Raw genomic sequence first — 144,179 nt, forward strand, 5'->3', positions numbered from 1 at the left:
GATAACAATTTCACTGATCTGCGGAAGTCCTAAACTCGAAACAATGAACCTAGCGTAGACCTACATTACTTCTGAATTATTGAGGCGCGTGGGAGAGCCAGATATGACCAAATTATTCCATGTGGTGATCAGGACAAACGAGACAGGCAAAATATCCTCAGACATCGGAAATAATGCAATAAATGCAATACTAAAGAAAGCAGGTGATGGTGTGAATACTATTGAACCATCAGCGTGGCTGCAAGATATGACATGAATTATCTTCTGAAGAGAAGGCCACCTCGGGAAATATCAGTCTGGAGTCCTGAGAAATGCTGGAAAACATAACTTCAGTAGAGGCAGGGAATCGATTTGAAAGTGCCGGCCGTTTTGTATGCAATGAGCACAAGACGGTAGGTCGATGTCGGGACGTGATAAATTGGCAAAAAGGTCCTATCGTGTTTGTACTTGCCTCTGTCCGTACGTTGTCTGAAGCCGGTTCATTTGTACATAGGTATCAAAGAGGAATGGTACGTTACACGCAGCCACGCATTGCGGTGCAAGGACAGTGATCGTAACAAGATCCTAACTGACAGGGACCCAATAAGAGGGCCACACGTTGTCAATAGCAGTCGATTTCAAAGCCGACAGGAGTTGCTATTGTCAGTTAATACGTACCATTCTTAAAAAGTTTCCCAGAGAACATAGAGAAGCGGACTGCACAGAGGGCACACTTGGAATCTGCCCCTTCACAGTGAAGACGTTTCCCACAGCAGCACTCACGACTGGACTCCTCCTGTGGGCCAGCGACCACAGCGAATGGGCAGCAGCTGCCTGGCGCCGTGCAGTGTGCTCAGGCGTCTCGCCGTTTGGCCTGTTGTCAAACGATGCGTAATGTCCATCCAGTCAACCGACGGCGCAACGTGTGGAGGATGCAGAAGAGAGGGCAACACTGCATTGGAATAAACACTGTGGTTTTTGTTCACATTAAAAAGCATTACTGGGCCCACGATATACACACATAAAAAAAAAATTGTGTCACCTCAGTTCCGAGAGTTCCGCAACGTGTACCGAAAATTGGAATATAGATCAACATACACATCATCTCTGTCCTTTTTATTGCTTGTTAAAACCACATATTGCATGAGACCTTCAGGAGGTGGTGGTCAAGATTGCTGCACACACCAGTACTGCTAATACCCAGTAGCACGTCCTCTTGCGTTTGATGCATGCCTGTACTCGTCTTGGCATACTATCCACAAGATCAAGGCACTGTTGGTCCAGATTGCTTCACTCCTCAACAGAGATTCGGCGTAGATCCCTCAGAGTAGTTAGTAGGTCATGTCGTCTATAAACAGCCCTTTTCAATCCATCCCAGGCATCTTCGATAGGGTTCAGGTCTGGAGAACATGCTGACCACTTCAATCGAGAGAAGTCGTTATCCTGAAGGAAGTCATTCAGAAGATGTGCAGGATGGGTTCGCGAATTTTCATCCATGAAGACGAATGCCTCGCCCGTATGTAGCCGGTATGGTTGTGCTATCGGTCCGAGGATGGCATTCACGTATTGTTCAGCCATTACGGCTCCTTCCATGACCACCAGCGGCGTACGTCAGCCCCACATAATGCCACCCCAAAGCAGTAGTGACCCTCCACCTTGCTGCACTCACTGGACAGCGTATCTACCGCGTTCATTCTGACGGGGTTGCCTCCAAACACGTCTCTTACAGTTGTCTGATTAACGGCATATACGCCACTCATCGGGAAAGAGAACGTGATGCCAGTCCCGAGCGGTCCATTCAGCTACGTGTTGGGCCCACCTAAAACGCGCTGCATGGCGTCGTGGTTACAAAGATGGACCTCGCCAAGGACATCAGGAGTCAAGGCGCCCATCATGCAGCGTAACGCGACGTCCTGTGGCTGCACGAAAAGCATATTCAACATGGTGGCGCCTCTGTCAGGGTACCTCCGAGCCAAATTCCGAAAATAGTGGTAATCCACTGCAGTAGCAGGCCTTCCGCGGCCTGAGTGAGGCATGTCATCGACAGTTCCTATCTCTCTCTGTATCTCCTCCATGTCTGAACAACATCGGTTTGGTTCACTCCAAGATGTATGGACATTTCTCTTGTTGAGAGCCCTTGCTGGTACAAAGTAACAATGCGCACGTGATCGAACCCTGGTATTGACCGTCTAGGCATGGTTTAACTACAGACAAAACTAGCTGTATACCTCCTTCCTGGCGGAATGACTGGAACTGATCGGCTGTCGGACGCCTCCATCTATTAGGCGCTGGTCATTCATGGTTATTTACATCTTTGTGTGGGTTTAGTGACAGCTCTGACCACCCAAAGGGACTGTGTCTGTGATACACTATCCACAGTCAACGTCTGTTTTCAGGAGTTCTGGGAACTGGGCTGATGCAAAATTGTTTTTGATGTGTGGAGTAGGATGTAGAATCCCAAAGCACCACACAACAATCTCTAGCGTGAAATGCATCCTCCACAGATCTAATTGCGCCGTTAGAGCATTCAGCACTAATGGCTGTGATGTTTTGAGTTTATATTTCATACCATTCCTTGATACCATTTCTTCGGGTTATTGGGGGAAACCACATTAAGATGTTGTTTGACAGATTTTTTGGGATTTTGTTTTGGGCGCAAGGAATTAATTACAATTTAATCAAATTTTGACAATTTTCATTCATGTTTCGAATAGTTTCTGTGAATTTTTTGAATGATTTCAGCCAAAAATAACAGAGTTATGCTGTGATGTCCGCTGAAGGTTGTGAGTAGTGAATTGTGTGTAGCATAGCCATTCCAATTTTCATATGAGTTCAAAAAGGTTTTGATTTTACATTAATAACTTATTTTCTAAGAATATGAACCTCAACGCAAGTGAAAATAATGAAAATTAAAATTTCTGCAGGCGTTGGAACAATTTACTTCGATTTTCACTATTTTTTCTCTTATTATGCACAGAAAAATACCCTTAAAATATGATATCATCTCACGAATTGTTTCATATAATTTATGGACTTAGTGTTGACGGCAAGTGCGAGGCGCCTCCTGAGAGGGAACAATTTTCTGTCCGGCTTGCGTATCTCGGAGAAGGAGAGAGAAAGGCAACGGAAATGAACAGCTCCTGCTGGAAAAGTACGTCGCAGTGCGAATGGAGTGGACTGAGCCTCGGAATGAGCAGCACCTGATGTGGCGCACAGGGCTTTTTACTAGTGAGAGGTTCCAGCCACTGTGTTGCGCGATCGCTTATCTCAGTCTCTGCAATTTCAGTGTTTATGCAGTGATTGGAAGGAGCGACCGTATTTCCGGTGAAACATTTTAGAAATACCGAATGCATCACTTTGCATTACAGTGCTAGTGTGGCGACTGGGTGACACGATACGTGACTTGAATTCACTCACTGGGTTTGCGTAAGAGCAAGATTTCTTAGTGCTTCGGCTAAGATCAGATGGCAGAAATACTTGGAATGCCAGACCTATGTAAGAGTTATCGTTGTAGGTACGGAGGGTGGAGGGGGAAGGAGTGGGGCGAGGGCGGGGGTCTCGAGGAAAACTGCGGACAGAGTCGGTGGGAGGCGGCAGCCCAGTCCAGCACAGGAGGCGAGTCTCGGTGCCGACCACCACTGCACTGGCTGCCGCGGCGCCCGACGTGTCTGGTGAGTCTCCACGTACTCCTTCCACAACGTAAAGTATATACTGTGCGTGTAACTTCCCTCAATTTGGCTGTCTCCTGTTCTCAGTGTTGTCCACACTGAAAAGTGCCGGCTATGAAAATGGGGAAAACTAAAGTGAGACCGAGATGTTTGCCTCTTTTCTAAATTACTTTCCGCGATCTGTAGCGCGACAGTTCTTATAAAGAACTCCCGTATTGGCTAACGTTAGCTTTGAAAGTTACTTATTATTGCTTCTTACAGCACAATTTACGTATTGGTGCTACTAGCAGTGGTTCTTGAACGAAAGTTGCTTTTATGTAAACTTGTCGGATCCAAATGACAACTGAAGCAGGCGAGAGTTCCGGTATGAAACTCTCACTCTACAGCGGAGTGTGCGCTGATATGAAACTTCCTGGGAGATCAAAACTGTCTGCTTAACCGAGACTCGAACTCGGGACCTTTGCCTTTCGCGGGCAAGTAGGAAGGTACGAGACGAGGTACTGACGGAAGTGAAGCTGTAAGGAGGGGTCGTGGGTCGTGTTTAGGTAGCTCAGTTGGTAGAGCACTTGAAAGTCAAAGGTCCGAGTTCGAGTCCCGGTCCAGCACACAGTTTTAATCTGCAAGGACGTTCCAGAAATAAACCTATTGCTGCTTTCTTGGGTTTGTTACCACTTGGCATAAGTAACCAGCCTTGCTATGGCAGAGATTGACATGGTAGTACGTCGATCACACATGTTAACCAGGTTTTTGTTTTCTCCACACATTCCCCATCCACAAAATTAGTAGAAATTGGCCCTTAGCTCAGGTACTGGGTACGATCTTGGTAACAGCAGTTATATCTGCATGGTATGCTACTTAGCGACTACGATAGATCGACCATTGTCGGTAGAAGGCAAGGAAGGACTGAAAACTGTACCTCTGAATGTTGATAAACTGAGGTAATATGCCCACATGAGTGTGTTGCACTGTGTCCAGGACATTCCTGATCACCCTGCCATGCATGTGTTGAACACGTATGTAAGAAAACATTTGTGTATTGTTGTTGTAGTAATGACGTTAGTAGTAGTAGTAGTAGTAGTAGTAGTAGTAATAGTAATAGTCTTTAATTAATAGATCACTTTTTACGGGCATACTGGACACGTCTTGATATTACAATTTAGGAACGATAAATTACTGTAAGTCACATAAAGAGACATTTGCAGGCTTATAGGTCTAGAATGGCAAGAGTGCGACAAATAGTTAGCTGTGACCTTATAATAGGAATAAATCTAGTATTTACCGGATATGATTTACTGATACCACGAAAATCTAAATTAGATGAGTAGGTGAATAGTAGAGCATCCACCCTCCCGAATACAAGGCCAGTCTGTTTACGACAGTGCTACCTCATTCGGTTTATCTCTTGCGTACAATACTTCAAGTGGCAGGGAGCTAGGTTGGAGGGGTAAGGTGCTGGTGCCCAAATGAAACAGTCTATTACACAATACGAATTCATCAAACAAACTCGATAACTTGAAAAATTACAGAGGTCCGTGATTAATGAATTTTGCATGTTATATGAGCCACAGCCTATGAAACGTTAACAAAATTTAACTGTATTTTTACTCTAAGGCCGTCTAGCAACACTACTCACACTTCACATATCAACAACAGCGGTTGCTTCGAACGTAACACCGAGTGACGCATTCAGTTAAATTCAAACAGAATGAAATAATAGGTCAAAAAATGAAAGAATCAATAAGTGAAATTAAATGTATATCAGGCTTGTACTCAAATAAATTCTTAGTACACTAACCAATGGCAAAAGGTTTACTAGTTACGTAGACAACAAAACCAAAATATCTTCATGAACAATATGGAGACGCTCTATACAAGCAAAATCTGAGATAAGAGCTGCTTATACTCATTAAGTTTTCCAACACAATTGTTCAAGAAATCTGACATGATTTAAAATTTACAGTCCTCGCTCCGAGAGACAGTTCAAAGTTACAAATCAGTACCGAAAATCATGATAAGCCACTCAGTTCAAACCGACGACCTATTGGCTCAATCTATTATTTAACACATCAAATGGGCACGCTAAAAGGCGCCTAGTCTCTACACTAATTAATCTCGCACCCAGAACACAACGAAACAGTGTGCTAATGTAGAGATTAAGATAGTGGACCAACAATTATACCTGTTGTCACACGCGCCAGCACTGTGTGGAACAAATTTTTACGCTCTCTCTGATTCAGGAACTTAGGTGACCAAACATCCGCCCCAAGGTAATGGTCTACCTTGGTCCTTTTAAAACAACTTCGTCGTAACTGAAACGTCTTGTTGTTGTGGTCATCAGTACAAAGATTGGTCTGTTGCAGCTCTCTGTGCTACTCTATCCCGTGCAAGGTTCTTCATCTCCAAGTATCTACTGCATCTAACATCCTCCGAATCTGCTTAGAGTATTCATCTCTTGGTCTCCATCTAAGATTTTTACCCTCCACGCTGCACTCCAATACTATATTCATGATCCCTTGGCGCCTCTGAAGATTTCTTACCATCGATCCCTTCTGCTAGTCTAGTTATGCCACAAATTCCTCTTCTCCCCAATTGTATTCAGTACTTCCTCATTAGTTACATGATGTACCAATCTAATCTTCAGCATTCTTCTGTAGGACCGCATTTCGAAAGCTTCTATTCTTTGTTTGTGTAAACTATTTAGCGTCCATGTTTCGCTTCCATACATGGCTACACTTCATACAAATACTTTCAGAAAAGTCTTCCTGACCCTTAAATTTATACTTGATGTTAACAGATTTCTCTTCTTCACAAAGGCTTTCCTTGCCATTGCCAGTCTACATTTTATATCCTCTCTACTTCGACCATCATCAGTTATTTTGCTCCCCAAATAGCAAAACTCCTTTACTACTTTAAGTGTCTCATTTCCTACTATAATTCCCTCAGCATCACGTCATTTAATTCAACTACATTCCATTATCCTCGTTTTGCTTTACTTGCTGTTCATCCTATATCATCCTTTGAGGACACTGTCCATTCAGTCCAACTGCTCTTGCAGGTCCTCTGCTGACTCAGACAGAATTACAATGTTATCAGCAAACGTCAAAGTTTTTATTTCTTCTCCATGGTTTTTAATTCCTACTCCAAATTTATCTTTTGTTTTCTTTACTGCTTGCTCAATGGAACATTGGGGATAGGCTACAACCCTGTCACTTCTCTTCCTACCACTCCTTGCCTTCCATGCCCCTCAACTCTTATAACTGCTAACCGGTTTCTGCAAAAATTGTAAATAGCCTTTCGCTCCCAGTATTTGACAACTGCTACCATCAGAATTTGAAAGAGACTTCCAGTCAACATTGTCAAAAGCTTTCTCTAAGTCTACAAATGCTAGGAACGTAGGTTTACCTTTCCCTAGTGTAAGATAAATCGTTGGGTCAGAATTGCCTCACGTGTTCCAACATTTCTACAGAATCCTAACTGATTTTCCCCGAGGTCGGCTTAACCAGTTTTTCCATTCGCCTGTAAAGAGTTCGTGTCAGTATTTTGCAGCCGTGAAATATTAAACTGATAGTTCCGTTATTTTGACACGTGTCAACACCTGCTTTCTTTGGGATTGGAATGGAATTATTACATTCCTTTTGAAGTCTAAGGGTTCTTCACGTGTCTCATACATCTTGCTTACCAGATGGTAGAGTCTTGTCAGGGCTGGCTCACCCAAGGCTGTCAGTAGTTCTAATGGCATGTTGTCTACTCCAGGGGCCATGATTCGACGTAGGTTTTTCAGTGCTCTGTCAAGTTCTTCATGCAGTATCATATCTCTCATTTCATATTCACTTACGTCCTCTTCCATTTCCGTAATAATGCCCTCAAGTACATCGCCCTTGTGGAGACCCTCTGCATAGTCTCGCCACCTCTCGACCTTGCCTTCTTTGCTTAGAATTGATTTCGATTTGAGCTCTTGATATTCATTTAGATTCACCTTTTCTCTAAAGGTCTCTTTAATTTTCCTGTAGGCGGTATCTATCTTGCCCCTAGTAATGTATACCTCTAAATCCTCACATTTGTCCTGTAGCCATCACTGCTTAGCCATTTTTCACTTCCTGTTCTGGCGCTAGTAACTTGCTTATTCTGTATAAGAAATAGTAGTAAATAATAATAGTGATGCTGTCACTGTTAATTGGTAATATTTACTGGCAAAATAAAACCTAACACTAGATTGCGTACTATCCCGTGTGGCCGTTTTTTCAGTACGACTTAAAAGAGAGAAGGATTATTAATTGATCACCGATGCGTCGGTTCTCGATTGTGTTCAGGAGACGTACTGATTGATTACGCCAAGGGGTTTTCTTAATTGACCTTTTGACCTGGATTGCCTTCACGCAATCAGAATCTTCGATGAAAATACCTAAGGGTCCTATGTGAATATAAAAATAGAAATGAAAGCAAAGTAGTCGAATTTCGTAAGAGAAAGATTAACAGATCGGAAGTTGAACACATTAGTGGTCTCCCAAATACAATCGAGACACTGCGATAAAGAGCGAACCTGTACAAAGCAAATATACAATTTGAACATCATTTTTGGTTAGTGAAAAAAAAATAAGAAGAAAATTACTCCATCGTAAAATATTAATATATCTTGAACAAATTGGCTTTAAACTTCTAGACACTGACAAGTACAGAATAAGTACATGGGTTACAGCTGATATTTATTTTGTATATGGCGCAGTCCAACAATTGCTGCTTTGTCAGTCCGTTCCTTCTTCACCCGAGCTACCGAGACGTTTCTCCGTTGTTCCACATAATTTTTACGTAAGATAAAAATACAACTGGTAGCAATGCTATGTAGTACGTCTTAACATGTCAGCGACCAAAAGTAACAGAGTAATGAAGTTTCTAGAATATTTCTTAACAAATGATAGACTGTTCTGTCTTCTGTTTCGCTGCTTCTTGTATCAAGCGCTGCGGCAATAATTTTAAATATCTGCGCCCAGCGGGTCATAGTGTTTGTTTAGAGTATTTAAACGCTGGACACGCGTCTTGGAATAGGCGCACGTTACAAAAATATTTCGTCTCTCTACTCTCGCACTGTGATGCTCAGCATCTTTATGAAAATACATCATTTGCAAAGTATCTGAAATCCATTAATATTACATTGCTTTCCGAGTGAGGAGCGATGACTCCAAAAAAAAAAAAAAAAAAAAAAAGGCTCAACTGGCTCTGAGCACTATCGGACTTAACTTCTGAGGTCACCAGTCCCCTAGAACTTAGAACTACTTAAACCTAACTAACCTAAGGACATCGAACACATCCATGCCCGAGGCAGGATTCGAACCTGTGACCGTAGCGGTCGCGCGGTTCCACACTGTAGCGCCTAGAACCGCTCGGCTACCCCGGGCCGGCGCGATGACCCAGTCAGGATCATCGCGACTCACGCGTAGTTGTAATATTATTGCTTTCATCAATCAAATTAGTATTACTTGCTAGAATTCTTTGCAATAGATTTCATATATGACATTAGGTAAAGTGGTTGACATAAAGAATAACAGGTAAATATATTCGTACGACTGAAAATGATGGTAAATTGTTCTTGGAGTAATTACATGACTATTGAGCCGGACTCGTTCTAATGTATTATACAAGGATAAGAGGTGTTCATTTCTCGGTAAGAGACAATGAAATTAGGCTAAAAGTACACATACATAGATACATTATACATGGCATAATAAATATTAAAAAATAACAAAGAAATAAATAATTTGACTTCGCAGGAAGTCTGGGAGCAGTGTGCACTCTTGGAAAAATATATTACAAAGAACTGACATTCTTGTTATACAGTGACATTTACAGAGCCAGCCGGGGTGGCGGAGCGGTTCTAGGCGCTACAGTCTGGAACCGCGTTACCGCTACAGTCGCAGGTTCGAATCCTGCCTCGGGCATGGATGTGTGTGATGTCTTTAGGTTAGCTAGGTTTAAGTAGTTCTCAGTTCTAGGGGACTGATGACCTCAGAAGTTAAGTCCTGTAGTGCTCAGAGCCATTTGAACCATTTACAGGAATATTTCTGTCGTGGTCTGGACGTAGATTTGTTGCGCTAAACTCTTAGCACTTTACTGATTTATGGCTTTCATGACATGCAAAAAAAAAAAAAAAGTTTTACTGCGCTTTGGGTAGGTATGACTTGCCCTGGGAGTGGTAGAACTTCAGGTATAAATGGCAGCACTACACTTGAGTGAGGGAAATTGATTGCACTTTCATAGTGGAGGAAACGTAGGGCATCAGTTTCACTGTGAAGGTTGAAGTGTTTGTCTGGATATGATGGCGCGTTGGAAATTTGTCGTGGATCAGGAACGGGAAGACTGGTTCTGCAACGTGTTGAGCCGTTTGGTGGCGGTCTCTGTTTCACTTGATGCATGTTCGAGCTTCCAATCATGTTCTTGTACATGAAAAATACAGAGAAAATCTGTATTAGAATGTCCTTATTTACTAATAACTTAGTCTAAAAGAAAAGTGGATTAGGTAAGGATAACAATAATGTTTATGTACATAAGGTCTCATTCTCTTAGGAGTGCTTAGTTATCGTATTTATTTATTTTCTGGTTTTATTTGGGTCGACAAGTTTTAGTCATTACTTGGCCTGGTCTACAGGTCCCGTAGCAATTGTCAAAGTCGAGTTTGAGACATTTCAGATTAGTGTCTTGATGATTTTATAAGGTATATAAGTGCTTAACTCATGGTTTTATCAGATTTTATATTGAAAGTATTTCAAACACATTTGGAGTCCGCGATCGTAGTGCAAAGGAAACTGGATTGTTGAGCGCAGCGTACTCTGTGTTACGTCCGTTTGTCATAGTCACGTGATAGTAACTTGAAGGCTTCACAACGCTAGCAGCAGTGTTCCGAGAGGGGCAGAACGTTTGGTGACTACTAGCCGTGTCGTGAGTTTTTACAGTTTTTCATCGACTCGGAATTACCGAAGTAGTCAGATGCGGCAACTCCCGTAGCTGTGTCGAAGAATGTGTCTATGGAAAGGCGTACAACACCGGTTGCGATAAGTACAACACTTGTTCACTTGCACAGTTCGGTTTTCTAAATAGTGGTTTCGTGGTGCAAGTACTTATAACATTACTTCAACACATGGAATTCCGCACGTGTCCGTGGAGTTATCACCTTTTCAGTTCACACGTTATTATTATTTCGTGTGCACATGTATTTGGTCGTCATGTTAAAATGCACACGCACAAGTTTTATAGGTGTCCGTTTATTACTTGTCTATAGTCGGTTCACACGCAGCAGCATATACGTGTCCATTAATTGATGACTGCATTATTGCTACAAAGTGGAGTTGTTGTTGTTGTGGTCTTCAGTCCTGAGACTGTTTTGATGCAGTTCTCCATGCTACTCTGTCCTGTGCAAGCTTCTTCATCTCCCAGTACCTACGGCAACCTACATCCTTCTCAATCTGCTTGGTGCATTCATCTCTTGATCGCCCTCTACGATTTTTACCCTCCACGCTGCCCTCCAATACTAAATTGGTGATCCCTTGATGCCTCAGAAATGTTCCACCAACCGATCCCTTCTTCTAGTCGAGTTGTGCCACAAACTTCTCTTCTCCCCAATCGTATTCAATACCTCCTCATTAGTTATGTGATCTACCTATCTAATCTTCAGCATTCTTCTGCAGCACCATGTTTCAAAAGCTTCTATTCTCTTCCTGTCCAAAATATTTATCGTCCATGTTTCACTTCCATACATGGCTACACTCCATACAAATACTTTCAGAAACGACTTCCTGAAACTTAAATCTATACTCGGTGTTAGCAAATTTCTCTTCTTCAGAAAGGCTTTCCTTGCCATTGTCAGTCTACGTCTTATATCCTCTCTACTTCGACCATCATCAGTTATTTTGCTCCCGAAATAGCAAAACTCCTTTACTACTTTAAGTGGCTCATTTCCTACTATAATACCCTCAGCATCCCCCGACTTAATTCAACCACATTCCATTATACTCGTTTTGCTTTTGTTGATGTTCATCTTATATCCTAGCTTCAAGACACCATCCATTCCGTTCAACTGCTCTTCCAAGTCCTTTGCTGTCTGTGACAGAATTACAATGTCATCGGCGAACCTCAAAGTTTTTATTTCTTCTCCATGGATTTTAATTCCTACTCCGAATTTTTCTTTTGTTTCCTTCACTGCTTGTTCAATATACAGATTGAATAACATCGGGGAGAGGCTACAGCCCTGTGTCACTCCCTTCCCAACCACTGCCTCCCTTTCATGTCCCTCGACTCTTATAACTGCCATCTGGTTTCTGTACAAATTGTAAATAGCCTTTCGCTCCCCGTATTTTACCCCTGCCACCTTCAGAATTTGAAAGAGAGTATTCCAGTCAACATTGTCAATTGCCTTCTCTAAGTCTACAAATGCTAGAAACGTAGGTTTGCCTTTCCTTAATCTAGCTTATAAGATAAGTCGTAGGGTCAGTATTGCCTCACGTGTTCCAACATTTCTACGGAATCAAAACTGATCTCCCCCAAGGTCGGCTTCTACTAGTTTTTCCATTCGTCTGTAAAGAACTCGCGTTAGTATTTTGCAGCAGTGACTTATTAATCTGATAGTTCGGTAATTTTCACATCTGTCAACACCTGCTTTCTCTGGGATTGGAATTATTATATTCTTCTTGAAGTCTGTGGGTATTTCATCTGTCTCATATATCTTGCTCACCAGATGGTAGAGTTTTGTCAGGACTGGCTCTCCCAAGGCTGTCAGTAGTTCTAAGGGAATGTTGTCTACTCCCGAGGACTGGCAAACTCTTCACGTAGAATCATATCTCCCATTTCATCTTCATCTACATCCTGTTCCATTTCCATAATATTGTCCTCAAGTACATTGCCCTTGTATAGACCGTCAATATACTCCTTCCACCTTTCTGCTTTCCCTTCTAACCTTAGAACTGGGTTTCCACCTGAGCTCTTGATATTCATACAAGTGGTTCTCTTTCCTCCAAACGCCAAAGGTCTCTTTACTTTTCCTGTAGGTAGTATCAATCTTACCCCCCGCCCCCCCAAGAGATCAGCCTCTATATCCCTACACTTGTCCTCTAGCCATGTCTGCTTAGCCATTTTGCACTTCCTGTCAATCTCATTTTTTAGACGTTTGTATTCCTTTTTGGCTGCTTCATTTATTGCATTTTTATATTTTCTCCTTTCATCAATTAAATTCAATATTTCTTCTGTTACCCAAGGATTTTTACTAGCCCTCGTCTTTTTACCTACTTGATCCTCTGCTACCTTCACTACTTGATCCCTCAAAGCTACCCATTCTTCTTCTGTTGTATTTTCTTCCCCCATTCCTGTCAATTGTTCCCTTATGCTCTCCCTGAAACTCTGTACAACCTCTGGTTCTTTCAGTTTATCCAGGTCCCATCTCCTTAAAGTCCCACCTTTTTGCAGTTTCCTCAGTTTTAATCTACAGTTCGTGACTAATAGATTGTGGTCAGAGTCCACATCTGGCCCTGGAAATGTCTTACAATTTGAAACCTTCACAACAAAGGATGGCAGCCAAAAACAGTTGCAGGATAGAATTTTTTTATTAAAATTCTTGACCAAGGTTTCGGTACATATAAATATACCTTCATCAGAAGTACATTTCTAAAATTACATCATGCACTGGAGAATAATGAAACAATTATGCCAAAAGGCGTCGTCAGTAATTAAAATATCATCTCCATTTGTACAACTTGTGTAATGGGTACAGGATCCTTTGTTGTGAAGAATTTTAACAGTTTCTGCTGCAGCCATGTTTAAAATCTTGGAATTTGAAACCTGGTTCCTAAATCTCTGTCTTACCATTATATAATCTATCTGAAACCGATCAGTATCTCCAGGCTTCTTCCATGTATACAACCTTCTTTTATGATTCTTGAACCAAGTGTTAGCTATGATTAAGTTGTGCTCTGTGCAAAATTCTACCAGGCGGCTTCCTCTTTCATTTCTTACCCCCAACCCATAGTCACCTACTACCGAATTAACATTCGGTATACATATTATGTCTAAATAATATTTACAAAAGAAAAATAATCTCTATGACTACAAGGTCTGACGAAAAAAAGTGTCTCTTATTCATAGTTCGTGCTTCCAAAGTACTTTAGGTTTAGGGCATACACCTTGTTCGAAAACTTGTTACTCTTCTCTTTTTACAATAATTACTCTTTTCTCAAGTTCAGCTCTTATTTTTTCTCTGTTAATTACGTCGTTTGTTTGAAGACATAGTCATTATGGCTTCGCTTATGGGATGAACAGCTCATTTTCAAGTTTCCATTAGGGAAATTGGGAAGTTTAGTGTTCTCTGTCGTGCTGTTGCACATAACAAACCTCAATTGAATTCGCGGTTCGCGGAGAATATGCATATTCTGTCAACAACTAAAGTGTCACGACCATCCATACGTACAGTCTGTACGTATCAAGCTTGCTGTCAGTCTGTAAAATTCACTTCACTACTAGATAAGGTAGGAAGATAAGGATACTGATTAGAGGAAAACGCAATAGACTTTTATGGGGTGAAAAGATCTTAAGACAAACTTTTAATGATGTGTGAAATGATGAGCCTAACATAAATTGTGCCTCATCACGCTAGTTTTCCATGACAAGTAGTTAGCGTAATTAAATCGATACAGTAGTCTCAGTATCGTCCGCTCCAGCTCTCCAAGCATTTCTCTATACATATCTAAAATTACTTATACCATGCATTAGCAGTGAACAGTGTCTGTTAGCTATCTTCTGTTCTGGGTATCGTAAAATTGGCTTCCCAAAAAAGAAATTTAAAAAAATATAAAAAATACTTCTGGTACTAAATTATTTTACTTATAATTGATCTTTGTAAGTATTTCAGCTGCACTCTGCCGTAAAATTCCTATGAGCGTTTACGGTTTTCTCGGTACTGTAATAAGAGTAATTGAGTTGCACACTTCTTTCCTGCTACCTGGATCGTTATTGATTTATTTGACACATATATGCTAAGCTGCGGTCTGTATCAACTGCTTTTCACAGGTGGTCTCATAAAAATTGCTATCAAACACTCCTTATACATAACGAAACATTTCCCTCCTAAGAGTAAGCGACCTTAATCAACTTTTATTTACGAGATGTCATTCTGGTCCGAATGATCATTTTAATTTATTTCACTGAAGAGGAGAGAGCTTTGTTATACTTAAAACTAGTGGTATCAGGTGGCACTTAGCACGTCCCTCCTATATTATTTGTTTTTCAGCTCTTTGGCTGTGGCTGCTCATGGCTCAATTAACTTAACACTTACATCTAAGGCAAATCTTGCTCTCCTACAATAAATCTATTTTATTTCAGGCACACACATAAATAACTTCTCTTGTGGAGGCAGGTGGAGAGGGTGTTAGTCCTGTGCAATATTCTTATGTACACTTATATACATAAGTCTGCGTGATGAAACAATCCTTTTATTCATCCAGACACAGGGTCAGCTAATAGATAGCAACCAATGTGCGGCTTTCTTAATATAATAAATGGTCCTTAATACAAGTACTGCCACTTGCAATTCTTATGATAAGTCAAAAATGGTTTGAAGTCGGTCTTTAAAAGCACTCGTTCATTTACATGATACGATAAGACTTTCGTAATGTGTTTCTGATGCGCCTTTTTTCTTAGGTTGGCATGAGTGATTAAAGATATGAGAGCTTGTCTTAACTTGTCGTCTAATGTTACTTCAGGGTGTTGTAATTTTGTTCCGCAGCTTCCCTGTGGAGGCATAAAGAAGCTGCTACTACTTTTCCGACTTAGGTGGAGTTGAAATGTCAGTTAATTTTACATGAGTAGTAGGCTCAAAACTTGCGTTCGTATACCATACGAAATGTGCATCACTTAATAGCGTGTCATTTGACATTGCGTTTGATCCTTGGTTCGCCTGCATGTAAAAAATTGTCGGGTTTCCTCGGCTATTGTGACTGGCGGTGTTAAGAAAAGCATGCGACGGATTGTCCTGATTATTGTTCCTGAACTGTTGGTTGAGTTGGTGAGAAAGTGTCGCATTTTGAGGCTGCAAAGAATTCTTTTGACGTGAGAGAGTGAAGTGACTTGGCTGACAATACTGTTGTGGCCCGATATTATTGTTCCATTTCTTTCCCTTGTGACGCTTTCCATTACATTTCCAGTAGTTCGGATGCTTGTAATTACAGTAGTGATTTATTGGTGAGTTACCGTAATGTCGCTGTGTGTTTTCATAAATCAGGTTGTATCTATTCTGGTTTGGATATTTGCTATGTAGTTTTCCATTGCGGCGGTTGAAATTATAATGACTGCTGTAACGCTGAGCGTTTGCTTGTCCCCTGTTATGCTGGTACGACATTCCGTTGACACAGTTTGCTACGTGCTGTTGCGAAGCGTGTGGTCCATTATTGTAATTATTCCGCGCACTCGCACGCACGTCCTCATAGATCATATCCAAATTGTCAATTTAAATGGAATTTTGCCTCGTCACTAAGCTCTAAGTGTGGAAGAGAACTGTCATCCTCCATCTTTCCGGGAACGAAATTACAGAACTCCATACGTTGTCGTTTGTTACCTTCACGAAAAGCTTGCCGTAGCAGAATTTTGTACGGTTTCGTGTGTAAACGTCTATGCAACAAACGCCAGGACGGACATCGGGGACACGTTGAGCTGTCGTGCTGTGCGGCCAACGGATTGCTGCGGACTCCTTGTGAAACTATGGCGGATGCGCTCGACATCTTCGTCAGACACTCGGCGACGGCCCGGCGATTTGCCTTTACACACACAACGTGTTTCTTGGAATTGTTCATCCTATTGTCTAACGATCTGTGCTGTAGGATGTTCCACACGAAAATCGCGCTGAACGGTTATTACTGACCCGCAGTGCGCAAAACTTTGAACACAAAGCGCTTTCAGATGTCCCGACACCATTTTTACTGGAACTGAAACGGGCGCACACTGCTGCTGACTGGCTGAAATGGTGTAAAACTCGGGCCTGCTCTTTCCACAAGTAAGTTGTTCATACACATATGTCAAATAACATAACAGTCACGATAGTTTGGAAATCTGATGACGCATTTTGATTCACCCTATGTTTCTTGGAGCACAGTTCCCACCAGCACCACACTCGGAAGCACACGCTGGCGTGTCTCTAGCCGCCTGAGGCTCGTCTAGCCGGCTAACGCCACTGCTGTAGGCGAGACGCACTCCCGTCCTTCTCTCCCTCTGCATAACAGATCACCATGTATAGACATATACTATGGTATCATTTGAAAAAGCGAAGTTGATCCCTGTCTCCTGCAATTAATATGAGTATTATAAGGGACTATACGTCGCTCATACAGCAGTTTCTCGCAATTAATCAGGTGCAAACATCATAACGATCCCTTAAATTGTTTCGACAGTATTTGCCTTAAACAGTGCAGCTGATAAGCCAGTATACATGGTGGTGCCTGAACATACTCAAATATTTTAATATGTTATCCTACAAGTAAAACTAAAGAAAGAGTTCATATAAACATCGGTCCGCAAATGTTTAGTTACGAAGTTACGGCTAATAAAGGATTTTGCCTGAAATTTAGCAACTTCACTAATATGAAGCCATCGCAAAACTGTATGAGGTTGAAGTAAAGCATGATTTCCATTTACTTCGTCGTCATTGATATGATGAATCTAATAAAATATTTTCCCAGCACGTCTAACTGACGAGACATACTTACAATTCCTTCAAGAAGAAAACCCCGCTTGCTCGAAGATGTTCCACTTGCTACGCGATTGCAAATGTGTTTTCAACAGGACGGCGCGCCTCCACATTTCGCCAACCCGTCACTACACATTTAAATGAACATTTTCGCCATAAATGGATTGGTCGGGGTGCTACACGTCTGTGGCCACTCAGATCACCCGATTTAACACCAATGCATATTTTTGTATGGAGATGAGTGAAAGACATAGTTTATGAGGACAAAGTCAATACACGTGAGGCATTACTTGCTCGCGTTGTGAATGCAATAGGCAAAATTAAGAACAACTCTGTGAAACTGAAACGAGCAACTTCCTTAACACCGAGCTTTCTTATATCCGCTGTAACATGAATTCACGTGTGATATGGTATTAATAAAAGCAGATTATCTGACAAATTCATACAGTTTCAGTTAAAGTTATTAGCATCATTATTTCAAAATAAAATTCTCTACAACTTCTGCTGAAAACTTTGTGCAGTCGCCTCGAATTTAAAAACCAAATTGGGCCAAGTAATAAATTAAAAATTTTACGAAATTACTTCTTTGATTCACTGGATGTTCTGAAAAACTCCTGCAGATACGCGCCTGGAGCATCTCTTATTAGTTTCACCAGATGAATAACAACAAATTAAATGGAAATCATGCTTTACTGTAACCTCGTACACTTTTGCGATGGCTTCATATTACCGAAGTTGGTAAATTTCAGGCAAAATCTCTCACTAGCCGTAACTCCGTAGATGAACATTTGCGGACCTGTGTTCACACGAACTGTTTTCTTCAGTTTTACTTGTAGAATAACAAATTAAAACATTTGCATACCTTCGTGAATCACCCTGTATATTCGGAACAGCGGAGTGGCATCCATCTTGTGAAATGGTGTAATTCAGATTAATTTACGTTTCTTTATTTACTATACAGATAGCTGCAAATAAAAGTGCGTTTTGTGATTACACTTCTTCGTAACATTTCAGGTTGTTCAGCAGACTGCAAGTCTGGTGAAGTCGTTTTGAGGGAAAAGTTTCTTACTTGGCACGACACCTGCGACCTTCCGTGATGTTCCGCAGAAACGCTTGTTGGTTCATCCGCATTTTTGTGGCGGTGGTCATATGTAGTGGCTACAGTCGCCCAGTTTCCGTTACAGGTAAAAATTATTTTTTTTTCGATTCCTATGAGGCTGGGTATGATAATGGACAGCAATTTTTTGTGAAGTAATGAAGTAAATGTTTAAGTTTTGCACCGGGATTTTTACGAATTTATTTTCCGGAATCGTATACAGAAGTCACCGAACATAGTTTAACAGCCGAAAACTCAGGTAAGTGTTTCATCCGCTACTCATGGTCCAAGTGGTCCTTTTGGTGCTAGTTTGTTTAATCACGGTAGCCTTATTTCTGATTTGAGACGTCCTCGCCGGCGCTGTGGGGAGGCGAGTGTGTGCAAGCTTCCCTCCAGCTGCCTGCGCCACCTGTTCCCTGCTTGTCTTATTCAAACACACTAGACTAGTAGCCTACTTGAATATATCGAGGTTCCATTTTTAGAACAGCGAGAGAAGATATAAAATAAATATAAATCATTTGTTCAGAAATCTCTCTCGTCCAAGGGTCACACAAACTTATATTCAGTGCAGTTCGTTGCTCCTGCAAGATAGGCAATACGTACGTCAGAAGTTATTGCTATGCAAGTAGCATAACTGGCTGGGATGGGCGTGACCCACCCGTGGTACACACAGGCGTGAACTTGTTGGGGTAACTGCTTTGGGTCACAGGGCAGTCATAAGAATACTGCGAGGGAACTGCGCAACATCTTTGGGTATCAGTGTATCATTGCCTTTGGAATTGTAGAAAGCTCCAGTTGGAATACCATTTGGTCATCATGTTGTGTATACAGGGTGTTTTTTACCACCGTGTACAAACTTTAGGGATTGATCGATGACAGCATGCGGAACAAGAAAGGTCTAATGAACTTACGTCCGGAAATGAATGATTTCCACGCTAGAGACCATTTATTCAATCACACACTGTTACGAAGACTGCAGTCTAATAGTCGCTGTACCACGCAGCGACAGTTACAGTATGTACTGAAAATGCTTTCCATGTGCCTCAATCCATGTGTGTATACGCGCCGTAGTGTGCTCTGTCATCCACGCTCACACCAGCCAGGCTGCATACGAACAGCGTCGAAGGCAGGATGAATACGCTGCTCCAGTGTCTCCACATCTGGAATTGGCTACGTGTGCACGATACTTCTAGAGCTCGCCCCATAACCAGAAATCGCAACTGGACCACCTTCTCCAATCCATCAACCAGGGAAGACACCCTTAAGATGCGTCTGGACGTTAACGGCAAAGTGTAGCAGCCACATAACCATCAGAATCATCAATAGCACTTCTTCCAGAAAGACGCCCGCAAGAAGTGCCGATAGTTCAGGCCTATTAGGCGATGTGGAAGGAAGGCTGGTCCCAAAATACGGCCGCCAACTATCCCGGCCCACACATACCGGCTGCACCGATGCTGATGATTCGCTGTCACCATACCATGGGCGTTCTGCATACCATCCCACAGATGCCTGTTACGAGAGTTGAAGATACCACTCCACGTAAAGGTGCCGTCATCGGTGAACAGGATGGATAACACACATCCCGGAATCGTGGTTGCCTGGTGAACAAATCAGTGACAGAACTGTTCCCTATGTGGAAAGTCTGTCGCTAGTACACCCTGCAGACACTGTAAGTGATAACGGTAGTAACAGTCGTCATGGAGAATGTCCCACACGCTCGTCTGGCTTACCCTGTACAGGCCGGTCCACTGCCTGCTACTGAGATGCCGGTCGCCTTCCACACTGCTGATTACATTTTCTTCCAACTCTAATGTCTGATCATTTCGGGTACGTCCTTCACGACTTGCTGCATCCTAGGTCATGATGTGCGATAAACAGTACCACCATCTATGCGGATATCATGCATACTGTAACTGTAGCTGCATGGTATTACACTGCATCTTCTGTAACAAAGTATGATTGTATAAATGGTCTCTGGCATACGGATCATGCGTTTCTGGGCACCATCAGACATTTTATGTTCCTTATCCTCTCATTGATCAATCACTAGAGTTTTTACATGGTTGAAAAAATCATCTTGTATATTCCATAGACCCTTACAGCGATAAAAATAATCTGTCTGTGTAACGTATCGGTAGAATTTTCGCAAAGGTTTACTTACCTGTGTTTTGTTCCACACCGTAACTTTTTTTTTAGAGACATACTGATGTTACAGAGTTCATCTTGGACACGCAAGTTCAAAATGTAACAACCGACTTCCTCTATTTCCTTCGTGTCCAAGTAAAATCAGATATGACAGATAAATTCTCCTCTAAGAGTCACGTCCTAAAACTTCACATCAATTTTAAACATTTTTCGTGTTAACTGTATTTAAATCCTGCTTGAGTTGTAATATATTCCGTTTTCGTGCGCTATGTACCATCAGGTACGTATTTTGCGCTGCAACATCAGCTGCGATCTACATTTATCCTCCATAAAATTTATCGGAGTAGCAGCCTCATTCAAAGAAACATTTATCCAATCTTTAATTGTGTATCAAAGTGAATAGACGTAAATTTTTTAAAATTTTCCTAAGTTACCAGTGCTGTGTAGTACGTGTGTCGCATAAAATCAGTGTTTCTGTAGCGCTTGTTGTAAGTAACATGTATCCCATTGTCTGCATTTACTGTAAACTAACGTCAATTTTCATTTGGTTTTCGACTACAACCTCTAAAAATTTCACGAGATTAGTAGCGTTTATAGAAGATGCTACTGCACTATAAAGGAAACATCGATTTGCGAACGGACTGCTTCAGATCTTAACGGTAACTAGCTGTACTTGGAGCTTAACTGGCCCAGAACATAAGAAAGGATCTGCAGGCTTACTTCAATGATACTTGTTTACTGTTCTGAAAAACATTACACCAGCCACACTGCAGCCCTACTGTGAACACCGTCCTCTAACGTGGGAAGAGTTAGCTGACGTTCATGAGTTAAGATCAGTCGCCTGGAAGCTGCTGTATATGGGTGTTTCTGGAGAGTTACCAGCAGTAATGTATCATATATGCCACAGATACCTGAGTTACTACCATCTCCTGCTGTCGCTTCTACACGGAGAACATGATCTGTCCCCGCTGATCCACTTGGCTGTCATCAGCTTCTACAGGAAGTACATGATGTGTCACTACTCATCCACTTGGCTGTAAGAAGCTTGTACATGAAGTACATGATATATCACCAATCATCCACTTGGCTGTCGGCAGCTTCTACAGGGAATACATGATCCATCAAAACTCACCCACTTGGCTGTAAGAAGCTTGCACAGGAAGTTCATGATCTATCACCGCTCATCCTTCTTGGCTGTCAGCAGCTTCTACAGATAGTACATGATCTGTCACCGCCCATCCACTTGGCTGTGAGTGGTCTGCCATTGGTAGGACTAGGCTGCATGGACAGTGGAGCAGGGACCAGGGAGGACTCAGCACACGCTACCTATCACCCTAACCAACAAATAGGAGGTGCAGACTTCCACTGAAATCGAAACTGAGACAGTGAGACTAACTTCAACTTCCTAACAGTAGGAAGTTCAAATGTACGGCAAGTGAATGTATCTGTTAGGTAAATGCAAGAAACGATGTGAGGGAAGACTAAGTGTACTCACTGTCTATGGCTGGAAGCCTTATTCAGCCTGCTGAAGAGGCCATTCCCTCAATTGCTGAGGGAACGTGGTGCAACCGGCAGCTGACCGCGCTCTTCGGCCACACTTGGATCATTCAACTGTCAGAGCAGGTTTATAGTGGTGGTCTCACTCATCTAACTTCAGTGAGACAATTTGCTGCAGTGCAAAACTGGTCGTGCCCCCCACGTTCTGAATCGAATGTAACTACTGACTCAGAGTTCGAAGGTTCTCTGACAAAGCAGCCTGAAATTTCTTGGACCTGCGTCAAGGGATTGAGTAGACACCGTAAATGGGTCAGGTGTTTGGTACACATCAGAGGCTGCTGCTCAGGTAGCTGTTTGGGTGTGGAGTGGACACAACGGTTTTCAGATTAGACTACTCTTCATCCAGTCCAGATAACGACAGGGACCTGAAAGTGTCAGTAATAGTTCCAAAGAAGAGTCACATACTGGCGAGAGTATTACAGTTCAAGTGATCAACTTCTGAATCACCGATAACGACGTGCCAGGGTTTGAAGCAGGCCCAGTAGAGCTCACATAATACCCGGTACAGAAGGCTGGTGGAAACGCGGAACTGACAACAGTGACATACTGATGAAAATTACAGCGTGTATCGAAAATATACATGGAGATAGTAGGGCATTTGTCCCAGGTCACAAACAAAGTGTACCAACCAAAACAGAAACATAAACTGCGTGTGAGGCTGTCTGGAAAAGACTCAGTATCATTGGTGGGCATTAATTTGGGAACAGGTCACTATGTCAACTTCTAGATCTACTCCAGATGCAACAAAATATTATAGAGAAAATCGAAGCACTGTTACATAAGTTTCCAAGTCACACTCTAATTGTTGAAGTTGATGTTAATTGTGCAACAATCGACTGAGAAAATGACAGTTTAGTAAGAGGTGGGGGTGACAAGACGTCTGGTGAAACACCTCTAAATGAGTTGTCTGAGAATTACCTAAAACAGACTGTTTGGGAGCCCACTAGTGATATTGCAACTGATAGTTTCAAAATGACCATAACTCTCTGAGGAAGCTCACACAGAAACTAGTATCAATGACCATGAAGCAACAATGATTTACAACGTACAAATGGCAACTAAAACATGTAGCAGAATACATATATGTTCAGCAAACCAGATATAGAAGCAGTTGTGACCTATTTCAATACAAAACTCGAAATATTTAGCTCTGGAGAAAAACATGTAGAAGAATTGCGGTTCAGGTTTATAAGAACAGTCAACTGTGCACTTTGTACATATGTAGAGCAGTTCATGATAAGAGGGACACTCCACAGTCTGCAGTCATTTTAAAGAAACATCTAAAGAAAAAGAGACGACTGGTCAATAAATACTAGGCAAAGCGTGGGGCTACATGTAGGAAGATGTAAATGAGATGTATTTGGCTAATGAAAGAGAATTTCGTCTAACCTACTAAGATTACCGAGTCGCAGATAGGCTCAACAAAAGGACTCATAATTAAAGCTTTCGGTCATTAAGGCTGCAGTCAACAATAGACAACAAGCACACACACACACACACACACATGTACTCACGCAAACGAAACTCACACACACGACTGCACTCCCAGGCAATTGAAACCACACTGCGAGCAGCAGCACCACTGCATGATGGGAGTGGCGACAGGGTGGGGGTGAAGAGGAGGTTGGGGTGGGGAGGGGTAGGGGTAGTATGTGTGGGCGGCGGACAGTGAAGTGCTGTCTGTTAGATGGTGGGAATGGGAATGGTGGGGAGGGGGAGGGAAGTAGCAGAAAAGGAGGGAAATAGAAAGACTGTCTTTGGTGGTGGAATGACGGTTATGTTGTGATGGAATGGGAATAGGGTAGGAGCTGTATGGGTGAGGGCAGTGACTGACAAAGGTTCCCACAACCCACCTGGCGTCCTCCTTTGATAGTCACTGCCCTCACGCATCCAGTAAGGTGCCCTGTTCCCATCCCAGCACTACACAGCCGTCATTCCACCACCACCCCCAGTCCTTCTATTTCTCTACGTTTCTGCTACTTCCCCTCCCTCCTCACCTCTCCGCTGCCCTCTGTCTAACCTGTAGCACTTCACTGTCCACCACCCCACCATACCGTCGCTCCCCTCCCTGCCACAGTCTCCTCCTCTCCCCACACCCAGTCGCCACTCCCACCATGCACTCGTACTGCTGCTCACAATGTGGTTTCAGTTGCCTGAGACTTCAGTCATGTGTGTGAGTTGCGTGCGTGTGCGTGTGTGTGTGTGTGTGTGTGTGTGTGCGTGTCTACTGTTGACGAAGGCGTCATTGGCCAAAAGCTTTAACTCTGAGACTTTTTTGTTGTGCCTATCTGCAACTCAGCATTTCGTCTCAGTGGTGAGTTGCAACTTTCCTTTTCGTAATATTGTCACATTCCATCCTGGATTTTTCGTAATTTCACTCCTACTAAGACTACTGTATCAGAATAGGAAGGATCTCTCACAAAACCAAGGAAATGCCAGTATTGTGTAAAGCTGGTACAAAATGTAGTGTTCAGACACTCGCAGATCAGGTAATGACAGCAATTAAGCATAGCAAAGCAAAATCAGAAACTTTGAATTAGTATCCCGAAATGTTTCTTTAGAGGTGGTATTGTGGGGTATTGCTCTAATTTGTGACGATGACAGATATAGATGTACCATTAGTGTCATTAGTGTTGAGAAACAGCTGAGATTTAACAAGGCTCCAAGCCCGATGGAATCTCTGTCAGATCCTACACCGAATTTGCGTCTGATTTAGCCTCTCTCTTAACCAAAATCTATTGTAAATCTCCAGTACAAATAACAGTGCCCCGTAGTTGGAAGAAGTTCGAGGAGACACCCATCTAGTAGAAGAGCAGCAGGAGTCATTCACAAAACTACCGTGCAATATCCTTGCCATCCATTTCTTGTAGGGTTCTTCATCATATTCTCAGCTCAAACGTAATGAGGTTCCTTGAATAGAAGGACCTCATTGCCAATCAGTATGGATTTAGAAAACTGTCACATGCCACATTTCCTTCATGACATCCTTAAAGCTATAATCAAGGCAGTAAGGTAAATGCAGTAATTTCGATTTTCGATAAAATCATTTGACTCACTGCCATAACCACACTTATTACTAAAAGTATGATTATATGGGGTGATGCGAAATTTGTGACTTAACTAAGGATTTATTTGTTAGGGAGGACTCAGCGTGTTGCTTTAATGCAGAGATATTAGTGTGTACAACGTAAGTGTATTGCTACTCGAATTTGATGTAATTCTAAAATTAATAGTCTGTGAAAGAATTGAAACGTTAGAACTTCAGTTGAAACACTGGTTCATGCAAGTGGGAAGTAGGTGTGTAATCGTCTGAAACTTGAAAGAAAGGCTCCTTTGCACGTACAGTAAATTGGTGGCTAGCACACAAAGTGATCACACCTTGTGAACTGAACGACGCAATAAGAGCGGCAAAATTATTTTATGTAGCCTCGGGTGTCGAAAAACGTAGGCTCATTTTTCAAGGTATTTACTGGTTAGCACTGAAATACCGTACCAAGAAGAGAATATACAGCTAGAGCCATGGATATTTTTGGCACATTTTTTGAATAGCCACATGAGATCGACACTGCCACCACCTGCATCCCACAGAATCATTTGAGTACTGACTAATTGCATAGACCACTTATCTGTTCTATTAATGAATAATAAGTTTTTGTACCCTAAACAATGGGTTGGGCACTCCTATTTTATGTGCAATCATTTACTTAAACAAGGTCCTATTCCAAGTGCTGCAATAATCCCAGCATTGAACTGAAAATTAATTACCTCCCATAAAAAAAAAACAAAAAAAAACAGTAATTTGTGTGGAGTAGTTGACACTATAAGTATTCAGTCAGGCCAAGTTTTGACGTACTCCACGTTTTTTTCGTACAAGGATAGTTGGTTTTTTATTAAAGTGTAATTGCCAAGAATTGATTTCAAGTATCGAACTTAAAGATTGTTCGTCTTAAAATCTTAGTACAGTGTAACAGTTATCTGTAAAAACTAAATTCATAACAGTGACTGGTTAGGATTGAAGGGCAAGCTTAATGATGATTGTGCAGGTCTGAAGTTAAAGTGTTTATGATGTCATGTATACATAGTTAATAGTGTATCTCATATCGTGTTATGACTAAAATGTTCAGCCTTCAGCTGAGTCTACTGATGGACTAGTCTCAGAGTCCTCATGCTAACAGCTGAAGCAAATTTAAGTTTCGTATAACAATTACAGCATTAGTGATGTGCGCGTGCTAGTTTTCTAATATTTGTGTGCTATAATAAGCAACTGTATACAACTATTGAAATTATATTACATCCAGGCACCATATATCCCATTTGTGATAAATAGTATAAAGAAGCAAATGCTATTTGAATACTGAAATAATAGTAAGGTTGTTGTTATTATGGTCTTCAGTACAAAGACTGATTTCACGCAGCTCACCACGATACTCTATGCTGTGCGGGCCTCTTCGTCTCCAAGTAACTGCTGCAACCTACATCCCTCTCAACCTGTTTACTGTATTCATTACTTGGTCTCCCTGAATGTCTTTAATCCCCGCCCCCCATCCTCCCCCTCATCGCGCTTCCCTCCAGTACTAAATTCGTGATGTCCTGATGTCTCAGCGTGTGTCCTATCAACTGATCCCTTCTTGTAACTAGGTTGTACCACCAGTTTCTTTTCTCTCCAGTTCTATTCGTACTTCCTCATTGGTTATGTGTTGTGGAACAGTGAGGCTTCGTGCGAGCGATGTTCAGTAGGAGAAGTGAAGTTTGCTAAGAAAGTCCCGGACGTCACTCGCACTGAAAATGTACCTAAGGGCCAGTCTAAAACTGAGTTTGAGGAATATTACAAGGGGGGAATATAAGCAGTATGTTAACGTCGGCCTCGACTGTTCTGTCCGCGCAATGACACGTCGGACACGATTGGCTCTGTAAAAAGAAAACTTGACACATAGAAAGTAAATGATTAAGCAAACACAAATTTAGGGTAATTGACACTATAATTACGAACTTGGACTTAACGTACATATAACATGTTAACAATTACGTCAATAACAATGACAGAACTTGAGTGGTTTGAAAAGTTCACAAATCACGTAGAAATGTCCATTCATTAACCAATCTGCGTTTTTCACACATGCTAGTCCCACATGCAACAAAATGACAGTATTTATCTGTAGGGTTTAACAAATGACAATTCTAATAACGACCCCTATGTAATGGTATTATACAGGATATAAAAAGAGACTGATATCGTTCGGCAGTGGTCGATGGTTTGCGCGCTTGTTTTTTTTACTATTCAACTGTCTTCAGAGTCTGTCTTTAATATCGATGTTTTTACATGCGCGCTGAGTAAGTCTATAGTTTCTTAGGCGCGTCAGTGGTACTGGATTCATTTGTACATTGGTACATAAATGGCTCTTGGCCTCTTTCATTTCTCAGATCAGTGTTTTCTGTGACGAGATGTGGCAGTGTGAAAATACATCACATCGTCTCCCATGTGGAGAATGAGAACTACAGGATTCTCGTGATCCATGCGTAATTCCAGTGATGTAGTTGCACACAGTACATGCATTCATCTAAATTGTCAAAATCGCACTCTCAAATTAATTAACATAACACATATATCATAATATCCACAATATTTATCAAATAAGTGCATAGAAGTGTTTATGCTTTGAACTTAAAGTCCATTGTTTTCGCACTATTATGCTTCAGTTCACTGTGGTCAGTGCCACAGTTATTTGAGTTCCTCTGTCTATGCACAGGCGGTGACCTTCACTCTTGAAAAGTAACTGTACAACACTTTGATCTAGCTTCCATATTAATTAATAAATTCAGTCCTGCTGAAAAGAGAGAGACTTATAACCTAACATTAAAATCAAAGGTGGATTGCTTATACACTAATTATTGTCTGTATATTTGTATGATGTTTTAGTTAGTTCAGGGGTTTTGTCTCTTTTGTAGAGTTTTTTTGTGTGAATTGCGTGGTATTTCCTTATCGCTTATATTTACACTAACAAATTTGCATGTTGCGCACGAATACAAAACACATTGACGTTCAACGCCGTGGGTTGACAATGGTAATTTGTGGTCTGGTCTCACCGCATCTTGACATGGTTATGTAGTGATTAACACAAAAGAAGAAAAAGAAGAGAAGAAAAGAAAGGAAAAGGTTGAAAATCGAAAAATTTTGTGTGCCTTGCGGCAAACGGCTACTACATTTGATTCACCTTTAATGTAAATAATTTCGAAGCTGTATTCTTGGAGTGAAAGGCACCACCGGGTGAGTCGTGAATGAACCAATTTGCATGATAGCAAGAAAGAAAGGGCTTGATGGTCTGTGTATATGCGAGTATGTTTACCCCAAAGAAAGTAGCGAAACTTACGGAATGCCCAAATAATGGCAATAGCCTCCCGCTCCGTCACAGAGTACGACCTCTCGCACACCGTGAGCGTGCGGCTCGCAAAACTTATCAATTTGACGATTGTCTGGCGTTACTAGACAATCTGTCCTGTCACGGTCGCCAGTTGTAGTGGTTAATACAAAAGAAGAAAAAGAAGAGAAGGAAAGAAAAGGTTGAAAATGTGGGAAGAAATGGTGAATAAAAAGAGGGTTCTAAAATCGTAAATGACCGTGAAAAAGGGAAAGAATGAAATGCAAATCGGACTTCGTATTAGAGAAAAAGCTATCGGACTTCGTGATTCGGAAAAGCTATTGTTGGGTGGGTCCCTGTGGCGTTTTTGAGCAAAAGATCAACCAATTTCCACTACAAAAATTATTGCAAAAGAACAGAGAATAACTAAATGTAACTGACAGGAGGAAATGGCATAGATAAGAGTTCATCTTTCACCATGTTAACATGACTTCTTTCGTGCAGCTTCCAGGTCTTCAAAAATCTCCTACTTTATTTCTGCGTGAAAAGTCTGCTCCGAAATCTTGCAATCGTCCAGGAATCACTAATTGATGCCAATTAAAATCATCTTGATACTGAATGCAATTTAATTTACTTTGCTACTTCCATCCTTCGAATTTCATAACTGTCTCAATATGTCTACACATTAAAATCAGATCAAGACTAGCTAATAAGTTTTTTACATCTGCATTAAGCTTCTGCGCTCGAGAGACAATAGACAGATAGAAACCAAAAAAAGAGTTACAATTTTAGTATTTTCTCTGCCGGCGAGCGCTCATACCGCTGCGACGGTATAATTTATATCTGAGGGAACGAGTGTAGCGCAGCGAAATTCAAAGTCCCGCTACAGTTACGTGGGCAAGACAAGGACATTAAGAAGCTGGAGTCTCATTATGTTAAATGTTCATCCATGTGGATAAATGTCCGTGACTTCTGTTCCTTTTGGTGCCTATTTTCTATCATGAAACAATAAAAAAATTGTGGTTTAGGTAATGCTTAACACTACGTTTACACCACTAATACGGCAAGGGATAAGGATGTGAACATCAGATTTACAAACGTAGCGTCAGTACTCGCTCACTACATTTATACATTGTTCAGTAATATCTTATTTCCGCTCCGAAATCACTATACCAGCCGATCGTTGTGGCCGAGCGGTTCTAGGCGCTTCAGAGCGGAGCAGCCCGAATTCTGCCTCCGGCATGGATGAGGTTAGTTAGGTTTAAATGGTTCTAAGTCTAGGGGACTGATGACCTCAGATGTTAAGTCCCATAATACTGAGAGCCATTGTGTTGTTCAAGCAAAACTTCTGTTACATTGCTTGATAAATTGAGCTACTGCTTGGTGTCTTATTTCCAAAACATAATTTCAGTACCAAGTAAAGTCGATCCCAGTAGTTAAATCCCTTTATCAACAATGCTCGCTCTTGATACCACTTTTCCTAATTAGGCTGGCGACCGTTTCCTTGCGTGTTATCGCAATTTACTTTATTATTAATAAAACCGGGATTCTAGGTTCAAATGGTTCAAATGGCTCTGAGCACTATGGGACTTAACAGCTGTGGTCATCAGTCCCCTAGAACTTAGAACTACTTAAACCTAACTAACCTAAGGACATCACACACATCCATGCCCGAGGCAGGATTCGAACCAGCGACCATAGCACGGGATTCTAGTCTCGTTTATTCTGTTATTGCCTCCTTACAATAGGATTGCTTAGAGAAACGAAAATAGTCCCATACCTTGACCATTAGACACAGTCACGGTCAAATTAAAATCCTTTGTCAGGACGAACATTAGGGTATATTACTAATTGAGAAAGAACCGGTAGTGTTATGAAGCTTAGGTTGCCTCTATAATCGTGTAGAAATTTCTGACGTTTTCGTCACTGGCGAACCAGTGCATCAGCAGGTGTGGCGATTCGTGCAAGGCGACGGTTCCACCTTGCTTAAAATGCTCTGGTCAGCGCTCAGTTTCAGGTGGGCTATGTGTGGTATCTCTCCATCAACAAGAGCTATAACGTACAAGGGCCTACGCCACGTCGGGAAGGGTAACTGGTAGCTCACAGTACACGCACTCAGATCGTGTACGGCAGCCTCCCATTTCACTAATATGCCCGGATATTCCGCCACTAACTCCAAGGTTTGCGGCATAACCGCCCATCGCTAAAAAAAAACTATTCCACAAGACCGTCACCACCGCCACTGGCATCCCAGTTGGAAAGAGACAGCCACCTGCCACTTTACAAATACGTCCCATATGACAATTCTTAGACAACATATGTGTATGGAGATAAACAGCGATTAATATACTTATAATCAATTATTCAAAATGACAGTCACAATCGCATTATTTATTATGCCTCCAACCGGTTTCAACTCGCTTTGGGGTCATCTTCAGGGCAATTTACACCATTTGGTTGCTTGCCGCCAACCGGGTCGAAACCGGTTGGCGGCAAAATAAATAATGCGATTGTGACTATCATTTTGAATAATTGACAATGATTAACGCCCCTCCCAACTACTAGCGGCTATGACAGGATTTAGGGTACAACAATGGAATGCCCTATCTGCGCTCACCAACGAGGATGTACTCACACAAGACCTTTGGACGTGGAAAACAGCACTGGCAACCATCTCTGATACAAGTTCTCAACCTGACACTGCAGCCCCTTTGGGGATATCAGGTATACTGAAAAGACTGAGAGGGAGACCGAGGAGGAGCTGCGCTCTTCATCAGTGGTGTGCTGTGCCACACACCGGTACTGATGTACCACAACGCTACCGCAGCTTTCAAGCGGTAGCGGTCAGGTTCTCGTCTCCAGTTGGTCGAATCACCGTTGTGGCTGTCTGCTGTCGTATATTTCCACCGACGAGTCATATGCATTGCACAGCAGCTGGAACCTCCTTTCCTACTCTGTGACGATTTTAACGAGCGCAACACATTTTGGGCCTGCGTGTTCCATGATAAGCTGGGTGCCGAGATTATGAAGATGCTTGAGGAGTTCAATCTTGTCGTTCTCAGTGACGATTCGACTACATTACTCATGTTACTGGGTCAGCGACCCTCAGCCGCCTACCTTGTTTCCTATTCCTTCGTTTCTTGCACGGACTGCTATTCTCATCCAGTGGGATCGAGACACGACACTCTAATTGTATCAGTGTTCACACAGATCCCTGTAACGGTCAACAGGTCACGTCTGAAACGGCTCCTCCTGAAGGCGGATGTGTCATGGTACTGTGCAGCAATGGATGCACCATTTCCCTCGTTCCCCAGCGAGAAGTCACAGCATGTAAGGTATTTTATCAGATTAGAATGGTGGTAAAAAAAACAGGAAATGCTCCCCCAGACGCAATACGGATTTTCTAAGGGTAGAGGTATTTTTAACAACTTCACATCCCGTGCAATGGACGCTGAAAAAAATCTTTCTGACTTTCAAGTACCTTATGGCTTAATTTCTTGATTTTTCAGGAGCTTATGATTGTACTACTGCTGCACCTCGCACTCTTACGATTTATCTATGATTTACTAGCCTGTCGTACCGTTTACATCAGTGACCAGAAAGAAGTGTCATATGGGCCTCTCGTGATGTCTTGTGGCATTCCACAAGATGCGATACTGAGTCCCTTACCATACACCCTTCATGTCACCGACCTGAAGACCACTTATCCCCAACGCCAAAGTTTTTCAGTACGTGGATGATTTTGTATCCATGCCCATTCACCATGTCACTAACATGAACAAGTGTTCTGACAATTCAACATTCAATCGCATTTCATCCTCTTCATCAACAACTTCATGGCAACAGATTGGTTACAGTTCTCTGAACATCATCTACGGAAAGTGCAAAGTGATCTGGCGTACCTACGCTAAATTGTGTTAAAAGATAAACATCGTTTTAAACCATGGGCAAGCCAATCTTTGCAATGTGTACTAATCGTCAGTTGAACTTCCACGCTAACTCAAAAAAACAAGTTAACTGCCCTCTTGCTACATTAACGTTTGATGGGTGTTTCTCAAGACCTACGTTTTACTCATTTGCGTCTAACTACACTCAACTAAGTTGATAAGCTGCTGCCCACAAATACTGGAACACATTCTACTGAAAACAAGGCAATCAGTGTGGTACCAACACGACAGATGTCCCTCCCATTCTGGACGCACACTGAAGAGCCAAAGAGACTCGTACACGTGCCCATCATCGTGTAGGGCCCCCATGAGCACGCAGAAGTGCCACGAGACGACATATCAGGGATTCGACTAATGTCGAGTCGTGCAGTCGGTCGTGCACCGACTGCAACACCACGTTCAAACTCACTTAAATCTTGATAACCTGCCATTGTACCATCAGTAACCGATCCAACAACTGCGACAGACACTTGTTGTCTTATATAGGCGCTGCCGATCGCAGTGCCGTGTTCTGCCTGTTTGCATGCCTCTGTGTTTGAATACGCATGCCTATGACAGGTTTCTTTAGCTCATCAGTGAATAATGACACACGTTCCTAAGAGAATATTTGGAGAGCATCGGAACGGTAGCTCAGGAAACGCAAATTGGCCTGCGCACCCACCGAACTTCTATAGACTTATCTGTGGCAAAAATTACAGCGAAACGTCTGTGATGAAACCCCGACATCTCCCGAAAAAATGAAATGCTTAATGACATGGATCCATACTGCCGCTAACTCCAGATGAAATTCTACATGCCGTATTGTTTCTCCATAATCACTTTATTACGTATAATGAGCTCAAGGCCCGTCTTAGCAACTTCTCCCTGTCTAGAGGAGATATCTCAATTCATCACGCCCGACCAAGTTACCTGCGTCGACCGACTGCCCATGCGTTCGCTTCCAAGTAGCACGAAAAGGCGAAGCTCCCTTAGATCGTTCAGTCGGTTCACACCAATAAAGCATATTTTGTTGCGTTTTGTTGCCAATCGCGGCAGAATAAAGTTCCTAGAGACTCTCAAACCTCTGTACCTGAAGAGTTTGTCTTGCAAACTCTCTGCACAATTCCTTTGAATAAGCTGGCGGGATTGCTAAACGTCTGTAAGAAAGATTGTGGACTGTGGTTACCACACTGATAGAGAAGGAAGAATGGGGAAGATACCTTCAAGTCCGTCGAGAACCAGTAATTTCTGCAACTACGTAGAACTCTTTTGCTGTTGTCGCATGTGGTAGCTTAATGTGGCTCGAGTTGTGCAATCTTCGACATATTAGTGGCTGATGTATTCCATCACGCCAAAACACCTTAAAAATGAGCACCGGATGCAATCATAAATCTGACAGAATGGCAATGGCCAAGCACTTTCGTAATACGCAATTGGAGGGACGAGATCATAGGAGACGTGGTGCACAAATGTGGCTATTCATCCAAGTAGCTTTCCATACCCGAAAACGGCGGTTCAGCTTTACGTAACCTGATTGATGCGCATATTCGTCAACTGCTTCGGTGGCACATATTACAAAACAAGAAAACGCAACACAAGAACTGTAATATATACACTCCTGGAAATTGAAATAAGAACACCGTGAATTCATTGTCCCAGGAAGGGGAAACTTTATTGACACATTCCTGGGGTCAGATACATCACATGATCACACTGACAGAACCACAGGCACATAGACACAGGCAACAGAGCACGCACAATGTCGGCACTAGTACAGTGTATATCCACCTTTCGCAGCAATGCAGGCTGCTATTCTCCCATGGAGACGATCGTAGAGATGCTGGATGTAGTCCTGTGGAACGGCTTGCCATGCCATTTCCACCTGGCGCCTCAGTTGGACCAGCGTTAGTGCTGGACGTGCAGACCGCATGAGACGACGCTTCATCCAGTCCCAAACATGCTCAATGGGGGACAGATCCGGAGATCTTGCTGGCCAGGGTAGTTGACTTACACCTTCTAGAGCACGTTGGGTGGCACGGGATACATGCGGACGTGCATTGTCCTGTTGGAACAGCAAGTTCCCTTGCCGGTCAAGGAATGGTAGAACGATGGGTTCGATGACGGTTTGGATGTACCGTGCACTATTCAGTGTCCCCTCGACGATCACCAGTGGTGTACGGCCAGTGTAGGAGATCGCTCCCCACACCATGATGCCGGGTGTTGGCCCTGTGTGCCTCGGTCGTATGCAGTCCTGATTGTGGCGCTCACCTGCACGGCGCCAAACACGCATACGACCATCATTGGCACCAAGGCAGAAGCGACTCTCATCGCTGAAGACGACACGTCTCCATTCGTCCCTCCATTCACGCCTGTCGCGACACCACTGGAGGCGGGCTGCACGATGTTGGGGCGTGAGCGGAAGACGGCCTAACGGTGAGCGGGACCGTAGCCCAGCTTCATGGAGACGGTTGCGAATGGTCCTCGCCGATACCCCAGGAGCAACAGTGTCCCTAATTTGCTGGGAAGTGGCGGTGCGGTCCCCTACGGCACTGCGTAGGATCCTACAGTCTTGGCGTGCATCCGTGCATCGCTGCGGTCCGGTCCCAGGTCGACGGGCACGTTCACCTTCCGCCGACCACTGGCGACAACATTGATGTACTGTGGAGACCTCACGCCCCACGTGTTGAGCAATTCGGCGGTACGTCCACCCGGCCTCCCGCATGCCCACTATACGCCCTCGCTCAAAGTCCGTCAACTGTACATACGGTTCACGTCCACGCTGTCGCGGCGTACTACCAGTGTTAAAGTCTGCGATGGAGCTCCGTATGCCACGGCAAACTGGCTGACACTGACGGCGGCGGTGCACAAATGCTGCGCAGCTAGCGCCATTCGACGGCCAACACCGCGGTTCCTGGTGTGTCCGCTGTGCCGTGCGTGTGATCATTGCTTGTACAGCCCTCTCGCAGTATCCGGAGCAAGTATGGTGGGTCTGACACACCGGTGTCAATGTGTTCCTTTTTCCATTTCCAGGAGTGTATATGAATGTTTTTTTATTTGTCCCTCCTTCGATTCTATACTACTCGATCATTTGCGATTAAACATTGCTGATTTGTTGTGTGTCAACAAACGGAGATTTCTGGATTGTACTAAAGTTGTTGAAGAAAAATCTAGAAACTGGAAGTGTCGAGAAAAAAACACGCCAAGAAAAAACCTGAGCAATTAATGAAAAAAATTAAGCAAACATTTTAGCAGCCGTTAACACACATTGGAAATGTAACTGAGAGGCATCTCGGAAGCTGCCAACTTTCAACTGAATGCAAGTGGCCGAAGGCGAAAACGCTATCCGTGTGTGCAGGTGCGTCAACATTGAGGCGTTACCATAGACATGTACCCTAATTTTATTTTCGAATAGGTGGTGCGCGTGGCCTTTTAACATATTTGTGTGTGCCACATTCTTCAGCTGCAGTTCTTGCGTTTCAGTGTGTATGAAGTATGTGAAGTGAGTTAAACACAGATAATGACATTTCAGTTCGTGTGTGGCGTTATAAGTGGTGTTAATTATAAACTTCAGACTGCAACTCGACATAACACAACCGACACAATTTTCTGTTCTTTTTACAAACTAATTGTAATAGTTGCCACGAAGTAATACTTTCGCTATCAAGCGGTCCAGATGATGCAGTCGTTACCAAATTGTTTTCTTATTAGGGAATATGAAGATTTCGAATCAGTGCATCCAGATTTCAGTTTTCGTGATTACCTTGACGCTCTAAGAAAATACTGGAGAGGTTCCTTTGAAAAGGAACTGCGGATTGAAACATTCCGACCGTGTGCTCCGTCTCTAATGACCTAGATCTCTACGGGTTTGCGCCCCAATTTGCTCCCTTCCTCCTTTAAATCAGTTACGCCATCTTTACAACGAGCTGTTGGTCAATGTAGACCTCTAGCACGGAAGAAAAAGGCATCACGAACCGCAGAAACAAACGAGCAACGTGAAGTAAGACTGGAAAGCGATCGACTACGCGCTTTTCGATTCAGACGAGCACTGCATACCGATCTATATCTTGGTGCATTACACTGGGGCGCTAATTATGATTTGAGGCATCACACAGATGTGGTTATTGTAAAAACTGATAATTAAACTTGTAGTGCCCTCTAAAATGATAGACCAGCAATGCACTGAGCAGGTGGATAAGAGAAGTAGACGAAATTACATTCATCACCCTCAACATTATCAACGTTAGTACCAGGTGACATAAACCTATCGATTATTTGTTTTTGCAGAAATGGTCACTCGGGTTATTTTAACATACCCACATGCAGCCATTCATGGGATGAAGTAAAACAACTTAGGGGCACTAGAGGGTCATCAACTGAATGCCATAATAGTTTCTACGCCTGACTTTATAGAAACATTAGTACAACTCACGTTTCCAAATGACATTACCCGGTGCAACATGTATCATGTGTGAAACTTCTATCACAATATTCATAGTACAAGGGAAAATATGTCATCTTACAGGATCTCTACTAGCGTAGACAATTAAAGATACTAATTATTTAGAATTTACTTCATGGCAAACACTCATGAATATGTTGGTTAACGTTCAGTTCAGTATAGGTGCTAAAGGAGAAATTGTCACTGCATTCCAAATTTTATTCGATCTAGAAACGAATGAAAACTATAGTTCACATCTGGCCTTGAATAAATGCCTGCTGATGCGTACAAAGTTGTAGCTAGAGCTGGCGGAAAACCTGTCAGCCAACGCGAAACAGAAGACTAAACTCCCACAATTAATGAAATGATGACAGTTACAGCCGGCGCAGAGTTAAACTCGCATGTTGGCAAAGAATTTAACTAACTTGATGTAATTCTTCTTCGTAGATATGGCGATGTTCATCGAGTATCCAAGTCTCATCTCTCATACGAAGGACTGCAGTATCGGACTGTATTTTGATGAAGAGAACATGGATGTCTTCACAACATGAAACTAAGAAATTCAGGGAGTGCTAAGGAAACAAATAAGGAAATTAGAGCTACGAATTACTATTCACATCGATTGATGATCGGTGAAAAAGCTGCAAATCAGATGTTAAAATGTCGACAATTGTTCCAATACTACATTCGATTATATTCAACCAAACCGCGGTCCCGATATAGTCTGTCGGTAAACTGAAGAGCGAGCGAGCGAGTCCCCACTCTGCCAACCCAGCTACGTCACAGGGCGCTTCTGCAGGCTGTTTCACAACGTAGTGCCGGCCGTGCCGTTGCGCGCGCTTTAAATCTGTGGCGACGCCGTGTACAGAATTACGTCTCGGCTGCGTTCATTTTTATACAAATGCATTAAGACCATAAGGAATACAAAAAAATGATAGCTTCTTCCGAAACACAACATTATAGAGTAAATATTATTCACATAAGAACGGAAGTCAGTATTAGACTACAAACATAGAACCGAATGGCTGTTCATGTGAATGTATGTTCCGCTGTTGCTATTCGTAAAACGAATCCCATATAATGCAATCAATCTGTAGAATTAAAGGCTTGTTATTATTTTGTGTTTCTATTAATAGGTAGAAGTTTTCTTTGAAGAGCTGCATTGAAACTTAACAGTTCTTGCAACACCAAGAGTATTTAAAAAATAAGCAGAAATTTATGATTTTCTGTGTTGTATTAGTCCGACTTGCACTACTTTTTTGTCACTGTCTTTGTAAACATGCCTCAAAAGTATGTTTACAATGTTAAGCATACTGGGTATTTACTGTGTTGTCAGCTGTCAGAAAGGTTACATGTGTTTTGGTAGCATCAACCATTATTTGTTTTGTATAAAAATTAATTAGAGAATCTGTATTAAATTTGGTTATAAGAATGGAATAAAGTGTATCAAACTTTTAGAAATGATAAATATTGCTGTTCGTGAGACTGTTATGAGTAAACCAAGGGCAGACAAGTGGTATAAACATTTCAAAGCAGGCCTTAAAGGACAGCGGTTTTACAAGCATGGATGAGAATAAAAATGCACAGTTAAGAGACGTATAAACTGTCCCGAAGAAAGAGCTCCTGAAGTGTTTTGGAAATTGGAAAAAGCACTGGCATAACTGTATAGTACGTATTGGGGAATATTTTGAAGAGGATAACATTGCTGTAGATTAACAAATGAAGTTCTTACCAAAAAATAAAAATGAATATGTGAACGCACCTCGAATGTCAAGATTTTTGCCCAGAAGTCCAGAATCGGTGTACATGTTTCGAATGAAATTTCAGCAGGGTTTGGAATAGCTATTGCGCACTTGCTTTAAGCAATATGTCTTAGACTCAGGCGAATAGTGACCGAGATACAGATTTAGTGTTCCATAAGCATCAAAGGTTTTGCGTGATTTTGAAACTGTCTATAACGATGGCTTTCCTCCTAAAATTATTAGTTTTTCTTCGTGGCGATTCCAGTAAACCATGCAGCTTATTTTTCCGTTCCTTACTTATGTGTCCTACTGGGTGAGGCTGACGTTCGCATATATTGCAGCCATTTAATTGGGACTGGTAATGTTAGCCAACAGTTCTCTTTGGGCCGCCTCTTTAATACACGCTGTAATAACATTAGAGACGATCGAACGCTCGTTACTCCACAAATACCTCCTCTTCCTCGTATTCTGCACATTTTCTTGCAATGCTAGACGATTATCCATCACTTCTGGATATCGAAGTACATCAGTAAGTATGCAAACTTAACTCACTGATGCTAACAACTAAGTAAGATCCCACCAACAGAAACGACGTACATCACTGCTCGCCGATCTACACCGCTAGGCAGGTAACGGGCAACAGATTTTGGGTGCCCCTGTAGGACGGTGGCAGCGTTCTTCCGGGAAAGGCCACTTCCCCCACCAAAAGCGCTGCTCGCTCTTGAGTTTACAGACTATAATTCCCTTATTTACGTCACTCAGTTGTTAATGATGTCAACGGAATGCCAATGAGCTGGGAAAAACAGTTATATTAGTGACAAGGCTTTCCACAGCACATGAATGATACATGCAAGTTACAAAGACATTTGTTTGCACAAATGGCCACTCAGGTTATTTTAACGTATTCACATGCAACCATTCATGGGATGAAGCAAAACAACTTAGGTTCACTGCAGGGTCATCAGCTGAATCTCGTATTATTTTCTGCGCCTGACTTAATACAAGCACTGAAATTTTGAATAATTTTCTTTGCCGATCATCATGGTTTTCGAGAGACACGCTGCTGGATGTATTCCGTTGAGCGGCAAAGTAGAGGAGTATCATAATAATACAGTTTGATTTTATTGACCACAAAATCCAGGCCACTTCAAACTCATCAGCAGAAGCACAAATACCAGAAATCGACATTGACCCATATCTAATGGAAGTCTTCAACGAAAACCGGTTCTCCTTACATGCCCGTCGGGAAATGCAGGAAAAGTAACGAAAGGTGACTGTCGGCGAGACTACACCTGGCAATGACGGATACCAATTTTGTCGTCGACCATTGACTAAAGATACCAGAAAATCGATCACTTTAAAACTATGAAACAATAATACTGAAATAGTTAATCATTAGGATAGATTTTTATTTTCCGAGATAATTTTTAGTTACAGTTTTACGAAGTATAAATTTAAAAAAGAATATCAATGACTCTATACAATGCGAGTTTTACAAATTTAATGAAAATTTAAGTTAAAATATATAGTAGACGGTTCTAACCGTACTTAAATAGTTGAATCTTATTCTAATTCGTGGGTTAAGCCCACTACTTAAATATTGGAAGACCGCGTTAGGCGCGGATGCTTAAGTATATTACCTTAAGATTAATCCCGCGATAGGCGCGGCCTTAGATATTTCAGACCGGGGAAGGTTTGGAGCTAGTTTTAGGATCTATTTTGTTTATTGCATTCATCTCCATGCCCTGACAGCACACTGCACATGCACGGCTGCCAGCGGCTGGTGTGCCACGCACGCAGGCGGGTCACACACAGCCGGACTCCTCCCCTCTGTCCGCCTTGCGGCAGACGTCACTGGGGTGTCGTGGCAGGAGGGCGTTGCTTCCCACGCTGGCTGGAGACTGCCGGGCAGTAGGCACACATTTGGCGCCGCCTAGCACCGCGCCAGCCGAGGTGGGGGCCATATTCGGCGGACACCACGGAGGGAGGGGCGCCAGGCAGCACCGCACGCACCGCTACTGACTCGGCACTGCTGCAGTGCGGCGCGAAGATGGTGGAGCGCCGCAGGTCCCGCGTCGTGCAGGAGAATCTCGACACCGACGTCACGAAGGCACTGACCTCGAAGTTCTCCGACGACTGCAGTCTCGAGGGTCTCGCAGCCTGACGTCAGAGAATGCCACAGTCTAGGGCGACACATACTGGCGGTGGCCAGTAATGTGTTCCACGTAAATGTCGCGGGACCACTTGATGGTGTCAGACACCACCAACCGCCGCATCAGTTGGCAGTAGCGGCTAGCGATGCCTAGGTGCCGAAGCACTGCATCGTTCTGGCGGTCCCACGCCCCCAGACTGCCAACAACCAGGGCGTCGACAGTGACGGAGTAGCCGCGAGCGGCTAATCCGCGCGCAACGTCGGCGTACTTTATCCTCTTCAGTTGCCGAGCGTTGTCGAGCGCAATCCGCCTATTCTCGAAGGGGATTGTCACATCGACGATGGTCGCAGTCTTCGCGGCCTCGTCGGTTATTACGAGGTCCGCACGCAGCCCACTGCTGTCCCCTATGACGGCTTGGTTAATCCTGATGTCAGGAACAGCAGCGTTTCCTCTCCTTGGCCGCCCAGCGACTGCTGTCGCGAGGCGGTTGAGGACCGCGTTGTGGCGATACTGCAGGGCTGCTGAGTGCACCATGCACGCGTTAATCACGTGCGGGAGCGTCTCGTTGTTGTGGCCACAGCGTCGGCAGGCTTTGTTGTTGTTTGCCCGCCCATCAAAGCGGCGACAACCGTTCAGAGGCACGACTCCGAGCCTGGCGCGATGGATAAAGCGCCAGTCTGCGAAGCGGGTGTATTTGCCTCCCGCTATGAAGTGGTTGGACGCTGTGGACTCCCTGGTACACTCGAACACCTTCCCCTGGTCAGGTTTCCTGAGTAGGAGGTTGCGCAGGAGCTGCCTCAGACACTCGCGGAGCGTCCGCGAGAGGAGACGTTTGGCGCCCCCTCCCACCCGGACATGCTCGACGCCAGTGTTGACGATGCGTCCCACGCTGTCATCATCGTGTTGCGGTCCATCGCCGCCATCATCGAGGTGTCGTGTAGTCACAGGCGCCACCCCCTCCGTGGCCGGCTGCGTCACCCCTCCGATGCCGCCGTGTTCCGCGTCGTCAGCGATGGCGGGCCGGCCGCCGACCTCCACCTGCAACTCAGAAAGCAGCTCACTCCAGCGCCAGGTAACGCCTCGCGGCGCTAGGCGCCTTGTGGCGTTCCTGACGCGTGTCCACAGTGACTGAATGTCGCCTCCGTCTCGTGCGAGGTCGCCCTCAGTGCTGCCGCTAAGGTAGGTGGCCAAGTCGGGTCGACTCGGCTCCCTCCCCAGCCGGCGGCGCGCGGCCGTGGATAGAGTGGCCCAGGCGATGTCTCGGACGGTGGCGTCGTCGCAGTGCAGCATGCGGAAGCCGTGGGCGATCGTCGAGATGTCCGCAGCGTCCGCGAGCGGCGTCAGGCCGCATCCTCCCTCTCCCAGCGCGAGGTAGAGCTGTTCAGTGGACGCACGCTGTGGGAGGAACAGCCAAGATTTAACAGCCGCTTTCACTGCCTTGTCGAGTGCAGATAGCGGCCCTTGCGTACCGCTCCGCCCCGCATGACAAAGTCAAGCCTAGGGAGGAGGAAGACACGCACAGCGTCAATCTTCTGCCAGGGAGCCAGCAGGGAAGCGTCCAGGTGCTGCAAGTCGCGTCGAATTGCCGCGATCGCATCCGTTGGCGTCTGCGTGACTTTGTACCCGGTGGGAACGCCAAGATGGAGGTAGGCGTAACCCGCACCGAGCACGGCTGGTTCTCCCCCTTGCAGGGCGAATACCGAGCCTAGTGTCTGCCGACGGCGGATGTGAAGCGTGGCACACTTCGACGGCTTGAAGGTAAGCCCGGCCCACGTCGCCGCCTCACCCACAACATTGAGGAGCGTCTGCATCGCCTCTGAATCCCGCGCCAGAAGCACGATATCGTCCGCATACGCCAGTGCACTCACACTGACGCCGTCCTCGAAAACGTGCAAACCTCACACCAACAGCGAGAAGTGGAATTTGGCAAAATGGATCATTTACATTTGCGAACCAGGCCACAAAAGGAGTGATAGGGCAGTGGAAAGCGTATATCAATAAAATCGACCAATGTTAACTGGTACCCTGTAGCACTGAAGTTGTATGGTGCATTTTTTTTCTCTTCCAAGCCACGGTCGACATAGTTTTCCCTTTGACAGTTTACATTCAAAATGGACAAAGCGTGTCTTTCACATACAGAAAATGCAGTGCAGGGGCATTGTCACCACCTCGAACTGTGTTACCTGAATTTTTCTCACTATGCATGGCCGTTACTTTTGATAAGCCGCAATTTTACTCTCACGTGTCAACATACTACACATGGAAAATCTTAAATCCAGCCTAGTCGTCAAATACGGGGTGTGTAGACAACCTGCTTTCTCAGATCGCTAGGCAACACTCAGGCAAATCGTATTCGTGAGTTTTATTACAATAGGAAAATATAACAAAACTTTGTCAATTACACAGATGCGTCGCAAGCAAAGGGCGACATGCAAAATAAGCAACGATCTTCACTATAAACGCCAACTGATGTGGACGAGTGGTTCTAGGCGCTTCAGTCCAGAACCGCGCTGCTGCTACGGTCGTAGGTTCGAATCCTGCCTCGTGCATGGATGTGTGCGATGTCCTTAGGTTTAGTTACGTTTAAGTAGTTCCAAGTCAAGGGACTGACCTGAGATGTAAGTCCCATAGTTCTCAGAGCCATCTGAACCATTTTTTTCAGTATAAACAATCCTAAGTTGCTGATGTGCAAGTGCCTAACCTGCAAGCTGCTACAGAACTCGCTGATCTTGAAGCTACCACTTAACTGGGCCGCGACCAGTCGGCCGCGGCGCTAATGTCGTCTTCGCGTAGGGGCCGCCACTCTCGCGTTGTCATCCTGGAGAAGCGTCGGCCAGCGTGCGATTGGCCGACGTCTTCTCGCAGCCATCTCCTCTCTATCGTTGACGACTGGTATACCGGCGCTTGACTGTAACAGAAAACATCAGCGAACAAGTTGCAACGTCGCCAACAACGTACAGCAGTTGCAGGACGTCCTAGTTTGTAGTCGTCCGACGGTTTAAAAAAAATGGTTCAAATGGCTCTGAGCACTATGGGACTTAACATCTATGGTCATCAGTCCCCTAGAACTTAGAACTACTTAAACCGAACTAACCTAAGGACAGCACACAACACCCAGCCATCACGAGGCAGAGAAAATCCCTGACCCCGCCGGGAATCGAACCCGGGAACCCGGGCGTGGGAAGCGAGAACGCTACCGCACGACCACGAGATGCGGGCCCGACGGTTTAGGCCGCTGGCATACTGGTCACCCAAACAATGCACAATGCTTCTGTTTACGGTTACCGTTAATCAGCGTACGTAGACCGATATCCTTCCAACAACTAAGCAGAGAAAACGGTGAGGTAGGCTATGTTTCACCTATTTTGGAGCCCTTAAGGGATATAATCGCCTTTAAAACGAGACACATAGGGACACTTCACTCGTGATGCAGTGAATATTGCTCAACCATAGCAAAAACACACTTTATCTGCAGCAAAGTTCACGTCATGCTTAACCGGAATCGTGGGTCATTTTGGACACGCCGGCAACAATAAAACAGTCTAACAACGGAAACGCATGGGGTTTGCTTCATGCGCTACCCCCCCCCCCTTCCTTAGTTTACTCAAAAAAACGCCAATATTGGAAGAATACCCGCTTTTGAAACCCCGTGCCACAAAATAGTCGCGCACTGCGCTTCGTTGACGTAGTGAACGCTATGGAGAAATGAGGCTGCAACAAATAGCTGTGCCCTGCGGCGGGGTGTCTACCCCCCCAGACTCACTATGTGTGCAACGGAAGTGAGTGCAAACTTGCCAACCGTTGCGGAATTCCACTACGCGTATTGGAGTTTTTTGGCCTTCGTGGCGTAGCGGCGAAATTCTGAAATTGTTAAAAATGTAACGTAATTCAACTTTCTATGGCGAAATGTAAAACCCTCGTAAATTTTCACTGACAAGTACAAAACATGTAATATATGCACGGGAATGCAGGTACTTTCTCCATGATGACATACATTAAAAGTGAAAGACTTACTAAGCTACTCGCAGAAACGTTAAGTGACTTGTTGAAAGTATGACTAGACATCCAAAAAAAGAACCGTTATTGATCATCATTATGTTTCGTACACAATTACGGAGGGACATTCCCGTAAGTTTGAAAAACATATCAATTATTATCTGAGAAATGAAGGTGATCAAAATACTGCTGCATCAACAAATTCATATATTTCACTGTGATTTTAATAAACATTGAAACGTTTCACACACACACAATGCTAAAATAAATCTTATAAATTAACTCCTTACGCCTTAGTCAGTTCAGATTCCATATAGAGAAGAAAATTACCTGTCGGATCAAACTACAATTACTACATTAACAGCAACTATTTGAATGAAGCACGATATTCAGGTCCATCACTGGGCACTGTCGTCCTAGCTGTCGCTGATCGTTAAATGCCCCAGCTGGAAAGATATGGAATATATTTGTTTATAGCTTAAATTATTTATTTAGCCTGTATATCGTCAGGATTTATGTAGACAATATCATAAATTACATTTGAAACTGTAGTGGAATTTGGATGTGTTGATAGCGGAATTAACTTATTTTTGGCTGGCAACATTGAACGGAATCAATCCAATGTGTTCTGTAGCTTCCCCTTGGGCAGTCACAATTAGAGTGGCGAAGTTTCGGGCGTAGTGTGTTAAGCCAGCTTAAACTGTGCGTGCGTGTGTTTAGTTGTTAAAACAGTCGCGTTTAAACAAAAAAAAACTATGAAACGGACAAGACAGAAATCCCTTTTGGTTTTTTTTTCTAAAAAAGAGACACAGAATTCGGATGCACTTGTTTCGAAAGATAGTGGAATGTCACCACGTGATGCGGAATCTCAGCATGAAGAAGCGGGCCCATCCAGGAAAACTGAGGAAGAAACAAAGAAGGGTGAGTCTCCTATTTACCATTATAAAAAGGGTTATATGATTTTGAGCCACAGTTTTGCTAAAATTAAGAATAACCTTCCAGTTTAACATTTCATCACAAGTGAACAAATGGGCCTATCGCAAAATACGTTATACCAATTTTTTCTAGTTTAATTCTGCGTTAGGCTATTATATGAGAGAATTTGGTTATAATGTTTAATACCTATTTTCTACTTATATTTATAGCAACAATTGCCTGGATTATGGGGGCTTTCCCTAGGACCTACTCACTTCAAAACAATTGAAACGTGTTAGTGTCATCTTAATGAAATTTCATGTGGTTACAGGCACATGTATTGGCAGAGTAAATCTCAAATTAATAAATTATTCAATCACTTATTGAAAGTTTCTTATACTTTTCCTAAAATAAGTTTTCCATGAACAATATAAACATAGAAAGCGTGTGATTGTTTTGGAGCTCTCCTTTTGTGGTACCTAATCTTGAAACTACAATCACTGGGGCTGTACAGTGTGATATAATTTTATGAAGTTTAATAATGAATAATAGTTGCAACTTTGTCCATGTTGAAGTAGCTTTTTTGCCAGCAAAAATGGTGGATTGTTCATTGGCTGAAAAGTAAATGTGACAAACAGTTGCAGATAAAACAATTTTGCACCCCTGTCGGTGCAACTGGATTGTGAAGAAATTATTAGTAAATTAGCAGCAAGACGTAAAAGGCTAAATATAATACCATAAATTAAAGTTATTAATGTTTATTTTTAAATTAACTTACGACCTGGAGTTACAGCAAAATGCCAAAGTGTCACAATTTAAATACAAAGACTAATGTAATAATATTATCGCTTAATATAAATGATTAATAATGATATTCAAAAATACATAATTACCTCCAATGTTAGCTTAGAATTAGTTGCTTTTTCATAAATAAATACCTCAACAGCTACAATACATATGTTTTATTTAAAGACGCTTGCATCAATTAATGTTTCTCTACAGTTATACCCGCATGTAATATGGATGCTAACGTATTTGTGGGTTTTTAAATTTCTACTTGATTGACTATTAGCGTTAACAGCAAAATCTTTTTATGTGGTGGGGCGTAGACAGGTTTACCTTCTTAAATGACAGTCTTACACCCCCCCCCCCCCCCCTCCATGCAAAAGCTGTAGGTACGTTCCTGTCTCAGTTTATTGTGAGGTGCACCAGGGACGGGGAGCTCGCTACTTGAAATTTACTGAAAGTCCAATCTGACTCACGATTCCTGATAAGGGCTTCTTTTAGGGTATATTCAATTATTTTGTGGGTTTCAGGCACTTTATTCCCAGAATGCAGCACAGTATCACTGAAAAAGAAATCTGTGAACTGTTATTAGTCGAAAATTATTCAGATACAGAATCTTTAAGCGATTTTGAACCTTGTGATTAAAAGAACGTAAGTGATGACGACATAAGTGACGATGAAAACACACAACAAGAAATTTGTTCTGATTCAAGTAATCCATCGTCTGGTGGTTTAGTAGAGGGAGTTAGTTGGCTCTCAAGTAGTTCATATTTTTGATGTAAAAATCGATTAAAGTGGTCTAGTCATCTACCAGCAAGGTCCAGAGTCAGAAGCCACACCATCATCACTCACCTGCCTGGTCTCATCGATACAGTTCGTCAAAAACGGAGCATGTCACCAATTCCGTCATGGCATTTGCTGATATCAGATGAAATAATCGCACATACACTCCTGGAAATTGAAATAAGAACACCGTGAATTCATTGTCCCAGGAAGGGGAAACTTTATTGACACATTCCTGGGGTCAGATACATCACATGATCACACTGACCGAATCACAGGCACATAGACACAGGCAACAGAGCATGCACAATGTCGGCACTAGTACAGTGTATATCCACCTTTCGCAGCAATGCAGGCTGCTATTCTCCCATGGAGACGATCGTAGAGATGCTGCATGTAGTCCTGTGGAACGGCTTGCCATGCCATTTCCACCTGGCGCCTCAGTTGGACCAGCGTTCGTGCTGGACGTGCAGACCGCGTGAAACGACGCTTCATCCAGTCCCAAACATGTTCAATGGGGGACAGATCCGGAGATCTTGCTGGCCAGGGTAGTTGACTTACACCTTCTAGAGCACGTTGGGTGGCACAGGATACATGCGGACGTGCATTGTCCTGTTGGAACAGCAAGTTCCCTTGCCGGTCTAGGAATGGTAGAACGATGGGTTCGATGAGGGTTTGGATGTACCGTGCACTATTCAGTGTCCCCTCGACGATCACCAGTGGTGTACGGCCAGTGTAGGAGATCGCTCCCCACACCATGATGCCGGGTGTTGGCCCTGTGTGCCTCGGTCGTATGCAGTCCTGATTGTGGCGCTCACCTGCACGGCGCCAAACACGCATACGAGCATCATTGGCACCAAGGCAGAAGCGACTCTCATCGCTGAAGACGACACGTCTCCATTCGTCCCTCCATTCACGCCTGTCGCGACACCACTGGAGGCGGGCTGCACGATGTTGGGGCGTGAGCGGAAGACGGCCTAACGGTGTGCGGGACCGTAGCCCAGCTTCATGGAGACGGTTGCGAATGGTCCTCGCCGATAGTCCAGGAGCAACAGTGTCCCTAATTTGCTGGGAAGTGGCGGTGCGGTCCCCTACGGCACTGCGTAGGATCCTACGGTCTTGGCGTGCATCCGTGCGTCGCTGCGGTCCGGTCCCAGGTCGACGGGCACGTGCACCTTCCGCCGACCACTGGCGACAACATCGATGTACTGTGGAGACCTCACGCCCCACGTGTTGAGCAATTCGGCGGTACGTCCACCCGGCCTCCCGCATGCCCACTATACGCCCTCGCTCAAAGTCCGTCAACTGCACATACGGTTCACGTCCACGCTGTCGCGGCATGCTACCAGTGTTAAAGACTGCGATGGAGCTCCGTATGCCACGGCAAACTGGCTGACACTGACGGCGGCGGTGCACAAATGCTGCGTAGCTAGAGCCATTCGACGGCAAACACCGCGGTTCCTGGTGTGTCCGCCGTGCCGTGTGTGTGATCATTGCTTGTACAGCCCTCTCGCAGTGTCCGGAGCAAGTATGGTGGGTCTGACACACCGGTGTCAATGTGTTCTTTTTTCCATTTCCAGGAGTGTATTTGCACTCACACTAATCATAAAATAACAGAATAATCAGAAAAGTATTAAAATAATGCTACTTACACTAACCATTTGAGTATTACGGAAATGAAAGCATCCTTTGGTTTGTTACTATCATCAAGTGTATTGAAATCTGGCCATGAAGACATACAGAGTTTATGGGCAACTGATGTAACAAGCCAAGATATATTCAGAATAACGATGTCAGTAAAGAGATTTATGTTCCTGTTATCTGTTTTGAGAGTTCAATATGTGAATTTCTGGGAAGAAAGAAGAGCTAATGAACGCGCTACTCTCACTCAGAAATATTTGGAGATTTCATTCTGAACTGTCAAAAAAAAAATTATAATAGCTGCTCAGAATATTTGACAGTTGATGAACTGCTTCGCCCTTTTAGAGGGAAATGTTTTTTCAAGCTTTATATGAACTCGAAGTCTGCTAAGCATGGCAGCAAGATTAAGTGCCTTTGCGACGCTAAAACACACTGTCTATACAATGCTTTTATGCTATACAGGCAAAGCAATTACTTATAAAACAAGCCAACTTTCCGTTCCAATACACAATGTACTGCAGCTTGCAGAACCTTTATTTGGAACAAATAGAAATATAACTGCCGTTAATGGGTTTTCTCCTGTGGAGCTCGTTGACAGACAGATGGACAATGGTTTGACCTTCATTGGAACGATGAACGAAATTAAAAGGAAAATACCACCAGAATTTTTATCCAATAAACAACGGGTAGTAGGATCTACGTTATTTGGTTTCATGAAGGATAAAACGTTGACATCTTATGTCCAGAAAAAGGATCGAAGCGCAGTGGTGATCTCATCAATGCACCATGAGAATTCAGTCAATGAAAATAGTGGTAAACCTGACATAATTGAATTTTGCAAGAGAATGAAAGGTGGTGTTGATACATGAGATCAGAAATTCGCCAATTATTCAGTCCTAGAAGAACATTGAATATTGCGAGTGCAAGTGGATTCGTATTATGGAAGGCATCAAATGGTGTAAAGCGTATGAAAAGTAATCAGTACATAAAAGAAATTGGACTAAATTTGATGAGGCCCTTTATCACATAAAGAAAGATTATTCATCTTCAGTAGATTTGAGAGCAGGATAGATAATTTTCTAGGGGCAGCTGATGAGCCACAAAATGACCAATGACCAGAAAATTCACCTTGTAATCAATGTGGATCACGAAAAAAAGGAAAACGTTATTTATGTGGTCCTAAAACTGACAGCAAAATATCACAAAAATGCGACACTTGTTTTAAATTCATCTGTAAACGGCATGCAGGAAAAGCAGTGTTGTGTACCAAGTGCCGTTCTTCGTTCAGGTACTGATATAGATAACATTTGGACACCTCCATGTTTCGTTTTCATTGTTTTTGTTTATGACTGGTGGCATGTAGAGTCGTTATTTAATGTTAAGCGGAGGTTATGAGAACCGCATAGTATATCTAGGTTTTTTTATGTAAGCAATCATGTAGCAATCCAAAGTAATATACTAAAATTTCTTGTAAAATATGAAACGTAGGACTTAAAGTTGAACAAATAACACAATGTAAAATTTTTACTCAATAAAAGTTTATTTATATTAGAAATAAAATTTATTTTAATACAATCATTATGCATTTACATATGAATTATATCTTTTATGGGGATTGTGTTGAATTTCTATTCAAGGGTCCATCTGGACCAGCGATTTTAGTTATGTTCGTTAAACTATCACTTCCATTTAAGGGTTAACATCCATGCATTCTAATAATCAATATCCAAACATTCGATTCACGCAAAACCTCTACAATGAGGTACTGATTTTGATGGACGACATATGCTTATCAGTCCCTAACAAACTATTGAGAATGGCTGCCCCAAATCAAGCCTCAAACAACGTTTTAGTTCACAATAAGCAATGGGAAATACTCTATGACGTTGACTAATTGGGCACATCTGTTCAAACGAATCTTCTGGGATTGGTTCCAGAACAACATATAGGCTATGACACAACCATGCATACAATTACAAGTCAATGTCGTTGACAGTATATCCTACATGCCCCAGGAGGCAAAATCAGAACGTTGTCCGTTTCATTTATTTAGAAAACATATGGTGGGTATCAAGTAGTACCCTTGCAGCTGCATCATCTGGAACTGTAGCAACTCTTTTCGATAGTGGCCAAGCATTGCTTTCAGCAACTAAATTACTGTCGCCTGTTCAATCACTGTGATATCTCTATCCAGTACCCACAAAACTGCCGTAATGGGTACAGAACTCCAATCGCGTCAGCTCATTATGAGGGACGAATGCACTACAGACCAAAAAAGAGTTCATTGTACTCTCAGAGTAGAGAGATAATGAAGAGCACTTTGGTGGCCCACTCGTCTTCTTGTCTGCTGCTTCTTGACGAAGCTCTTTCAGCTGTACCTCATTCAGAAGCCATTGATGAAGTGAAAGCACTTCCCAAATTACCGGTATTATAGAAATATGTGCAAAACTGACTTTGGAGACGAATATCGGTGAGAAACAGCTACATGATGCATTTGCTGAACGTTATGCAACACAATTGTTCTATATTTGGAATGGAAGATTGACAACCAATAAATCAACACAAAGCATCACATTGGCAACGAACTTCCGTAAAGCCACAGCAATCACATACAAAATGATGCTAAAATTTTTCAAAATATCCCACAGAATTACAAAAGTTGTGAGAGATGGGCGATGCAGTGCTTTGTACACAACTACGCCTTTAGAGGTATTTCTTCTTATTAGTTGGATGAAGTAGTTCAAATGAGCAAAAAACAAGAGCAGTAATAAAAACCCACAAACAAATAATTAGAAAAAATGTGTTCAGATGTGTGTGAATTCCTAAGGGACCAAACTAAGGTCATTGGTCCCTAGACTTACACACTACTTAAACTAACTTATGCTATGTACAACACACACATGATGCCCGAGGGACGACTCGAACCTCCAGCGAGACAGGCCACGCAGTCCATGACATGGCGCCTAAACCTCGTGGCCACTCCATGCCGCAATAATTAGAATGTAAAATTTAATAATTTCATTGCCTACAAAACTGAATACATTGATGGTGCTTGTGGATAGGCCAGGAGCCTCTCCTGTGTGGAGTCCAGCCACTTGTTGCAAGGTTTTTCAGGTAAAGTCACCTCGGCGCCTGCGTGTCGATTGGGATGAAATGATGTTGAAGTCAACACAACGCCCAGTCCCTGAGTGGAGAAAATGTCAGCTATGCCTCACTGACCACTTTTTTTTACCATGTTTCTAACATTCTTGACTATACCTAGGCACACAAAGGAAAAGAAGAAGATAATGCCATCGCCAGCCACTCTTATCGTAAATGAAGCACCCCCCCCCCAAAAAATAAAAATGATCTCCTCAACTTCATGTGTAGCCCCAGTTAATAAGACACCATTAACGTTTACCAAAGGGAAAGGAGGATACAACGGAGATCTTTTTTAATTGTGTTTTTAAGCCATCTTGGCTGCACCAGCACTTCCCCACAAAGACTGGCAATAGCCTTCAGCATCATCGGGAGAGAATCTGGGTGGTAGGGATGCGTTAGTAATTCACTGACGCACAACTTTTCACAAGTGCGTATGAATATCTGTTCAGGGGATAGATTCTGTAAAACGGAGGAAAGGAATGTATGTTGCTGTTCCTAGCATGTATGATCCATTTGCGGAGGTGGTTACAGAAGGCACCCATAAATATTGTTGGTTCTTAGAATTCTTGACAACTGCTCAATGACAGTCATTAATGTACTGCCACAAATCGAGGGACCACCACCAAACAGGTAGTAGGCAGCATGTCCGCTAATTCAAGCTCCTGATTGAGTCTTAGTCCACAGGAAACAGTTCATGCCTGGGAAGAGAAGCTTTGGGACTGTAGTGATGTCAGGAGTCATGTGTGAGATGAATGCCCACATCTGCTCGACCAAAGGGCAAACATCATTCACCTCGCCTCCACAGATATCGTTGTAGGCCACATGTGGTATGTAATGGCGATGCTGTGAGGTGTATCCTGCGTAGAAGCGACTTTAATATCTGCTTTCCATCAACCATCGTGTATCAGGTGGATTGGACAACTGACGCAATAGTCAGGGCCTGCACTTCCCTCCATACAGCATTCCACGAGAAAAGGGGCTGTTTTTCCTCAATCACATTCAGCAGAAGCTGCAATTGCAGTGAGACATACACTACCTTGGCCGTCGGTAGACGTGGAGGGAGAAGCGGGGTCCAGATGTAGTTGTATTTATGAAAGAAATAGTTCCAGCAGGAAAAGGACGTTGGGACCTTTGTCAGAGGCGCTGGGGCAACGACAGAGACTAGTCAATAGGCTAATTAGACAAGTCGAAATACATTGCCACATCTTGACATCCAAGAATTTAAAAAGGGCAGTTGTTTGATGTTGAAGATGACAAAAGCTGAGAACTCCTTTGCGCTTCACGAGGGTGGGGGACTCATAGCGGACCTTCAACAACATGCCAGCTCGGCTAACACGTGTCTATCTATTGACGGCGGGATGTGAAAAGTTTGGGCCACGTGCAGTATTTGCGATGCAAGACAAACGTTTGCATACTGCGTCCATTGTATATGTGCAGGGTTCAGAGTCAATGGAAAAGGGGCTCGGCCTGGATCCAGCATAATAAGCGCCTATTGTTAAGGGCGACAAATCGCACCAAGTTGGCAGTAAAATTCAATGCCTAGACATGTTATCACGTAACGGACCTGCAGCAGAGTAATGCATTCAGCAGACAGCCCACGTCCTATAGGCAACGCGCGAGATTTGCAAATGTTAATGACACTGCCTGAAGCAATTCCCTAGTACTCCACCCACTTCACTGCTGCTTGAACATCGTTTCTGTTGCGCAGGACAAGGACCAAGTCGCCCAAAGACTCACTGAGGAGTTGATGGAGGCCGCAAAATAACGGTTCCAGGGCGAGAACGCACAAGACTTTGGAAAGAACATCTACCACACCAATCCTTATACCAGGATGGACAGCATAAGTCGACCATCATATAGGATCCCAGATGTGAACCTCAGCTGTCTGGGAATTCCATATTTGGCGTCACTGCTGCCAGATAAGAGCGATGAACCCTTTCCAAGGCCTAGCTGAAATCAAGGGAAGCGAAGACTCCCATCAGACACAGTGTCTGCCTAAGCACAGTAATGTTACAGTACCGACATAAGGCAGTGCAGATGTTGTGACAGCCTCCTAAAGACGCCTGATTGTGGGACACTACAAAGCAAGCAACCCTTCTCAGGTGTGGTGTAAAAAGTCAAGTGAAGATCCTCATGTCAGAATTCTGGAGCATCAGGGATCAATAGACACTGATGCTTCCACTCTTCAAGGAAGCAGAGAGGGTGTCGGATTTCCATATTGCCTCCATGAGCTGTCGGCATTCAGGCAAATGGAGAGTTACGTTCAGTTTCCAGGGGTATCGTGAGGTGAAAGTGCCTATCTAGGCTGCATGGTCTGAAAAACCAATGAACCATATTTCAGCTGCTCATATTCCCCAAACAATTGGGCTTGAGAGAGAGATGACGTGTATATGGATGGGAATTGCTGGTATGGTGTGTGAAACCCTCCCTGTCACCATGTACTTATTTCCACGTGTCAACAAATCGAAAGTTCGCCCCCGGTAGCTGAGTGGTCAGCTCGACAGAATGCCAGTACTAAGGGCCTGGGTTCGATTCCCAGCTGGGTCGGAGATTTTCTCCTCTCAGGAGTTGTCCTCATCATCATCATTTCATCCCTATCGACCCGCAAGTCGCCGAAGTTGCGTCAAATCGAAAGACTTGCACCTGGCGAATGGTCTACCTGAGGGAGGTACTAGTCACACTACATTTACATTTTAATGAATCGTGGAGAGGGCTTCATATATGGTGTCTATTTGGCAGATGGTGTAGATGTTTACAGTTCTGATGCCATGAAGAGTGAGCGCCATGCCGCTTCTGTCAAGGAGAAAAGTGAAATCTTTTGCAATCAAGCCTTCACAGAGAAGGACGTCATGCCACAGCCAATGGCAGATGCATGTAAATCGTGAGTGGTGTATCTGAAAGAGCTGACGAAATACATGATATAGATCTCCTGAAGGAGGGCTATGTCTGCACCTGCTGTGTTCTGTGAGCCTTGTAACATCGTTAGTATATGGCGCGCATTGATGTTACTGAAATTGAGCATGGCCTGTATTATTTAGTCCCCATGCCCACCTGGAAAGTTACGGGCACTCTGTCAGTGGCTGTGCATGGTATACCAGCTGGGCTTCTGTAGCATTGTCAGTCACTGTGTTGTAGCTCTACCCCATACCACCATCTGAACACTCCCTTCGGTAGCACAAGGCAGTAGTGTTGTGTCATCCTCTACCTCATATTCCCAGAAGCTCATTACTATAGATGTTGTGTCATCTGCTGTGCACACAAGTGGAGTCGTTACCAAAAGAGTTATGCCACCTGGGATGCACGCAAAAAGGGTTGGCACGACTGTGTCACTATGACATTAAGCAATCATGAGACAAGGTGTTAGAGGACTTGGCGTCATCAGACATTTGGTCTTCATCAGGCACCATTTGTTAAAGGTAGTCATCCAATGGTCACAGTGCCATTTCTGGCGCTTCCATTGCCAACATGCTTTTCAGAGTTGTGGCAGCAATTGTCCATTGGCTCAATGGCTGACAGAAGGAAGGCAGAAGTCGGTACAATACTAGCAGCCATTTCTGTGTTGTTGTCATCGGTGCTAGGCAGGAGAGTATCTCCTCCCGTTAACAGCTGCGGTTCCAGTGACGTGATAAGTGCCAGATCAGTCTCTGCGATGGCAGTCATCGTTTGTAATGGATCATGTGAGTAGTGCTGAAGATCTGCAGTTCACGCAGTGACCACAGCATCGATGACAGGATGGACAGTGGACGTCGCAATGTGGGCAGCGTCGTTGAGCGGTGTCTCTCCAAGCCAGAGCCAGCGGCTGTTTTTGAGGAATGTCCTTCACAGTTGCAACAGGCACAGGTATGGAGCTGCATGTCATATGTGACGATGGCCCTGCATTCTCCTATAACCAGGTATATTTATTTATTTTACTTATGCATTTATTTTAGCTGGCAAGATTAGGGCCTTCAGGCTCTCTCTCACACCTAACCAGGTATACTCAGATTGAACGAATTTCAGTTTGTACAGAACATCGTGGACATACCACTTGTTATACTGTATTAATATTAAAGAAAAAAATAGAGATTATAACAGTAGTTCAAGGATAATTATAACAATCAAAAAATAGTTATAACAATCAAGAATAATAATAATAGTAATGCCTATGTATATGAAAGTAAACATATTTTTCTTTTATGAATGTCAGTCCTATCCCTAGTTGGAAATTTTCTCGTTATGTTCTTGCAGCTTGGAGGTATTCACATCGAGCAGTGGCATAAGACGATAGAATGGGGTGAAAGAGATATAGAAGAGGAGCTAGGTTAGAGGAAGAAAAATAAAATGGTAAACTTTGAAGCTATGATGGAGAAGAGAAAGAAAGAGATGAGAGGGGCACAACAATGGTGGCTATACCGTCCCTAATATGTAAGTTTTGAGTTCCCTCCTGAATGTTGAGTGGTTCTGGATAAGATGCAGATCACAGGGGAACGCGTTCCATAGTCGTATGGCTGAGATGGAGCATCACACGGAGAAAGATTTTGTGTTATGTAAGGGTAAAGCCAAAATGCTAGACGTATCCGATCTGGTATTGCGGTTGTGGAATGACGATAGGTGTTTAATGTGAGAAGATAAGTATTGGGGGCACCAATGACTAAGAAATCGCTGAAGTAAGCACATCGTGCAGAGATCGCGTACCTTATGTGGGCGTATCCAATCTAGCTGGGAGTGTGAAGGAGTGATTTGATAATACAACCGTATATTGCATACGCATCTAACGCAAGCATTCATCACTAGCTCGAGGCATCTCGAATTTTCACTATTTGTGCCGTGTTGAACTACATCACAGTAGTATAGATTAGGCGCGATTAGTGTTTGGACAAATTTTTGTTTAACGTGGGTTGGAAATATTTTTTCTAAATTTTTGGATTGCATGTATGGAGGAGAGTGATTCCCAGCACGCTGTGACAGTTTGTTCTTCCCAGTTTAGGTGTTCATCCAAGATTATTCCAAGTTATTTTACTGTTTTTTGGTAGGGTAGTTGGGTAACATTGAGGAGTATTTGAGGGACTGTTTCGCGAAAGTACCTGCTGATTATCTTTTAATAAGATATAAGAATGACCTGGGATTTCTTGAGGTTTAGTTTCAGACCTAGATTCTGTGCCCATCGAGAAAAAGACCAAAGATCTGCGTTCATACTCGCTACTGCGTCAGCAATGTTCTTGGGGCTTGCACTTGTGTACAGTTGGATGTCGTCGGAATATAGATGGTAGTTGCAGGAGTAAATCACGGAAGAAATATCATTAATGTACAGTGAGATGAATAGTGGACCAAGGACGGAGTCCACAGCGCACGTTTTTCCATGATGACTCCTCCGACCCATTGGCTTATGTTTTTGAGGTAGCTGTCGAACCAGTGTATTGCGCTGTTTGAGAAATTCAGCTGTTTCATTTTAGTTAGTAATATATCAAAGTCAACAGTATCAAAAGCCTTGCTAAAGTCAAGCAGTGTGAGGATGGTAGCTTCACGTCTGTCCATAGCGTGTTTAATGTCATTAGTTACTTTGATTAATGCAGTTGCTGTACTATGGTGCTTTCGGAATAATGGCACATGCTTCTCTAATTCAACTTTCGGTTGACGGACAATGTTGAGAACAGGATAGGTATCAAAGGTTTTCCATCTGTCGGCCTGGTGACTGTGTACATTGCCATATGGCTTGGAAAACGACATGACGATATGTGGTGGGACCTCAATTGGGAGCTCAAAGACCCTAATTGAATGGAGGCCCCACCATGTCCGTCAGGGTCCTTAAACTTGACGTTTGGCACGTGATGGATCTCAATGTCGGTACACAATTCTTCGGTGCGCATATTGACACCTTCAACGCTACCGGTAATAGAAAAGTGAATGGATAGTTACAACCTGTGAGTCCAGGCGAAGATCATCCCGTACAACTCAGTTTCGAAAGGTCGTAGTCATGCATATTCAACTTGAAATCTGATCCTCGTCGCCATCCGGCTTTCAGTGTGCGCCACGGCTTGCTCGTAACAGGGAGCGGTACACGGAGCCGTGATAAGGAGTAAACAGAGAAACCGCGCGTGTGCTCTCCACGACGGGCAGGACGCGATCAGTCATCCGCGTGCCATGGCTATGCGAGCCGAACTATCACTCAGTCATGGAGGCGGACTATGAAACTGAATGACCTTTAAAAACAAATCAGTCTGCATATTTCTATGATTTTTCTACATGCAGTCTTTTTGGCACAATGGACTGTGCGTTTTCAGTTTTAACCTAGATATTTAGTTAGAAACCCGGCAAGTGGGAAGCACTAACAATGAAATTATTCTCCTTGTCGCCAAAGCGATTACCTGCAATCTAATTTTCTATCTGACAAGATCGAGAAATAGGAAAACTCGCTCTTATTAAGTATTTCGCAAAAATTAAGTCTTAACATGAGAAGGAAATATTTAGATACAGGTACTGTAGACTGAGGTGAACTAAGCCTACAAATGGAATGGCTTCTCTCTTCTACCCGACGCAGTTCGCACAGTTCAGAACTGGAGCCTGAACTTAAGTAAGAGGACATGTGACGGGACATCCTCCTCTAGCACTACTTTTCCATAACAGTACTTGTCGATAGCAGTATTATTTTCGGAATCTTGGACCAGTCAATATTATCTCAGCTACTTTTCTGAAAACTTTCATATAATTTCAGACATAGCATGTAATATTTCGAACTAAAATTTATGAAATGGAATTACTTTATAAAATATTTTTTTTAAATGTCACAATCGATAACTACTACTTCTGAATGTATAGTTAAAATAATTTTTTTACAAACATTTGAAATTACGACTTATTGTCACCCTTAAAATTTCTGTAATTAATTATGCAATCCTGTACTGTTTTCTTTGTTGATTTCTGGATTCATTTATGAAACAATAATCGAAATTAATTATGTAAATAAATCTAGTAAGAATTCATTTGTTAACCAAAATTGTAAACCCTTTCGAATATTATTACTTCTGCAGAGTGAGAGAGTCGTAAGCATGTCTGTGATCGGACGTATTTTTGTGCGAACACTTTAATTTCGGCTTTGTTAATGCGAAAAATCAAAATGCTGTTGGTATACTACAAAATGAGAAAATATATTTGTGTAAAAAACTTGCTGCAACCACAATCTTCAAATGTATTTGGCTTAAACCAAGTGCGAGGAGCTGATGTGACATTTATATCTTCAAAGAATCAGACCTCCTGAAAAGGAGAACTGCAGAAAACAAAAACTGACAAGCTAAGTAATCTAGAAAGTTAACAGTAATCTTCGCTCCTCTCAAATCATCATAGAAACTTTTGCCTTATGTTGACAACAGATGGAAGGTGGAAGGCGGAATGAGACTACAAACTGACAGAACGGTTTCAGTCTTCTAATCAGAGGCAGTCCGCACATTCCCCCATTAGGAGGCCAGAACGAAGGACATTTACTTCCTGGGAATCGGCTGTACTCACTCTCAAGGGAGGAAAATTCGTTCACACGGATTCTAACTTCCAATATGTATGGGAAACAAGAAGCAAACGAACTATATTTTACTAAGAGAAAGTCCACATCAAACAGTTCCTTTCCCAGAACAGTTCATTTCAAGTAGTTCGTTCGTGAAACACACATACTTAAACATACCTATTCATATGCATATAAACCAAAACTATCGGGCGAAGGGACTGTATATCTACGCACTGGTACTGCAATAAATCAGAATGAGCTCTTAAAAATTCAACCAAATTCCTTAATTCACTTCATTTGTCAGGCCTTCCGCTGGAAATTTGACTGGGTGTCATTCTTCTTCGAATCATAAAGCCACCACGATTTTCCAATGGTACCACCTTTTTTGCAAAAAAAGAGGATAATATCATTGAAACCACAATGTTAAACGGGGACATTGCAGGATAAGATATACTAATGCCTCAAAATCCAATGATTCCAGCAGATATGCCACTCGAGTTGAAACGTTTGCTGTTCCCACTTGCGACTCACATTTTTAGAAACCAGCAGCAAAGCACAGGAACTTTCGCTGAAAGTGTGATTACTAAATTAGGCTAATACATCGTTCTCACATGCTGCATATGGCCTGATGACACGTTGGAAAACCTTCTGATTTATTCGTGTCCGCGCCAGATGGAGAAATAAAAAATACTGTGTATTCAAAAATATTTCACTACACAGAACTTATATACAAACACTTCGTTTGTTTGAATGGTAATGGAACGCATGCACAGTACTCGACACGACTCGAAAATCGAACCTTAAGTGCTTAACGTGGCTGAAATAAAAGTAGTGCATTGGTCTGCGGATATCCAACAATAATTATGAAAGGAAGACAATTGACTGTGCTTTTAAAGGAGTACGTGTGCGTCCAAGGGGAAGACATATGACAAGAACATTTACTGATTAAGACTAGTAAGTTATGTCTGGATATATGTACAAACTACATAACCAGAGATACGTTTTCCGTGTTGTTACAAACGTATGGAAGGAAAAGTTAACAGGCAATACGCAAAGAACGTGTATGTCTGTGTATACAGTGAGATTTATGATGAGTCATCTACACTGGAGTGCCAAAGAAACTGGTATAGGCCTGTGTATTCAAATACGGAGATATGTAAACAGGCAGAACACGGCGCTGCGGTCGGTAACGCTTGTATAAGGCAACAAGTGTCTGGGGTAGTTGTTAGATCGGTTATGCTGCTTTTAATGGCAGATTATCAAGATGTAAGTGGGTTTGCACGTGGTGTTATAATCGCTGCAGGAGCGATGGGACACAGCATCTCCGAGGTAGCGATGAAGTGGGGAATTTCCCGTACAAACATTTCGCTCAACGTAACTGAAGTGCCATCCTTCCGCAAATTGCTGTAGATTTTAATGCTGGGCCAGCAACAAGAGTCAGGCTGCAAACCATTCATCATCGATAACGGACTTGCGTACCCTTGATGACAACATGACACAAGTCTTCACGCCTCGCGTGATCCAGTCAACAACGGCATTGGACTGTTGATGTCTCTAAACATATTGCTTGGTTGGGCGAGTCTAGTTTCAAATTGTATCGAGTGGATGGAAGTATGGAGACAACCTCAGGAATCCATCGACCCTGTATGTCAGCAGGAGATTGTTCAATTTGGTCGATGCGCTGTAATGGTGTGGCGCTTGTGCTGTTGGAGCGATATGGCACCCCTAATACGTCTGGACACGACTCTGACAGGTGACACGTACATAAGTTTCCTGTCTGCATCCATTTGTGTCCATTGTACATTCCGACGGATTTTGGCTATTTCAGAACGACAATACGACACCCCACACGTCCAAAACTGCTACAGACTGGCTCCAGGAACACTCTTCTGAGTTTAGACGCTTCCACTGGTCACCATACTCCCCAGACATGAACATTGTTGAGCATAAGTGAGATTCCTTGTAACGTGCTGCTCAGAAGAAATCTCCACCCCTTCGTACTCCTACGGATTTATGGACAGCCGGACAGCCCTGCAGGATTCATAGTGTCAGTTCCCTCGGCACTACTTCAGACATTAGTCGAGTCGATGCCACGTCGTGTTGCGGCACTTCTGCGTGCTCGCGGGGGCCCTACACGAAATTTCTTTGGTTCTTCTGTATGTTCTAATGTTGATGCATTAATTTGTTCTGAAAGCGGTGCTGATATTCAAGACAATAAAAGCGGGTTAAAAGCTGTGAGCTATATGGGGAAGTTAACCTTGCATTACTGAGCCACTGTTTCACCAGGTGTCCAGTCTAGCTTACCAAATTCCCAACCATACTAACATTAATTATAATATTTTAGCAGTCATCTTACGATAACCAGTGATATATGTATAAAAAGACAATTTAAATAAAAAGAAATAAATCAGTTTATATTTGGACATTTATTTTAACATTGATCATTGTTCCGTTAAAATTTTAGCATATTAAACTTGATTCATAACTAAACTGGTGCCTTATTTAGGATTGTGAAAATGTGAGTTTGTAGTCTTACGGAACACATCAAATATGGAGCCAAGATTGGGAGACTGCATACAACACTGCATTCATAAAATAACACCCAAAGAACGTTGAAACATATGCAAGAGGAAATTGACCACAACCAACCGATTCAATTTTCACCCAAAGAAGTTATGTTCGTAGTGCAATCCTGTCCATCATGAAATTACCACACACTGGTATACTAAATTCATACTAACTCTCTGTGAAATATTCCCGAAAAAAATAGCTGAGGGCTACTTTGATGATTACACTACATGCTTCACGTGGTCAGCTTGGTTTACACAAAGAGTGTAACTCCGCAGTAATTTTGATATTTAAAATAAATTACCTGGAAACACAAATTACAAAAAAGAAAAAACCTTGAACTGGTTACTACCTGATAGGTCAAACAATTGTATATGCACGTGGTACTGGTCTCACAAAGTACACCCCACGTGGGTTGAACATAAAGAACAGTTGCTATATTGAAAAATATTGTCAAGACGAGATGTTATAATCTCACGCACATTCGCATTTTACATTGATGATCTTAGTTAGAGTTACAGATCATCCACATGTGGTTCCACTTTACTCACAAAGTAGTGACAAAGCAACTACTGGAAGATATTCTGAACTTCACACTCGAATTACACTGCATTGCAATTTAAGATAACATTAGGTATTTTAGATCTAAACCTGAAATAAAGGTGATTAAATTTTCAGTTAGGCTGAACTTAAGAAATCCATTGTCCAACAGACTTAGCAGACATGCGCTTAGCCAGAGATCTTACCACTTCAGATGCTCGCCGCAGACAGACTGCCGTGGGTCCCTCCTCAAGGGTGCCTCACAAATACAAACGGAAGTGACCAGAGAGGCAGCTTCCTATACCAACATGACAAGGGACGGAGAGGACCATACTAAGAATAGAAACCTCTTTGCTTTTAGAAAGCGTAGCTACTTGTTCCGACGTTGGCCCTACTGTTCTCTAGCAGACGGGCTTGTCTGCAACCATCAAGCATGCAACTAGAAATACATTTGCTCATTCATCCCTTCACACAGAAGGGAAGGGGGATGACAGTATCTTATCACATACAGTATATAAAAGAAAGCGGATGTAGGTTCCGTATGAGACTGTGTGACATGAATTACATATAAACTGTGTTTGAAAGTGTAGTAGTGTGACAGATCGTTCTTGATTATGTGTAAAAGTAACACGTTCCACTGCTCAGTCTGCTCCCAGATAGAGTCAGAAACACCACAGTAAATTTTGAAGTGGAATGTATGCTGTAAATGACAATAGATTTAAGAAATTAACATGAAAGGAATCCAACAGAGACCTTTCAGCGTATAACATTCAAATGCTTAGTGTATGTAGTTAGTTATACGTACAGATCGGACACCATCCTACATGTAGACATACATGGTGTAATGGGTATACGTGCAAATATTTCTATTTGTGAGTGAGAACAGAGTACTAAACAATATTATATTAGTACTTGCGTCATTTGCAGACTAATAATTATTATTTGCAAGTACATACGGAAAAAGCAAGAAATTGAAAATGTACCTTTCTATAGGCAGCAGATAAAGTATTGAAGGGTAGATGCGTACAAGCAAACTGAAAGTCTAGTGACAGGCGTACTCAATTTTTACGTACAATTACGACGGTGAAGTACACAAGATATATAAAAACTGAAAAAAGTATATATGGTTGCTAAATACTAAAGTGCCTATACAATTTAAGTTAATCATATTAATCTTTAATTTCTGTCTCAGAAATCTTTAATTTTTGTGTTAGAAAAATCTGGTAACAAACAGATGTAAAATGCATACAGGATAGACGTCTTTCGTTATTCTGAAGTTAGACCAGACATTATAGATAAATCCTAGTGAATTAACAAAATACACACAACAGTATAATGTTCACTGACGAAAGAAAGATACTGAAGCAATGGCCCGTTCTCTGTTGACCACACAGGGGAAGTAAGAGAAGAAATGTGAAAACATCACCGAGTTTTTTAGCATCGAGGAACAGAGTGTGTAGTCTCGAGACGGACTTGCATTTAGAGCAAAACATCTTTTAAACCCTGATTCCCTGGCCACCAAGTTGTCTTGGCGTGGAATTCGACGACCACGGTGAGGTACAGCTCTCTGTCCTCTGCAGGGATCAGCCTGCCAGCTCTCCTGTAGGCGTGGCGGCCACAGGGAGACATACGACAACAACATTTAATGAGTAAGCACTGAAAGTCGTGTGTGGATGTACGTACAAAGTGACATAACTACCGAAATGTTTTGTGTGTGGTTACAAATGTGTGAAAGGGAAAGCCAACAGGCAATGCACGAACGATATGTATACGTGTATGCAGTGATTCTGTATACCTGTTTCAAAATGGTTCAAATGGCTCTGAGCACTATGGGACTTAACATCTGTGGTCATCAGTCCCCTAGAACTTAGAACTGCTTAAACCTAACTAACCTAAAGACATCACACACATCCATGCCCGAGGCAGGATTCGAACCTACGACTGTAGCTATACCAGTTTCAATACTGCCTATATGTGAAAGGCAAGTTCATGGTGTCAGCTGTTCTGAATCAGCAACTTAAATGTCCAAACGCCACCTTTAGTAACGCTTTAGCGGGAGGTAGACGAGAATGCATTTTTCGTCCAAACAACCCCTTTCCAATGTCTTAAGACGTGGCGCACGGTCCACCTCCAGAAACAGGTGTTCCTCCTGCAGCAGTGCGACTCTGCGGCTTATCACTGGCACTGAGGAGAGTTGACACTGAAAATGGACAGCGACAGGTAATATGTAAAGCACACCTGTGCCAAGACGCAATCAATAATTCCACTGCCTGATAACGGTGAACTCATTGATAACAATGCCACCACAGCAGACTTATTAAACACGTTTTCCGAAACGAATTCACCAAAGAAGAAAAAGTAAATATTCCTGAATTCCAATTAAGGACAACTGCCAAGATGAGAATCGTAGTAGACATCCACGGTGTAGCAAGTAGGTTAAATCACTTAATAAAGGTAAGGCCTCCAGTCCAGATTGTATCCCACTCAGGATCCCTTCCGATTATGCTGATGCTATAGCTCCATGTTTAGGAATTATAAACAACCACCCGCCCACAGAAAGTTCTGTACCTAAAGACTGGAAAATAGCCCAGGTCACACCAATACCAAAAAATGGAAGTAGGAGTAATCCGCTAAATTACAGGCCCACGTCACTAACGTCGGTTTGTAGTAGGGTTTTGGAACATATACTGTGTTCGAAAACTATCAATTTCCTCGAAGAAAACGATTTATTGACACATAGTCATCACGGATGCAGAAAACATCGTTGTTGCGAAACACAACTACTCAAGACGTAATGAGTGCTATCTACAGGGGATGTCCAATTGATTCCATGTCTTTAGATTTCTAGAAGACTTTCGACACCGTTCCTCATAAGCGTCTTCTAACCAAACTGCATGATTATGGAAAATAGCCTCAATTGTGCTGCTGGGTTCGTTATTTCCTCTCAGTAAGATCTCAGTCTGTAGAAATAGACGGAAAGTCATCGATTAAAACAGAAGCAATATCCTGCGTTCCCCAAGGAAGTGTTGTAGGCTATCTGTAGTTCCCGAGCCGGGTAGCCGAGCGGTTTGGGCCGCCTTGTCACGCTCCGTGCGGCTCCCTCGTTGGAGGTTCGAGTCCTTCCTCGGGCATTGGTCTGAGATTTTTATGAGATATTGAAGCATATGTGATCTATATGTCTCGATTTCTCCATCATGGTACAAAGTGAAAACTATTGTGTGCAGCAGGAGGATTATGTGTGGAAGATGAAGTTCATACATTCGTTTGACAAGCTGTAGCATGCACCACATTGTCATTCATTACTTCTATTATTTGAAAATAAAAATTTATTGATGATAAATTATGTAATAGCTACAAATTGTTGCGAAATAGTCATTATATACACGATCTTTTAGAAATAATTTAGTATTGTGAGCGAAACGCAGTTAGGCACAGTTATTTGTACTCCTCATAAAATTTAATTTTATCCATTGGGGCGTTGTGCCACTACCCTACAAAATGTTGGGTGTTGTCATATTGGAATATGTCAGAAGTTGCCATCTAGCTATGCCCACCACCTCTATGTCACGTTTCTAGAAAGTCATTCCTGACTGTGACAGCAGTTACTTGCTCCCCTGTATCAGTTCCTGGAGAGAAACATGCTGGTACAGCAGTTAAGGGCAGAGGGATACAGATTTCAGGCATGAAATATCATTGTTTTCTTCAATAACTGCAGAAATCCGTACTGGGTGTTGAATAATGTATGCTCTTAGTTTTGTGCTAGATATTCATTGTGATACTTTGAGCAGGTAATTGTAGAAAGAGGCCTCTATTCGTTCTGTGGCATTTTGTACAAGCAAATAGGGAAGTTTTAAGAGGAGTTGTATTAGATTTTCAAAAGTATTATTTCCTTCATCTACACACTATAATCTATGTTGGGTGTAAATTTTATCCTGATAGCAGCTTTAGAAATGCCTTTAAATTGTGGCATTGATTAACTCTGCACTGACAGCCACTCACACTTTTTCCAACACTTGGGAAACTGTGTTCCAGAATCGCTGACAGTGGGACTCGTTCAGGAGGCTGAGGAGGACACGGCCGTGAATCTCGGAGCCCTGCTGGACGCCGGGGACGGCGCTGTGGTGACTCTGCTGGCTGGGGACACGCGGCTTGTGGCTCATAGGGCTGTCTTGGCCGCCAGGAGTCCCGTGTTTGCGGACATGCTCCGTCGCGTCACTGTAGAGGGCAGCAGCAGCCAGCTCGTACTCTCGGACACAGAGGGTCCTGTGCTGCGCCAGGTGCTGGCATACCTCTACACCCTGCAGGTGCCGCAGCTGCCCAGCATGGCCCCAAAGCTGCTGGTCGCCGCCGACGTATACGGCCTGTCGGTACTGAAAGCGCACTGTGAGCAACAGGTGGTCGCCCAGCTGTCTGTCGAGACTGCGGCAGCTGCAGGTGTTATCGCGATTAGGCATTCCGCCAACAGGCTGAAGCAGGCCGCCGTCGCCTTCATAAAGGCCCACTTGCTCCGTGTGATGGCGACGCAGGGCTGGGCTGAGGCTGTAGTCAACGACCCACAAACTGTTGTGAAGTTGGCTCACCTGATTGCAGAGACACCGACAGACACCAGGTAAGCGTGAGACAAGTCACAATTCCACGTTACACAGCGATAAGTGTGTGTACTGCCAGGCCTACAATGTCCACCACAAAGTTTAATTAGATGTGCATGCGCAGTAAAATACAGTACTACTGATATCCATTTTCTTGTATACACTCTGTGATCAAATGTATCCAGACGCCTGGATGAATTTGACTTACAAATTCAATGAAGCCCTCCATCGGTAATGCTGGAATACACTGTGGTGTTGGTCCACCCTTAGCCTTGATCTCAGCTTCCACTCTCGCAGCCATTCGTTCAATCAGGTGCTGGATGGTTTGTTGGGGAATGGCAGCTCATTCTACACGGAGTGCTGCACTGAAGAGAGGTATCGGTGTTGGTCGGTGAGACCTGGCACGAAGCTGGCGTTCCAATATATCCCAGATGTGTTCTGTAGCGTACAGGTCAGGACCCTGTGTGGGCCAGTCCTTCACAAAGAGGTTACTGTCATGCAACCACTCGGCCACAGCCCATGCATTATGAACAGGTGCTCGATCATGTTGAAAGATGTAATCACCATCCTCCAACTGCTCTTGAACAGTTGGAAACAAGAAGGCGCTTAAAACATGAATGTAGGTCTGTGTTGTGATAGTGCCACGCGAAACAACAAGGGGTGCAAGCATCCTCCATGACAAATACGACCATATCATAAAACCACCGCCTCTGAATTTTACTGTTGTCACTACACACGCTGGCAGAGAGCGTTCACAGCACATTCGCCATACCCACACCTTGCCATCCTATTGACACATTGTGTACCATGATTGGTCACTCCACACAATGTTTTTCCACTGCTCAATCGTCCAATGCTTTCGCTTCTTACACCAGGCATTTATCTTCGTGATGTGTGGCTTAAGAGCAGCCGTTAGACCATGAAATCTTAGTTTTGTCACCTTCTGCCTAACTGTCATTGTACTTGTAGTGGATACAGTGACGAATCACGGTACAAAATGTTGCCATCCGATGGCAGGGAGTGGGTGTGGCGAATCCTTGGTGTACGTCATTTGCCAGTGTGTGTAGTGCCAACAGTAAAATTCGGAGGCGGTTATGATGAAGAGCAATTCGTGGACGGAGATTGCATCTTTCAACCTGATCAAGCACCTGATAATAACGCATGGCCTGTGCCGGAGTGGATACACAGCATAAACATCCCTGTAATGGACTGGCCTGCACAGAGTCCTGACCTGAATCCTACAGAACACCTTGTGATGTTTTGGAACACCAACTTCGTGCCAGGCCTTGCCGACTGACAACGACACCTCTCCTCAGTGCACCCTCCATGAAATATGGGCTGCCATTCCCCAAGAAGCCTCCCAGCACCTGATTCAACGTATGCCTGCGTGAGTAGGAGCTGTCATCAAGGCTAATGGTCGGCTGATCCCATATTATATTCTAGCATTACCTATAGAGTGCGCCACGAACTTGTAATTCAATTTCAGCCAGGTGTCTGGATACTTTAGATCACGTAGTGTACCTTAGAATGCTGCAGCACAGTTCAAGGTGGGCAGCAACGTATTTTAAATTCCCCATTCGTGATTTTCTCATTCTGCAAAACTTGAAATATTCGTGGTAGTGGAGTAGTCAGTCACATTAGTCGCTACACCCATATCAGTACAACAGTTTTTTGTGTTGTGTATCTCCCTTTTACGTTCTAGATATATATGTGGGATTTGCTGACAAGTTCTGTAACAAAATTCATTAACTCTAACGAAGTATTCGAGGGGTATTAGAAATAAGATTTTTGAAGTTTACTATGCTCTAAGGAAAATGTTGTCATTCTCAATCGGAGCATATATGGAACATCTCTCTTAAAGAAGGTGCTATAAAAACACAATTCTTAAACACCACATGACCACCTCACAAGAAAGACGACAGGGTTTCACAACAGCTCTGCCGCTTCAGGCAGTTCCGCATAATGCTCTGTCTTCCTTCACATTTCCTTCCCACTTCTAGTCTGTTGTTTCTCGTGATATTGCCATACTTCAGTGCACTAGCTTGTGCAACACACAAAGGAAGGCGCTTTTTGTGTGAAATCTCCGTTCTTGGCTCTTAGAGAAGGGTCTGTCAAATATCTACTGACCAGTCTTTGCTTAATTTTCCCTGTGGCTTTAGTAAAGATTAGTCCTGAAGTGTTTTCTTCTGCTAGAGCTTAGGGGTTTCCTTATCTGACCTGTTCCAGTTATTGGTCCATTCCTAACCACGTCAAAATGAGAGAGATCTTTAGATCCTTCTATTCTTCGTTATCAATATATCCCGTTATAAATACTCACTACAATGCTAGTGATAAGTAATTATCATAAGTTACTTTTATTGTTAGATATGTCTGAATATTTATGCACTACTTACTGAGCTGCTTCAAAAACTGGAATTCATATCCTTCAGATAATAATCCGTACACTCAGTGATTCATTTCTCATTTATTTATAAACGAAAATTAATGTTGAATGAAACTGCTTATCGCCACAGCTATGTTTTTAAGATGCCTATTATTTACAAATTAACTCTAAATATGTAATTCTATCTGAATTATTTAGAAGCAAAGTTGGGAAACGCCCTTCTTAACTTAAATAGGGTGCATGTCACAAAACCTAACCAGTATCTTCTTCATTGCGTCAAGCTATGTACACTATTGCATTGCTTACCATGACAACCACTTCACACAAGTATCCATCCACGTTACATGCATATACATAATGCGTCTCTTTTTATGTCAATGGTAAATTCATTGCCCAGTTTCTTCATGAGAAATCACAAACGTTAACCAACACACACACACACACATACACACACACACACACACACACACACACACACACAGAGAGAGAGAACAAAACTACAACTGGCAAAACTAGAAACTGCCACATCTTCAGTAGTTCTCATTTGATACACGGATCTCCCAACAGTTACTGCCATTAAATACCACTGCTACCTGCAGCATGGTTTGCACGGCTCTTGAAATACTTGTCTTTTTCCATCACAACACTTGCTTCATAAGCACCACTTGTAAATTCCACATTGTCCAAACACCAGCCACAACTTTTTCACAGGTTATCACACTGCATACAAACTTCCATCAACTGGCATATGTAGCATAGTTCCTTTGTCTGTGCATTGCACTTATATTTAAATTATTAAGCACTAATATAACACACACACACACACACACACACACACACACACACACACTCACACACACACACACACACACACACACACACACACATACACACACACTAATCACAGTCTGATAAATATCATTACACTGAACACAGTAACGAAACAAAATTCTTGATTTCAGTGAGTGACAACCTGTGATCAGCACTTAGGCGTAAATATATATTATATAATTAATGTGTCTGCTTATTTTACTGATCATACTCATAGACTCGTTCAGCCTCCCAGTCAGGTACTATTCAATGTTCACCTGTTTCGTGTGGGTGCTCATTGGCCAGTGTGAATCAAATAAATCTATTGGCCGAAGTTTCAATTCTGTGATAAAGGTTTTAATGTAAGTTAAATTTTTACTGCAGTAGCTTCGTAATATGACAAATATTGTGCTCCATTTTTCTCTAAATTTCCTTCCCCAGTCATTTCAGAAGTATCTGTCATCATTGCTGCATTAGAAAATTGTAGCGAAATACAGGAAGATCTGCAGCGGATAGGCACTTGGTGCAGGGAGTGGCAACTGACCCTTAACATAGACAAATGTAATGTATTGCGAATACATAGAAAGAAGGATCCCTTATTGTATGATTATATGATAGCAGAACAAACACTGGTAGCAGTTACTTCTGTAAAATATCTGGGAGTATGCGTACGGAACGATTTGAAGTGGAATGATCATATAAAATTAGTTGTTGGTAAGGCGGGTACCAGGTTGAGATTCATTGGGAGAGTGCTTAGAAAATGTTGTCCATCAACAAAGGAGGTGGCTTACAAAACACTCGTTCGACCTATACTTGAGTATTGCTCATCAGTGTGGGATCCGTACCAGGTCGGGTTGACGGAGGAGATAGAAAAGATCCAAAGAAGAGCGGCGCATTTCGTCACCGGGTTATTTGGTAACCGTGATAGCGTTACGGAGATGTTTAATAAACTCAAGTGGCAGACTCTGCAAGAGAGGCGCTCTGCATCGCGGTGTAGCTTGCTCGCCAGGTTTCGAGAGGGTGCGTTTCTGGATGAGGTATCGAATATATTGCTTCCCCCTACTTATACCTCCCGAGGAGATCACGAATATAAAATTAGAGAGATTAGAGCGCGCACGGAGGCTTTCAGACAGTCGTTCTTCCCGCGAACCATACGCGACTGGAACAGGAAAGGGAGGTAATGACAGTGGCACGTAAAGTGCCCTCCGCCACACACCGTTGGGTGGCTTGCGGAGTATCAATGTAGATGTAGATGTAGATATTTACCATATGTTCCCCCTACCGCCCAGTCTATAGCATATGACCTACGAACACCATCTGATAGACATAGTAGCAAATTAAGTACATTTAAAAGTTTTGCCAATCTAACTTCTGAGTGACTGTAGCTCGGTATGTTAAACTGCTAGTATGAGGAACTCAGGAGAAGCAGCGTGTAAACTGATTGTCTCACTAGTAAGTCATTTATCTTAGTGGGTTAGTGGACCAACTGTTGCCTTTGGCTGTATTGGTCCCATTATCTGTGGAATGACAGCTGCCCAGTGGTCTCTGTCTTAATACATGTATCAGAACAGTCTACATCTGCACTGTGGGCCAGCCACTGACACAGCAGGACCAACCCCCAATATACAGCCACACAGTGAGCACAGCGGCTGTGGCTGGACCCTCACCACAGCTGTGCAGACCACAGGTCCCCACTCAACCCCGGTCTGTGGCATGTCGTGATTTCTGTCACTACATAAGCTTATATTTAAACAACTTAGAGGAAGGTGACGTTAGCGAAGTGTTATGGCGAAAAAATCGAATTTTAGTTTCTAAAAAGCAGAGATGGCAATGGTTAACAGTAAACTTATTGTTTTAATTGATATCAACATCTTTCTTTGTATTATGTTCATTCAGTGTGGTAGTATGGGGATTGTTTCCTAAGCTAAAATTCTTTTCCAAAGTTTCTGTATATATTAATGTAGTGGATGGAGTTTCTAGTTTCATTGTTGGTTATATATCTCCCAAATTAATCTGGAAGGGAATGGATGAGGAAGTAGGTTGCTGGTGCATTGCTATATGAGTATCATACACGAACATAAATTTATGGACAGCTTCAAAAGAGAAAGGTAGAGTCTGGAGAAAGTGAAGCATGTAAGACTGGAAAGATAACCTCCACGTAACACTATGAACATCGCTTGATATAGAGTTTATGTTTAAATATACACTGCATCAACAAGAACTGAAGTATTCGGAAAAGCTGACGAAACGAAATGATACTTCACATGTTGATGCAGTATGTGACATTATATCAGTCATTGAAAAACCGAGTCAAATTTACACAGAACTTGGTGGTATGAACCCATTTATAGTTTGGCATTGCAACCACACTTACCTGGACAAATGCGTTGGTTCTGTTGGGAAGTAAATCTTCATTTTATCCTCTCCTGAGGGAAAGTGGGCCATAACCGTTGCAACTCGTCCTTGATATCGCAGTTACTAGCACTGCTGTGGATTGACACCCGACATGTTAGATCTGGATGTCTTTCGGGACATGGGGGTATTTCAACATCACACAGACAATTTATGGAAATACATCCCATGTGTGGGTGAGCATTTTCCTGTAGATTGTTGATGTCACAATACTGTTGCATGAGAGGTAGCAAACAGGGACATGGAATGGCAGTGGCATACCATTGTGCCGACAGCGTCCGCAGTCACTATGAGTCTTGAGCTCAGGTCATACCCAGTGGATCCACATACCATCACCCCAGAAGTAACACTGCTGCATGTCTCCAGAAAACAGGAAGAATGCGACAAAGGTCGCCGCCATAGTGCCCGACGATGCTCATCTGGGCCAGTACAAAATGTGATTCATTGCTGTAATGCGAGTAGTCTATGCATTATATTGACAGAATCATTCCAACAGAAGTCTTTTCTGTGTTGATAGTAAAGACAGCTACACGTGACTGAATAATTCCATAGCCCATCTGCTAGTGGCCTCTGACACCAATGCAGGGACGTGGAAGACATGCTCATTGTCTTAGGGACTGTGAACAAAACAATACATTACTACGATTGGCTGGTTCAATAACAAAAGTGTTAAGGGAGTTGACCTCGAGTGTATCTAAGAAGAGTAGAAAAATGAGTGAAATACAAGTGATACACTTTGATTGGTTGCAATGCTGTCTCGAGGCAGTAAGATATTGCCGGACATGATACCGTGGCCAATATGGCTCCAAACCTAGAGAGACCTTAGATACTTCTGTTAGTACAGGGTGGAGCAAATGAAAGTGGCCTGGGAGATTGGATACGATTGCACGTGAATACATGCATATAGCCAAACCCTGTGACATGCACGCCATGTGATCCACCACGTGATCCACATCAGTTCAGATTGCAGTGCGGGCTGTGCCAGTGTGAGTGGAGCAGAGCAAAGGGGGCGATGGTACTCACAGTGGAGCAGCAGGTGTTCGTTGTGAAAAGTTACGTGAGAACGAAGTCATGGAAACGGTGTGGTCAGTTGTTTTCTGCAAAATTTAGTGGTGTTAAAGTATGAGCAACGAGTCCTATGCAACGCTTAATCCGAAAGTGCTGTCAAACAGGATCTGTTTTGAATCAGTAAAAAAAGATGCCTAAACTCCCCTGCACACCACAAGACATGGCTGCAGTGCGCCAGAAAATGTTTCAGAGACCTACCAAATCAATCCAACACCTGTCACAAGAGACCATGCTATCACACTGATTATGCAGGCCTGCATATTCGGGGTGGTCCATTGACTGACTGGGCCAAATATCTCACGAAATAAGCGTCAAATGAAAAAACTTGTCTAGCTTGAAGGGGGAAACCAGATGGCGCTATGGTTGGTCCGCTAGATGGCTCTGCCGTAGTTCAAACGGATATCAACTGCGTTTTTTTAAATAGGAAACCTAATTTTTATTACATATTCGTGTAGTACGTATAGCGATATGAACGTTTTAGTTAGGCCCCTTTTTTACTTTGTGATAGATAGCGCTGTAATTGTCACACACATATGGCTCACAATTTTAGATGAACAGTTCGCAACAGGTAGTGTTTTAAATTAAAATACAGAACGTAAGTACGTTTAAACATTTTATTGCGGTTGCTCCAATGCGATACATGTACCTTTGTGAACTTATCATTTCTGAAAACGTATGCTGTTACAGCATGATAACCTGTAAATACCACATTAATGCAATAAATGCTCAAAATGATGTCCGTCAACCTCAATGCATTTGACAATACGTGTAACGACATTCCTCTCAACAGCGAGTAGTTCGAATTCCATAATGTTTGCACATGCATTTACAATGCGCTCACGCATGTTGTCAGGCGTTGTCGGTGGATCACGATGGCAAATATCCATCAACTTTCCTCATAAAGAAATCCGGGGACGTCAGATCCGGTGAATGTGCGGGCCATGGTATGGTGCTTCGACGATCAATCCACCTGTCATGAAATATGTTATTCAATATCGCTTCAACCGTACGCAAGCTATGTGCCGGACATCCATAATGTTGGAAGTACATCGCCATTCTGTCATGCAGTGAAACATCTTGTAGTATCATCCCGTAACATCTCTTGTGCACAATGGCAGAACTATACACGACGTTCAAAGTCGTCGCCATGCAATTCCTGGTGGACAGAAATATGGAATGGGTGCAATCGATGTTGATGTAGCATTCTCAACACCGACGTTTTTGAGATTCCCGATTCCCGCGCAATTGGCCTGCTACTGATTTGCGGACAAGCCGCGACAGCAGCTAAAACACCTACTTGGCCATCATCATTTGTTGCAGGTCGTGGTTGACGTTTCACATGTGGCTGAACACTTTCCTTAAATAACGTAGGCTAACTATCCGGCGAACGGTCCGGATACTTGGATAATTTCGTCCAGGATACCGAGCAGCATTCATAGCACACGACCATTTGGCATTTTGATCACAATAGCCATATATCAACAAGATATCGACCATTTCCACAATTCGTAAACGGTCCATTTTAACATGGGTAATGCATGACGAAGCAAATACCGTCCGCACTGGCGGAATGTTACGTGATACCACGTACTTGTACGTTTGTGACTATTACAGCGCCATCTATCACAAAACGAAAAAAGTGGCCCACCTAAAACATTGACATTTCTTTACATACTACATTAACATGTAGTAAAAAATGTGGATTACTATTTAAAAATACGCAGTTGATATCCGTTTGACCTATGGCAGCGCCATCTAACGGACCAACCATAGCGCCATCTGGTTCCCCAGTTCTAGCTACACGAGTGTCTCTCTTTGTAGTGTTTTCGTTTGATGCTTATTTCGTGAGATATTTGGCCTGGTCACTATCAATGGACCACCCTGTATATCCCTATCTCATGTCTGTTGGTCATGTATTAAAACCACCAGATGTTCCTAAGCACCTCCACACTTGTGAATGGCCATTCACTGAGATAACAATGAATGGCTTGGACATGGATCTTTTCTTTATGTCTGATGGAGACTAATTTCAGCTGAGTTGTTACGTCAACTAACAGAATCACAGGTCCTGCGTAGCAGAGAGTCAGCAGAATTTCCACGAAACACCTTTGCACGATCATAAGGTTGGATTTTGGTGTGCAATGTCTGCACACAGCATTACTGGTTTCACCTTCTTCAATCGGCTGCTGACTTGGCCCATCACATTGCCAACGTTTTGGAGCTATTTCTGGCAGCATTAGTGGAGGAGGGAAAGGCGTTCAGTTACTTCGAAGAAGATGGAGCAATTGGTCATACAGCAAACCGGACCTTTGAGCACAGATACACAATTTCATGATTCACAGTTGTTAGTCTAGGTCAGCCTGGTTGGGGCCCTACCTGGCCATCTTTGTCACCTGATCTCTGTCACCTGCACGAGAGCCCTCAAGAGCAGAGACCATCGCAACAACCATCACAGTCATCAAGAACTGTAGCAGAACACTCCAGATGAGACAGCAGCAATTCAAGCATCCAGCCTTCGATCCGCCATCAGCAACCTACCGACTAGGGGCCAAAAGCATCAAGAGATGAATGGTGCTCATTTTCAACAGCTGCAGTTACTTTACTCTGTTGTATTGCTTTGTACTATAGAACTCTAATCTCTGGCTGCTTTTATTTGACCCCACCTTCTAATAAATTGCGTGTGTATGTGCGTCCACCTTAGACTACTGTATATGGAAAGAGCAAAGCTATACAAGGCAGTAAGATAGTAACCTTTCTCTCTGAGTCAGAAAATATAATGTAATTATTTGTCACTGCAGTACAAGTATTTGTATTAGTGTTAATATTAGTAACAGCTGTCAGTAGTAACACAGTAGTAACAGTAGTAGTTGTAGCTTCTAAAGAAAATTCATGGTGATGTAGTATTAATAGAGGCTTTCAAAAGTTGTAATAGTTAAATTGTTTATTACTGCAATTACAGTATCAGTTCTCATTGTAGTGTTAATAGCAATATGTAAAATGAAATAGGAAAGTTAGGCAAGATGATTTGAAATAACGAATGCCACTATGTAGAGCACCACATCGATATCGATATAAATGTTGGGGCATACTAGTAAACAGAAATAAGGACAGTGAAAATCTTATATATTAGACATACCATATTATACTGTTCAAAATAAGAAAGAAATAAGAGAAAAACAAGCTTGACATACTTGAGGTACATAGTAGCTTCCCAAGAGCATGGCAGAGGATGTCCTGAGGTGGTATTGTGTACCAAAACCAGTAACCAGTAGGCTAAATGAAAACTGCTACTAAGAACTAAAACATAAACACTCATCAGCCAGAACATTATAATCACCTATGTAATACCTGATATGTCCACCTTTGCAATGGATAGCAGCAGTGACACATCATGGTCTGGAAGGGAATTGGCACCACAGTGCCCACACGAGGCACCTAATTCCCAATAATTCCTCACCGGGGGAATGAGCTCTTACGCCATTTCGAGGCACATCCCAGATGTGTTCGATTGCATTCCCATCTGGTGAGTTGTGGGACCAGCACAATAATTGAAACTCGCCACTCTGTTCCTCGAAATACTCCATCACTTCCATTTCTTGTGATTTGGTGCATTACCTGGTTGAAAAACGCCACTGCCATCGTGAAACATAATCCTTATGAAGAGGAGTATGTGGTCGGAAACAAGCGTATATTACTTGTTGGCCATCATGGTGCCTTGAACAATCTGTACTGAACCTATGAATAACGTGAATTTCCCTAGAGCACAATGGAACCAGCGCCATTTTGTCTCTGTCCCACATCATAGGTGCCCAGGAGCTGCTAATGGTCAAGTGCCCATTTCAGTCATAGTTGCTGGTGTCATGGTGTTAACATTGAGAAAAGTATGGGTTGTCAGCTGCAGGGGCACACTGTTAGGAGTCTTGAGGGCACTGTGTGTTCAGACACACTTGTAGCCTGCACCGTCTGTCGCGTTCTACCAGTCTGCCTCGCCTACAACATTCGTGATATGTAATGAGGGATGGCCACCCAATCCCATGACGTCTGGACATAGTTTGACCTTGGTTTCGCCACATGTCGAAGGCACTCATCATAGCGCTCCTCGAACACTCAACAAGTCGTGCATTCCGAAATGCTCGTGATGAGCGTTCAGGTCATCATAAAAATCCCTCCTTCAAACTGAGACATATAGCATACCTTCCCCATCTACAGATGTACAGCACATTTGCTGATCCTACATCGACTGTGAGTGCGTCTGACTAGCAGTCATTCCTCGTGAAGTGACGCTGCTATTGCCAGTACACGTTTAATCGATGATAGGCAGGTGATCATAATGTTCTGGCTAATGAGTCTCTGTTATTTATTAATTGCAATGATCGCTGTTCCACCTGAGAGGGTATTGAGAAAATGACATAAATAAATAAATAAACCAATAAATGAATCTCTGAACCAAAGTGCAGGGTAACACATTGCTGATAAAAGACCATTATTTGGTCTCAGATGGTAGGCAGGGTTGTAAAGGGGTCACTGCGAGCCCAATATGCAATATGGCATTCTTCCCTTGTCTTGACCAGACGTGACAGACTGTAACCTTGACAACGATAAAGCCTGCCCTCGTGGTCATGTGCAACTCAACACTGCTACATTGTAACATCTAAATGCCCCAAAATCGTATTGCTGCACAATTAGACCAGCCACACAACTGGAGATCAAGAGTGGAGCAGCTTCCAAATTATGTCAGCTGCAGATAACACATGCGCAGAAAGTGTCTCTGTGTCCTTCACAAGTATCACACAACATCTGACACTGTTCACTGGCATTATATGAACGTGCTGTGGTGTCCAGTCTACCAGTCATGGAGATTTGAAACCTTGATCAGTTACACTGCAGCTGATGGCGTGTTTGTGTAAGAAACCAGAATGACATCTCACCGCTTTTTCGGTATGCTTCAATTTATCTGTCACATATCGAATTATATATTCTGAAACAGTGATTTGTAACAGTACACTTGTTTCAAACGGTGTCTTCACTCTTCTTTGGATTCACAGACTGAATAGCGTTCGGTTTTGAATTTGAATGTGACACCTTTTATTTCACAGATAAGAGAGACATCAGAAACTACCGACCTGTCTCACTGCTTCTATCATTTACCTACATTTTTTAGAAGGTGATGTATTGTAGAAGATTATCTCACCTTGGCAACAATAATATTGTCATCAAATCACAGTTTGCCTTTCAGAAGGGATGCTGTACTTAGAATGCCATTTAAATGTTCACACACCAGATAGTACAAGTATTAAATAGCAAAACAGCACAGGTGGGTATTTTCTGTGACCTATCCAAGGCATTTGATGGTGTAAACCATAATACACTGCTAGATAAATTTTGTAGGGTTGATGGTGTAGTCAACCAATGGATCTTATCATATCTAACCATAAGGTTGCAAAAAGCTGTATTTAGTAGTAAGTCAACCAACAGAATTCAGGGACATAATTCTGACTGGGTGGAAATCACATATGGGGTTCCCCAAGGCTCAATCTTATGTCCAATACTGTTTCTCATATATGTTAATGATCTACCGTCTAATGTACAGCAAGGAGAATTAGTTCTTTTTGCAGATGACAGCAGTACAGTTATCACTCTCAGTATTATTACAGAACTGGAAGAAATGGTAAACAAAGTTCTCAGAAGTATCATAGGTTGGTTTTCTGCAAATTGTCTCACCCTGAATTTCACAAAGACACATTATATACAGTTCTGCAGCTCTGGTGGGTACTGCATCAGTGATAAGTGTAACACATGGTGGTGAAGTAATACATAGGGTGGAAATTTTTAAAATTCTTAGGTGTCCATATTGATGAGAATTTTTATTGGAAAAACATAAATTTGGGGACTCCTAAAAAAACTTAGTTGAGCTACATTTGCACTTAGAATCATAGCAAATTTAGAAATGTAAATGGAATAATGTTCTGGGGTAATTCATCTTTAAGAAAGAAGGTCCTCATTGCCAAAAAACGAGTTTTAACAATAATATGTCGCACTCACACGCGATCGTCTTGTAGCCATCTGATTAAGGAGTTGGGCCTACTGACTACTGCTTCACAGTAAATTTATTCCTTCATGAAGCTTGTTGTAAACAATCTACTACAGTTCAAACGGAGCCATGAGGTACATGATTACAATAATAGAAGAAAAAATTACATTAATTACTAAACATTAATATTTTCTTTAGGTTGCCATTAAGGTTTGAACAAAAAATTTTGACCACTTACCCTGTGATATAGAATGTCTAACAGACAGTATGGTAAAATTTGGAAATAAATTGAAAAAGTTTCTGCTTGAGAACTCCTCCTACTCTGTAGAATACTTTCTATGTTTGAAATGTGTAAAAGGTTATGGGTGGGAATTGATAACTCAATCTGTATTCCTTGTTACCATTTTGGGGAAAAGAATAGTAATTGTATGGTGATGTTTAGAGTACAAATGTATAAATTAACTGGCAATTTGAATCAAAAATGACTCATTTCACGACATGACGATCTATCGTGCAATTTGATGCATGGAACATGAAAGTAAGTAACAAGTATTTCTTTCTATTCACCGTGAGTGGGCAAAATTCACTTAAACGTCTGAAAATTTGGTAACTGGTCTTCTATCGCACCTCATTCGTTTCATATTATGCAACATTTATCAACGACATTCTACCTTGTAGACATACTGTATTTGGCTATTTTGTCACCTCCTTGTGAGGCATTAAAATACCAAAATACAGAAAAAAACTCGCAGTGCAGCTATTACTCGGTAATGGTGTACGAGCACTCTGTCTAAGACTCGAGGAAGTCAAACGACTTGTTGGAACAGTAAGTGATAAGAATTAATCCCTACACGTTATATGACTATTTCTAGTACTCATAGATAAACTTTTTCATTATACCATAAATACCTTACGCCTCAGTTGTCTTTGATGGCGAGTAGCGAGCGGCGAGACGGATATGACGTCCCTTGTGACAGTAGTCTGCTTGGCAAAGGAGCAGTTCTGCGCTTTCGAGTTTCTCTCGCTGTACACAGACATATAGGTCGACTCCAGTTTTCGTCGCAGCATTCGCCTCACCCAGTGGTGACCCCCAATGCAGCCACCGGGCTGTCTGCCGTTTATCCAGGGGGCGACGCGACGCCTGGGGCGGCTGGCGACTTAGTCTGTCGTCATCCTGGCCCCAGGGCACAACTGGCGCCATTCACCATGTCATCTCACGTCACGCGAGCGTTGCGGTCCTTGTGTTGTTTTGGGCCATCTATAATGTTCGGAAGCGACATCCCACAGACTAACAACCTTGCACAACATCCTATCACTGTCATAATTCATCTCCTTCTTGATTTATATCCCATTTCTTCGTGTTCTGGGATTATTTTCTCATGATTCTGACAGACAACAGCGGCGAAAGAACCCAAAGAGATTTTTAGATACCTGTCTCCGATTTCTTCCCCCTATAGTCCGATTCCTGTCTCCTAGGTGGGTAGGAAGTCAAAAATTTTTAAAAAGAAATCGACTTTTCGAAAATATGTCTGTTTTGTAGAGTACATCTTTCTGAATAGTTTGATGTATGAAACAAATATATTTCAGTGATTATAAGGCACACTATTTGGTCCTATGTGTACCAAGATGAAGCGCTACACCCCTTACCACAGACGTCTGCTGTCATACATACGCGTATTTCACTGTGTAGAATTCGAATGTTTGTATTTGCGCTAGAGATGGACATACTTGTAACAAAGGACTATTGACATAGAAGAAATTTCTTGATGGCGGCACTCAAACCCCAATGGAAGCTTTAATGAATGTGCATGGAAAAGATTGCCAAAAACCAATTTTTGTGTGGAAGAGATGCACTTGGAGTTGGTGTTTATGATGCAGTTACATGCTTTAATGACGGTGTGCAAAGCTGGATATGTATTTTAGAGAAAATGGGAATCAAGGGCAAAGCGAACTGCATCAAAGCTTTATATGCGATAAACATTGAGCGTGTAGCGAAAGCACATAAATCATTTTTGGAAGTGGAGGAATGTGGTAAAGACGAAAACTGATTTACAAAGTGGAAAAAAACCTCTTTATGGTGCTGGACAGTTCTAAAAGATGCCAAATGCTGCCAGAAACTTTAATGGCCATTTTCTGCAAAACACAAATTTCTGTTCATAGGTACATGTAACATCCAAAATAAATATCCCATTCCTTTTCCAACGTGGTATCTTTATTAAACACCAACCCCTTAATGCAAAACTCTAGAATTTTCCATCTCTATTGAAAACTGTGGTAAAGTTTGAGATAATTAACTATAACATTTGAGTTTTTTTTTCTAAACATGAAGTTTAAAATGTAACAGGTCAATTATTTTCTTGTAAATTAAATAGAATCTAGAATTTCATACACCTTTATGTATGGATTGTATGCTGTGCAAAATTAATCGAAGAATCTCTCTTACTTATGAAGAAATGTGTACCTATAGAAAAAAATTCGGCCAATAGTAAGTGAAAAAATTATAAAGTTTCACACGTAAAAAAAATTTATTTCGTTATGTTTTTGAACTTCCACTGCTATGATTGTGAATCCTGGTCATGCTGACAAAAATTCTATGAATTTATTTGTAAAAATATAGACAGTAGAATTTAGTATCTTGTGGTGCCTCTTCCGCTCCAAGTCGGTCCGTTTGACGTCCACCCCCCTTAACATACGAGCTACAAACACCATCTCATGACGGTAGTACCACATTAAGTGCATTTAAGGGTTACTGTCATTCAAATTTCTTTGTGATTTATGCTGTTGTCTAATGAAATTATGTTGACCAATGGGTGTTGTAAGCACAGTTGTTGAGCTTTGTACACATCTTACATTTATTTTGTACCAAATATTGTGTAATATTCTAGGCTACAGGTATGAGAAAACGGGGAGAAGGAAGATGTATGATTACCTGAATGCTGTCAATCGTCTTACGTGGGCCACTACTGTCGTTGGCAGTGTGTGTTCTATTATCTGTGTGTGGACAGTACCTCAGCTGTACCGTCTGTGGTAATCTTCCAACTGGACTCGATGTGGAAACCCTTTTGGAAGCAGTGTTCCTCCTGTGCAGCACGCCAAGCGCTGGAGAGAGCAGGACCGGCCCCTCCTCGCAGCCGCACAGTGGCCACAGCGACGACGGCCGGAGGCCAGCCACAGCTGTGCCTTCCACCTCTCCCCAGACGACTCCACAGCCTGATGACGCCGCCGTCTCTCTCCTGCGGTGAGTTCAGTAACTGTGTTCAGACAAACTTGTAGCCTGCCCAGTCTACAACGTTAGAGATATGTAATGAGGGTTGGCCGCCCAACCCCATGACATCTGTACATAGTTTCACCTTGGTTTCGTCACATGACGAAGGCACTCACCACAGCGCTCCTCGAACACTCAACAAGTCGTGTATTCCGAAATGCTCGTGATGAGCGTCCAGGTCATCACAGACTTCCCTAATTCAAAGTCAGACATTAGCATACCTTCCCCGTATATAAATGGACAGAACATTCACTGATTCTACATAGACTGTACATGCGTCTAACTAGCAGCCATTCCTCGTGAAATGACGCCGCTATTGCCAGTACACGTTTAATCGATGATTATTCATACACCTTTAAATATGGATAGTATGCTGTGCCAAATTTAACGAGGAATCTCGCTTACTTATGAAGAAAAGTGTACCTATAGCAAAAAATGCAGTCAGTAGTAAGTGAAATAATTATGAAATTTCACTTGTAAAAAAATTTATTTCGTTATGTTTTTGAACTTCCATTGCTATGATTGTGAATCCTGGTCATGTTGACAAAATTCTATGAATTTATTTGTAAAAATATAGGCAGTAGAAATTAGTGTCTTGTGGTGCCTCTTCTGCTCCAAGTCAGCCCGTTTTACGTCCAGCCCCCCTTAACACACGAGCTGCAAACACCATCTCATGACGACAGTACCACAAGTGCATTGATGGGGTACTGTCTTTCAAATTTCTCTGTGATTATGCTGTTGTCTATTGAATCTATGTTGACCAATGGTTGTTGTAATCACAATTGTTGAGCTTTGTACAAATCTTATATTTACGCTTTATTTTGTACCAAATATTGTGTAATATGGTAGGCTACAAGTATGAGAAAATGAGGAGAAGGAGTATGTATGATTACCTGAATGCTGTCATTCTTCTTACGTGGGCCACTACTGTCGTTGGCAGCGTGTGTTCTATTATCTGTGTGTGGACAGTACCTCAGCTGTACCGTCTGTGGTAATCTGCCCACTGGACTCGACGTGGAAACCCTTTTGGAAGTAGTGTTCCTTCTGTGCAGCACGCCAAGCGCTGTAGAGAGCAGCACCGGCCCCTCCTCGCAGCCGCACAGTGGCCACAGCGACGACTGCTGGAGGCCAGCCACAGCTGCGCCCCCCACCTCTCCCCAGACGACTCCCCAGCCTGATGACGTCGCCATCTCTCTTCTGCGGTGAGTTCAGCCACTTAACGTGTAGACTGTCCACAATCACAGGGCGACATGTTGGGCAGTTAGCCAAGTGATAAAGTCAAGAAATCGAATGTCGCTATTTTTCGTTTTTGACGAAGCAGAAGTTGTAGGTCTCGTATAAAGTTTTTCCTTTCATTAATTGTGACGTTCGACGAGGCAAGGATATAAGGGGATCTATACACCCTTCTACAGATTAGTTGCATGACTCGTTTTCAGTTCCTAACACAGCTCACTTGTGTAAGATAACACTAAATATTTCCCCAAAAATAACGACTGTGCTGGTGTGTTGGGAGCAATTTCAGTTTTCAGCGAAAACTCTGTCTAGTAATCTCGCAGAAAGCCCTAAGATATTCTGGTAATACCTTAAGCACACTAGTGGAAAGAAGCAGTCAATAACCTTCACTGTGTGATAACAATGGTGAAGTCACTGGTGACAGTGCCACTAAAGCTTAGTTATTATACATAGTTTTCCAAAACGCCTTGACCAAATAAGAAGAAATAAGTATTCCTGAATTCCTATCAAGAATAACTTCAAAGTGAGAAACATATAAGCAGATATCCTTGGTGTAGCAAAGTAGCTTAAATCACTTAATAAAGGCAGGGCCTCCGGTCCAGATTGTACATCTGTCAAGTTTCTTTCAGTATATGCTGTCATAAATCTTCCATATTTAGCAATTATATACATCAACTCGCTCACAGAAATATCCGCACCTAAAGACTGGAAAATTGCTCTTGTCACACCAATACTCAAACAGGGAAATAGGAGTAATCCGTTGAATTACTGGCCCATATCACTAACGTCGATTTCCAGTAGAGTTTTGGAACATATGCTGTCTGAACATTATGAATTACCTCGGAAAAAAAAACGATTTATTGACACATTATCAGCAAGGGCTTAGAAAATACCGTTCCTGTGGAACACAACTAGGTCTTTAAACTTGTGAAGTAATTAGTGCTACCGACAGGGGATGTCAAAATGATTCCATATTTTTAGATTTACAGAAGCCTTTCGACACATTTCCTCAAAAGCGTCTCCTAGCTAAACTGCGTGACTATTGAATATTGCCTCAGCTGCGCGACTGAATTCATGATGACTGTCAGAGAGACATTAAGTAAAGCAGATGTAATATCGGGCGTTCCCCAAGGAATTGTTATAGGCCCTCTGTCGTTCCTGATCTATATTAACGACGTAGGAGAAAATATGGGTAGCCCTCTTAGATTGTTTGCAGATGGTGCTGTCATATACCGTCTTGCAAAATGATTTAGATGCGACATCGGTATGGTGCGAAAAGTGGCAATTGACCCTGAACAAAGAAAAGTATAAAGTTTTTCACACGAGTACTAAAAGAAATCGACAAAATTTCGATTACGCGATAATTCACACAAACCTGAAGGCTATAAATTCAATTAAATACTTAGGGATTACAATTACAAATAACCTACAATGGAACGATCACGTAGATATTGTTGTGGGTAGAGTAAACGAAAGACTGCGAATCATTCGCAGAACACTTATAAGGTGGAACAGGTCTGTTAAAGAGGCTGCTTACACTACGCTTTTCCGCCCTATTCTGGAGCACTGCTGTGCCGTTTGGGATCCGCATCAGGTGGGACTGACGGATGACATCGAAAAAGTTTAAAGAAGGGCAGCTCATTTTTTATTACCGCGAAGTAGTGGAGATAGGGCCACGGACATGATTCGTGAATTGTATTGGCGATCATTAAAACAAACGCGTTTTTCGTTGCGACAGGATCTTATCATTAAATTCAACTACCAGTTTCCTCCTCCGATTGTGAAAACATTCTGTTGGCACCCACCTAAATAGCGAGAAATAATCACCACGATAAAATAAGAGATCTCAGGCCTCGCACAGAAAAATTTAAGAGCTTGTTGTTCCCGTACTCTGTTCGAGAGCGGAACGGTAGAGACACAGCTGGATGGTGGTTCAGTGAACCTTCCGCCAGGCACTTTATTGTGAATAGCAAAGTACTCACGTAGACATGGATGTAGATGGTTTCCTATCTTATGAATTAACTATGAGGGAAGAACCCTTAACTTGGATTTCCACGATTATTCTCCCAACGGTATGATGAGAAATTCTCTCACAGGGTGTGTTGTAACACCGCAGCTGAGGGAGCGGAATCAGTTGAGATCCGTGGCTTATATCCTACTGTGAAAGACGTTTGTGACAACGTCTAGTGGCAGTTTTTGGAAATCATTCGTGGCAACAACTGCTTCAACGAAAGTGGAAGTCGGACCTGTCGGTGTCCTACTGATAAAGGCGGCCATTTTAGATCAAGGAAAATTTTGTCAATCCTCTTGTGTGGGCATGGTTGAGTGGAGATGGACACAGTAGCCATATGTCGCCAGGTGTAAAACCTTCTGTAGCTCAGGGAGTTTCACAGGCGAACTGACAGAAATTTTCCTTTTTATTCATCACAGATCAGTTTCAGTGTAGTTTCGTCGTGACTTCACTTTTCTTATTTAAAATCATAGAGCTATAGTGGTAGTCACCGATATTTGACTGACGCTTTGTAAAATAATCCTGTCTGATAGTGAACTGATATTGTTGCAGGACACATTTCAGTTGATGCTTGAATTCTACAGGCCTAAAAGTTGCAATTCAACATGCCTTTACAATTAATGAGAGCAGAATCCAACAAGTTATTTGACAGTAGATGAGTCTGACCTTACCAAGTATTTTAACAATGAGAATGGGATCAGTAATGTTTCAGTGGGCTTATGAAAACATATTCTCTCCCAGTGATGGTTGGTTGGTTGGTTTTGGGGAAGGAGACCAGACAGCGTGGTCATCGGTCTCATCGGATTAGGGAAGGATGGGGAATGAAGTCGGCCGTGCCCTTTCAGAGGAACCATCCCGGCATTTGCCTGGAGTGATTTAGGGAAATCACGGAAAACCTAAATCAGGATGGCCGGTCGCGGGATTGAACCGTCGTCCTCCCGAATGCGAGTCCAGTGTCTAACCTCTCCCAGTGATTCAAGGATTTCGGGCTTTAATTACCTTTTATGATCAGCCACAGATGTACAATGTCTTACATTTAATGTTTGCACCAAATTGAGAAAATACTTCTCAGAGTACTTTTCCCAGTATAAAAGCTTTATGCACACAGGCAGTCAACAAAACTTCATCCATGGGTCTGATAATATAGAAAGATACAGAGAATGTACGCTGAAATTTTATAAGATAGAGAGCCTGATAGGTATTTACCCAATTTGTTGTATACAAATAGCATCAGCCATTTGACATATGAAGACAACCAACGAGAAGTAAGTGTAGCAGGAAAGACTAAAGATAGAGAGTACAGCGAAGAAGACTATTTAGATGAGCCAGAAACTCATCAATGTAAGATGATGCAGCACAATCAATAATAATTAATGAATATGATGTCAGGCAACGTCTGTAAATTATGTTGTACGTACTAGACATAAAATTGGGAGAAGCTCAGTAGAAAATTGGCAGAAAACAAATTAGAAAATAAATTATTGTTGTTGAACAAGGGACAAGACACGGAAAGGAAAGAATGTTTCAGCATAGAAAGACTGATATAAAAAGAGGAGAGCTGGCTAAAAGGCGACAGAGAAACATCAGCATGAGGAAATAAAATATTAAGAGCAGGAAATGAAACATATTAAGACAATACTCCATAATGGAGTGAAAAGTTTGTTGAGGGAGAGAGTTAAAAAAGCCAGGATGGATAGCAGATCGTGCGTAACATGGTAGTAATGTGAATAACAATGTACAGTGCGAAAGAGAGCCAACGCTTCCTTTTTTCTTCGGCATCAGACGGCTGTGGTGACTAGTAAGAGGTCCTACATAAATGTAGGCTTTGGAAGACTAAAAGCGACAAATACTTTAAACAAAAATAGTTTACAGTCATAAATACACTGATTTAAAAGAATCACAAAACCAAAAACAAGTTAATATAGAACAGTGGAACGTCTGGAATACATTTGCCAGGGTAACATATTTAGCTGATTAACACTGGAAGATCGCAAGTTAATGTAAGTGCAAGATAAGCCACTGGAAACGTGAAATGCTGGAGCACTGTAAGAAGGGCGAATGCAAGCGTGCAGACATGCATGCATTGTGTTGCTCAAGTATCGGATGTCAGTATTTGAAATGAAGTTCGGTGGCTGAAGCACATGGTTGGCAAGTAAAGGGACGATTAATGCTGTTGATGAATGTTGCCAGAATAATTGTATGATGATGTCCCATATCTACTCTGCTGGAAACAGACCTGATGATTGAGAATGCCAAGAGCCTTGTCAACACTCTATAGAGTATGTTAGGTTACAAGAGCGGTAAGTCAGCGAGCGTTATCCTGTTGAAAAACTTCCCCTGGAATGCTGTTCGTTAATGGCAGTAGAACGGGTCGAATCACCAGATTGAAACAGACAAGGTGTGTGGATAACCATGAGAATGTTCCTGCTATCCCAGATCATAACTCCAGATGTAGGTCCAGTGTGTTAACACACAGAAAGGCTGTGATTTTTTTTTCAGCTGATTTTATCAATAGACTGGGGGCTCTTCGTCTTAGCAGTGTAGACCGTCCAGTAAGTTTTGATGTGGTCTCACTTTTTACAAAAGTCCCTCTTGCGGATTCTTTGACACTGATTGGTAACATGTTTCCTGTTGATATCACTGCTTTGTTCCGGCATGCTCTTTCCTCAACTTATTTTATGTTTAATCAAGAATATTTTGAACAGACTGACGGTGTCGCCATGGGTAGTCCCCTGTCTCTTTTGGTGGTCAACCTTTTTATGGAGGATTTTGAAGAGAGAGCGCTTGAATCAGCTGCCCTGAAACCAACAGCTTTTTGGTGGTATGTGGATGACACTTTCATAGTGTGGCCTCATGGAGAAGATAAATTAATGGAGTTTCTACATCACCTCAACTCCATTCATAGCAACATCCTGTTCACCATCGAAACAGAGAAAGATGGTTGTTGGCCTTTCTTGGATGTCCTGCTTCGAAGGAAGAATGATGGTTCTCTAGGGCATTCGGTTTACCGGAAACCCACTCATACTGATTTGTACCGGCAAGCATCGAATTGCCATCACCCATCGCAAACCATGAGTTTGCTTAAAACACTTGTTCATAGAGCTCTTACTGTCTCAGATAGCTTACCTCAAGAATTCGCCCGTCTAAAGACAGTATTCAATGAAAATGGGTATTCCATCCAGCAGATTAACAGGACACTAACAGTTAAAACTAAGAAGCGGGAAGTGAATAAAGAGGAGAACATGCCGGAACAATCTTTAGTTTTTCTTCCTTTCGTTGGAAACACGTCGTTTAAAATAGCAAGAATCCTCCGAAAATTTCAGGTGAAAGTGGTTTTCCGCCCACCATCGAAGATTGCGGACCTTGTGGGATCAGTTAAGGACAATCTGTTACTACGAAAGGCCGGAATTTACAAGATACCGTGCCAATGTGGTATGGCTTACATAGGTCAAACCACACGCACCGTGCAAGAACGCTGCACTGAACATCGACGTTACACCCCCCTTTAGCAGCCAAGCAAGTCCTCTATTGCTGAACATTGTATTGCTACTGGACTTTAAATGAGTATGAGAAAACAATTATTTTGTCCACAGCAACGTCTTTCTGGGACTCCATTATTAAAGAATCCGTAGAAATGCGACTGGCGGAAAATCTTTTAAACCGTGACAGCGGCTACCAGCTGGACAGTGCATGGAATCCCATCATCTCCACGATTTGCTCAAATAGAAGACGACAGAGTGCGTCGACGGCCGTGGCAAACAGCAACGCAGAGGGCGACTGAGTTCCGCTATTGCACCAGCGAGGGCGCTGCCGGAGGGCAGTGTGGTTCAACTAACAAGTTATCGATGCATGCGCAGAATAGTTACAGTACTCTATATATTGCGGAACGGATGCCGTTTTCGCCAGTCTGCGACGGCTCACCTGAAAATGACTGGCAGGTGGCCAGTTGAAATATCGTGCGAAGTACTGAACGACCAGCTGCAAGCCCGAAATTTGTTTGAACACGCAGAAAGGCTGGTTATAGGCCCCGAAACGGCCTAATCAAAACATGGCCATTACTGCCACCGAGGCTGGTGGTTTGGGATCAGTGAAACGCATGTTACAGGGCATCTGGTTCTGAGTTGTCTTTAAAATAACCCATTTGTAAGAGTTCATTGTGTTACTTGGTGACACCTGCTGCTCAAACTGCTGCTGGAGTTTTATTACAGTGCGCCAGAGTAATACGCAGAACACGATGGCCGTCTGTAACCTAGTCTTCTAGCTGCCGGAATTCTTGTAATCACCGCTGCCAGTAGGCATGTATAGTGGCTACATTACTGTGAAATATTTCTGCATCACGGAAGGAACAACCAGAATCTTGTAACCCTATTACAGACTTCGTTTAATCCCTATGAGATGTTGATGAATGCGTCTTTGTCGTCTCAAAGAAATTTCTGCCCCACATAAACTCACTACGACCAGTCTCAAAATGTAGCTAACGCTCGAGCCTGTTTCAAAAAAATGGTTCAAATGGCTCTGAGCACTATGGGACTCAACTGCTGTGGTCATCAGTCCCCTAGAACTTAGAACTAATTAAACCTAACTAACCTAAGGACATCACACACATCCATGCCCGAGGCAGGATTCGAACTTGCGACCATAGCAGCAGCGCGGCTCCGGACTGGAGCGCCTAGAACCGCACGACCACCGCGTCCGGCGAGCCCGTTACAGCGTATAATTAAAGCAGGCTTCATTTGTTCCCTCACAGTGGTGCTACTAGCGCCACTCTTAAGCGACGTGACTGCCGCGAAAAGTCATCATCATTCAGATGTAGAAACACGCCAACCAACTTTCGTTTGTGTCGCACAGATTTATCTTGGTGCTGCAACCCTTCATTGTATGTACTATTTCGAAAGTAAAAGACGTTGTTAACAATGTTACCAAAATCTCAAAAAGTTCTTTAACGACTTACATCACATTTTTACACGATACTCTAATAAACGTTGGGACAGTGGTCATGAGATCAGGAGCTGCAGGTGACAACATACTGTTAGTAAATGCACTTGCATTGGTCATCTTTTGCCGCAGCCCACTGACGCCAAATTTAGCCGCACTTCCGAACAGATACGTTGGTAGTACCTTCTACATTGATTTCTGCGGTTATTTCACGCAGTGCTGCTTGTCTCTTGCACTGACCAACCTATGTACAGGCCGCTGCTTTAGGTCGTTATCTGAAGGCTCTCAGCCACAGCATTGACCGTGGGACAGATAATGCCTGAAATTTTGTATTCTCGGCACACTCTTGACACTGTGGATCTTGGAATACTGAATTCCCTAACGATTTCCGAAATGTAATGTCTCATGCGTTTAGCTTCAACCACCTTTCGGTGTGAAAAATCTGTTAATTCTCGCTGTGTGGGCATATGGCCACAATCACGTCGGAAACTTTTCACATGAATCACCTGATTACATATGATAGCTCCGCCAATGCACTGCACTTTCATATCTTGTGTACACGATATTACCGCTATCTTCGTATGTGCACATCACTTTTGCACAACTTGTCACCTCGATGTAAGTCATTTAGGAATGACATAAGTACCATGTTCTAGGCAGCCAAGGCTAAATAACTGCAGAAAACTTAAGACAAAACTTTAAACAAACAGTCGTAGGAAGGACTGACACAGAATATAGAAAAGTCAAAACAATAATTACCATGGGAATTCCATTCCCAACGTCAGAAGAGAGAGCCGATAAATGGAAAGTTTACATTGACAGCCTCTATGAAGGAGGAACTTTTCTGATGACATGGAGGAGGAAGCAATCTGTGTTGGCGCGGAAGATATAGAGGATGTACTGTTAGAGGCAATATTTAAAAGAACTCTGGTCGATTTCATAACAAATAAAGCTAAAAGGATACATAAAATTTAATCATGACTATTGAGTTCATAAGGGAAAATGGCACCCAACGACTATCCAAGTTAGAGTGTAGAATCAATGCACCGTTACACTTTCAGAAAAAAATCATCCACATATTTCCAGAGGTAACAAGGGCAGATAATTGTGAAAATAACAGCACAATAGTCTTCGAAAGTCACACATCCGAGCTGCTGATGAGAATGATATAAATAAGAATGGAACAGAAAATTGAGAAACTGTCAGATGACGGTCAGTTTGGTTTTAGGAGAGGTAAAGGCGCCAGAGAGGCAGTTCGAAAGTTGTACTTGATAATTGAAGCAAGTCTGACGAAAAGTCAAAATACAGTCAAAAGTTTTTTTACCTAGAAAAAGCGTTCGACAGTATAAAATTCTGCAGGATCTTTGAAAGTCTTACATAAATGTAAGTAAGTTACAGGGAAAGACAGGTAGGTTACAATATGTACAAGAACGATGAGGGAAGAATACTGGAAAATAAAGAACAAAGTGCTCAGATTAAAAGTGTGTAAGACAGTGTGCAGTCGTTTCTCCTACTATTCAATCTATTCATCGAAGAAGCTATGATGGAAATATAATAAAGGTTCAAGTGTGGGATTCAGATTAACAGTGAAAGGATGTAGAACAAAACATTTGTTGATGACACTGAGATGAGAAAGTGAAGAATTACGGGATCTGTTGAATTGAATGGAGAGTCTGATGAGTAAGGAATATTAATTGAGAATGAACGACGGAAATAATTTTCTAATGAGAAGTAGCAGATATTGTAATCTTTTACATTTAAATTGGTGGTCATGAAGTAGACGATATTAAGGAATTCTGTAAGCAAAATAGTCCATGATATACAAAACAAAAAGGACATAAAAGGCATACTAGCAAAGGCAACATTGGTACAACTAGCCAACATAATTCTACTACTATGAAACAAAGGTCATAATTTGAGGAAGAAATTTATGAGAATATATGTTTAGAGAACTACTTTGTATGATACTGAATCGTAGACAGTGGCAAAACGCCGTGACTGAGGAGACTACGAGCGTCTGAGATGTGGTGCTAGAGAAAAGTGTTGAAAATTAGGTGGACATGTTGGATATGGAATGAGAGGGTACTTTGCAGAATTAGTGACATGGGGAAAGACTAACAAGACGAAGGGGATGTAGAAACTGAAGAGAAAGATTGGTCTACATCCAGGAGTTAATTGAGCACGTAGTGTGTATCTGCTATTTTGAGATGAAGGTTGGTGCAAGAGAGGAATTCGTGGCAGGACACATCAAAGGAATTAGATAACTACTGTCTAAAACAATTTCATTTGACAGATTAATAGAATTTATTTGTACTTAATTGTCTTTAGTTCACAAAGAAAGTTTTACATGTTATTCCTGAGGCTGCAACACACAGTTTGTAACATCAAAATGTAGGTGTTGCTGTCACATGCAAATAACATGGTCCGTTTCTCAGTAGACATTCAGTTACATCGACAGTTTCTGGACACTCATTAGTGAACATTAATAAGGGATGTGTCAAAGTTTCATGTCTATGAAGGCTTCGACTCTGCTGAGGAAACTTTCAGTAATGGGTCTGAACTTCAGTGGAAAAATGAGAACCCATCCTTCCTCAACGTTGGACTCTTCAATCTGCAGCGAAGTCAGCTTCTAACTCATCCCAAAGCAGTTACATTGGATTCAGCTCGGAATTCATGGCAGAATAGTACATTCATGGAATGTCCACAAACACTCAGGTGACAGATAATGATTTGTTACAAGGAGCACTGTCTTGCTAATACAAACAATGATACTGTATTATATGCAGCATATAAAGCTGGAAAACGTGATTCATATGCTGTCGAATTAAGGGTTCTCTTAAGCTCAATAGGGGAATAATAACATAACCATAGATATACCCCATAATGTAACGCCATCTTCTCACTCCTTCATTTTTGGCATTACACAAAATGGCAGGTAATAGTCATCAACCAAAAACAGAACCTTCCATCGGACTGCCACAGGTGGTTCATCTGTCTGGAGCATTCGTTTCCACTCATCCATCGTCCAGAGGCGTCACGCTTTACACCAACCAAGCGTTGCTTAGCACTGTCTGCAGATATTTGTGGCTCATTGAGGGGGGGGGGCTACTCGACCATTTTACCCCCTTCTTTTTACCTCCCTGTGCACAGTCGTTGAGCTGGCTGCAGTGCTTCATGCGATATTTTACAACGACCCTCCATAAAGCTCCATGGTCCCTATTGGTCGGTACATAGATCCACCTCTTCTACCTTCTGCTATGGTTGTTCCTTTGCATTTACACTTCACAAGGGCTACTTTGTAAGGGTCGAAATATTACTGGTACATTTGTTACTCAGGTCCACATTCGAAATTTCTGAACCTCCCTGATGGACACATTCTACTATTTCTGGTTCTCTGCTGACAACACGTGTCTCTGCCTCCTTTTATACTGGCGGATCGTCCTTTCATTATATTTGTTGGTCAGTCACACGTTAGATAGAGGTGTTTAGATAGTTTTGATCCTATTGTGTAGCTTGTCGCCAATGTTATTCAATCTGTATATTGAGCAAGCGGTAAAGGAAGCAAAAGAAATATTTGGAGTACGAATTAAGGAAATAAAAAGATTGACGTTGTCTGATGAAATTGTAATTCTGTCAGGGATGGAAAATGACCTACAAGAGCAGTTCAACAGAATGGATACTGTCTTGAAAAGAGGATATAAGATGAACGTCAACAAAAGGAAAACGAGGATAATGGAATATGGTTAAGTTAAATTAGGTGATGCTGCGGGAATTAGATTACGAAAGGAAACGCTTAAAGTAGTAAATGAGTTTTGCTATGGGGAACAAAATAACTAATGATGGTCGAAACAGATATGATATAAACTGTAAACTGGCAATCGCAAGGAAAGAGTTTCTGAAGAAGAGAAATCTGGTAACGGCGAGTATGGATTTAAGTGTCAGGAAGTCGTTTCTGAAAGTATTTGTATGCAGTGTAGCCATGAATGGAAGTGAACAGAAGGGAATAGAAGCTTTCAAAATGTGGTGCTACAGAAGAATGTAGAGGATTAGGTGGGTATATAATATAACTAATGAGAAGGTACCGAACAGAATTGGGAAGAAGAGGAATTTGTGACACAACTTGAAGCAGGGATCGGTTGCTAGGACATGTTCTGAGGCATCAAGGGGTAACAAATTTAGTACTGGAGGGCAGTGTGGAGGCTAAAAATCGTAATCAGAGACCAAGAAATGAATACACATAACAGATTCAGAAGGATGTAGGTTGCAGTAGGTACTGGGAGATGAAGCTTGCACAGGATAGAGTAGCATGGAGAGCTGCATCAAAGCTGTCTCTGGACTGCAGACCACAAGAGCCTCAACAGTGTATGTAAATGCTGTCAGGTCTTTAATGTGTTCACGCAGCCAAGATCCAGATTGCCTAGTAATTTGAATGGTATGAAAAGCGCATGAAATTCGATGTACACTGGTGTCCAAAATTAAAGCAACAAACTGAAATTTTGCGAGGTTGCGTTTATTTTGCCATAAAATGGTACAAACAGGTGATAGTGAAGTAGGAACAACGTTAATAACAAATAACATAAACAACTACAATATGTATAAAGGTAGAAAAAATTTCTTCGGTTTTTTCCAACTTAACAGATTTGCACACACAATACAACATCTGGATAATGTGCTCAGCATGGGCCATGACCACCTCTGGCTCATACAACCCTGACATTGACAGGGCAAGCTGTGAATGATGTCATCAATCTCATGTGGAGGCAGTAACACCATTCCTCCTGCAGAGCTACTCTCAAGTCTTATGGAATTGTTGGTGGATGCTTGTGTGATGCACCCCATCTCACTACTACATATATTTCGTATGCATACAACAAACAATTTACAATAAATCCACACATTATAGAATAATTTGTCCTCTATGAAATTTGCAATATTACAATGCTAATTTATAAAATAAAATTCATGGAAAACTATATACAGTATAATAAAACTTTTTACAGTCTTTGTTTCACATGTCATTCTTCCAGAAGTCCACATATGCCCTCGCTACTTTGCTGCACGCCATCAGGTCTTGGGCCGTGCACGCTCTTGGATGGTTTACTAACGGACATTGAAGCGGGTGGTTCATCGTCTGGATGTTACCACACGGACAGAAAGCACTTTCACTAATACCCCACTTGTGCAGATTTCTGTTACACCTGTCCATTCCTGAACATACCCTGTCTTTTCTAGAATTTTTGGTGAACCTGTGAGCGGTTCGGTTGTGTGGAGAAAATTACTTCTTGACGTAAGGCGTTTTGGTACCATTTGGTACCCATGGAGCAGATGACGATGATTTTGAACCTGTTTTGTTCATTCAATTCTGCTCTGTATTGAACATCGGACATTTGGCAGAGCAATTCCTGACAAGCAGTATAGGTGTTCTGCTCTTGTTGGCTTAAGACAACCAGTAATATGTCTACACATTTGGTTCAGGACAGTGTCCAGCTTGCAAACTCAGCAGCAGAGTAACAGAGTGCCATTGTGTGGTGCGTAAAATTTTTGGATTAGGTCGACATTTTCATGTTGTTAGCTTGACAAGTAAATTATTCCGTTATTGGATTCCTGACCTGCTCTTCTCAATGTGCCACTTGAATGACAGTGTCCTATCAAGAGTAACTCCCAAGTACACTGGGAGAGGCAGTGTGTTAATCTCATGCCATTCCACCAAACATTCAGTTCTTGTTTCGCCTCTCTGTTGTTAAGATGGAATAGGCAAGTCTGGGTCCTACTTGGATTGGGTTTCAACTGATTTTCATTGTAATAGTTGGTGAGATTTTCCAGGTTCTCAGCTAGTATTTCCGCAATGTCCTTGTAGTTTTATGCTTGAGCTGCTATTGCCCTGTCATCAGCATAAATGAAAGATCTTGAACAGGGACTGATAGACTGGTCATTTGTATAAATATTGAATAACATGGGAGCAAGAACACTGCCCTGGGGAAGCCTATCTTTTTGTAGTCTTCATCTGCTCTTGTTACCTTGGAACTCAACAAAATACCTTCCGTTAAATAGTACTGATTTGAGTACAGCAGTCAATTGAGGGCTTTTTGTTGTTTTTTGCACTTTTGCAATGAGATTTCTGAGGTTGATGGTATCATATGCTTCCATAAAATCTATAAACACCATCCCCGTATAAGTATTTTCTCAAACCGATCTCCAATATAGTGGGTTAAGCTGGTACAAGATTTGCCAGGCCGAAATCCAGCTTGCTCTTTGATTAGGGTGCCCTCAGTAAGCTCTTTGAATCTGCTTAGTATCAAACAGTTTGTGTGTTGTGGACAACAGAGAGATTGGCCGATAACTCTTAGGATCTTCTGGGTCCTTACCAGGCTTAAGAATTGCAGTTATTTTTGCCTGTCTCTAGATTTCAGGAATTCGTCCAGTTACCTAACAGCAGTTCATAAACTCCAACAGCCACAATTTAGAGCGAACACCAAGACGTATCATCTGTTCATTTTCAATATCATCTAGGCCTGCGGCCTTGCCAGTCTTTAAACTTCTGATTGCTTCTTTCTGTTCTGATATTGTAAATGTATGATCGAGTTTATCATTATTTTCTTCTTGGACAGAATTTAGTCTACTCGTATGCCCTTTCTTCAGTCTGAGCTTCGGTTTACCATTTTTCAGCAGTTGGGAGGCTATTTGGTTTGCTGTACCGCAAGCAAAGCCTTTCCGACTACTGAGAGTCATGTTAAAGCTTTCTACAGTGTGTTACCACTTCTGTCTTCTATTTTCAATCATTTTTGTTATGACTTCTTCGCCGCCTCCATTGTTTATGGGGAGAATGGGTTGGCGTCATAAAGACCACAATACGTTTCGTATTTCTCGTTTGTCTCTTCGCTGTAGCCTTGAATGTACGATTTTTTGCATCCTCTCGTGTGCTCTGCCGTGCACAGTATTTTAAAGCTTTAACAAACTCACTGAAGTTTTCTGGTGGAGGTGTGTCTCCGCGATATGCTCTATGGGATTCAAATTGGGAGATCAAGCTTACCATCCCAGGTGTGCGATATCTTCCATTTCCAAGAAAACTTCAATCAGCTGATCTCTATGGAGCATACCTTTATCGTCCATCAATACGAAGTGGTAGGCCACAGCACCTCGCACCGACGGTATATGAGGTTCCAAGATCTCGCCACGATACCTAACAGGAGTTAAGCCTTGCCAATTCACCCATACAATGTCATGAAGAGGTGTTCAGGTAGTCCACGTAATCGCTGAGGACTCCATTAAAGAACCTCCCTGATATCAGTCTCTTTTGCACCATATTTGGTTCACGAAATCCTGTTCCACGTGCCCTCCATATGAAAATCCGTCGAGAATCACTCTCCAGACCATTTTGCGACTCACGTGTGTAGATAACATTGGCCCTCTGTTCGGCCATTCAGTGGGATGTTGACGACTTCACTCTACACATTTCTTTCTATGAAGTGTCAGAGGTACATAAACAATGGGCCCCTGACAATAAGTGGCACTCTAGTGAGATCTTCTGTATAGCGTTTGGCTAGATACAACACATCCAGTGCATCCTGCGAGGTGAGGTGCCAGTTGCCGTGCAGTAGTAAGGCAGTACCATTATGCCCTTTTAACCAAATAACGGTCCTCCCTTTCTCGTATCACACGTGGTCTGCCCTCATCTTCGAGATACAGTTTCCGTCTCTAAGAAGAGTCGCCACATCTGACAAAAAACAGTGCGATTCACATTAAGCCATCGGGCCACATCAGGTTGTGACTGTCCTCCTCCCATTCTTCCTATGGCCCTCCACTGCGGAGAGCCTGGTATGCGTATTCTCTGTACCATACTGCACCATCTGTGACTGTGTCTACAGCGATTCCGGATGTGGGAGTACATAGCAAACACTACCCCATTGCTAGCTGTGCTGACTTCGTCATGGCGTGGTTGTCCGTTGACTGGAATGCTAACTTCAGTGTAGAACACGGTTGCGCAGACATCTGTTGACAGTTTGCATGATTACATCGTTAATTGGACACAGGACGGAAAATCGCAGTTAGAAGCTTTAATTTTGGACACCAGTGCATTGCGGTAACCTTCTTGACTTTTAGGGACGCATCACAGTTCTGCTTCTGCCATAGTGTTTCGTCCTCTGGCGTGTGTGTTTGGAGTAATTTGTAAGTATTCTTCTTTTGTTGCAGGGATCTTTCTGGAGAAGAGAAGGACAAGATGCTGATTGCGGCAGCTAAGGAGGGGTCAGTGAGCAAGGTGAGAACGTTGCTGACAGTGGGGGCGGACGTGGAAGCGATGGATGAGAACCAGCAAAACTCACTGCACTGCGCAGCAGCCAGGGGACACTTGGAGGTGGCGAGGCGTCTGCTGGAGGATGGAGCTGATGTCAACGCCAGGGACCGCTGGCAGAACACGCCTCTGCATCAGGCTGCATGGAATGGCCACGCACCCGTGGTGTGGCTGTTGGCAGCATCCTCTGCCGACCGCAACGCCAGGGATCACAGAGGGAACACGCCACTGCACGATGCAGCATGGCGTGGCCACCCAGACGCGGCGACTGCACTACTGGAGGCAGGGGCCGACAGAGAAGTCAGGAATGACAATGGGAAGACGCCGCTGGACCTAGCCAAGCGGAACAACCACCAGCAGCTCATAGACATCCTAGGATCAAGCTAAATATAGTGCAAACGACTCTGGAGTAAAATAAAAAAAAAAAAACCTTCTATGTGACCTTTGTTACTTATAAAATAAATACTACAGAAAAGTTTATCCCGCAGCCTTGGTTTGCACCCATATTTACATAGTACATACAACGACTCAAGTACCATTACACCAAGAATGCTTATAGACTACTATAAGTTCAAAGAGGGACTCTCCTTTTACTGAAAATTCAAAACAAACTGAGTAATTCTCGATTACTAACGAACGCAAGTTTTCTAGAATATTTTTTCCTGAAAAATACTTTTTAGGTGCATGTTTGGTGTTATGTGAAACTTATATAAAACTTTTATGTATTGTATCCATATTGCTGACACATAAGCTCTGTACTTAAAATACACCTTCATTTGAGATCTTTCACTGAATTTACTTCTGTACCTAATGAGCTGACAGTCCAGCTACTTGTGTATGCAATTGAAAAGTGGTATTATTACCAGTACTTACAACACATTAGTTCCGATTCCAGACTGAATTTTGTTGTATCCTGTCTAGTTGTTGAGTGTGGGGTGCCTTGGAAATCTCCTTCTCGGATCGCTAGACAACAGTTCAAGCAAATCGTATTAGAGAGTTTTATTACGAAATGAATCAATGACAATACTTAACTCTGTCAATAACACAGAAGTGTTGCAAACAAAGGGTGACATGCAAGAAAGAAATCTCTTCAGTATACACAATTCCTAAGTCACTGGTCTTGATGTGACTAGTCTCTGCTGTAGAAGTGGCCACGACAAGTTGGGAGTGGCGCTGATGTTCTCTTCCCCTGAAGGCCACAGTTGTCGTGTTGTCGTCCTAGACAGAGGTCGGTCAGCGTGCTATTGGGTGACGTCGTCTTCATAGCCCTATCTGCTCTATCGTTCCCGACCGGCGTGCCGGCGCTCGACTTTACGCCATAACATTCCTCCCCCCAAAACGACGGACCATCGTCGTATAAGGAGCGCGACAACTGGAGGGAAGGCAGGAGCGTGGATGCAGCGATGGACTGGAAACTGTGGTTGCAGCGGACGTCAGGCTTCCAGTTGTAGCCCGCCATCTGGCCGGCGCTCAGGTGCAAACGTCCCCCGGAAAACGCACAGAAGGGCACGTATCCAACTCCTGAGACCCATAACCAGATGGAGAAGCCACAAGCTGCTGCGGCGTTGGCGGGTCCAGCTCCTTGGGTAAGACGAGAGGAGGAGGCGACGCCTCCGTCTCCACGGGGTCGTCCTGTGGTGTCGTGACGACACCCTTTGACAGCTGTTGCGGCCACACGGTACTTGGGATCTGTGAATCTGGGCGAAGAGATACACAAGTATCACTGTGCATATTACAGTGGCGAATTTGATCCTGATGTCGGCGCTGCAATCCGTCTGGGCCTGAAATGAGATACACGCAAGCACCAAGTCGACGAACGATCTCGCCTCATGCCCACCATCTGCGTCCATACTTCGACGTCGGATATTGAGGATGGTGGAGCGGATGGAGCAGTGTCCGCCAGCGATGGTCCATCTTGTGGATGCGAACGATAGGAGGTGAGAAACCGTTGCTATAAGTGTATACCACAAGCAACCAAAAAGATCCCACAAAATCTATATGCACACGTTGCCATGGTGACTGCGACTTAGGCCAAGAAGAGAATATTTATCGTGGAGTGGACCGAATTTCCCCACAAGCGTGACGCTGTTCTATTTGGCTGTCCATACCCTCCCAAGTACAGTCTTGACGCACTGTTTCGTAATTATCCCCCAGTGTCAGTCCACTATCATTTTGAACAAGAATCACCCCTCGCTTTATAGCGTGGCAATGCCGACGTGCAAAGTATTGGCGCGCTACGGATTTCTTAATGCTATACTATGAGTGAGGCAAAATTGTGCGAATGTAGTTTAGCAGAATCTCCAAATCTGAATCAGCTTCCGCGGCCTGTGCAATTTTCCTGTTGTTTAGAGGCAAAGGTTGAAGCAAATCAGATCCTGACCATCGATGTGACAACAAATTGCTGCAGAAGCGTCAGTTTGTATCAGGGTCAATCGTAAGACATGAAAGTACGTCCGCATTACCATGTTGGTCTGTCATAAGATTTACAATCTCATACTGATATTGAGACAACAACAAAGCCCATCATTGCAATATTTGGCCAGTAGGTACAACGACTGCAAAGGCTTATGATACGTTACTAAGTAGAATTTCATGCCATACAAATAGTGGTGGAATTTGGTGACACCATGCACAATAGCCGGTGCCCCTCTCTCTATTCTTTAATAATTACTGAGCTTTGGAAAACACTTTTGATGCGAATGCAACAGGTCTGTCTTTATCACCAAATCTATGTGAAAGAACTGCACCGAGTCCGTAAGAGGAAGCATCAACTGCCAATACAGTTGATTTGTCAGGATCAAAGTCAACTAAGCATCGATCACAGAGCAACATCTTAAAGTTCCCGAAAAGCTACTTGGCACTTATCTGTTCAAACAAAGGGGACATTCTTGCAACGCAAGCGGTCGAAGAGAGCTCCAATTTCTGCTGCATTCGGTATTAACCGAGAATAATCGTTCATTTTCCCTAAAACTGACCGCAATTCTGTGACATTGCGAGGAACTGGCAGGTCTCGTATGACTAACAAATGCTACTGAAGAAGATGTAAACCTTGACTGTTTACGACATGACCAACATACTGTAACTCATGTTTAAAAAAGAATCACACTTGTCCAGTCTACACTTTAGTCCTGCATCAGGTAACACACAAAGCACGCAAATTTGCAGTGTGTTCTTCAGGTGTACAACCTGCTACAACAATATCGTCTAAATAGTTGGAACAGTTTGGCACTTGAGCAATCAGCTGTTCCTAATAACATTGGAAAACATGTGTGGAAGCACTGCCATTAGGCAAACGCAAATATTTAAACAAGCCCAAATGAGTATTCACTATACACACTTTTCGAGATTCTTCATCAAGCATTATTTGAAGACGCGCATCACACAAATCAATTTTTGAAGAGTAGCGACCAGCGCCTAATCTCTCAAAGAGATCCTCTGAGCGAGGTAAGGAGTAAGTTTGAATCACAGTTTGTGGGTTGACCATGCACTTCAAGTCGAAGCAGAGGCGAATGCGACCTGAAAGTTTGGAAGAAAAACCAATGGGAACAATAGCTCTGGTAGCTTGCAATTCTTTATTTCCAGCGGCTGTTTCGTCCAGTAATGCAATAGGAACAGTTCTAGCCTGGTAAAATTTCGGTTGACCATAGAAATTCATAGTAGACCAATATGTGGAAAAAACTCTTAGCGTTGCCTAAACGTTCAGAAAAGAGTTAAGGGAATTCTTTTAGCAAACTAGCTACACTGTCTTTAGCATTGAATGCATTGACTGCCAACACATTGTACTGAATTTGAAAGCCAAACAAATCAAATGAATCAAGGCCATATAAGTTCTCACAATCGCATGATTGTAGCACACTGAAAGTTAAAGTTCACGAATGTGAGCGATACATGGCAGGCAAAGTACATTTTCTGAGAACAGGAATGTCTTTTCTGTTATAAGCCATCAGGGACATGCTAGGTTTATACAGGCGTGGGGAACCTAAAAGTTACGATTCAGCGATGTTACTGAGACACTTGTGTACAACTGAAATTTCACATGTTTTCCACTAATGTGCAAATGAACAATAAGTTTTCTCACAAAATTTCGTGCCCACTGAAGAAACTGCACTGAAGAAACTGTTCACTTGCTAGTTATGCTGATGCCTCCAGCAGGCTTTGACTAGACTGCATTGATTACATGGGCCTCGTGACTACAATTTCGTTTATGTTTGTTCTGTTGCATACATACCGATTGTACATGACCTTTCTTTCCCAAGCATAACACTGTGCTTGTCTAGACAGGCAGTCTTGGCGTTTGTGAGTAGCACCAAGGGCATGACTTAAGTCTGTTTGCCTGTGTAGAGAGCTGGTTAGGCTGCATAGAGAACTGTTTACATGGCGTGGCGCTCGCAAGTGGATGCTGCCTAATGTGCCTGTCAGGAGCAAGGGACTCAACCTGACAGATTGGCGGCTGCTTACATTTATCAGCCGACATGCCACCCGAATTGTGCTGATCTAGTATTTCCACTACTTGCTGAAATGATGGATCAGACAGTTTCAAAGTCTGTTCTCTAAGTGAGACATTAGTTACATTGTACACGATCGCATCACGTGACATAACATCTGAATATAAAGCACCACAAGCACTTTTGAATTAGCACTTCCTCGTCACACCATGCAAATCTGTTACCCACTCACAGTAAGTTTGTTCTGACTGTTTCTTGCAACGAAAGAATTGATATCTAGCTGCTACCACATTTACTTGTTGGTCTTAATTAGTGAATCTACAACCTAATCATAGGAAAGTTCACTCAGAGTTGCGGTAGGGAATAATCTCTGAATGAGACAAAACACAGCACTTCCTACTGTTGATAAGAAATAATGAAGTTCCACAGTACCTGGTATGTTGTGACCAATTATGTGGGCTTCAAACTGTTGCAAGCCATCTAGCCATTTGTCTTGTTGTTAATTAAACTGGCAAAAAGGCAGTATGGCACTCGCAGAGGTGTGGTATTTTGCGTTTCATTAGTGGCTTGAGCTGTGAGTAGCTGCTGTACTGTACTCAGTAGAATTGCGATTTGCCGACTCTGAAACTGAAACATCGGTGTCAGCTGCGTTTCATATATCGCTAGCAGCTGTGCCGCTGGACCAAGGGGTGGGAGAAGTGGGTTGTTCGATTTGGAAGAGAGAACTGCAATAAACAGACAAGGCAGGCATTAAAAATAAGTACAGAAGCAAAGAAAATCTGCGCAACGCCCACCTGGAAACTCTGATTAGCGAAAACAATATGAGAGAAAGTATTAACCCTGTGGTGCGTGAATTTCACTGCAGTGGACAACTTATAATGGTCAATTTTCTGGGATTTTCAATCAGTCATGCGGCTGCAAATGGATGCAGCGCACAACACCAATAGGGACTGCCGACTGCAGTGAACTGGATGCATTAGCAGCATCAGTACTGATTGAAAATGCCGAAGAAGCGACCATTAACAGCTGTCCACTGTAGAGGACGCTATGAGCCACAGGGTTAAAACAAGTAAACACACCATTGCAAAGAAAAGCCAACGCATAATTATGGCGCCAGTAAAATAGAAAACGAAATCCGTGGCCGTCAGGGACTGAGTTGTTTTTAATACTCATCGCCAATGTTGTATCATGCCTAGATGCCCAATATATTGTGCCTAGGGTACCTGCTTCTTGGATCGCTAGACAGCAGTTCAAGCAAATAGCATTAAAGTGTTTTATTACAAAATGAACGAATGGCAGCACTTAACTTTGACAAGAACACAGAAGTATTGCAAGAAAAGGGCGACACACAAACAAAAAATCTCTTCAGTATATGCAATTCCTAAGTCGCTGGTCTTGAAGTGCCTAATCTTGACGCTGTGGCCGCGACCAGTCGGGACCTACCCTTATGTTCTCTTCGCCCAGATGCCGCTGCTGTCGCGTTGTCGTCTTAGAGAGGTGTCAGTCAGCGTACTATTTGCAGACGTCTTCTTCACAGCCCTCTCTGCTCTCACGTTCCCGACTGGCGAGCCGACACTTGACTTTACACTGGAACTAATTGATTCATGTATGTGCATAACAGATAGCTCAGTGATTAATCTGTATAACGGCAGTGTGCCATCTTTAGTAATAATTAAACGAAGTTATGTGCTAATCATTTGAAAAGTGTAGCAGTTTATTTTAATGAAGAAAGAACTGTAGAATGACATATAGTCACAAGTAGAACACACAGCAGTAATACTGTGCTTAGGAGATGTATTAGCACGTATCATGTAACATTGATCTCCACTATCACATTATAGAAAGTTACAGAAATTTTTCCCTTTTTCCCACACTTTCCTTCTGCCCATCTTCAGTGCGTTCTCCTCTGTCAGGCATTACGTCTACAACGCGTCTGCAGGTGTCGCCCTGCTACCAGCTGTACAGCAGCCCTAGCCAGACAGCCGCCCCTGCCAGAAGCATCTCCATTGCCTCAGGCATCAGTCTGCCCAACTACTGCTTGTGGAAAGTGTACAACTGAATGAGGAAATGGTATAGGGAATTCTATCAGAAAATTTAACATGACAGATAGTACGTGAATGCCACTCCACTCAAGGGGTAAAACCTGAAACCACTCATAATATTTAAAAAATGGGTACAAAGATAGAGAGATATTTGTTTACCTTCAGCCAAAACAGACAGTAGAAGATTACAGTCAACAGACTCAGTTCTCAAACAGAGGACTGCCAGTGACTGCTAGGTATATCTTACTAGCTTCGATACAATGGCAATGTAATATAATAATCTTTGAGACTATCGGAAACCATTTTATATTCAATAAAATATGAACAACAGATCAATTTGGTTTAGAGTAAAGAAAGATGGAGGAGTGACCAGATTCACTAATACAGTCATGAATGAATGACGGCGTACGCGGAAAATAAAATGAGTGTTTTCTTGATATTATCCTGTCAATTTTGCGACATCAAAGTACAACCGTCAAAAGAACTTAAGTTGCACTTCAGACAGAAGGCAGACTGCCAACTATGAACACAAAACAGCAACACATGGTCCACGATGCTGGCCACACACATCAACCGGAAGGGTGCAATATGGTTGTAATTAAAGTAATTGAAATAAAGTTCTCCACTGTGGCCCATAAATCAAGTACATAATTCAAATGAATTTATTGTTTCATTAATTAATTGAAAGGTCAATACATTTATTAATCACAGTTATAGACTTGCCCTGCCAAAGCAGAATATTTCTTCTCATTTTTGGTGTAAAGTATGGTATCGAATGCAGCTCCAAGCAAAATCAGCTGCAGACAATGAGTGCCTCATACTTCAGTATCTAGATCGTGTATAACTTATGTCTTTCATATAATCACCTGTCCCATGTTCAACAGTGAATAAGGAGATTTCATTGCAAACATATTTCAGAGTTATCTGCAGATAATTCAGGTTTTGTATATATTATGTGCTGTTGGAATGTCACTAGGATTGCTAATATAGATTTATTTTGGTTTAATGTACTAATCGGCTGAGTATCTCCAAACATCTGGCCTCATCCATGCTAATCTGTACAACCCTTGAAAACATTGATCATACAAATTCCACCTTACATTTTCCTCGCAAGTACAGTTATCCAAGACGGGGGCGATTACATAATCCAAGATGGCAGCGATGTCGTCATCCAAGATGGCGGATTTTGGCGGGAAGTTTGAATTTTGGCGCGAAAGTGCCAAGCCCTCCTCCCCCAGAAAAATGGCAGGAAGTTAAATTCCAACATGGAGTAGTCGCCTTCCCTCCTACGGACACCTTGCGATAAAATAGCGCAATTGGGCTAGAGTCTAATCAGGGTGTAAGACCGGAAATCGTGTGACCGGAAGTGCAATCATCTCCGATTTGTAGAGTATAAAAGATGCATGACATCCGCATCTAATCAGTCTTCTGTGATAGTTGAAAGTGTCAACATGGATTCCTCCAAAGTGCTTAACATGCCTCAACTATTAGGGAGGAGGACGACACCAACTGACGAACGCTTTGATTTATGGTTACTTCTGGGGAACCTCGACAATCTGGTTTCTGACATTGGTAACATAAATTACACCGAAAATGGTACGCTCCTTAGCAAGAAGAATTTAAATGTGCTTACTCCTATTACCGAACCCTTTTGCGATAATATTGTAGTAGTTAAAATCTGAGGACTCTCAGGAGCAGTTAGAGAAGGGACGATCTGTAATGTTAAAATAGAAGATGTGTGGCTCATTTAACTATTATCTATGTAGTAAATTCTCCAAGTTTGTCACTGCAAGACATGGTGTCAAGGCGAAGCTACCATTTCTCCTACATGGAAGTGACAGTGTGATAGCTAGAGGAATTTTTGACAAAATCGGCAAGGAAGCAGTGGAGACGATTTCAAACAAATATAAAAATCTTGGGGCTATACCAATATAAATGGAATTAGCGGACGTTAAATTGGATGTTCTAATGGAGGAGTTGCCCAGAATATTGTAGCAGCTACTTGTGGACGATTATTACCTTTTGGATTTAGACATAACGCTAGACTTTGCCGGAATTTTTAATGAAATGGAGATGTGCGAGTACCTAATATCAACCCACGATTTCTGCATGGATGGAGACCATCAGGGAAGCAGCAATGTCATTGTAGACAACGATATAACAGCTGGAAGAGACTGTTCAACGTGGATAAGGTCCAATTGTAGGGTAAAAGCATATAACAAATTTATATGTCAAATCACAAGTCCAGGAGTAAACAAAGCTAGAAGTTATAGATGTTATAAAGTGTCCAGACACGCGACCACAGGAAACTTTTACGTATTCTTTGGCTAAGGAGTATGGCATTAACAAGCTGGAGGCCACAATATACAACTACAGAATGGGTCGTGTGTTCGACCCAGTGCTAAGTTGTTTAAGTGTATTGGACTCCAACAAGCAGTATTTACGATGTGCCCCACTTTACTCTCTGCCAATTGCATCCATGTGGTGTCAGCTAACTAAGAATTTACAGAACAGTTGCTGTGTGGTGTTTAACAACGTTCTAAAATTTGTCTACTGGGGTAATAAGACCACCCGAAAATTGATGGGTGTGCAAGCAACTCTGCCGAACACTCAAGACCGAGAAAAGCTTATACATTATGCTCTGTCTGCATACAGTTTTAATTATCTACCTGTAAACTACGTGGAGATTCTTAACTCTGACTCCAACAAAGACAATATAAGTACTACTCAGAAGTGCTATGTCAGAGCAGGAGAAACTTATTTTTGTCAGTCTAGAACCCTGTTCTCCACAATACAATTGTGAATTGGGACTGGTTCCTACAGATAATGTTATACCTCACGTCTTAAGAAAAAGGACCAATGTATCAAACAGACTTAAACCACTCCCCATTAAATAAATTAGTCCATTGAGTGCAGTTAATGAATTAAGAGCACAGAAACGAAAACTGGATATGGAGGAACTCGAAGTAAAGAAAAGGAGACTGGAGTGTATGGAAAAGACAACTGTTATAAAGCGAGAATATAAGCTGCAATTGGAAAAGGAAGAAGCTATTGCCGATGTGCAGGCCAGGTTTAAGTATGGATTTAAATATTCTGTATGGAAAAATCTGACAACGAAAGTACTGGCATTTACAGTAAACAGCCATAGAAACTGGTCACATGTTGGAGTACCGGCCTAAATCGGTGGAATCGAGAACGTTTACTATATTGATACACGAAAAACGTGTTTATTAATCTCTATTCCCATTTGGATCGGCTTAAAAGGGATGGTTATATTCTATCTAAGTGTGGCGTGCTTGATGTTGTCCACCTAGCAACAGAACACCCATTTGCCAAGTTTTAAACTGATGGAATAACTACTTTTAATGGCCACTCGTTTGCAAAAATAGTAAACTTAAAGTTCTATACAGGAATCCCGCAAGAATGAGAGCAGAAGAGTTGCCGACATACACATAGGAGGACGTGGAACGCTTTAACAGCAGCGTCATGGAGGATATACGAGGAAAAATTAAAATCCCCGAATCCTCTCGCCTAGAAGAACTGCAGGAAGGAACAGGGCTAATAGTTAAAGCCATAAAACAATTATTTTACAGGAAGAAAATTAGATATGTATTAGAATTCGAGAATATATCTTCTCTGTATTTGTCAAATTAGTGGTTGGAGAAAGAATGATTCTGATATGTATTTAAGCTATAAGTTAAAAATTAAATTGGACATTATTAAAGCTACACCTAACAAAAATAAAGAAAGAGATGTTTTCTGTGTGTAAATGTATACGCAAAAGTTAAATAAAAATTTTCTAAGAGGATATTTACGTGTCTTACTCGCTAACATACCAAAAATCATAAGACATTTCCTACATACATCGATCTATGTCCCTGTATTTCGGAAGTGGAAGTGAGCGGTTGGGTGACCTTGAAAAGTAGTTGAAAGTGTAGCGAACCCTATTTCTTACCTATATCAATATTTCGGCTGTTTGTGCATGTGCATGAGCATGTGCTGATTATAATATGCATCCTGGCTCCATCCCTCTGCATTGCAGAAATCTGCTGAACAGAATTATTGTACTTATACCTCCTACACTCCTCCATTATCATACTCTTTCATACGTGATGTAGTGAACTGTGGTTACAGGCCTCCCTCAAATGTCTGCATGTAATGCAGCTATTGAAAGCCGCTCTATCATTCACATTCATCTCGATGATCGAACACATGACGATGGTTTGACAATTACGGCTCAGCAAAGACGGAACGTGCACCACCAATTACAGTCATCTCAGTGGAGAAAAAAAAATTCTCGCCATCTTGGATAACGGTACTCGCGTCATCAGCTGACGTCAAGACAGCGTCCTCTGTGTACCAAGCCCCGTTGTGGATACACTGGGTGCAGCCACCTTGAATAACGGTACTTACGTCATGATCTGACATCACAATGGTGCTCTGGTGGCGACGATATGAACTAAGGCAGTTGGAGTCCAGACCTGGTGGCGAACACACATGCTTGAATTTGGTTACATAATAAAGACAAGTCCCATTTCCCCGCTATTTACTTATCGTGTTGTAACTTGAACTTCCCACCATTTTCCTGCGGGAGGGGGTTGTGACACATTCCTGTAAAATTCAATCTTCCCTCCTAAATCCGCCTTCTTGGATGACCCCATCACCATCATCTAGGATTACGTCATCGCCCCCATCTTGGATAACGGTACTTTGTCCCAGTACCACTGTTGTTCCAATACTCACTGGTGTTGATGTAGAAATGTTGTGCTTCCCAGCAGAGCAATGTATGGTAGATGGTAGACTGGTGTAAGGTTATTAGACACATACGACCTAGATTTGCTAGCTAATTTAAGCAAAAGCCTTGAAAAATAGCTATGTGCAAGCTTTAAATATCGTAACAAGTACTGTTATTACTGAATAGGCACTCATTTCTAAAGCCGCTGCTGGGACTCCCTGCTCCGCCGATCTCTCGTCTGCTGCTGCTCTTTCTCGCTGTATTTTAATTTCAGCTGCTTGTAAACTATTAAGGCTATAGTGATGACAAATATGAAACAAATTGTTCAGAAACATTTTGTAAATATCCTTAACAGTGTTGTTACACTTTTGGAGGTTTCTTAAACTTTCTTTGTAGATCTCATCGCACACGAAATAAAAGCTTTAGGTTATCGTTTGATAGTTATGTTTTTGGTATTGTTGCCATTTGCTTGAAAGTAATCCATAACAGCCTTTTTAGCTTTCCATATGGTAAAAAGTCAAACAGTCAGAAGATGTCGATTTTAAAGCAAATTTAAATATGTTAGTTCAAGGTATGAATCTCCCAGAGTTTTTTTCCGATAAGGCTTCTCAAAGCTGGCCGTTACTACAGTTGTGGTTCTTCAATGGAAACAGACTCTCAGATCTCACGTGCTGACACTTTGAATAGAAAGCGCAGATATTTAGGAACACAAAGCTGGTACTGACATTTACTCTGACATTTGCATGTTAAAATGTCGGCAACTAATCTAACATCTCTGAAAATTTTTCTTATGTTTCTGGAACATGAACAGCTGTTCATCTTTCCTCCTGTCGTGATACACTGCTCTAGGATGTTCCCTTGATCTGCAGTGTGACGAGCAGGTTACACAATGGCCCGTTCTGCACAACAAATTCTCTCAGAGACAATAAGCTCAATCTTGCTATTAAAGTAGGAGGCATATTTCCCCTCTCTTCTCAAAAATTCAAAAGTAATGTCCACAGCTCGTGGTCTAGTGGGTAGCATTGCTGCCTCTGGATCATGGGGTACTGGGTTCGATTCTCAACCCAGTTGAGTTATCGTCGTCGTCGTCGTCGTCATTCGTGACAGTGGCTAGATTGGACTGCGAAAAGAAATTGTACTGCGTAAAAATTGGGATTTTGTATGGGCGCTGATGACCATGCACTTGAGTGCCCCGAAACCAAACATCATCATCAACACCAAAAGTAATTTTGGCAGCACTGTCAGCGAACATCAGTCCAGGCAAACTTCACACTCTGGCAGGTCCAGCTGGCAGGCCATTACAGTGCTGGGCTGGGTGGGCAGCAGCTCGCTGCTCTCCTCTCACCAGACTGTCTCTGGCCGTGGACCACTCCCTGACGCTGCTGTGGGCTTCAGTCCCAGCTCCAGTCTGATGCTGTCCTCCACACTACTCTACCCTCTGTAGGTCCCTCCATTTCTGCATAGCTCTGAAACTTACATCGATTCGAGCCTGTTTCCTGTAGCCAAGCCCTGGTCACCCACTGCAGTGTCCATCACATCCCCCAGACCATCACAACTTTCCTCCATTACCAAATTGATGGTTCTTGATCGTGATCCAATTTAGTACTTCCTCACTAGTTACCCAGTCTAGACACTATAATAGTACTACAGTAATTGTTTATATGTCTGGAACAGTTTTAAGGATTACTAACACAGTCATTTTGTAGGGTATTCTACATCTATAGACTTTATTTTTCCTAAATGGATTTTTTACTGGTCCCATTTTCTATGACTTTTCATAAATATTTCTTAGGTAGGCGTATGAAAGAAATTACCCAATGCGACATTTCTGAAAAGTATCCCAAACAATAGCTTTCGGACATGTCCATAACTATTGTTTTTTATCGCCCTAATTTGATTATTGTGTTCTGCAGATCCATTGTCGATGAGCAACGAAGCTTTGTTGCTCAAGTGGCGCAGTCTGTGTGTGTGACATTTCAGTTGTTTCGTAATGGCGGTTCAAAGAGACAGTTTGTCTGATGAACAAATTTTAAAATATTTGATCTCAATGTCAGGTGGGGAATACGAAGGGGAAGATCCTCATTATATTAGTGAGGCTGGTGAATTACGAGATGACGGTGTAAGCGCTGTTGATGAGGAATATAACCCTCCCATCAATGAAATCAGTGACTCTTGAGAGAAGCCGAGAAGTTGCCAACCAGTGTTGCTTTACCTACAGCAGGTACCTTTATGTAGCCGTTGTACTATAATTTCATATATTATCGCAACTGGTATTTCAGCAAACGTTATAAATGTGTTCTATTTTTCTGTATTACAATTTGAAATTTATCGTTTTTGCAGTGACCGAATTATTCTATTATATACTGTATATTTAGGTACATCAAATAACACTGTGCGCTTACCTCCAGCTAACAGCACTAGACGCGTCCGTGGCAGAGTGAAAAGACAAATTCAGATGGAAGGAAATCCTTCCATTGGGAGTAGTGAGACAGCTAATGACGCAACAACATGGACTGTTACACATATGAAAGCTGTTCCTGGAAGACGTCTACAGTAGAACAACTTGAAGGTAGCACCGGGACCTACAGGCTATGCGAAGAAGATTGTCAGGAAGAGTGTATATTGTAGTGCATGGAGACTGCTAATTGATGACAGGGTGCTACAAAATATAAAGAAATGTACAGATAATAGAGCACACCAAGAGCTACATGATGATGATCAGACCATTAGCATCGATTCAATAGAAGCCGCAATATCACTTACGTATATACGAGGCATATGGTTCAAATGGCTCTGAGCACTATGGGACTTAACTTCTAAGGTCATCAGTCCCCTAGAACTTAGAACTACTTAAACCTAACTAACCTAAGGACATCACACACATCCATGCCCAAGGCGGGATTCGAACCTGCGACCGTAGTGGTCGCACGGTTCCAGACTGTAGCGCCTTTAACCGCTCGGCCACTCCGGCCGGCACTAGGCGTATATACAGAATAAAACTTTCCTTTGAAGCTGTGATGGTCGAATACATAGGGGCCAGCATTTTCTCGGAACACAAAGAGCAGAAATAAGTTCACCGAAATATGTCGGTTTATGTGATTTGACGAAAAGAGCACACGTCACATAGACTAAAGGCAGATCGTTTTAGACCTACTGCCCCTGTGTGGAATCCTTTCATTGCCAATTAATTGCTGTGTTATATTCCATGTGAAAATAGCACTGTGGATGTGCAACTGTTTCTGTACAATTCTAGATGCTCTTTCATTCAATAAATGACCAATAAATGAAATAAATTTGGAATAAAAAGTTTTCTCTTGCAGTTGATATGAATTCTAAGTATCTGGTGAATGAGTTTCCTTACCTAGCAAAGATGAGCAGCGTCCCACAGGTATTCCCCTTGCAGAGCGTGTTGTAACGTGTCTTACGCAGCTTCTTGTTTTTGCGGGAAGAAACATAACCTGCGACAATTTTTTCACAACGAAATGCCTTGCAGAAATTTAGAAACGTAAGAGTACAAGCATTATAGCCACGGTGAAGAAATCGAAGTACCTCGATCAGCAAAATCTGCTGTGGCACCTTTGCACACAACTATTCTTTGTAAGTCAGGTGATATGACTCTAACATGCTATCAGTGGAAAAAGAACAAAAATGTGCTTATTGGGAGTTCAATCCATGACACAGTAACTATCGATGAACCACATCTTAAAAAGCTACCAGAGTCAGTGGCCTATTGCAGTAGCATTAAGTATGGCGTTGACGTAATCGATCAGATGGCTCGGCTTTACACTGTGAAGTATGGATGCTGCAGATGGCCCATGCGCGTTTTTTCCTATGCCTTGGACTTAGCAGCTATAAATGCTTGGGTTCTCTGTAAAGGAGAAAAAATAAGCAGACGTTAGTTTATATACAAATTTGCAGAAGTGTTGGCTTCAGCATATAAGTCCACAGGGGTACAAAATACTCTTCCTCATAGAGTATCACATCACAGCATTCGGAGGACTGATCAAATTGGAGGGTGTAGAGGCAACAGTAGAAGCAAGCATTTATGTATAATGTGTAACAAGTATGTTTGTGGCATGCCGCGGTGGCCAAGCGGTTCTAGGCACTTCAGTCCGGAACCGCGCGACTGCTATGGTCGCAGGTTCGAATCCTGCCTCGGGCATGGATGTGTGTGATGTCCTTAGGTTAGTTAGGTTTAAGTAGTTCTAAGTTCTAGGGGACTGATGATCTCAGCTGTTATATACCATAGCGCTCAGAGCCAAGTATGTTTGTGGACCATGTTTAGGCAATGCTGAATACACCTGTGTGAGGTGTCACGATGCAGCAGGTGGTTTTGAATGAGTAAAAGCAGGGTTATAAATGTTTCCTCCTCAATATATTGTGCTTTTCAGATATTTCTGATGAAACACATGGTTTTCATTTCAACAGAAAGTTATCCATTCCACATTTTGTTAAATAATATTTTGATGAATTTTTATGTTAAAAATGTTCATTGTACCATTTGATTCTACAGAAAAATGTAAAATTGCATCGTGGTAAACTGTGTAAGTTGTCTGAAATAAATTGTCTTCTTTTGGTGTAAAGGCTTATTACATTTACTGGTTGCGACAGAGCTCAGTATCGTCTCACATTGATTGGTTGGTGGCTGTAGTAACTGTCATTCAACTAATTAGTATTTATTAATAAATGAAACATCATGACTGAACTTTCTAGAGGCTCTATTAGTTTACACCACGAGCTGCCAGACATCATAAGGACACATAAATATTTATATGACAGGATTCAAGATAAGCGTCAGTTATCAAGTGAGATGAACAATAAAGATTAATTTTGGGTTAGCTCACTATGTAGTATGACGACTATTTATTAATCTCTTGTTCAGTGAGACAGTTGTGAATTGCACATTGTCGAAATGGTGTAACTCATGCTTCTAATTTAACTACACGGCCTTATATCATGACCTACAAGATTCGCATTTTAGATCAAAGTATTCATACAATACTCGTTTGTAGTTGTGATCCCGGACAACTGAGCAGAGTCAGTGAAAACCATTGACAGCGAGTGCTTAATACTGTGCCTCCAATTCAGTAACTATACTCTGGAATGCATAAAGCATTTCACATTATTTATAATATTCAGTATGGCACCAGAAATCTTAAGAAGTCTTAAATTCAATGTACCTGCTGCCACTCAGCGTCAGAAAGAATTTGGCTGAAGACTATAAGATATGTCTTTGTTATTATTAAGATACGTGTGACATCACAATCTTTAACTGAAGTGGATATATGCTTTTAAGATTTACGATATTCTACTAGTGACAATCGCAGTGTTCAAGGTTGGATTTCACTTATTCCCTGGATTTACTGCAAATGTGCTCCCCATTTAGGCCAGTTTTAAGGAAACATCAAAGGACAAAAACCCCAAGTGAATTCGTACATCTCACCAAGTGTCATAACGAGATATTGCTGTGATAATGACTTCCCATTGGATATTAGAACTTAAAGATGGACACTATCAATTGTATACTTCATTTCATTGTTCTTGAGTTTTCGATGACTGCATCAGTTGTACTTTCATTAGAATGTAGGCAAAGCAGTAGACCATTCCTTCAGTTAACCAGTCATCTTCTCCTCTGGGGATGGAAATACTTGACTCTTCATATCACTGTGTCATCGGCGATATTGTTGGTTGTGTAATGTTTTAGATCGTTTGTTGAACATTCAGAAGAGCCATACTGGATTCTCAACTATGGGTGTATGCTATTTTGTGACAGCAACACTCTCAGGGATGGACAACACAACTCTAAAAGATGCCATGCCTGACATGATGCTATATTGCAACAAAATTTGAAGATGAGTACCAGCAAAAACTCATGTTAGTGCCCATTGAAAAGGAATCGATTAATACATCGCAGTGGTGTTTCCTCTAACAATTTAACTTTGAAATGCTGTCTCCACAGGATTTACGATAAGAGTAGTTATTTACATGAATTGATAGTTTCAGAATACTCATCATAAAACTGTCCGATTTCAGGCATCATGCCGGCCGCTGTGGCCGAGATGTTATAGGCGCTTCACTTCGGAACTACGTTGCTGCTGCGGTCGCAGATTCGAATCCTGCCTCGGGCATGGATGTGTGTGATGTCCTTCGGTTAGTTAGGTTTAAGTAGTTCTAAGTCTAGGGGACTGATGACTTCACATGTTAAGTCCCATAGTGCTTAGAGCCATTTGAACTATTTCAGGCATCATGTTGAGATTGCCACACCAGTTACTTTCCTTCTGGACTATTTTTCGACCGTGACTGTCCGAAGAAATATGTAAAAGTCTTTTTTTTTTTTTTTTAATTAGCGCTACCAGTCACAAACATTGCCAACTTATTACTTATTTATTTAGCGACATGTTTCGAGGGTTAAACCTCATCTTCAGGCTAAATGGCACTACAAAAACAACTTTACAATAAGATCATACTGATATTACATAGTCTTTTCGTAAATGCTGTGGTCACCCTGTGGAAGAAGAGAAATCTTAGTAAGAGGCGATGTCACTTTGGAAGCTGGACTGATGTTTGCACGAAAATGTTGTGTAACGGTCACTCACTTTCTTCTTCTCGCGTGGCAGTCTCATTGTGATATGTTGTGGTGTATCCATTTCCGTGAATATTTTGGTCACTGTTCACAAATTTTCAGTAGTAAATAATAAAAAAACCATTACATACTTTCCTTCTGCTCGATATTCAGTTTTAGTTTTGTGCATTTACAGTACAGACAGAAGTGTCTTTCTAAGTGGCACAACATCAGAGGTGACTTAGAAAAGTTCGCAAATGAGCCACACTCACATTGCACTTCTGTTGCCACTACACTGTTCCATATGAGGTGATCCTCGAGGAACAGGGTAGACACACACAGCATAAGCTTGTAAGCAGTCAGTGAGCACTTCACATTTTTACTCCCATGACGCTGCCCATAATATGTTCATCACTGATACCTCATTATATCACATCAGTCCATTAGTCCACGATATGTGATTTCAGAACTGTACCATATGAGATCCCCTCCAGCAGTTCTACACAACTCATTGTTCCTTATCAGTTGCATACAGTAGTCAATTTCGACAACCCCTAAACCGCTTATGAACATCATTAGTTGAAGATACTGTAAGTGCAATCATGTTCTCCCAAATTCCTTTACAGATATGCCTATTACTTCAGTAGCATATGGCAACGTCTTTGTACCACACACTTGCCAGCCTCTCAGGCAAACAAGCGTAGTTGTTTGGTTGCTTGGCTACAGGAATGGCTTCTACAGAGTGCAATCCTTTTTCTGCACTGACTCCTATGACATACCATACTTGTATTAAGGTCGTCAATTCTGACCCAACTCAGCTCGCCTAGCATGAAAAAGATCTTTACATCAGTTTACAAATAACAGAATATAAGATAGGCAAAACTGCTTAGCTAGACAAGATTCAGAGTGATTAGCACCTTCAAAATCCAGATAAATTCTCTCTCTCTCTCTCTCTCTCTCTCTCTCTCTATGCCTAGCTTGAAGAGGGAAACCAGATGGCGCTATGGTTGGCCCGTTAGATGCCGCTGCCATAGGTCAAACGGATATCAACTGCGTCTTTTGAAATAATAGCCCCCATTTTTTATTACATATTCGTGCAGTAAGTAAAGAAATATGAATGTTTCAGTTGGACCACTTTCCTCTGTTTGTGATAGAAGACGCTGTAATTGTCACGAACATGTGGCTCACAATTTTAGACGAACAGTTGGTAACAGGAAGGTTTTTTAAATTAAATTGCAGAACGTAGGTACGTTTGAACATTTTATTTCGGTTGTTCCAATGTACCTTTGTGAACTTATCATTTCGGAGAACGCATGATGTTACAGCGTGATTACCTGTAAATACCACATTAATGCAATAAATGCTCAAAATGATGTCCGTCAACGTCAACGCATTTGGCGATACGTGTAACGACATTCCTCTCAACAACGAGCAATTCGCCTTCCGTAATGTTCGCACATGCATTGACAATGCGCTGACGCATGTTGCCAGGCGTTGTCGGTGAATCAAGAAAGCAAATATCCTTCAAGTTTCCCCACAGAAAGATATCCGTGGACGTCAGAACCCGTGAACGTGCGAGCCATGATATGGTGCTTCGACGACTAATCCACCTGTAATGAAATATGCTGTTCAATATCGCTTCAACTGCACGCCAGCTGTGTGCTGGACATCCATCATGTTGGCAGTACATCGCCATTCTATCATGCAGTGAAACGTCTTGTAGTAAAATCGGTAGAACATTACGTAGGAAATCAGCATACATTGCACCATTTAGATTGCCATCTATAAAATGGGGGCCAATTACCCTTCCTCCCACAATGCCGCACCATACATTAACCCCCAAGGTCACTGATGTACCACTTGTCGCCGCCATCGTGGATTTTCCGTTGGCCAATAGTGCATATTATGCCGGTTTACGTTACCACTGTTAGTGAATGACGCTTCGGTGCTAAACAGTACACGTGCAGAAAATCTGTCACCGTCCTGTAATTTCTCTTGTGCCCAGTGGCAGAACTGTACAGGACGTTCAAACTCGTCGTCATGCAATTCCTGGTGCTTAGAAATATGGTACGGATGCAATCGATGTTGATGTAGCATTCTCAACACCGACGTTTTTGAGATTCCCGACTCTCGCGTAATTTGTCTGCTAATGATGTGCGGATTACCCGCGACAGCAGCTAAAACACCTACTTGGGCGTCATCATTTGGTGCAGGTCGTGGTTGACGTCTCACATGTGGCTCAACACTTTCTGTTTCCTCAAATAACGTAACTATCCATCGAACGGTCCGGATATTTGGATGATGTTGTCCAGGATACCGAGCAGCATATATAGCACACGCCCGTTGGGCATTTTAATCACAACAGCCATACATCAACAAGAAATCGACTTTTTCCGCAATTTGTAAACGGTCTATTTTAACATGGGTAATGTACCACGAAGCAAATAGCGTCCGCACTGGCGGAATGTTACGTGATACCACGTAGTTACACGTTTGTGAATATTACAGCGCCATCTATCACAAAGCGAAAAAAGTGGTCCAACCAAAACCTTAATATTTCTTTACATACTACACGAATATATAATAAAAAACGGGGGTTCCTATTTAAAAAAAAGACATTTGATATCCGTTTGACCTATGGCAGCGCCATCTAGCGGGCCAACCACAGCGTCATCTGGTCTTCCCCTTCAAGATAGACGACTGTCGTTCTTTGTAGTTTTTTCGTTTGATGCTTATTTCGTGGCGATATTTGGCCTGGTCACTATCAATGGACCACCCAGTATATGTAGTATGAAACAAGGGATGAAAAAAATTCCTATGAACATAGGATGTGCAGGTTGTATCTTTCGAGTCTACAATCACTACTCTCAATGGTCACCATGTCTCTGCGCTAGTCTCCACAAGATGTGCATCATGCATTCGTTGGTACACTTCCGATTGTTGCCAGATTGCGTCACAGGCATTGAACAAGCATTCTCTTAGTGTATCGACATCATTTATGGGACTGCATATGGCAAGGTCCTTACATGTCTCCAAAGCCAAAAGCCCACAACATTAAGGTCAAGAAGACCGGCAGGCAAAGGTATTGGTCCTCCACAACCAATTCATCACTTCTCAAAGATCGATGTTAGGTATCGCCTCACCTAATGCATATTCCAACATTCTCCAGCAACACATGTAATTGATTCCAAGGAAAGTGACGATTTCTATCACAATTCACTGTGTGGTGTAGAACGTACGGCCCTAGCACACTGCTCCCATGGTTGTTTGCCTAAATGTTCATACTAAATATGTGGTCGTGTCACCTCTCTTCAAGCTCACATGGGTATACAAAAAAATGGCTCTGAGCACTATGGGACTCAACTGCTGAGGTCATTAGTCCCCTAGAACTTAGAACTAGTTAAACCTAACTAACCTAAGGACATCACAAACATCCATGCCCGAGGCAGGATTCGAACCTGCGACCGTAGCGGCCTTGCGGTTCCAGACTGCAGCGCCTTTAACCGCACGGCCACTTGGGCCGGCATGGGTATACATTGGCCTATATGTGTGTGTATTATGGCAGTTTGATATCATCACTTCTGACGCCCAGTCCATTAGGTAACAACACGTTTGCTGTGAACTGCAGTACATGGGAGCACCTTTGTCAAAACCAATGGCAGAACTGCATTTCAGCAAGCTGGTCGGATGGCAGCAAATCCTAGACTCAGGGACGAATGTCTTGCAACACCTTCTGCTGCAGCCATTCTTCAGACACTCGTTGCAGTTTTATTCTCCATCGTTTCAGCATTATTTTCCACACATTCTAATATCCATTGCTCCAAATCAGGTTTGGGTCTGTTGGACGTCTGCCACTATCCTCATACAAAGGATCACATTTTCGATTGCCGCTGGAACAGGGTAATCAACATATGAAGTTATTATCTGTACAGATACCATTGGCAATCTTGCACCTCTCTAAGATTGAAATTATAATGAAATCCAGATCTTTAGCTGCTTACAGGCGTTGATAAATATCAGTGTGCCCAAACCAGGATTTGAACCCAGGACCTCCTGATTACATGACAGACGCTCTCACCGACTGCGCTACGAAGGACAGAGTAGTTTGTGGACAAGTTGGGAATGTGGGTCTCTCAGGGAGTATGGCAGAGATAAGTCCCTGCAGTCGCACTATCATCTGTGTACTGGGTGGCTCAGTCGGTTAGAGCATCTGCCATGTAAGCAGGAAGTCCCGGGTTTGAATCCCAGTCGCGGGCACACATTTTTCAACTGTCCCCGTTGATATTTATCAACCCCAATAACAGCTGAAGGTCTGAATTTCATTATAATTTCAGGGTAATAAACATTTTTATAAATGGTATAAGATGTCATGCGTATTTTGTAATATAAAGGATACATGCCCATAAACTGTTTCCATCTGCCTGCCAGAAAGAGAAGACCATATGTGCCATCTCCTACGCAGAGTAGTAGGCCAGGCCTCCTTTGGATACTATACATACAGTGACAGACAAGCAAACAAATCAAGGGATGTACTGCCCTGTCACAGCAAACAATGCACCATATGAGCCCTATGGGTACACCAGATGAAAATAACGTACCTCACCAATACATTATATACTGTAGTATGCTGTGGAATACCGTAAATGTTCTGGTGTTGGGTGCATGCTTGATACGAATGCAAACACACTGTGGTGCAAAAATGTCTAGTACATATACTGTTTCCTCATTTGTCTTGAGTAAAAGTATATGGTGGGCAAGATATGCTCTTCGTAAACACACACAGACCATAACCCTAAAGAGAAATCTTTCTGGGAAAATTGTTTTCTTTTCTTGATGCATACTACACCCTCTGCAAATATTTGAACCTCTTCTCTGATCGCTCTTTATATACACATACTGGAAGTTAAGTTCTGATATTTCTATTGGTGGTTGGGTATGATGTACAGAACCCATTACATCAGTATTTAGATCATTTGCTGACTAACAATTATAGCAATTACAAATCGTATGTTTTTGGGTTGGGTAGTAACTCCAAGTACTTTTGGCAAGAGAAAGCCATAAACGATTATTATCTCCTGAGCTGAAGGTAGGTGCTGAAGTATAGACATGTGGACCCAAAATGGGTAGTCATTATAGAGTAACAGGGATAGTCCGCTTAGAAGTGCAGCTGCAACCATGTAGAAAACATGATACAATAAATTATATGACATTTTTGTGTGACGACTGTTCATCACAGAGTAAAAGCAATCACTGTACTGCTGTGTCTAAGTATTAAGGCACCACGTATAAAAGAATCTGCACTTATATACAGCACACCAAATTTCTTGAACTTGTAGAAGGGAGTGAGTATGTAATATCTTGAATGGGAATTCATATCCCGAAATGAACTGTTTCTGTTCTATCACAGTTTCACTTCAGATGTGTAACGTGCCCACATCTGCCGAGGGGAAGAGAGAAGTCTCAGAGCTGCTTGTCCTGGTATGCAACATGGTATACAGGATGACTTGTGCTACATCTGATACTCACCTGATGTCGTTAATGTCATATGCTAGGTTTGCTATATAACTCTCCATTAGAGACAGAGGAAGATATGCTGGCACAAGTTCTGGTCACTGCACTAGAAATTAAAGAGACACTAGGTGGGAAGGAGAGTGCATACCAGAACATGCTACATAGGTACAATGTCTGTAACAACGTAGATGGTCGCCACATCAAGCCCCTGTTGTAACCCATCAGCAGTGTTCTGTGCGTACAGCATGCTGGGTTCTTTTTTTGTTTCGGTATAACGTAAACATTTAATGTTAACGTGCTGATACAAATAAATGTACTTAAGTAATAAATCCATGCCTCGTTATGTTTCATTTCGAATTGTTACTTGATAACTATATAGTGTCACGAATCATTCAATTCGTCAAGTAGAAGTGGATAAGTTAAACATCTGAAATGAAACTGTAATAGAAGAGAAATTGTATTTTTCCATATGTGGCTTCCTATTCAAGACATTATGAACTCACTGACCTCTACAAGTCCTAGAAGTTTGTAAGGGATACTTCCAAACACACTTTTTACATACAAGTTACACTTCTGAGAGAAGAATCAATAATTAATTACTTACCAACACAAATTATTAACAGAGTCTGTTGGAAAAACAGCACAGTTCTCATTACATAAACTCTTAACTACAGAAACATGAGACATGCATTTGATGAGGCTGCAAAACCATTTAAATTCTTTTTGTGCCTTCAGAACGCTGCATGGGCCTTAGACTTCTCAGCAATTTGCTTCCATCGTGCCCTCTCGTTTACTTTCCTTCTACATCCTCTGATTCATAGGACACTGATGTTTCCTTCGACACCATCCAGTCATCCCTTGGTCTCAGCATCATAACAATAAACTCCTGTCACATGATTCTCTTAAAGAACATATCGTTCTCATTTGTGAAAAAGAAAAGCTCTTCAAAGGTTGCAAGGTAAACATGTTTTTGTCTTCACTCATGAGCCGTGGGACGAACTTGGCGGCAACAAGAAGCAATCCAAGATGTTGTATCAGGATTTCATGCCATGATCCAACTTAAACGCTGCATTCTTCTGCAATCTCTCGGACAATCAGTCTTCAGACGTGAGCGTCGTCGGGTAGACGTCGAAGGGCGTCCTGAACGAGGGTCATCTTCCGTCCAGCCGTTTTTAAACCTTATGGACCATTCGTAACGCCGATTACGGCTTAACTACTCATCATCGTTGGCTTACCGCATCATTTCGTGTGTCTCTTCAAAGGTTTCTTTGAGTTTCACGTAAAATTTAATGCAGACGCGTTGCTCCTCTAACTCTTCCAACACGAAATTCGCACACTGTACGGCACAACTTTCTACTCACTGCAGCACTAAACCACAACTAACGGACATGTAGCAATGAAACTTCCAGCAGTTACACGTTAAACGCAGGGGTGTTCAGGGATGACAACCCAATTCGTTCCAACACAGGATCGGTCCGAAATTACAAATGTTCGGGAAAATTTTTAACAGACCTCATACAGCGAGCGACAGCTCAATAGAAACCTATGTCCCACTGTGTGGTGCCGGAAGACACTACAGAAGGACCCCCAGTTTTTTCAGGTCTGCAAGTCCACTGAAAGTGTGCTGTTTTTCTTTACTTAGTTTCCACTACTAAATTAAAAGCTATCTCAGTGGTACTTTTTTATCAGCCATTTAATAAGAAATTGTATGGAGAAACATTTTTTAATCAAGAAATGGAAAAGGGTTGTGCGATGAACTGCTGACAGCGGAAATCTGGAAGAAATCTTATAGTCAACTAATTATTGTTCGTTTTGGCTAACGGAAACACGCAGAGCGCGACAGCGGAGCACCGACCCAAGCGTACGAGAGTCACAGGCAAATATGAGTGAGAGAGACGGAGAAGATTCGATGAAGGGCTACGCGTTTCGCCACGGGATTGTTCACTCGCTGCGAGAATCTTACAGAGATTCTCAGCAAACAGTAGTGGTAGTCGTTACAAGGCAGGAGCTTTGCTCCATGGCTCCTGTTGGAAGTCCGAGAGCACGCGATCATAAAAGAGACGGGAAACTTATCACTTCCTCCGACATGTAACTTAGCACGACCAGAAAATCAGAGACATCAGAGCTCATGCGATTGTTTATAGAAAGCCATTCTGCCCACGCACCGTTCACGAATGGAACAGGCGACGGGAGCAAACAATCATAGAGGTAGCAGAGATAACCTCCGCCACACACCGTAAGCGACTTACGAAGTGCACACGTAGATATGGAATGGAAGGCATTGATCATATTGACGCTCGAGACAGGAACGACTGGGTGGCCATTGATAAAAACCACAGAGTCCACATGGTAAGCACAAACGCATTTAATAGGAGGAGCCTTTATCACTCACTTCATGCCTACTACTGAGGGAAATAGCATAACTCATATCACCGAATTTGCTGGTATCACGTCGTTATTTGAAATATTTATGTTAGTTTGACAGAAACACCTGTTAAATGAACATATGGTGCCTGTTCTTTCGGACATGTCCGGCAGAACAGACTTCACATATACACGGAAGCGACAAAGCAGTTGGTACAGGCGTGCGTATTCAAACACAGAGATATGTAAACAAGCAGGGGTCGGCAACGGCAATATAAGGCAGCAAGTGTCTGACGCAGTCGTTAGATCGGTTACTGCTGCTACAATGGCAGGTTATCGAGATTTAAGTGAGTTTGAGCGTGGAGCTACAGTCGGCGCACGAGCGATGGGGACACAGCCCTCTGAAGTAGTAATGAAGTGGGGAATTCCCGTTGCGACCACTTCACGAGTTTATCGTGAATATCAGGAATCCAGTGAAACATCAAATCTCCGACATCGCTGTGGCCGGAAAAAGATCCCGCAAGAATTGTACCAACAACGACTGAAGAGAATTGTTGAATATGATACAAGTGCACCTCTTGCGCAAATTGCTGCGGATTTCAATGCTGGGCCATCAGCACGTGTCAGCGTGCCAACCATTCAACAAAACATTTTTGATATGAGCTTTTGGAGCAGAAGGCCCAGTCGTGTGCTCTTGATGACTGTGCGACACAGTTTCACACCTCACCTGGAACTATCAGCACTGACATTGCACTGTTGATGAGCGGAAACATATTGCCTGGTTGGACGAGTCTAGTTTCAAATTGTATGGAGCGGATGGACATGTAAGGGTATAGAGATGGCCTCATGAATCTATGGACCCTGCCTGTCAAAATGGTTCAAATGGCTCTGAGCACTATAGGACTTCACGCCTGAGATAATCAGTCCCCTAGAACTACTTAAACCTAACTAACCTGAGGACATCACACACATCCAAGCCCGAGGCAGGATTCGAACCAGCGATTGCAGCGGTCTCGCGGTTCCAGACTGAAGCGTCTAGAACCGCTCGACCACAACCACCGGCCTTTGCCTGTCACCAGGGGAATGTTGAAGCTGGTGAAGGCTCTGTAATGGTGGGGCGTGTGCCCTTTGAGTGATATGGGACGCCTGATACATCTAGATACGAGTCTGACAGGTGACACGTAGCTAAGCATTGTATCTGAACACCTGCATCCATTCATGTCCATTGTGCATTCCGACGGACTTGTGCAATTCCAGCAGGACAATGCGACACCCCACACGTGGAGGATCGCTACAGAGTTACTCCAGAAACACTCTTCTGCGTTTAAATGCTTTCGCTGGCCACCAAACTCACCAGACAAGATTACTGCCTTGCAACATGCTGTTCTGAAGAGATCTCCACACCCACATACTCACACAGATTTATGAACAGCCCTGCAGGACTCATGGTGTCAGTTCCCTCCAGCACTACTTCACACATTAGTCGAGTCCATGCTATGTCGTGTTGCGGCACTTTCGAGAGCTCGCCCTACACGATATTAGGTAGATGTACCTGTTTCTTTGCGTCTTCAGTGAATATGTAATTAAGATGAGGTGGCCAATAATCTCTTCTCAGTGTAGACACACAATACGCTGGAACTCTTATGGGCATCGGCCAAATGCCGCGAGTAATGTTGATAATGGGGAAGGGCTACTACATTAATAGTATGTGGCTAAATTGAATATTTGGGTTGGACAGTAGGCATAGGTTAAATCGTTCAGTAGCAATGACCAGCGCAACAGGAAAGTTTAATGATCTGAGAATCTACCTATAAGCTGCAGAGCCGGGTACAAATCCTAGTCTGCCACAAATTTTCCACTTTTCTCATTGATTTGAATTAGTACACGCTTGCATCCAAGGTCTGTAATTCGTTAACCCCTGTTCAACTTAGAACCACAGTGCGTATTTGCTGTCTGAAAGGGAAAGAATACATAACATCAATTACCAATAAAAGAATATAGAAAGTTCAAAAATTAAGAGACCCTCAAAAACTGCCAACTTATCTCTAAGTGAGATTATTTGTCAACTGAGGACATCTCAGTAGTGTGTTATCTCTTGATTCGTGTGAATTGACAGTAGAAATCAAGTCCAGCGTTGCCTGTCAGCTATATCAGGTCATCTATTAAGTACTGAAGTGCGGCTAAGTACATTCCTGAAGTCAGAATGACATGAGTTGGATTTGATATTAGCCACACGGTGCAGAGATTTAAATCTTTGCCTTTGAAAGCTGCTACGGTCATATGTTCTTGTGTTTAGCAAATGATGCTGAAAAAGCAGAATAAAAAGCTGTTTTAAAACAAATTAAAATGAAATTAAAACTAAGAATTGTTAAGGGCAGGAAATGAGAAAATGAGTGAAGTCGTAGATGTGTCAGTATTAGTCTTTTAAAGTTAATATGTCCCCTACAAAAAACTGGAAGAACCGGGAAGAAGAACAACAAGGGAAGACGTGGACACAGTCAGATTCAAACTGGGACTGGCTCCATTGTAAGAGATGTTATGAGGTGCTTACATAAAGTGAGCTCCAATCATGTCCTGAGATGGCTTGAGTCATGTGATGGTGATGGACTAGAGAGGAGATGCGTAGGAATAATGCAGTGCAGATTTTTTGTTGTGATGGCGGTGGTTACCGCACAGTGCTAGGATAAAATGGCTGCCCTGACACCGTCTCCCACCAAGTGCGAGGTTCGTGCAGTTATCCGATTTCCGCACGCTCGGAAGCACACTCCTGCAGAGATTGATCGCTAGTTCTGTGACGTGCGCAGACACGGCACTATGAGCGACAGTGTGGTCAGAAAATGGTGCAGGCAGTTCGCGGAAGGACGAACCAGTATTCACGAAGAAGACCTCAGTGGTCGGTGGTCGGCTGTGCCTGGTGACACCAGAGCAGGTGGAAATGTGTGCGGCAAGGAATTTTACAGAATCGGCGCTTCAAATTTACTGAATTCTCTCGTCAATTCTCGAAACGTCTCGCTCGCTGCTGCACGAAATTGTCTCCCACTGAATTGGTTTTCGTAGACTGTGTGCAAGATGGTGCCAAGGCCACTGAAAGATAAACACAAAAATATAAGACGGGCCGGAGCATTGGTATACCCACAGCACTATGCAGAGAAAGTTGACTGGTTTCTCCACCATGTTGTCACTGGAGATGAAACATGGGTGTCGCATACCACACCAGAAACAATACGAGAATGCAATGATTGGCGGCATAGAAGTTCACTTGTGAAGACCAAGTTGCCAGAAACAGCGAGGGGTAACCTTAAATGCTGATGGATATTGTCAGGCATTGATAAAGTGTGTGGTCCAGAACAAGAGATGTGTGATGTTGACAAGAGGCACAAAGCTTGGGCCAACGTCGCATGAAATGTGTTGAATCATTTCGGATTGGAGATCTTCTACCATCCACCCTACAGATCCGATCACACCCACGGTGATCTTAATCTCCTCCACCACAACGAAGCTGAGGTGCAGACTGGAGTGACTCCATGGCTCGTTACGTTTGGGGCTGAATCCTGAGGCATGGGTATACAGCTGATGGGGAACTGTTAGGAAAACCTCTCATCTGTGGTGATGAATATAGTGAGAAATAACCAGTGAAACTGTAAATATTCTTATAAATATATTATGCTTAGTGATGATTTGTTTTTCTGTGACAGTATCGGAGCTTACTTTCAGGATACACCTTGTATTTCTCAAAAACTGCTCATTTACCTCTTCTATTACTAGCAGACAGTAGCTTATTGTGGAGATGGGAAGCAGGTGCTTAATTGGAACCAATACCGCATTCGGAGGTTAGTCATTTGTTCTTCTAGAGAGGAATGTACATAATTATCATTTCTGAATGGCAACAGCTAGATGTGAGCTGGTCAAGCCGTTTATTTAAAAAATGAAACATAGTTTTGTTGTGGACTTCTTATAATACTAATGATTCTGTTGTTCAATGGCAAATAAAATGGTATGGCTACTGATAGTATCGCCTCACTGCTTGTATTCAGCGGTCAGAGGCGAGGACCTTCCCGAAATTATCAGTAGTAACTTCCCAAATCAGCTTACCAATTTCTTTAATTTTAATGTTCCGTGTAAGCCTTTTAATTCCCACCAGTGTCTTACTTTCTGTTGAAGTGAGAGTTGGTGACATGACTATTCTTTCGTGTCGGAGTAGTCTGAATTCTTCATACTTAGCAATGCTTACTGATTTTCAGTGCGCTCTTAAAATAGTAAATATAGTATTTGTTACTGAACATAACAGTTTTGAAAATTTACAGTTTTAGTATTTGCGTCGTCTTCATTGAAGTATTTCTTAACCACCTTTCTTTCAGTGTCAAAAGCAGCTGATAAACCAAAGACTCGCTGCCACACAGCGTAACTGAGTAGCACGTGGTACACATCATTAAATAGCTGAGTATGAAGTGTGCTGGCATCTACAGCCGTCACCTGGAAGCTTTTATCTAGGGCATGGTCGGCCGCGGCGTGCCAAACTTCACACGTGCAGTGTGTGCATGCCACGTGTAAGCAAAGGATCGTCTTGTCACTCGGATTTGCTCGGCATTTCATTCAGGATTGTTGTGCGCCATTTTTCAGTCGGCACAAGTCCCTTCAGTTCGGCAGAATCATGCTGTAAGTGCTGTTTACAGCTTCACTGTTTTATTATCATTTTTATTATTTGCATCTTATAACCGACATAAAATAACACACTAAGTGAAATGAATAACTTCCAAATGCCATACAAGCAACAAATTACATTTATGTGGAAACATAATCATAGAAGGCCTTGTAAGAATTAGCAATGATGTTGCTGTTAACCAAATTGTCTAACTCTTGAATTTTGTTTCCTGAGAGGGTCATTTTAGTAGTATAAGCAGGTTTCAGATCCAGATTACTCCCATCTACATTCCCTGTTAAAAGCCTGTTTCTCCCTTTGAACTGAACTCGTCCCCACTCGGACTGTTTGTAACTGTTCTTATACTGAAACACATCACTTTCATTTTCACATCGAAATAATTTAATTTCGGACACTTTGAAAATACTCCCGTCAACGTCCTTGGCCATGTAAAGAGCTATCTCATCATGCAAAGCTTTCAAATGGTTCAAATGGCTCTGAGCACTATGGGACTTCATCTGAGGTCATCAGTACCCTAGACTTAGAAATACTTAAACGTAACTAACCAAAGGACATCACACACATCCATGCCTAAGGTAGGATTCGAACCTGCGACCGTAGAAGCAGCGCGGTTCCGGACTGAAGCGCCTAGAACCGCTCACCCACAACGGCCGGCTGCAAAGCTTTAATGTCATTGAACTCTGAAAAACCCATTTCTCTGAGATGTAGCGTACTTCCATTCTTTTTTGCATTTCTGATGACTGATGTGTACTGATCGGATACATAAATTGGCTCTGACTTCTTAGCTCTCTTAACTGCTCTCTCAGTGATGCTGTGAACTCCGTCTCCCTCGTTCTGGGTGTGACCAGAATCCAGCCTTTGTACTGCACACAAGTACGTTGCAATCATGTATCTGAAAAACAAGAGAATGACATTTTAATCAATGTGATTTTTACAACACAAACATTTTGTTACATGATTTCTGCGAATCACAGTCTGAGTTTACAGTACTTACTTGTCCTTCTGTTGCCCTCCACAATTGTTGGAGTAAAATACGGCATCAACTACAGGAAGGTTCTTGGATAACTCTTCAAGATATTGTAAGACACAAGTTGCTGCTTATACCACGCCTCGAATTCCAGTGCCCTCGTTCAAAAAAAAAAAAAAAAAAAAAAAGAAGAAAAGGTAGTTTCGTCGTTTCCACTCTCAGTAACCTGCAACAAACATAAGTAGAACAGACTTCAAGAGTAATAACAGATAGCGAAAAAAAGGTATGTATGGACACTTACTGTGAAATTGTAACAGTTGAGCCTTGACTTGTAGAAAAGGCAGATGTTTGTCCCGTTGGTACCGGTAAGAGAGCTTGTAAATCATAAACAACTAGTTGTATCTTCTTATTTTGAGTCAACTCCTTATCCAAGTTTTTTTTCTATGCGACTCAATTCTTTTTCATCCTGATGTTCTTGAAATGCTTCTTGCAGCTTTGCCATGTCTTCATCTGTAGCGTTTATGTAAGCTTCACATTGGTCACACTAATCCTTCTTTGGAACAAAAAATCCGATGTTAAATTCGGTATTGAATATATGCGTGTAGGCGTCATAATTTGTAGCTGGCAGGTTAGCGGAAGATCGCTCTGAAGAGTAATTTCTGTGCATTTCTGCGGTGGGTAAGCCACCATCTGAATACTCTTGTTGTGTCACTTCTTTTACATAGTAACTCACAACATGGGGAATTGAGTTTATGTTATTCCTAACTGACTCCAAGATTTCTGAATCAAAATGGTTCAAATGGCTCTGAGCACTGTGGGACTTAATATCTGAGGTCATCAACACCCTACAACTTAGAACTAACCTAAGGACATCACATACATCCATGCTCGAGGCAGGATTCGAACCTGCGACCGTAGTGGTCGCGCGGTTCAAGACTGAAGTGCCTAGAACCGCTCGGCCACAGCGGCCGGTTTTCTGGATCAGTCTTACAGTGTTTTCCACGTTGTCCCCTTTCGTCCACAGGTGCCACCCCAGTCCCAGTCCTTTTCACTTCGATAACGGTACGGATTGGCCTTTCAGTTATTCCAAAGCGTTTATCAGAAATGTTTTGCGTACACGAATCTTCTGTTCATCTTTCACCAAGTAGAAAACGAAATTCGGCTTTCTAGTTTCTTGGGCAGTAATCCGATGACATTTGAGAACGAGCCTTTCAATGCAGTTTAGGAAATCCCATTGCCTTTGTAACGATCCCAGTGCCCAGTAATTCGTGCACAGCTGACATCTATAGTCTTCTGTTACTTTCTTTGTACATGAGAGGATACAATTACCATTATAAAGTGTGGGCTTAATAGGTGTTGCTCTATGCTACTGACCTGTGCTTGTAGTTCAATTATCATGGAGGAGTATATTTCCCTTGTCCCTTTGTTAATTTATGTGAACGCCTGTTTGACATTTTATAAATAAAGTTTTTTTTTTGTATGTCTCACTGTCTCTTGACGTTTATATAGTGCACGGTGTAAGTGTCATCTTTACACAATTCAACAAGGTCTGGCCTAGTCCAGTGTCTGGATTGTGTACACACATGTACCTTTTATATATATATATATATATATATATATATATATATATATATATATATATATATATATATATATATAAACGTCCAGAGACAGTGAGACATACAATATACACACACACACACGTATATATATATACACACACACAGCCCCCCCATGAACCATGGACCTTGCCGTTGGTGGGGAGGCTTGCGTGCCTCAGAGATACAGATGGCCGTACCGTAGGTGCAACCACAACGGAGGGGTATCTGTTGAGAGGCCAGACAAATGTGTGGTTCCTGAAGAGGGGCAGCAGCCTTTTCAGTAGTTGCAAGGCCAACAGTCTGGATGATTGACTGATCTGGCCTTGTAACAATAACAAAAACGGCCTTGCTGTGCTGGTACTGCGAATGGCTGAAAGCAAGGGGAAACTACAGCCATAATTTTTCCCGAGGGCATGCAGCTTTACTGTATGATTAAATGATGATGACGTCCTCTTGGGTAAAATATTCCGGAGGTAAAATAGTCCCCCATTCGGATCTCCGGGTGGGGACTACTCAAGAGGATGTCATTATCAGGAGAAAGAAAACTGGCGTTCTACGGATCGGAGCGTGGAATGTCAGATCCCTTAATCGGGCAGGTAGGTTAGAAAATTTAAAAAGGGAAATGGATAGGTTGAAGTTAGATATAGTGGGGATTATTGAAGTTCGGTGGCAGGAGGAACAAGAATTCTGGTCAGGTGACTACAGGGTTATAAACACAAAATCAAACAGGGGTAATGCAGGAGTAGGTTTAATAATGAATAGGAAAATAGGAATGCGGGTAAGCTACTACAAACAGCATAGTGAACGCATTATTGTGGCCAAGATAGATACGAAGCCCACACCTACTACAGTAGTACAAGTTTATATGCCAACTAGCTATGCAGATGACGAAGAAATTGAAGAAATGTATGATGAAATAAAAGAAATTATTCAGATAGTGAAGGGAGACGAAAATTTAATAGTCATGGGTGACTGGAATTCGAGTGTAGGAAAAGGGAGAGAAGGAATCATAGTAGGTGAATATGGATTGGGGCTAAGAAATGAAAGAGGAAGCCGCCTGGTAGAATTTTGCACAGAGCACAACATCATCATAGCTAACACTTGGTTTAAGAATCATGAAAGAAGGTTGTATACATGGAAGAACCCTGGAGATACTAAAAGGTATCAGATAGATTATATAATGGTAAGACAGAGATTTAGGAACCAGGTTTTAAATTGTAAGACATTTCCAGGGGCAGATGAGGACTCTGACCACAATCTATTGGTTATGACCTGTAGATTAAAGCTGAAGAAACTGCAAAAAGGTGGGAATTTAAGGAGATGGGACCTGGATAAACTGAAAGAACCAGAGGTTGTACAGAGTTTCAGGGAGAGCATAAGGGAACAATTGACAGGAATGGGGGAAAGAAATACAGTACAAGAAGAATGGGTAGCTTTGAGGGATGAAGTAGTGAAGGCAGCAGAGGATCAAGTAGGTAAAAAGACAAGGGCTTGTAGAAATCGTTGGGTAACAGAAGAAATATTGAATTTAATTGAAGAAAGGAGAAAATATAAAAATGCAGTAAATGAAGCAGGCAAAAAGGAATACAAACGTCTCAAAAATGAGATCGACAGGAAGTGCAAAATGGCTAAGCAGGGATGGCTAGAGGACAAATGTAAGGATGTAGAGGCTTATCTCACTAGGGGTAAGATAGATACTGCCTACAGGAAAATTAAAAGAGACCTTTGGAGATAAGAGAACGACTTGTATGAATATCAAGAGCTCAGATGGAAACCCAGTTCTAAGCAAAGAAGAGAAAGCTGTAAGGTGGAAGGAGTATATAGAGGGTCTATACAAGGGCGATGTACTTGAGGACAATATTATGGAAATGGAAGAGGATGTAGATGAAGATGAAATGGGAGATACGATACTGCGTGAAGAGTTTGACAGAGCACTGAAAGACCTGAGTCGAAATAAGGCCCCCGGAGTAGACAACATTCCATTGGAACTACTGACGGCCTTGGGAGAGCCAGTCCTGACAAAACTCTACCGTCTGGTGAGCAAGATGTATGAGACAGGCGAAATACCCTCAGACTTCAAGAAGAATATAATAATCCCAATCCCAAAGAAAGCAGGTGTTGACAGATGTGAAAATTACCGAACTATCAGTTTAGTAAGTCACAGCTGCAAAATACTAACACGAATTCTTTACAGACGAATCGAAAAACTAGTAGAAGCCAACCTCGGGGAAGATCAGTTTGGATTCCGTAGAAAGACTGGAACCCGTGAGGCAATACTGACCTTACGACTTGTCTTAGAAGAAAGATTAAGGAAAGGCAAACCTACGTTTCTAGCATTTGTAGACTTAGAGAAATCTTTTGACAATGTTGACTGGAATACTCCCTTTCAAATTCTAAAGGTGGCAGGGGTAAAATACAGGGAGCGGAAGGCTATTTACAATTTGTACAGAAACCAGATGGCAGTTATAAGAGTCGAGGGACATGAAAGAGAAGCAGTGGTTGGGAAGGGAGTAAGACAGGGTTGTAGCCTCTCCCCGATGTTGTGCAATCTGTATATTGAGCAAGCAGTAAAGGAAACAAAAGAAAAATTCGGAGTAGGTATTAAAATCCATGGAGAAGAAATAAAAACTTTGAGGTTCGCCGATGACATTGTAATTCTGTCAGAGACAGCAAAGGACTTGGAAGAGCAGTTGAATGGAAAGGACAGTGTCTTGAAAGGAGGATATAAGATGAACATCAACAACAGCAAAACGAGGACAATGGAATGTAGTCGAATTAAGTCGGGTGATGCTGAGGAAATTAGATTAGGAAATGAGACACTTAAAGTAGTAAAGGAGTTTTGCTATTTGGGGAGCAAAGTAACTGATGATGGTCGAAGTAGAGAGGATATAAAATGTAGACTGGCAATGGCAAGGAAAGCGTTTCTGAAGAAGAGAACTTTGTTAACATCGAGTATAGATTTAAGTGTCAGGAAGTCATTTCTGAAAGTATTTGTACGGAGTGTAGCCATGTATGGAAGTGAAACATGGACGATAAATAGTTTGGACAAGAAGAGAATAGAAGCTTTCGAAATGTGGTGCTACAGAAGAATGCTTAAGATTAGATGGGTAGATCATATAACTAATGAGGAAGTATTGAATAGGATTGGGGAGAAGAGAAGTTTATGGCACAACTTGACCAGAAGACTGGATCGGTTGGTAGGACATGTTCTGAGGCATCAAGGGATCACCAGTTTAGTATTGGAGAGCAGCGTGGAGGGTAAAAATCGTAGAGGGAGACCAAGAGATGAATACACTAAGCAGATACAGAGGGATGTAGGTTGCAGTAGGTACTGGGAGATGAAGCAGCTTGTACAGGATAGAGTAGCATGGAGAGCTGCATCAAACCAGTCTCAGGACTGAAGACCACAACAACAACAACATACACACATTGCGTACTGAGCAATCACTGTTGTGTATTTGTAACATGGTGTAAGTATGAAATCTTATTCTAACACAAAGAGACCTGGCATGACAAATATATGACGTTTTAACAAATGGCACATTTATAAAATCATAACCTTCTTATAATATAATTCGTAAACAGAACAAATGAGTACTTTACGTTCGTTGAGGCGCATGTTATTCATTTGAATCCACACTCACACACGCACACACACGGCACAAGTTTCTTGCAGGAACGGAAGTGACATTAATTCTGACTAGCAAGTTGAGGGACGGCTGATGGCTGAGAAGAGGGCAACGTCGATTACCGAAATGACGCCACAGGCACCCGCATCTTCTTGAGGCAGGATGGCTCTCACCTAAGAGCTCATTGATGACATATTGTCCGACAGGCACAAGACCCCATCAGTGCATCTATGATCGGTGACCTCTCGCTGCTCAGCCACAGGTCATTGCTTCTTCTATAGACGTTTTAGCTCAGGCCCTCAAAGTTGGTGTCATTAGGCACAAAAGGTCAGCTGGGCTGTCGTTCCACCTGACGTGGCGAGCAACAAATATAGCTTGGCTGCTGAGTTGACCACCGTCCCCGTCGATTCAGGGCGTGGTCTGCATGCCATCACCATCGTCAGCTGTGTGCTCCCCTCATTGCTGTCGTCCTCGTTCCTTGTCACCTCGTGTGTGGTGTGTCAAGTGTCGTAGCTTCAACTCCCTCTTGCTCAGTTACGCCACCTTAACTCACTAAGACAACTAGTTTTAGTACATGGAAAGTGCTCATGTTTAACCATCAGTACCATACTTTTTTTTACGTTTGATTGAAGACAATGAACTTATTTCATTACAAAAGGAATAATTTTACTTGTTTGTAAATCAACTTCAGGATCAATTAAAATAGAATTTGTAACAGAACTTTTTTATACATAAACATAAAAATGTACAAGACAACTTGCTTCACAGTCGTTCACACACACACACAATCAAGGGATAGGGAGTCAAGATTATCTGGACAGGATCCCACCACCATTTCTAACTACCAGTTCCTACGACTAACACGGTGTTGGCCAACCCGACTACATATCTACTATTTACTACTTTTTATCTCTAATCTTGTTTTTTTCTTCTGAATTCCCTATGTGGGAGACGTCCCTCTTATTGTGCCTGCGCACATAAATAAAACACAACAAACTTAGACATGTGTCAGTCTTATCAAGATTTTTGTTGAAAGTTTGGATAGCGTCCTTTATTGTGTTCTATTGCGACACCTCTTCTTCCCTCTGTTTTCTTCCCGTTTTCTCCTTTTGTCACGAATGGCTTTATAATGCCTGTGAACATGTTTTGGATTAGCAATGTCATAATGGCACAACACAAATATAGCTCACTGCTCACACTCGCAGTTGTTACATTATCTTGGTATCAACAAGTAGTTCTGGCGTATTAATTACATCCTGTTCACTGGGTGCCCTAATTCACGCAACTGCGCATAGCTGTCCACCTCTTACGTATTCAGGGTCATACGAGATGCATCGGTGCGTCCTCGTAACGACCTGTGGGACTGGCCACCTTAAATATGTTCTCCAAGGACGGAGATGCAATTATGGTGAACCTTCCTGTAATTTACAGAGTTCCTAATCTATCTTTTTCTAAGGGTACGCCCAGAAATACTTGTTTTCCATTCCTTAATCATGTGTTTTTACAAAATAATCTAGTGCACTTCACTTTCTCAGCGTCGAGAAGCGAGATATCATTATTAATAATAAAAACACAAAATATAGGCACATATAAACGAGACATTCTACCACTAAGATCAGTACATACACAAACAAACAAGACTTAAGAAAAAGTCCTTATTCTAAGCCGATATTTACTACGTCCGCGCTCTGGTCTAGTCATTCGTAATCCTGCCCGTTAAGGTGGGATGGACCAGGCTTCGGAGGGCGGACTTCGGCCTCTTCCTGGTTGTTATTTTGGTAACTATTACTCCTGTTCCTTCCCGATTGCTGATTACCGCCCCAAGTCCTTTGTGATTTATTATGTTGCACCGGATAGTGTCGCTCTTCTTCCGTGTACCCTCTTTTCGAGTTGTTATTACTCTTATCTTGATTGTGGCCGTTGTAGTTCGGTACTGGCCTACTATCCCACTGGGGTCCGTTATTGCGACGGTTTTTATTTTGTTCACGCTGTCGGCGTTTCTCCTGCGCCTGTTCCTCTTGAAATGCGAATTCCAGTTCGCGCAGAATGCCCTTAAATCCCTCAGTATCGCTACCACAACGACCGGCAAGCGATTGTTGATACGAGATGGGAAGTTTCATGTAGCATAATCTGATGATTTCCGCACTGCTATATGGGTTGTGCAGGTACTGGTTCCTTTTTGTCATATTTTCAAAAAAATTGACCGGACTCCGGTACCCTGCCGCTTCCATATCTCTGTAAATCATAATTTCTTGTTTGATCCTTTCTTGGGTTTCTTTAGACCAATACTGGCCCAAGAAGGCATTTTTGAATTCTTCGAACGAGACGCTCGTCTTCGCTACATTTCTCATGTACTCAGCGGTCGCGCCCTCCATATGGGAGCACACAACATCCAGCTGGTAAATCAATGGCCAGTGTGGGCGCAAAGATAACTCGAATTGTCCCATAAAGGGGTTTGGATGCAATCTATTACCTTCGTACTTGCAGTGATGGAACTTTCGGACTGATACAAAATGCTTGTGGTCAAACCAGTCATCATTCCAGTTATCATTTCGCCCGTTCTTACGATTCGTATGAACTTCGGGACGTGGACTAATTCGTTCCGACACGCTAACCTCATCTCTTCCCCCACTGTACGACAGTTGTTCGGTACATCTAATCAGCCGACAGCAATTGTGCTCACTGGACTGCTGCGCGCCGTCCGTGTTTACCTCGGTCGTTGCCTCAGAGCTGTGAATCAAGGCGTGGCTCCCGTTGCTTATAGTGTCAACTTCGTCACACCGTGAAGCAGTTATCTGTGTTCCGACAAGTGACGGTTCAGTCGACGCAGTAATTACACCCTTCTCCTTTCCTGATGTCTCTGTAATGAGATGTTTTACCTCGTCCTCTAAATTTCTTTTTAATATCGCCACCTCCACTTTCAACATCTCGTTAGGCCCTATGTCCGGCTGCTCTTGTTGCTTTTCTTCGATACGTTTTATCCGGTTCTGTAGCCTTGATAACATGACCCTTCCTAATTTTGCCGTGCTTTGCGTGGAGTCCCGCGCTTCTCTCGCTATTTTCCTTGCACCTTTCGCAATTAATTTGGCTTCAATTGCCGTTCGTTTGATGATGGCAATCTCTTTCTCTATTTTCACGCCGATATTCTTTACCTGCTCTTTTACTTGCTCTTTCAACTCCGAATTCGCCTTTTTAATTTCGGAATTAAGGTTGGCGCTCTGCTCTAAGTTCATCGTTTGCATCTGTTGCAACAGGTACGTAATATTTTTGAGAGTAGCCGCATTTCGATCCTCGTTCTTTTGTGGTTGAAAATGCGACTCCTCCTCTGTTCTGAAGAACCCTTCCATATCTAGACAAGTAATGTCTCCGCACCCCCGTCGGATCACTTGTGAATGAATCGTATGATAATGGTCGGACACCATTTTGTTCCAACACATTCTGGCTTCTTAGGCTGGATCTTCCATACTTATGGATTAATCCTGTACTCCCTGCGTTCCCAGAGCCCTCAGTATTACTGCCTGAATCAACGTCCTTGCTATTCAGCGGACTAAACCAGTCGTGAGAGCCAGTTTCACGAAGTTGCAGCTCTCGTTCGTCACGCTCATCGGTAGAGCTTTCCCTACTATCACCCACGTTCTCCCGAGTAACAATCTGATTATATTCTGCCGTTGTCTTGGCTTTTCCCCTCGTTATTATTTGCAGTTTTATGTTACACGAAAACTCAAAACCAAGGTACCCCTTACTCTCAATAATTAGGTAATGCAAAACATATATCAGGACACAAATTGATACACTGGGTGTGAGCAGTGACCCAACAAACAGTTGATGAAGCATTCCCCCAAACAGGCTAGCACCAATGATTGTGTTCTGTGTGCCCAGCATCGGCTGATTACGGCACTGCACGTCATAAGTACTCCAACAAATCACAAATACATTGCACAGGCACCTATAAATGTCAATTTGAAAGGACAGCACATGAAGAAGACATTGTAACTTATTGTAACTAATGTTACTCGTGTTTCAATTAAAATTTGCTAAGTAATGGATCATGTGGAAAAATTTCCTTTTTCAAGACTACTTCCTAGCAAAACCTGATGTATCGTATCCTGGCATGGGTCTGCCATATGTAACACACGACCTGTCACTTATCTGGTTTTGGTGTGTGTTCACCCCAGCTAATTGACTAACAGATCAACAGAGAGTGCAAAACTGCCGCAATATCGGATAACGTAAAGAAAGTAATAAGGCCCTGTGACTCCTGATTGAACTGCAGTTGCAGTGTTGACATTAATTGATTCAGAATTGATCACTTTTAATTAAAAAGGGGGTGCACATTGATGTTATATTCAGCAATGGAACACCAGATGCAAAGGTTGAACATAAAATTAATTAAGGAAATGACTTGGGATTTCAACTACTTGATTGAAAACAGATGCAGTAGATTAGCACAAATTAATTTTAACTCCCAACCTTCCATCATCACATTACATGACTCTCCTATCAGGCAGTGGTAATAAATTGCGTTTACATGGAGTAAAGCGCGATAAATCAAAATTAATTCCTATCGACTGACCCAGGTGTAACGCGAAGTGCGAGAAGAATTCCCCAATACACGGCCCATGAAATCCTCATAGATACTTCACCGACATGATCCAACAAATTAATGTGGCCTAATTCAAGCCGAGCGGGTGCAATATCACCGAATTCAGCGTGGCGGGGAGGCGTCATTGTGAGAACGTCGGCCGGCCTCATGGTGTTGCAAGGCTGCGCTCATCTATTCACTCCTCAGTACATAGCTGAACCAAAATTTTCTATCTCCAAGCTCAGTCGTTGTATTTGCTAAGTCCTAAACTGCAGAGATGCTCACTCTCCCTCAGGCAAGCTGAGTAAAGCACGCCACGTCCGCACTCTAGGCAAGCTGGGAACGGAAGACCACTACGGAGACTTCACCCAGTCCTCTCTTCGCCTCTGCTTCCCCTCCAGAAAAATCACTTACGCCAATTGCAGTGCAACTCGCGTTAATTATGCGTCGCTTCCCAGCGCCGACCAATGCCTCTTCAGGGAAGTGAACAAATTCCCGCAAAATTTTCCTTCCTCCTAACTTCTGCTATTTAGCTCCTCCCAGGCCACCCATCAAGGTTAGCGTCTGAACAAAACACCAATTTTTCCAGACTTCTGACTCCCAGAAAAGTACTTCAAATTCCTTGGTCCTATGTTCCCATCGGAGGATGGCGTATTTCATTCTGTCGCTCTTCACCTGATTTACTTCGGACTCTGGGGACCGTGAATTCAGCGTGAAATTGCTATAGTCACAAACACGCATATTTTGGCCTCTGTTGACCGCTCCACCTTAGCTTTGCGTTGCTTTCTCGCATGTTTCACTGAAAACGGTACAACGGACGTTTATCAACAGGCGTACAAATTCCCCGTTTGCTTCCCGGTACACCAGCATGGAATCAACCACCCACTCACTGTCACTCATCTTAAGGCAGGTGGAGGCTGCACCCCATTACCACTTTCTCAGAGCTTGAGCCGCCCCAAGCTGCCTATTGTCGCTTCCCTTCATTGTTCCCCAGCCGGCCACGGTCAACTCTGTATACTTCCCAGGGATAAACTAGCCTCCAGTAAATCGACGTGTTTCCACAAAGTTTTCATGTCGTGTGAATTACTTTAAAACCATCACCCAACATTAATTATTCCAATACGTCCATAGTATACCTGCTACAAGACGCACTGTGCCTTGTCAGTCATTTTTGTTCAGCCCTACTGTTCGCTCAACGTGAGTTAGGTGATCTTTAATGACTTCATGCAAGGGGCATAGTTCTTGACATCTCACAATGTAAGCAGTCCAACCAGCCTTCCAGGTTTTACCGTCTTACCAGAATTATGCACTGAAATACAGTGCTCCAGTCTCGACCAAAATTTTGTTGTGTCTCCAGTATTTTTTGTCTACATTCACCTACCAGTCTCACTGTGTGGGTTACAAATCAGTATATATTCCTTTGATTAGTCAGAGAATCCCATATCTGACATGGTCGAGTGTGGGACGGCAGACCACTCACCATTTGATCGTCCTGTGTGTGTGTGTGTGTGTGTGTCTTTACTGGCGTTGCCATGGGGCACGTGACAAAGCTTTTCAATCAGTCATAACTTTGGAGAGACATGGTTTTTAATGATCTTCTGCCATGTACTGATGGCCACAGCAACGTCCAAGATGACCGTCCATCTGCAAATGCCACCTGCTCTTGTTTCCTAAGTCGATCCCTTTTGCGGCAATTGTAAACAGTTCGTGGTCAATATATCGTTTAGCAACTGATGACATATGTGTTCAGTGAATAGATTTGTAGTTTCCATTCTGTGGGCCTTGTTGTGAATGTTAGTGAAACAATGGTGAGCTTTCGGGTCTTCGGCCCAGTTATTTCCAAATTATGCACAATACTTGGACCACTGAGTCGCCTGTGTTCATCAGTTTCTAAAATTGCCAGAACAACCACAAGCTGTAATAAGTGTCTCAGAACTCTCCATTACATTGAAAACAATATAGCCAACTTAACGCTATTCTTTGCGTCGTGTAAGATTGGAAATAAAAAGCACTCAGATATCGATAGTAACAATCTGAGGGCGAAACACGGGAGCGCGATTCTAAGCATTGTTGTGAGACGAGGTCTGTCTGCGGGAGTGGAAGTAGTAGTGCCGGTGGAGAGCTCGGAGACAGAAGACGTGTCACACTGCCCTTTCATTTACACAGGCAGGAGAGATTTAGATGGCTTAACTGCGCTTGAAGATGGAATTCAGGGTAAAATTCACAAGCATAGCGTAAAGCATGATTGCAGGGTTAGGCTCCTGATTGTTAGACCGAGTTTGGAATCATCCAATGTTTTCCTTGTGAGTTGAAAAGAAACCTCCTTATCCCCCGAATAATAATAATTATTCTCCACATCTAATTAATAAATATGCTGTGGTTATTAAATATTAATGTAACTTTGAAATTGAAATAATTCGTTAATCTGGCACTCAGCCATTATTGATGTTTAGTTGTCATTGTCTGTTATTGGTCACGAGGATTTCTAAAGTTTTTAAATAGACTTAATTTGTGAAATCCCTTCTTGCAAGCTATTTAGCAGTTAACAAAACCCAAGCAAACTCAGTTTTATTAAATTGATTCTTAGTGACAATAAGCTGCAGCCGCTGCTGCTGCGAATTGCTGTAAACCACTTGGAAAAAGGCAGTCATCTAAAGGGGTGAGATGAAACTCAGGGCCCAAACATAGACATTGACACGCCTCAACATGTCATGTACTCTAATCCAGTAAATTCCGTTTCACAAGCCACACTCTGTATCACTTGCTAATTCTTGTTCAAAAACGCAGTCAGATAACTTAGGTATTCGTTGTTACAGGTTCATTTGTTACTGTATTTTTTCATATTCAAATACACAGTCAGATAGCTCATCCAAATGTTATTAGTTTTACGTTTGCCATGTAACGATCTGTTGAGGGCTTAAATGACAGTGAAACCGACACTCATACAACACGCACACAGTGTTATGCAGGTTAGATACTGAATACTGATACCTCAGGTTGCTTATCGAGTCCATTTTCCTAGCTGAACATAGACAACCTCGTGAGATCACATGTATGGGTGAAACGTGTTGTGAGGCACTTCATCCCAGTTTGTCTGTCTTAGTGTGTAACCACCAAACCTCCGATTCTTTAAAGAATCCACTTCCATGTATAAAACAGCTTTAAGCTTCCCATTACATTGCAAGTCAGTTAATATGTCAAATATCCGGCTGTAAGCAAGTAAGTGACAAAAAATTTAGAAAACATTTGAAATTATACTCAAGGTAGTTACGTCGCGTCATTATGAAACACTAGGTAAGACAGCCAGGGGAATTTGAGCGCTACGTTAACCAAAAGCATGTTTTTCATGCATTTCGGTGTTTATGACGTCATACACTGAAGGGCCAAAAAAACTGGTACACCTGCCTAATATCGTGTAGCGCCCCCGCGAGCACACAAA

At 42.5% G+C, this 144,179-nt stretch overlaps 1 protein-coding gene across 3 annotated transcripts; it reads left to right on the forward strand.

Moving 5' to 3' along the window:
- Window positions 1-3,572: 3,572 nt before the first annotated feature.
- On the forward strand, window positions 3,573-100,122 carry LOC126442675 (uncharacterized). 3 transcript variants are annotated; one of them, XM_050090728.1, is made up of 6 exons: window positions 3,573-3,650; window positions 18,373-18,542; window positions 66,648-67,224; window positions 82,997-83,146; window positions 84,226-84,375; window positions 99,543-100,122. In XM_050090728.1, the coding sequence occupies exons 2-6, from the start codon at window positions 18,455-18,457 to the stop codon at window positions 100,027-100,029; spliced, it is 1,452 nt and encodes a 483-aa protein (XP_049946685.1). In that variant the 5' UTR covers window positions 3,573-3,650; window positions 18,373-18,454; the 3' UTR covers window positions 100,030-100,122. The 3 variants fall into 3 exon arrangements, with proteins under 3 accessions (XP_049946685.1, XP_049946686.1, XP_049946684.1); XM_050090727.1 differs by lacking the exons at window positions 3,573-3,650; window positions 18,373-18,542 and adding an exon at window positions 45,572-45,688; XM_050090729.1 differs by lacking the exons at window positions 3,573-3,650; window positions 18,373-18,542; window positions 82,997-83,146 and adding an exon at window positions 45,562-45,688.
- The last annotated feature ends 44,057 nt before the right edge of the window (window positions 100,123-144,179 follow it).

The sequence above is a fragment of the Schistocerca serialis genome, unplaced genomic scaffold (assembly GCF_023864345.2).
Source record: "Schistocerca serialis cubense isolate TAMUIC-IGC-003099 unplaced genomic scaffold, iqSchSeri2.2 HiC_scaffold_1400, whole genome shotgun sequence".
Lineage (NCBI taxonomy): Eukaryota > Metazoa > Arthropoda > Insecta > Orthoptera > Acrididae > Schistocerca > Schistocerca serialis.

What these genes read in the sequence shown, in the direction of transcription:
- LOC126442675 (XM_050090728.1), top strand. Translation starts at nt 18,455, where the DNA reads ATGTTCCGCAGAAACGCTTGTTGGTTCATCCGCATTTTTGTGGCGGTG. An exon ending in TCGCCCAGTTTCCGTTACAG is followed by an intron (nt 18,543 to 66,647) that starts GTAAAAATTATT and finishes ACTGTGTTCCAG; the next exon opens with AATCGCTGACAGTGGGACTC. An exon ending in GCCGCCGTCTCTCTCCTGCG is followed by an intron (nt 83,147 to 84,225) that starts GTGAGTTCAGTA and finishes CCTTCTGTGCAG; the next exon opens with CACGCCAAGCGCTGTAGAGA.